Source organism: Macaca fascicularis, chromosome 6, assembly GCF_037993035.2.
Source record: "Macaca fascicularis isolate 582-1 chromosome 6, T2T-MFA8v1.1".
Classification (NCBI taxonomy): domain Eukaryota; kingdom Metazoa; phylum Chordata; class Mammalia; order Primates; family Cercopithecidae; genus Macaca; species Macaca fascicularis.
The window spans coordinates 121,682,899-121,794,117 of NC_088380.1; the positions used below are offsets into that span (position 1 = coordinate 121,682,899).

Below are 111,219 nucleotides of genomic sequence, written 5' to 3' on the forward strand. Positions count from 1 at the left end.
GCAAAATATCTTTGGGGAACTTAGGAAAATTATCTCAAACAGACTTCAAATGAGACTATTGACACAGTAAAATCCATTCTTAATTTCTATGTTAGCACAAAGGAAAACAGTGAAGAGTGTAATAAACTAAGCTGATAATTATGACAGATTTGGGGGCACTGTCACCAAAGTGCCACACATCTCTACTAATGGTGGACAAGGTGCTACTGAGAACAGTTCTACACCTTGTAGATAATGGGTTTTTTCCTAGCTAGAATCCAGTAACTCTACCCATTTTAGAATGAATCATCTAAATCTGAAAATGGCCCATGAAGATGACTTCTGATCACCAGGTTCCTTGTCAATTCATCTGCGTTACCACTTTACAAGTTTCCTTTGAAAATGCTTAAGTCTACTAAAGCTACTGAAAAGATGGAGAATTTCTCGTTTTCTCAGCTAGCTATAGAGTAGTCCCTGTTATCTGTGGTTTCACTTTCCACAACTATAGTTACTCACGGTCAACTTCAGTCTGAAAATATAAGTGGAAAAATCCAGAAATAAAAAATTCATACGTTTTAAACTGCTTGCCATTCTGAGTAGTGAGATGAAATCTTGTGCCATTCCTCTTTGTCCTGTCCAGGACTGAATCATCCCTTTGTCCAGCGTTTCCACTCTGTAGACGCTACACATCCTTAGTCACTTAGGAGCCATCTCTGTAATCAGATCAACCGCTGAGGTATTACAGTGCTTATATTCAAGTAACCCTTATTTTACATAATAATGGTTCCAAAGAGCAAGATTAGTGATGCTGGCTGATATGCCAAAGAAAAGTTGTAAAGTCCTTCCCTTAAGTAAAAAGGTGACAGCTCTCGATTTTATAAGGAAAGAAAAAAACTGTTTGCTGAGGTTGCTAAGATTTACAATAAGAACAAATGTATGACACTGTGAAGAAGGAAAAAGAAAATCGTGCTAGTTTTGCTGTTGCAGTTCAAACTGCAGAAGTTACAGCCACAGTGAGCAATAAGTGCTTAGTTAACATGAAAAAGGCAGTAAGTTTGTGGAGGATGTGAACAGAAATCTTTTCCAACTGATGGCAGTGCTATTCGTAGTTTCAGGCAACCACTGGGAGTCTCTGACAGAAGTCCTGAGGATAAGGGGGAACTACCGAACATCTCTTCAAACTCTATGTGAGTTTGAAACTCAGGCTTTCAGAGGCAGGGCAAGCAAAAAAAGGCATGATGTGAGCCTGATGCTGAAGAGGGCATGTCCTGCTGGAAAGTAGAAAGGCATTCAAATTCAAGTTTTTTTTTTTTTTTTTTTTTTTTTAACAGGGTATTTTTTCCATTTACAGGTGAGGAAACAAAACATATACAGATATATTCCTCCTAGAGTAGCCACTTTGAAATTCCTATACCAAGGACACTCTTTAAAGTATTATTTATAAAAACAAATTCTGAAAAACCTTACTATCCAACAACGAAATCCCATGCAGTAATTTAAATCTTTTCTTCTAAGAGTTAATCTTAGAAACAATTTTTCCAATTATTATTACTGTTATATTTGGCAAACATTCCTCAATATTCAAATGGTTTTAAAAGGAAGGTTTGATAATTGTTTAAAGTTTAGATTTTGGGATACATTTTGGATTCAAATCCCACTTATAAGCTTCGAGACCCTAGACAGGTTATTAACCCCTTTGATCCTCAGTCTCCTCACCTGTAAAATGGGTAAAATGATACACTTAAGATATGAGAATTAAAATAAGATCTACATAAAGCAATTTGCATAGTTCCTGGAATACGGCACTCAACAAATAGTAAACTTTTGACATAATAAATCCTAAACTAGGCACAATGGCACAGGCCTATAATCCCAGCTACAGACTGACGGAGGAGGATCGCTTAAGCCCAGAAGTTTGAGACTGAAGGATGCTATGATAGCACTTGTGAATAGCCATTGCACTCCAGCTTGGGCAAAGAGTTTTTTTAACTCCCTGCCTTTAAACAACAACAACAACAACAACAACAACAACAAACCCCTAACAAATCTTTCAGCTAATTGTGGACTTATTCCACAATTAACTCATTCTAGTATTATCAAAGACAAAGGGTCAGAATCACTTAAATTCTATTCAGACACATTCTGAAAGATCCATACCGAGATTGCTTGGTTTGTTTCACACAGTTGAGGTGACTTATAATCCCTGCACTTAATTTGAGAAGTCCACACTCTCTCCTTTATGCTGTATGACATAGTATCTTAAGAGAGTCAATTAAATGTTTGCCCAAAAATCCAAGCCGATTCAAAGCTTAAGAAATAACTTTGGCCTTACCTATAAATATCACAAGGGCTACCTCAGATGACAGTTTTCATTTCAGTTGATCCACTTTATTTTCCGAGTAGGCCAGGCGTGGTGGCTCACGCCTGTAATCCCAGCACTCTGGGAGGCAGAGGCAGGCGGATCACCTGAGGTCAGGAGTTCAAGACCAGCCTGACCAACATGGAGAAACACTATCTCTACTAAAAATACAAAAATTAGTCGGGCGTGGTGGTGCTTGGCTGTAATTCCAGCTACTTGGGAGGCTGAGGCAGGAGAATCGCTTGAACCCGTGAGGCGGAGGTTGCAGTGAGCAGAGATCTCACCATTGCACTGTAGCCTGGGCAACAAGAGCTATACTCCGTCTCAAAAAAAAAAAAAAAAAAAAAATTCCGAGTAAACTAACGTGTATGCTCGTATACCTCCTATTCTGGCTCCCCCTCCACACATGCGCAGAGCAACATTTCTGGTCTATAAAGCCCAGCTTCACCTGGATAGAGCTTGTTAGAAATGCAGACTCTCGAGCCTGCCTCAGGACAACTGAATCGTATTTGCATTTTAACAAGAATCCCAGATGATCTCTATGCATGTTAATGTTTGAAAAGCGCTGCTCTGTAGTACATGCTGCTTTTTAACAAGAATATCAGCAGTTTCTAGGAGCCACTAGAGAAATCTGTCATGAACTAAGTTTACTTTAAATACTAATACTTGACACAGATTCTGTAAATTCTTTTCTTTTGCATTTTATGAGGTCTCGTTCACTGTTATGTAATTCTAAAAACACACCTGGATCATAGTATCTTGATCTCTCAGAAAACAGGATTTAAATTTTACCTGATGGATTAAATTACACCTCAAAGTAATTATTCATATAGCTCCGTTTTTGTTTTGGTCATGATAAACTTAAAAATAGTTGTTGAATATACTAACGATTTCCCTAGCCCAACTTTCTATTCAAATATAAAATCATTTGCAAACAGCTATCTTATGAGGGTTACATCCCATTTTCAGAAATGCTATTTATTTTTGAAACAGGGTCTTTCTATGTTGCCTAGGCTGGTCTCAAACTCCTGGGCTCAAGCAATCCTCCCACCTTAGCCTCCTGAGCAGCGAGGATTACAGTCGGGTACTATTGCACCCAGATCCAGAAATGCTATTTGAAAACAGAATATTTATGTGAAGCCACCGTGTAGTGACTACTTAGTATCCACGACACAATGCTTTGTACACATTATCTAATTTACCTAAAGTATATAGCAGTAGAACTATTTTTCAGTTAAGATGGAGCTCAGAGGCTAATAACGTGTCTAAGTTCCCACAACTATTAAGAAACAAAGCTCAGATATAAATTCAAAACACTTAGGTATGAACTCATGTCTGACATTCAAACATATCATTTGAATGTTTTCCAGTCGATGGCAGTGCTATTCACAGTTTCAAGCATCCACTGGGGTCTTGGATGCCTAACTCCCAGTGTATTAACCACTACTACTGTTATATTTCTACAATGTGTTCCATGGACTGTTCTGTTAGATTTAAAGCCAAATGGGCACTAAATGCTGTAAGAATTCCTGCAGTCAAAGCTAAAAGAAATATCTAATTTGCCTAGCTGAATATCATCCCAAATTTATTTGCTCATGGAATCTTCTCCCTTTCTCAAAACCTGTATAATACTGAGATCAACCTTTTGGACATGTACTACAATGTACTAATCTTCACAACTTTTTTTTTTTTTTTTTTTTTTTTTTTTTTTTTTTTTTTGAGACAGAGCCTCCCTCTGTTGCCTAGGCTGGAGTGCAGTGGCATGATCTCAGCTCACTGCAATCTCTGCCTCCCAGGTTCAGGCAATTCTCCTGCCTCAGCCTCCTAAGTAGCTGGGATTACAGGCACGCACCACCACACCTGGCTAATTTTTGTATTTTTAGTAGAGATAGGGTTTCACCATGTTGGCCAGGCTGGTCTCGAACTCCTGACCTCAAGTGATCCACCCACCTCGGCCTCTTAAAGTGCTGAGATTACAGGTGTGAGCCACCATGCCCGGCCACCTTCACAATTTTTTAAGAAGTTTTTAGAATTCCCTGTCACCCAACGACTTTAAGGCACTTACGATGTACTCCAAAAAGGAATTTAAATACTTGTATGTAAAAGCTACAGGCAGAATTGGCAACACAAGAAATTTTACTAGGAAAATAATTTCTGGACTATAAATATTTCCATAGTACAGACATGCTTTGCTCAAGAAATGCAAGGACAATCTAGGGTATAGATAATACAAATAACAGTGTTATGCAGCACCTTGAAACTCTCAAATGTTATCAAATACTAAATCCCCTCACCAAATATGTTAACCTAAAATAATCAAAAGGGTGAGAATCTAATTTAAAGGTTTATTCAAGCAAAATGTGAGAGGATGACTCATCTGGAAACACCAACTCCAAAGGAATAGAATCAGAGATCTGAAGTAGAGAAGTTACGGTTCATTTATGTAGGCAGAGACAGAGGAGTTTTTAGCAGGATTATTACATTATTTACACAAGGTTGGTGCATAGTTATAGGAATATTTGGTTACAGGCAGTGTTTCTTTTTGGGAAGGGTACACTTAACATTTTTTAGAGAGGGTGTAACAGTCACGAGATTTCTGTCATCTGGTCTAAACAAAGGACAATAAAGGAGATCTATAACAGTCATTAAAAAGACAGGAAGTTTTTGTCCCTGACATCGTTTAATTCTCTCCGGTCATTGTACAGAACAAGAAAAATAAGAAGACAAGTTAATCTGTAATCTGAGAACAGAAGTTGTAACCATATGTGACTCAGATCACAATCACAAGGTTTAAAGTGTTTGAGGTTGTTTCAGCAGCTTTTCAATTTTATTTATTTTCACAAATAATTTTATAATTGATTTTCCAAGAAAATAGGTCTGCTGCGACATCTACACCCTGTACTGTATCCATCATTTAAAAAATAACAACAAAAAAACCATTGATATTGCTTTTGAAGAGTCAAGGAAGTATTTCCTAGGGTGTTATAAAATGAAGATCTAGAAAAGATACTAATTATGAATCCAATGAATAAATATTAAATGTCATTTCTTCTAGCTAAAATCATCATTCCAAAACTACTTCATTCAGTTTCAAGATGGCAAAATTCTATCCAACTTTTTCTTCCTTTTAAAAATCATCCTAAAACAAATTGAACAAGAAACCAAAAGTAAACTCCAACTAAAATGCAACTAGGAGACATTTATAACAGTAAACTATAATGAAAGGAGAGCATATGCGGGAATGGCAAAAGACTTAGTAAGGAAAAGTCAAGTCCAAAAGCTTGCAGAGGGAGAAACCCAGGAGAAGCAAGTCAATTTACCAACGCAGATCCTCTGTCAGGCTCAGGAACTGCAGGTACTCAAGTACCACCAAAGGCAGAGGTAAGTCACAGGCTAGTAACCAAGGGAGATTCAAGATGTTGGGATCCAGCAGTGATAAAAACTAGGTAAAAATTCTGCTGTTGTAGAGCTTACATTTTATAGGATGCAGACGACAGTGAAATTTAGAAGTCCTATGGAAAATGAAGCAGGAAATGGAGAGTATGTTTGTGGCAGGGAGGTGTAATTTAAATACAGTAGTTAGGGCTGGGCAGCGCAGTGGCTCACGCCTGTAATCCTAGCACTTTGGGAGGCCAAGGCGGGTGGATTACTTGAGGTCAAGAGTTCGAGACCAGCCTGTCCAACATGGTGAAACCCCGTTTCTACTAAAAATACAAAAATTAGCTGGGCGTGGTAGTCAGTGCCTGTAGTCCCAGCTACTTGGGAGGCTGAGCGCGGAGAATCATTTGAGCCTGGGAGGCAGAGGTTGCAGTGAACTGAGGTCGTGCCACTTCATTCCAGCCTGGGTGACAGAAGGAGGCTCCATCTCAAAAAACAAAACAAAACAAAAAAAACACACACACAGTAGTTAGATGGTTCTCATTGAGAAAGTGCCATCTAAAAAAACACAAGGGTGGTAAGGGATTATGTGGATATCTGGAATAGTAGGGGCAATATGAAGTGACTTACATATTTACAGAAGGATCACTCTGGCTTTCAAATTGAAAATGGAAATTAATAGTGCAAGGGTTTGAGGTAGCAATCATTAGTGTTCAACCATATCTAGTTCTCTTCTTCCTGGGTACTCACAAGGTAACATTCTGATGCCTGTGAGTTAGCCTCAGGTGATTAGTCTTAGCCAGTGAAATGTGGATAGAAGAGATGTGCTGAGGCACTAATAGGTATTAACAGCTGTTGGGACTCCTCTGTACTTTTTCTGTTGTAGTAACTTTAAAAACCATGTACTAAGGTGCTGTCACAAAATGTGGGGAGTCTGGATCCCTTCATCCCTGGTGGAGCAGCATTTATTGATCTACAGTAAATTTTGTGAGAGTAAGAAGTACATTTTGGTTATGTTCACAGGTTTCAGGGTCTGTTAACAGAACTTAGCTATACAGCTAATACAGGGAAGAAGAAAGGAGACTTGTTAGGAAGCTATTACAATGATGATATTGGAATGTTGGTGGTAACATCACAGGTGGGAGAAGCTGAACTCTGGATATATTCTGAAAATAGAGCCGAAAGAGACAGTTTGATAAGGAGCAGTTAAATCCCACCCCTCCAGTTTCCCAGCTCCACCCACCCCACATTATCAGGTGATTACCCTCTCTCCCACCTCTCCTCTCCATCTGACTCATTACTACCACCACCACCAATAACTTCCAAACAAGATAGGAGGTGGAGTTTCTGAAGAAAACTGGAAAAGTTTCTCATTCAGGGACACTAAGTACATAGAGGAAATCAGTAGAATAAGAAGAGTTTACTTACTGAATGGAGAAACACTAGCCTAGTTCCCAGTCAAATTTCTGAGGACCACTACACAGACAGAAGATTGAAGCATCTTCCTTTAGAGAAAATAAGTATCCCCAGAGAAAAGACTAGACACTGACTTGTGGGGAGGATCCAACAAAAACCATTTATCCCTTTATTATGCCATGGTGAAGTCCAATAGTCAATAAGCCCTACTTACACATAAAGCTATTAACCAGCACTTAGTGCTTTAATCTTTAATAGAAATGGCAAACAAACGAAAAGCCTAGAAAGGGAACACAAAATGGTACAGTCACTTTGGAAGACAATTTGGCAAAAAACAAATACTATATAATCCACCACCCGTTGAGCTCTTTGGTACTGTACCCAAAGGAGTTGAAAACTTATATCCACACAAAAACATGCATATGGATGTTTCCAGCAGCTTTATTCATAATTGTCAAAACCCAGAAGCAACCAACATGTCCTTCAGTAGGTGAATGGATAAACTGGTGCACTCAGACAATGGAATATTACTCAGTGCTAAAAGAAATGAGCTATCAAGCCATAAAAGACAGAATTTAAATGCATATTACTACATGAAAGAATCTGATATGGTTAGGCTCTGTGTCCCCACTGAAACCTCATGTTGAGTTGTGATCCCCAGTTTTGGGGGAGGGACCTGGTAGGAGGTGATTGGATCATGGGGGTGGATTTCCCCTTTGCTGTTCTCATGGTAGTGAATTATCACAAGATCTGGTTGTTTAAAAGTGGATAGCACTGCCCACTTTGCTCTCTCTCTGCTGCTGCCATGTGAGGGTGCGTGCTTCCCCCTCACCCTTCTGCCGTGAGTGTTAGTTTCCTGAGGTCTCCCAGCCAGGCTTCCTGTACTCCTGCAGAACTGTGAGTCAATTAAACCTCTTATCTTCATAAATTACCCACTCTCAGGTAGTTCCTTATAGCAGTGTGAGAAAAGACTAATACAAAATCCAATCTGAAAAGGCTACATGCTGTATGTGGACAGTAAAAGATCAGTGGTTGCCAGAGGTTGGGGTAGGCAGGATAAATAGGGAGCACACTGATAGCCTTTGGCTGTGTCCTCACCCAAATCTCATCTTGAATTATAATAATTCCCACATATCAAGGGCAGAGCCAGGTGGAGATAATTGAGTCATGGGCGTGCTTTCCCCCATACTGTTCTCATGGTAGTGAATAAATCTCACAAGATCTTATGGTTTTATAAAGGGGAGTTTCCCTGCATAAGCTCTCTTGCCTGCCACCATGTAAGATGTAACTTGGCTCCTCATTCACCTTCCACCATGATTGTGAGGCCTCCCCAACCATGTGGAACTGTGAGTTAATTAAACCTCTTTCCTTTATAAATCACCCAGTCTCAGGTATGTCTTTATTAGCAGCATGAGAACAGACTAATACATTAAATTGGTACCAGGTAGTGGGGTACTGCTGTAAAGATACCTGAAAATGTGGAAGCGACTTTGGAACTGGGTGAAAGGCAGAGGTTGAAACAGCTTGGAGGGCTGAGAAGAAGATGGGAAAGTTTGGAACTTCCTAGAGACTTGTTGAATGGCTTTGACCAAAATGCTGATAGTGATTATGGACAATAAAGTCCAGGCTGAGATGGTCTCAGATGGAGATGAGGAACTTGCTGGGAACTAGAATAAGGAGACTGGCAGCATTTTGCCCCTGTCCTAGAGATTTGTGGAACTTTGAACTTGAGATAGATGAACTTGAGAAATTTCTTTCTGGTGGAAGAAATTTCTAAGTGGCAAAGCATTCAAAAGGAAGCAGAACATAAAAATTTGGAAAATGCGCAGCCTGATGATGTGATGGAAAAGAAAAACCCATTTTCTGGGGAGAAATTCAAACTGACTGCAGAAATTTGCATGGGTAACAAGTAGCCAAATGTTAATCACCAGGACAATAGGGAAAATGTCTCCAAGGCATGTCAGAGACCTTCACAGTAGCCCCTCCCATCACAGGCCTGGAGGCCTAGGAGGGAAAAAAGGTTTCATGGGCCAGGCCCGGGGACCCCTGCTCTATGCAGCCTCGGAACATCGGGCCTTGTGTCCCAACTGCTTCTGCTCCAGCTGTGGCTAAAAGGGGCCAAAGTACACTTGCTTCAGAGGGTGCAATCCCCAAGCCTTGGCAGTTTACATGTGGTGTTGGGCCTGCAGGGTGCATGGAAGACAAGAATCAAGGTTTGGGAACCTCTGCCTAGATTTCAGAGGATGTATGAAAACACCTGGATGTCCAGGCAAAAGTTTTCTACAGTGGCAGTGCCCTCATGGAGAACCTCTGCTAGAGCAGTGTGGAAGGGAAATGTGAGATTAGAGCCCCCAGAGGGGCACTGCCTAGTGGAGCTGTGGGAAGAGGGCTACTGTCCTCCAGACCCCAGAATGGTAGATCCACTGACAGCTTACATTATGTGCCTGGAAGAACCGCAGACAATGCCAGCCATGAAAGCAGCTGGGGTGGGGGGCTGTACCCTGCAAAGCCACAGGGGCGGAGCTGCCCAAGGCTGTAGGAGCCCACTTCTTGTATCAGCATGACCTGTGAGACATGGAGTCAAAGGAGATCATTTTGGAGCTTTAAGATTTGACTCCCCCACTGGATTTTGGACTTGCATAGGGCCTGTAGTCCTTTCGTTTTGGCCAATGTCTCCCATTTGGAATGGGTGTATTTACCCAATGCCTGTACTCCCATTGTATCTAGGCAGTAACATTCTTTTCATTTTATAGGTTCGTTGGCAGAAGGGACTTGCTTTGTCTCAGATGAGACTTTGGACTGTAGACTTTTGAGTTAATGCTAAAATGAGTTAAGACTTTGGGGGACTGTTGAGAAAGCATGATTGGTTTTGAAATGTGAGGACATGAGATTCGGGAGGGGCCGGGGTGGAATGATATGGTTTGGCTGTGTCCCCACCCAAATCTCACCTTGAGTTGTAATAAACCCCACATGTCAAGAGTGGGGCCAGGTCAAGATAATTGAATCATGGGAGCAGTTTCCTCCGCACTGTTCTCATGGTAGTGAATTAGTCTCCTGAGATCTGATAGTTTTATAAATGGGAGTTCCCCTGCACAAGCTCTCTTGCCTGCCACCCATGTAAGACGTGACTTGGCTCCTCATCTGCCTTCTGACATTATTGTGAGGCCTCCCCAGCCATGTGGAACCATGAGTCAATTAAACCTCTTTCCTTTATAAATTATCCAGTCTCTGGTATGTCTTTATTAGCAGTGTGAGAACAGAGGATTTTTAGGACAGTGAAACTACTGTGAGGTACTACTGTGAATGCATATGTGCGTATGCATTTGTCCAAACTCATAAAATGTACAAGAGTGAACCCTAATGTAAACTATGGACTCTGAGAGATAATGATAGGTCACTGTGACAAATATTTTACTCTGGTGAGGGATGTTGATAATGGGGGAGGTATGAATGGGGCTAGGGGATATATGAGAAATCTCTGCACCTTCTGCTCAACTTTGGTGTGATCCTAAACGTTCTCTTAAAAAATAAAATCTCTCTTTTAAAAAACAGACTAAGCACTTGAGAAAATTCTCTAACATCAAAGGCAAAAACAAAACAATGGAAATCCTACAGGAATACTTAAAGGAAATGTAAGGAGAAAAAAAAAATCAAAGAAATATAATAAAGTCTAGGAGTGGTAAGAAAAAATGCAGCATCAATGAAACAAAAACAGCATGCTTCAAAATGGTAAGAACATGAAGCAGTCTAATATCTAACTAGTAGGAGAGTTTCAAAAAGGTAGTGAACTTGAGGGAAAGAAATCACCAAAGAAATAAGAAAAGTTCCTGGAACTGAAGGGAAGGACCAAATGCCCAAAACACAGAATGCAGAACAATAACTCACATTAAGAAATATTATAAAATTTCAAAACACCAGAGATAAAAATAGAAGCTAAAAGTTTCCAGAGAAGAACACAGTTCATGTCTAAAGAATCAGTAATTAAAATGGCATCAGACTTCACTAGCAAGACTGGCTGCTAGTAGATAACAGAACAATGCCTTGAAAAATAAGAAAACGATTTTGAACTGTTAAGTGGAAGCTAGAGCAAAGAAATCTTAGAGCATGCAAAATTTCAAATATCCTACCTTCTCTCAATCTTCTCTCAAAACTGGAGAATATACTTTACTAAGACAAGGACATAAACTAAAACACAGACATGGGATCTAGGAAATAGGATTTAATTTGGAAGAGAAGGAAAGGTTATTCCTAGAATAAAGTCAAAAGAAAGCCCCAAGAGCTATGTAGCAGGCCCAGGAACCAACCAGTCATACTGAAGTAGGATGACAGTTATAAGAGAGATTCCCCGGGAAAAACAAATAGAAGTATGTTTGACCCTGTAGAAATGCCTTACTAGAGGCATTTACAGAGCTTTTGGAAAGCACAGAACCACTTAGAGATTCAAAGAAAACTAAGTAAGAGAAATAGGTATTCATTAACTCCAAGAAAGAAGAAAAAAAAGAAAGAAATGTAATCATAAATACACCTACCTGGCTGAATATCAGACAATACTTAGATGCTAAAATCCTCATTTAACATTACATAATGTTGACAAATAATGCCTAATATTTAGCAAAAAATGAATAGTATTAATATAGCTGTCAACGCAGGAGAACAATGTTGCTGACTGAGGGGCTTGTTGGGGGCAGAGATGGGGGACTGGAAATCTGTTTTTATGTGTCTTATTTGACTTTATAAACTCTTGCATTTATTTTCTTGGAGATTTGCAGATATATGTACATATTATTATTTTTAAGAGATTATAAAATACTTTTGTAGTGGCTAACATTGTTCATCACCCTACAAGGAAGGAAAAACAGAGTCATTTCAATTGTCTTAAGATCATAAGACAGGCATACTATTCTGAAGGATATTATCTTTGCACTTAGAAGATCCTTTTTTTTTTTTTTTTTTTTTTTTTTTTTGAGACGGAGTCTCACTCTGTCGCCCAGGCTGGAGTGCAGTGGCCGGATCTCAGCTCACTGCAAGCTCCGCCTCCCGGGTTCGGGCCATTCTCCTGTCTCAGCCTCCTGAGTAGCTGGGACTACAGGCGCCCGCCACCTCGCCCGGCTAGTTTTTTGTATTTTTTAGTAGAGACGGGGTTTCACCGTGTTAGCCAGGATGGTCTCGATCTCCTGACCAAGTTATCCGCCCGTCTCGGCCTCCCAAAGTGCTGGGATTACAGGCTTGAGCCACCGCGCCCGGCCAACAGAAGATTCTTGTCTTAGGATATCAAGACTTGAAAGATTAAAAGGAAAAACATGCAGATATCCATAAGCAGTCATATAATCTGCCCGATCAGCATAAAGTCAGACTGCATTTGAACCACATGTCAACATAACCACTGAGGAACTTTTTAAGGTCCTCCCAAAGCATGCACTGGTGGCATTTAAAATTCACATGGAACCAAAAAGATCCCAGATAGAAAAAGCAATCCTAGGCAAAAATAACAAAGCCAGAGGCATCACATTACCTGACCTCTTACTATACTATAAACCTTCAGTAACCAAAACAGCATGGTATTGGTACAAAACTAGACACATAGGCCAATGGAAAAGAATAGAGAATCCAGAAATGAAGCCACACGCCTACAGCCATCTGATCTTTGACAGAGTTTACAGAAATGATCAATGGGGAAAGGACTCCCTATTAAATAAATGGTGCTGGGATAACTAGCTATATGCAAAGAATTAAACTGGACCCGTACCTTTTACCATATATAAAAATTAACTCAAGATGGATTAAAGATTTAAATGTAAGACCTCAAACAGTAAGAACTACAGAAGAAAACCTAGGAAACACCACTCTGGATACTGGCCTTGGGAAAAAATTTATGACTGCATTCTCAAAAGCAATTGCAACAAAAACAAAAGTTGAAACATAGGACCTAAAAAAGAGCTTCTGCACAGCAAGAGAAACTATCAACAGAGTCAATAGAAACCCTACAGGGTGGAAGAAAATATCTGCAAACTATGCATTTGATAAAGTTCTAATATCCAGAATCTATAAGAAACGTAATTGAACAAACAAAAAACAAATAACCTCATTGAAAAAACGGGCAAAGGACATGAACAGATACTTCTCAAAAGAAGACATACAAGCAGCCAACAAACATATGAAAAAAGGCTCAACATCACTATTCATCAGAGAAATGCAAATCAAAAACCACAATGAGATACTATTTCACAGCAGTCAGAATGTCTATTATTATTATTATTATTATTATTATTATAGATGGAGTCTCACTCTTTTGCCCAGGCTGGAGTGCAGTGGCATGATCTCGGCTAACTGCAACCTCCGCCTCCCGGGTTCAAGCAATTCTCCTGCCTCAGCCTGTTGAGTAGCTGGGATTACAGGCGCCCGCCACCACGCCAACTAATTTTTGTATTTTTAGTAGAGATGGGGTTTCACCATGTTGGTCAGGCTGGTCTCGAACCCCTGACCTCGTGATCCACCCTCCTCAGCCTCCCAAAGTGCTGGGATTACAGGCGTGAGCCACCACGCCCGGCCCCAGAATGGTTATTAAAAAGTCCAAAAATAACAGATGCTGGTGAGGCTGCAAAGGAAATGCTTAAACACTGTTGGTAGGAATGTAAATTAGTACAGCCACTGAAGAAAATAGTTTGGGGATTTCTCAAAGAAATTAGCTACATTTGACTCAGCGATCTCATTACTGGATATATAGCCAAATGAAAATATGTGATTCTATTAAAAAGACACACGCACACATATGTTGATCACAGCACTGTTCACAACAGCAAAGACATGGAATCAACATAGATGCCAATCAACAGTGGATTGGATAAAGAAAATATGGTACATATACACCATGGAATACTATACAATCATAAAAAAGAACAAAATCATTCCCTTTGCAGCAACAGGGATGCAGCTGGAAGCCATTATCATAAGTGAAATAACCCAAGGACGGAAAACTGCACGTTCTCACAAGTGGGAGTTAAATATTGGGTACTCATGGACATAAAGATAGCAACAACAGACACTGGGGACTAATAAAGAAGAGACAGAGGGGACAGGGGATGAAAAACTGTTGAGTACTATGCTCACTGCCTGGGTGAGGAGACCACATCACAAACCTTAGCATCACACAACATAGCCATGTAAAAATCTGTCACACCTACCCCCAACTTGACAATAAAAGTTGAAATTACAAAAATAAATAAAAAGAAGCCAACTACTGAGTTCAGATAGGTTACAAAAAGGAATCTAGGGAAAAAGAATTTTATTTTGAAGCATTTTAAAGTTATCCATAGGTATTCAAACTATAGTCTATAATTCATGTATGGCATATTTCAATTTATTTGTATTTTGACAATATTGTACAATCTTTCAGGTCAGAGTCTTACCAGAACTTTAAGTTTACTCTTTTTTAATTGTAACAATTATTCTTCTCTATTGCAAAGGGAAGAGCTCAAATAAGAGGTATAAAGAGAAGCAGCAACTCCTATAGTCTCAGATTATCTCAGCATGGAATGGCCAACTAGGAACAGAAATACCAGAAAGTTGAAACAAAAAGCTGCAATAGCTTTCCAAGTCTTCAAAACAGTTTCTTTTGAGTTGTTCTAACATCTTGGAACATTATAAATACCTTTATTTAAACAGTCAGCACAATGTCCATTTTCCCATTTACAGTACCCCTCAGCCACCACCATATCTATTCTTCCCCTTCTCTCCCCCAGGAAGATAAATCCTGCTGTCTGCATCCCTAGAGAGCCCTTTTTGGCTGGCTACCAGTTGGGTTTGGTCAATAAACAGCACCAGTAGAATAGGTGGAGGATGACACCACATCTCTGACAATAGCTGCCTTTCATGGCGACCTCAGCTCCTGCTAGGAAATCTTTCCTTAATCTTCTGAGATCCAAGAAACACGATTTTTTTCCTCTTGTCCTTATTCTCGCATCACTGCTAGAGGCAATAATGGCTCCAGGCTGTTGCTAGTCTTAAGTGCCTCACCAGTGCTTGTGCTTCTTTACAGCTGCCCATATTGTTAGGCAATTCTTTCATGAACTTTTCCTTTGAACCATATCCGGTAAATTCTATTTCCTGCCAGAACTCTGAACAATTCACCAGCCTAAAGCCTTTTTCACACCTCTCTTTGCATGGCAGTTCCTTAGCCATCAGGTGTAAAATTTACGTCCTCCTTAGAGGCGTTACCCTAACCACCAAATTAAATGCCAATTCCCACCTCCAGCAGTCTGTAGCCCCTTCCCTGTTTTTATCATCTCTCCTTGCTAGCAGGTAAGCTCCATGAAAACAGGCACCTAGCAGGCTGTCTTGTTCACTTTATGGCCACTGCACAGCACTATGCTTTATAGACAGCAGGAGTTAAAAACTTTTTGTGAAATGAATGAAATAGTTCCAAATCAAACTTAACAAAATGAAATTTCTTAAAGTTTATTTTTAAAGCAGAAGAGTCTCAAGAAAAACTCTAATTTTAGGATATTCCCATAAACAAGCATATAAAACTCCTTTAAAATGAATGCAAATCTTGTCTGGTAGAACATAATTTCTTTCTTAAGAGTATTTTTGCCTATAATACTGTAGCAATACAATTGATTATATTTCCACATGAGACACACTTCCAGGGCCTTATCAGATTATGGGCTGTGGCAAAAGATTTAACAGGCCCAGATTATGTTCAGTCCCCAAAAGGAGATAGCTCTGACTCCTACTATTTTCAAGAGAGCAACTGTGCACATGACAATTAAATTATTGAGAATCATAGGGATAGCCTTGAAAGAAAAAACTTTAAGACCCATCAAGCATTAGTAACGATTCATTGTGATTCACAACCCACCACAACTACCAGAATCGCAGATCAAAGAGTATGAATGTGAACAAAGGACCGCTCATCTGGTCAAAACCTGATCTATTATGTATCAGAAAAGAAATATTAAACAATTTAATATATGCAACAATTGAAGTTTTAAGCTAAGCTTCTCTAATAATCACTTCCACAGAAATTAAGCTAATAAATGTTCAAAATGATTTCATATAAAACTGTAGCTCTGAGTTATCATGTACAGCTAATCATGTTTTCATAATCAATTTCTTTCAACTTTTCATGTAAACATACTAAAAATTCCTGGAATGCAGATTTGAATAATTACACTTGAATTCTTTTTAATTTTTTATTAAAAATGAAAGAAACACAACAATTTATTTACAATTGTACAATGTTTGAAACGGCTATCCTATTCCTGTTAAAGCTTCATATTTAAAAATGTCTACATGATATGTGCTTGTACAAGGCTTGAGTATCAAACTTAACCACAAATGTGACTTTAGCAGCTTTATTGCACAATGATCCACATAACACTGCATTATTTGCTTAGTTTAGCCTACGTCATAAAGTGCTATTCATAGATGGGAAATTAACAGCCTGCTAAACACTGAAATTCTCCATGATATTTTCTACTTGAGTTGAGGGTAAAAAGCTAATTTAATGCTACCAGCCTGAGTAACAGATTTTCATTAAAAACATAACAACAAGGACAACCAAAAAAAACAGGCCCAAAAGTTTTGGTTACTCTGCTAAAACATGTCAAAAGCATTCCATAAATGATTACTGCTACAATGCATAACAGTAGTTTCTGAACATTTTAACTTCAGAAAAATAAGTAGTTTAAATAAAAACCACCTACTTGTAAGAACGCCTTTCAAAAACACACAATTTAGATACAATGTAATTCCTCAAATTAAAAGATATTTCAAAGGGTACACAGTCATTGTGATCTTAGTTATCATTTCTAAGTAATTAAATTTGTATTTTTACTGGCTTATATTAGAAATGCTTATTACCAATGAGAAACAGAAAATGCCACATAAGTGAACAATGTTATGAAAATTTATAATATATGTAACGCTACTAAAATATATAATGAACTTTTCAAACATGTAAATATAAACCAGGAAAACCTGATATGTAATAATTGGGCCAAAAATGAAAATCACAAAACACAGTAAGGGGGTAAAAGAATAAATATGACTTTAATATCAGTCCATCTTTACCAATATATCTGAAAAATAATTCTTTGATATAAGAACAAATATTTTCACAGTAGAAAAACTGAAGATAAATTTCTTTGAAAAAAGTATATAAAGTGAGAAGTTTAATGTGTTAGGTGAGAACTTTGTGTTTTCTGCAAGAAACCATGCTTACTACCCATGCTGGTAAATGAGTGTTACAGCTAAGCAGACTCTTAAAGTGTCCTTAACAATACAGTTTGTGGTCTTAACAAAACAGTAGTATTCCTTTTTCAGGCAATATACTTTTAATAGTTACACACTTTAAAATACATAATTTTCCACTTAAATATACTACCATTTTTATGGTGTTTTTCTTTTTACCTATCTAGAGCTTTGTTTTCCTATTGAAAACAAATGCAAGACACATTGCTTAGTACTAATTCCTATCCATAAGGCATTTAAAAAATATCTTCTCTTAGGACATAAACATGATATAAAAATGAAAAATCAAACACAAGAGAAGCATAATAAATACTTTTGTATCCCCCCCACCATCAGGAAAGTGTCAGCAACACCAGCTGACAGAAATAAATTAGATATCCTGTACATAAAGTAAAAGCTAACCATTTCAGTATTAACTTGGAAAGAACATCTTCACTTTCATCATTTGTGAAAGGCAGAACAATGACATGGAAGACACAAGACTGTTTAGATTTTCTGTATTTCAAGAAGAATCATACTCAAATACAAGTGTGGTGACAGAACACTCAGTGATATGTAATTAGTTACGAAGGTTAACGCTAAGGCATTGCTTTGTTCACAGTTTTTGTCCTGAGTCACATCAGATGTTTCAACTACATGTCTTCTTGGTATTCCAAATATTTTGCTGTGATGGGTTCTTCAAGCTGAATTCCTCCACTGCCCATTAATGCAAATGCTGGATACAGTGTATGTGAACAGTCCACTTGGCGCTCATAAAGGCATTTCATGTGATCCATATCATAGAAACTTACTTTGCCTTTATCATAGTCAAGGAAAATCCCAATACTTGTTGGCATAGGAAGAACTCTATTTTCAGGTTCATTAGAAGAAGTAGGTGACTTGGGTATAAAAAATTTCTTCATGCCTATAGTAACTAAGGTAAACGGTTGTGAAGAATCAAAACAGGCATCCTCACTTCCACTGTCATGCCCACTGTCTTGCTCATATCTGAAACACAATACACAAAGTATCTGTATCTTCAACCATAGATCTAAGTATCTTCAAAACATTTTCACAGGATAATATACACTGATATAAAGTTAAAATAATTTTTACATCAAAAGCTTTCTATTAAAACAAAATCGAAAACATAAAAATGACACATTGCAATTTAGAATTATACCACAGACTCAGCCCCAAATTCCCTGTCATTAAACACTGCTTTAGTTACATACACAAGTGAAACCCTAGAAAATCATTTAGCCTTCCAAAAAGTGAGGGGGCAGCGGGCAGTCAAGGAACTGGTCAAATGTTAAATTTTTATAGCACAGAATCATATACAATCATGCACCACATAACATTTCAGTCAACAACAGACCTCATATACCACAGTGGTCCCATAAGATTATAATGAAACTAAAATATTTCAGTTGGGCGCAGTGGCTCATGCCTGTAATCCCAGCACTCTGGGAGGCCAAGGCAGGTGCACCACTTGAGGCCAGGAGTTCGAGACCAACCTGGTCAACATGGCAAAACCCTATCTCTACTAAAAATACAAAAATTAGCCAGGCATAGTGGTGTATGCTTGCTACTCGGGAGGCTGAGGCACAAGAATCACTTGAACCCAGGAAGTGGAAGCTGCAGTGGATCGAGATAGCGCCACTGCACTGCAGTCTTGGCGACACAGCAAGACCTTGTCTTAAATAAATAAATACACAAATAAATAAATAAATTCCTATAGCTTAGTGATGTGGTAGCCACTGTAAGGCTGTAGTATAACCCGTTACATGTTTGTGGTGATACTGTTATAAACAAACCTGTGCTTCCAGTTGTTAACCAAAAGTGTAACACATACAATTATGTACATTATGCAATATTTAATAAGTGACCGTTACTGGCTCATGTGTTTATTATACAATGTTTTTATTGTTATTGTAGATTTACTCCTATTTATTAAAAAAAATGTTAACTGTAAAACAGCCTCAGGCAGGCCCTTTAGGAGGTTTTCCAGAAGGCGGCACTCTTATCCTAGGAATGACAGCTCCATGCATGTTACTGCCCCTGAAGACCTTCCAGTGGGACAAGACGTAGAAGTGGAAGACAGCAATATTGATGATCTTGACCCTGGATAGGCTATTATGTTTGTGTCTTCATTTTTAATAAAAATGCTTAAAATGTTAAAAATTTTAAAAATTAAAAAAAAACTTGTAGAACAAGGCTATAAAAATTTTTTTTGGGCCAGGCGTGGTAGCTCACGTCTGTAATCCAGCACTTTGGGAGGCTGAGGAGGGTGATCACCTGAGGTCAGGACCAGCCTGACTGACACAGGGAAACCTCATCTCTACTAAAAATACAAAATTAGCTGGGCGTGTTGGTGCATGCCTGTAATCCCAGCTAGTCGGGAGGCTGAGGCAGGAGAATTGCTTGAACCCGGGAGGTGGAGGTTGTGGTGAGCTGAGATCACACCATTGCACTCCAGTCTGGGCAACAAAAGCAAAACTCCATCTCAAAAAAAAAAAAAAATTGTATATAGATGTATAAAAAATGTATATAGATGTACAATGTGTTAGTGTTTTAAGCTAAGTGTGCCTACAAGAGAGTTAAAAAAATTTTTGTTAATTGCAAGTTTATAAAGCTAAGGTTAATTTCTTAAAGAAGAATATATTTAAATAAATTTAGTGCAGCCTAAGTGTATAGTGTGTTTATAAAGTTTACAGTAGTGTGCAGCAATGTCCTAGGCCTTCAAACTCACTCATGGATGCACCCAGAGAACTTCCAGTCCTGCAAGCTCCATTCGTGGTAAGTGCCCTATACAAGCATAAAATTTTTTATCTTTTATAACTTATTTTTACTGTACCTTTTCTATGTTTAGATATACAAATACTTACCGTTGTATTAAAATTGCCTACAGTATTACAGTACATGCTGTATAGGTTTGTATTCCAGGACCAAAAGACTATTCCATATAGCTTAAGTGTGTAGCAGACTATTCCATCTAAGTTTGCGTAAGAACACTCTATGATGTTCTTGCAACAATGAAATTGCCTTGCATTGTATTTCTCAGAACATATTCCTGTTGCTAAGCTAACATATAACTGTATAAGGAAATACAGGCTGGGCACGGTGGCTCACGCCTGTAATCCCAGCACTTTGGGAGGCCGAGGCAGGTGGATCACCTAAGGTTGGGAGATCAAGACTAGCCTGACCAACGTGGAGAAATCCCGTCTCTACTAAAAATACAAAAAATTAGCTGGGTGTGGTGGTGCATGCCTATAATCCCAGCTATTTGGGAGGCTGAGGCAGGAAAATCGCTTGAACCCAAGAGGCGGAGGTTGCGGTGAGCTAAGATCACGCTACTGCACTCCAGCCTGGGCAACAAGAGCAAAACTCCGTCTCAAAAGAAAAAAAAAAAAAAAAAGAAAAAAACCAAAATACAAAGATAAGATGTATGCCCTAAACCAAGGAATTACCAGGCTAAGTGAAATATACGAGCACTGTAAAATAATGCAACAGAAAAAAGCATGTTTCATTCTCGTCCCAAGAACTCTATTTCCTGGTTGGAATTTCAACATGGATGTATGAGGCAAACAAAGATTATGAAGCTTTTTCGCCTTTATCAAACAATAAAAACGTATAGAATATTTTGAAACATGTTCCCCATTTTTTTCAATATGCCTATGTTGCTTTTTATATATTTTGGATAATACTGCATCAACAATGTTTATTAGGTTTCTCCACTTCTAATCTTTCTCATGTTATGAACTTTTTAAACATTAATACGAATTTTCTATCAAGTGGACATGCCACTATGTTTTACAGTTACAATTTTCAGCATTATATAAATTTTTCACCTTTCTGCAAAAAGCTTTTCCTATCATTCGGATTGTTAAGCTGGGATACTGTTCACATGAGTGGTCAAAAATTATTTTTCAAAGCTAGTTGACCTTACTCCATCTAAAACAACTAAACTGCACAATCTTCATTAGTCAATCTCTTAAGAAACTGGAAGTCTTTGCTGTGGAAATATGTCTACCACGACCCAGTTTTGAAAAGGACTTAAGGGAAAGTTTAAAGAAACTGTGTCCCATAAGAAAAGAACAACTTAATTGTGAAGTATGACAATTAGAGGCATTGTATTATACACCTGGGTAATTTTTATCACATAATTTAGGTAAAATGCAAAAGACTTTCAAAATTTAAAACTGTGAAGCCATATCATAATCAAGAGATATCCAAAACAGGTTTCCTCATGATATTAAAATGTAACTGCTAACTCTCCTTATTCAATGTGTGATTACAAGAACACCCGGCTCCTTTTCTCAATCAAGCCACAGCCAAAATACTAGAATCTAAGAAATAAGAAATGTATACTCCAAATGTAATAAAGCCAAATCTATTTTCAGGCTTACTTTCAAAAAATTATCAAGTTCTAGATCAATACAAAAACCTACCTTGGACTAACTGCATCCCGGGGAGAACGGAGCCATTCTTGTAGTTTATCGCTAGAAGCAACTCCCACTTTTACCAGGTATGAATACGGTTCCACACGGAAGGCCCAGAAGTGTTTTCCTTTTGTAATGCCAGTATCTCCAATGATGTAGTCTAAGCTTGTGTAATAACCCACTTGGATGCGTTCTGCAGCAAGCAGAAGATTAAATCCAGCTCTACTCTCTACACGGTCTCTCTTCAAGTTCAGCAGGAGATGTTCATTATTATAGCCACATTTTTCATCAAAGAGGAAGCTGAAAACTAAATAGAGCTTAAAATTAATATCAGGCTAAAAATTATCATTGCTCTAGTTTGTTAAATCTGATAGGTTTTCTTACAGAAATTACTGAAGAGAGACGGGAAGCGGGAAGGAGGTGTCACACTACACCAGACAACTATGACAAACCAAATCCAACTTCGCCATATATCCTACCCAGTATATTCTCTACCTAAAAATCTTCAGAAATCTCAAAAAGCAGATGAAAATATTTTTAATTCATGTGAAAATTTATAAAAACAGCTCTTTGGAATAGAGATAGCAAATCTATCAGGTATTTCACACTACTGAATTTGTTCTTTTATATTTATTAAAGATAAAAAATAAAGAGTTGTATATTTTCATAAATAACTCTATATTTTCTTATCATAAGTTTTGTTAATTTGGGACACTTTAGCTATTTTAATAAAGCTTTTTCTGTATCAACCAACATGGCAGACATAAGAAACATGGGAGAGTGTAAAAAAAACCAAAAACAAAAACATAGCTTTTGGGTTGAGAGAGACCTGGGTTTGAATCCTGCTCAAGCATTTAACTAGAGTTTGATCCAAACTTTAATTTCTTCATCTACAGAATGAGGATACTACTTCCATAAGTCTATATTGACTCAAATATATTAAGCATAACATTGGCTGCTAGCCAATGGGGAAACAACCAAAATTCCATCAACAGATGAATAAAGAAAATGTGGTATATACATACAATGGAATATTATCCAGCCTTAAAAAGGAAATATTTGGATACATGCTACAACATGGATAAATGTGGATACATACATTTGGATACATGCTACAACATGTATGGATAAATTTGGATATGTGCTACAACATGGATGAATTTGGATACATGCTATAACATGGACGAATAAGCCAGATGTAAAAGGACAAATATTGCATTATTCCAGTTATATGAGATACCTAGAATAGGCACATTCATAGAGACAGAAATTAGAATCGAAGTTACCAGCCTCTGGGGAGAGGGGAAACAGGAGTAACTGTTTAATGGGTATAGGGTTTCAGTTTAGAATAATGAAGTAAGGAGATACAAGTGGTGATAGTTGAACAATACTGTAAATGTACTTAATGCCAATGAGCTGTATACTTAAAAACTGTTAAGATGATACATTTTATCTTTATTACATCTCAATTTTAAAAAATGACCTCCAGGCATCATTGTGCACACCTTTAGTCCTAGCTACATGGGAGGCAGGAGGATTGCTTGAGTTCAGGAGTTTGAGGCCAGTATAGACAACACAGTGAGACCCCATCCCTCTCTCTCTATATATATATTTTTTAAACAGGCTGCTAGCAGCTGGGCGTGGTGGCTCACACCTACAATGCCAGTACTTTGGGAGGTCGAGGTGGGCGGATCACTTGAGGTTAGGAGTTTGAGACCAGCCTGGCCAACATGGTGAAACCTGGCTTTACTAAAAATACAAAAATTAGCCAAGCATGCTGGCCTGCGTCTGTAACCCCAGCTACTACTCAGGAGGCTGAGGCGGAAGAATAGCTTGAACCCAGGAGACAGAGGTTGCAGTGAGCTAGTGAGCTGAGATGGTGCCACTGCACTCCAGCTTGGGTGACAGAGCCACCAGACTCCACTTCCAAAAAAAAAAAAAGGCTGCTAGAAAACTACAACCATTACCAAGATGCGAGCCGACCATTCTTCCTGCTAATGCCTATTTTCCTGGCATGCTTATTTGTGCTGGCTCTCAATCTCAAAAGTCTCCCAGTTTGCAAAATAAATGTAAAGGGTCACCCTAGTCATGTATCTTCTCTCATAAAAAGGAAGACAACCCTCAACACTTCCTCTCCTCCCTCCCCCTCCACTATGTGACTGAAAACAGCGATTATGTCCAGGTTTTTCTACCACTTTCAGGCAGAAAGACTAGAAAAGGAAGCAGAAATAGCATAAACCATAAAATACTTAATACTTGCGAATTCATCCCAAAACTCTCTATTGGATTTTATTAAAATTTAAGAAATATAATTTTAGCCAATCTTATGTAAGTTTGTATTCCAGTTTTTCAAAAGCCACAAAGTGCATGAAAAACAAATTGTGCTTTTCTATTTTGAAGAAAAAAGGAAGAAAGGGGAGAGTGCAGAAAATATGGGTACATAAGACACTAAAAACAGGCAGGGAGCAGTGGACCTAAAATCCAATTAAAGGTATCTGTAAGGCAGCGACTGAAAGGGGAAAATGTGTTCCTGCTAACCAGGCTGAGCACAACTTTGGTTCTAAATATCCCTTGTTCATGGAGACATCATAGTGAACATCAATGAACCTTTAAAGTCATTCTCATTCTATAAAAATCTTTAGGCACTCTATATGTAGTATCAGTGGTTTTTAACTTGGGAAGGGAGGGGGCGAAGACTGGGCATAAGGAGCTTTTAGCGCGGGAGGAAAAGCTATTCATGTGGTTCTAATATACGGCTTCCATCCCTATTAGCTGAGAATTGCCAAGTTAGATAAAAAATCCAGACAAATCAGAATTAGGTTAAATCAAAATTATATTTTAGGATATTACACCAATAAATTTTAAAAACACCTACCTAGATCTTGTGCTTTAGAGATTTCCATAAACTAACCAAAAATACAGAATTATGTATTTAAAACTTTCAAAGTACCATTTATGTTATTTTAATCCCAGCTTAACAGCTCTGCTCACCGAATTTCTTCCATGTTTTTCTCTATCTGATATCAGTTAAAACCTAATCCCGTTCTCAGCCTACAAGGTAAAATTCGAGTACTCAGTTCATTTCTAAATCCCAGTTGGGACAGAAGCTACTTTTCTGGAGTCTTTTAAAAACAAGAGCTGGTTTCAATGCAGGTCTACATGGAGATATTGACTAGTTTATTTCATCAAGGTCTCGTGCAACTCTATGCTTCTTTTATTCCTGATATTCACCATACCTGGAGCTGGAGGAGTATGAAGAATCAATTCTCTGCTACAAGGACTACAGATTGAACCCTTGTAAGCTCTTACTCTGAAAGCATAGGTACTACTGTTTTCCAAGTCTTGAATTATTTTACTTGTTCCACACACTTCTATCTCATTCCATGACATTTCATCTTCTCTATTGATTTTCCGATATTCAAGAACATAGCTATCAGCTTTATCCTTTTCTGGATGGTGCCAATTTATCAAGGCATTGTTATAAACTTTGCTCTGTTCCTCATTGATCTCTGGCACATCGATGCCTGAAAGAATTATGAAATAGAAAACAACATTAAAATAGTGACATTTGAAAACCAGTGTTTTTCCTCAAAAAATAACATATAAACAATATTTACTGATTTTTTTTTTTTTTTCAGACGGAGTCTCACTATCTCCCAGGCAGAAATGCAGTGGCACGATCTCGGCTCACTGCAAGCTCCACCTCCCGGGTTCATGCCATTCTCCTGCCTCAGCCTCCCGAGTAGGTGGGACTACAGGCTCCCGCCACGACGCCCAGCTAATTTTTTGTATTTTTAGTAGAGACGGGGTTTCACCGTGTTAGCCAGGATGGTCTCGATCTCCTGACCTCGTGATCTGCCCACCTCAGCCTCCCAAAGTGCTGGGATTACAGGCGTGAGCCACCGCGCCTGGCTATTTACTGATTTCTATACTGTCCAATAATTTTCTAAATTTATAATACTATAAGAAAGCACAAAACTAAATATATTAAAATTTTTAATATATTTTATATTTAAAAGGTATATCTATACTTATAACTGAAAGGAGAAATAATAAAAAAGAAAACTGACTCAAAGCCACAAGTAAATTTTTTTTAAACACATGCCTTCTACCTACTGAATAATAGCCCATGACTTGAAATTTTTTTTACCTATGTCCTTCCCTAAACAAACTATTATTTTAATATTTTAAAATATAAGTCTGGTAAGAATATCAAATTCTCAACGAATTTTTTTTTTTTTTTTGAGACAGAGTCTTGCTCTGTTGTCCAGGCTGGAGTGCAGTGGCATGATCTCAGCTCACTCCAGCCTCCGCCTCCCAGGTTCAAGTGATTTTCCTGCCTCAGTCTCCCAAGTAGCTCGGATTACAGGTACGTGCCACCACGCCCTACTAATTTTTTGAGTTTTTAGTACAGATGGGGTTTCACCACGTTAGCCAGGATGGTCTCGATCTCCTGACCTCGTGATCTGCCCACCTTGGCCTCCCAAAGTACTGGGATTACAGGCGTAAGCCACCGGTGCTCGGCCTCTCAATGAATATTATATCATTTCTTTTCATATTTTATTCTGTAGAGTTGCAAAGCAAATTAATTTTTCTGAATACAATCATGATACATAGTTTTGTAAGGAAATCAGAAACTAAAAAATACACATTAAAAGATTTTACTATAACCTTTTTGTATAGATCCTGCCAGTATTTTCCCCCTCAATGGTATACTACTATGTATATCAACATTTAACTGTTGAGTTTTGGAAACAGGTTTCTGGTTTTTCACTAAAAATAAAATGACTAAAAGCTAAATCTTTGTTCATATGCATAGTCCTTTCTATAGAGCCAATTCCTAAGCTTAACTGCTGGAATCATATGCTAAGAACAATATGCTATAAAAGCTACACATACACTTTTATGTCAAATCACAGAGAAGGACATGAATAAGAATCAGAAGTCTCTCTCCTCTCCTTATTCCCCAATGTATAAGCATGTCTGTGTATGCTGCATTTATACAACTGAACGTTATGCAGCCATCATGAGTTCTGGAAAGTTATCCTAAATACATTTTAAAATTAAAAAAAAAAGTTACAAAATAACACAAATAGTAAACCCCCTACCCCATATCCTTTTTCTTTTTTTGAAAGATAGCTTTCAAAAAAAAAAAAAAAAAAATGCATGTAGCAAAAAGCGAGGGGAAGATCCATTAGCCAGAAGCTAGGTGACTACTATCCCATTCTCATCCATCTGTTTCCTTGCTATACAATGGTATAACCCAGGATCACCCACCCTCAACCTCACCTTTCCAGCAACCACTTTGGGATCCAAAGGGAGGGAGGACCTAGGACTCACAAAAGTAAGCAAAAATATATTTGTATATATATACTATTCAAGTATACATTTTGGAAACACAGTATAGTGTATGAAATACAAACAGCATTTTAAGTGACGACAAATATCTTTGAAAAAATAAGGTAGTCATAATAAATCAGATTCAGGTACAGATTTGAAAAAGGGGTTGCAGTTAATCCTTCAGAGTTTTAAACTTTTAACAAGACAAATTTCCTTTCATTAACATACAATCTACAAATCTGTACCTATAAAGTAATCACACTATAAGCATATCTTTCTAAGGACTGTAACTGTTCACCATCACTAGAAGAGAAACCTTAGGGAGAGGAATGAGGTGAGCAGAAGAAAAACAGGCAAGGAAGACCTCCCTGCTAGGGAGTAGCAAAATAGAAACATGAGCAAGTGTTATGGGCTGAACTGCATCCTTCCCCAGTCCCCCAGACCCCACCCTCGCCCCTGGAAATTCACAAGTTGAAGTCCTAAACCCCAGTACATACCTCAGAATGTGACTGTATTTTAAAATACGGTCTTTAAAGAGGAAATTAAATTAAAATCAGGTCATTAGAATGGGCCCTACTCCAATATGACCAGTGTCCTTATAAAAAGAGAAGATTAGATTACACAGAAACACAAACAGAGGACCATGTGAAGACACACGGAGAAGACAGCCATTTATCAACCAAGAGGAGAGGTTCAGAAGAAACCAACCCTGTCAACACCCTGATCTCCGACTTCTAGTCTCCAGAAATGTAAGAAAATGAATTTGTTTGAGCCACTCAGTCTATGGTACTTTTGTCACTGCAGCCCAAGCAAACTAATACAGCAATGTAAACAGCCTGCAGATTCCATCTCTAGGCTTCTGTTCGAGAAAGTCACATACACTTGCCCCAAAAATTCTGACAAGGATGTGCAATACAGCATTGCTTTATAAAAGAGGAAAAAAATAGAAAAAAAAATATCTTAGTAGGAAAATGATTTATTTATGAAATACTGTAAACAGTTAAAATATCACTTTAAATCAAAATTTCACATAACAAATATTTACGTTAATTTTCTAAAAAGGAATTTACAAAAAGAATACATACAACATAATGTTATTTATGCAATGTTTAAAAACACACAAACTAATGGAACATAGTTTTTGTGCATAAAATACAGTTATAAAAACATAAATAGGATATCATTTCAGGATGCTACGATAGTCCTGGGCAAGTGATATGCTGCTTTATAATGTCAAATTTAAGAGAACTTGTGTTTTCTTCCACACTATATAAATTCAGACAAAAAGAATGAGGTTTTTGCCTTCATTAAGACTTACCACTAGAGAAAAAGGATAATTCTCCAAGAAGTTCTGTTTGCTTAGAGGTATTAACAACATAGTCTTCAAAAGAAGTCTGAGCTGCAGGTCTAAAGCTCTTCAAAGATTCTGTGGCTTTCTGTATTCTGCAGACAGATATTTTATACAAAAAATGATTCTTCAAGAAGGCAAATCAAACTAAATATCTGCAACATGATTAACAAAATAACACCCACACTTCATTCAAAATTAAAGTTAAGAATGAGGCAAGATGTACCTCACATTAACACAGCATTATGGACCACTCAGAGCTACAGTGAGAATACACAGCAGCATTTAATAAAATTGCTCAAGAGGTTCTGAAGTTAGAAGTAAAAGAGAATACCTGAGGTGGAGCTGCTTTGCTGTTTGCACAAAGCAGGACTGATCCGTCTCCTTTAGCACTTCTTGAGCATATCCCACAAGTCCATTGTTCTCTAGAAGTCCCTGGTACTCCTCCATTTGAGTCTGAAATTTGTCTAATCTTAGTTTCTTGGAGGAGTCAATTGCTTTCAAAACAGATGATTTCCTCTCTTCCAGAATTTCAAAGAGCTTTTCAAAATGTGTAATTGCTTCTTCTTTAGCCCTCTCTCCATTACACTATGAAAAAACAGTATCTCCATTACACTAAGATAAAGCATTGCCTCTTCTGTCAAACCCAAATGGCTTTCCACAAAGTTCTACATAATTATATTTCATCTATGTGATGACAACATTATCAAAATTCAATAAAACCAACCTAGATATTATAAAGAAAAAAAGTTTTATCTGACTCTGAAATTTTCAGAACAATATTTTGGCATCAAATACATTCAGCAAAGAACAAATGACAACTTTTATTCAGATTTACTTTGTAATTTTATAATATTGTACTTCCTTAAGCTTTTCGTCTCCGAAGTCCAGTATAGACAATTTAGTCAATTAAATAAGAGAACAATCTTTCAGTGGTATATAAAGGAATTTGAAGGAGAAATGAACTGATTTAACCAAAAACAGGAAGACACAAGTCCAGAGCTTTGAATTCATTTCAAATTCAGAAATGTTTTAACCCTTTCTACACTACTCCAACTTTTTAAAAAGTTGTTTTTGTTTTTTTGAGATGGAGTCTCTCTCTGTCACCCAAGCTGGAGTGCAGTGGCGCGATCTCGGCTCACTGTAACCTCTGCCTCCCCGGTTCAAGTGATTCTCCCGCCTCAGCCTCCCAAGTAGCTGGGACTACAGGCACGTGCCACCATGCCCGGCTAATTTATTTTCATATTTTTAGTAGAGATGGGGTTTCGCAGTGTTAGCCAGGATGGTTTCGACCTCCTGACCTCGTTTGTGATCAACCCTCCTTGGCCTCCCAAAGTGTTGGGATTACAGGCATGAGCCACCGCACCCGGCCTAAAAAAGTTTTTAGCCACAAAACTCTAAAATATGACATTCTTTACTAAGATATAAAAATAAAAGTATCCTCTTCACATTCATATAATTTAATTATAATTAAATCCTGACTTAGCTGTGTGACCATATGCTAATCATTTCACTTCTCTTTCTGTTTTTCTCTTCTGAAAACAGGGGATAAGAAAAACCATTTAGGTTTTTGTGAAGAGACTTTAAAAGGTTATTTACATAAAGTACATACCACAATGTCACATACTGTAAATAAACATTCATACAAACTGTCAGAAAATTATCCTAGTATTGGTTAAACATTCTGAATTCCTATAAAATCAGAGCTCATGATTTGAGAAGACTGGCAAAGCACTCCTAAGCAGTTATTATAACAGACTCACAGCAGCCAACAAAAAAAAGTCTTCGAGAACACTTTTTTTTTTTTGAGACGGAATCTCGCTGTGTTGCCCAGGCTATAGCATGGTGGCGCGATCTCGGCTCACTGCAAGCTCCGCCTCCTGGGTTCACGCCATTCTCCTGGCTCAGCCTCCTGAGTAGCTGGGACTGCAGGCGCCTGCCACCATGCCCATTTAATTATTTTTTGCATTTTTAGTAGAGATGAGGTTTCACCATGTTAGCTAGGATGGTCTGGATCTCCTGACCTCATGATCTGCCTGCTCAGTCTCCCAAAGTGCTGGGATTACAGGTGTGAGCCACCACACTCGGCTTTTTTTTTTTTTTTTTTTTTTTTTTTGAGACGGAGTCTCGCCCTGTTGCCCAGGCCAGAGTGGAATGGTGTGATCTCGGCTCACTGCAACCTCCGCCTCCCGGGTTCAAGCAATTCTCCTGCCTCAGCCTCCCGAGTAACTGGGATTACAGGCGTGCGCCACCATGCCTAGCTAATTTTTTTGTATCTTTAGTAGAGACAGGGTTTCACTATGTGAAACCTGTGGCCAGGCTGGTCTTGAACTCCTGACCTCGTGATCCACCTGCCTCGGCCTCCCAAAGTGCTGGGATTATAGGCGTTAGCCACTGCACCTGGCCAAGAACATTCTTAAAAGCTGATAATATATGGCAGAAGTGTACTGTGCATTTTCCAATGGCTTCCAGCCAACACCAACATAATGAAAGGAAATTTTTTCCAGATCTCCTGTTTCCTAACACTGAAAACCACATATTTTTAAAAGAGAGGGAGTAGAAGGTAGTGATATTTTGATAGTATTTCACTGACAAATCACGACATTAAACTCAGAAATATTATTATAGAGAGATTTTTTTCCAGCTAAGTATAATTAAAGATAAAAAGACAGTATCACCACCATCACTGAGTAAAGGTCAAGAATGGAGGCAAGTTATCTACCATAAAAAAAATCCTTATTGATAAGCCTGCAGATACAGCTTAGGCAAATGATACAAAACAACTCAATAATGTCCCCACGATCACAAGGAATCGGTGTCTACATGAATACTTGACACCTAAGTTCTGCAATTTTTAACCTATTGATGACAAATCCCAAAACAGACTCTCGGTCTTTATTTCAGAAGTGAAGGGCAGCAGGACCGAGAGGACCAACAAACAAGGCTACTAATAAAATGACCAAAGATGCAACACTTGAAGCAAACTACTGAGGTGATCATCTGCTTTGTGTTGAGACAGTCTGTCATTTAATCCAACAAAAATATGAAAAAGAAAACCCCAAACTGCATGGAAAAACGACTGACGGGCAGTAAAGATCAGGAAAATAATATTAAAAACAAAAGCACTACTGGTAAGGGTGTTAATTTACATGATTTCTCAATAATTTCACCCTATATTGGAAAAAAATTTCTTCAAGTAACAGAGTCATACTAGCTGGGATATTTTTATATTTAATTACCAAAAATCAGGAGTAATGGCTCAACTTTGTTTCAAATGGAGAAGAAAAACAAGTGTACAACAAAGTCAATGAAGAATATCTGGACTTTTAAAATAACCCAACCCAATCCCCTTTTACTATATTTTTAAAATGTTATCTTTTCCAATTTTTTATTAAAACATAATACACAAATGGAAAAATGTACATGTAAGTATAAAGACTAATGAATCTTTACCCACACACTCAATATAACCAGCATCCAACAGAAAATCCAGATTAGATAAAAGAACATTACAAGTATTCCAGAAGCCTCCATATAACCTTTCCAGGCACTGATCCACCCCTCCTCAAATCTAACAACATCATCTAGTTTCACCTTTTTTGGTACTTTTTATAAATGTAATCACATGGTATGTATTCCTTTGTGTCTGGCACCTTCCTTTCAACATTATTGCAAGATTAATCGACACTGCTGTGTGCAGCTGCACATCATTCATTCTTATTGCTGCTTTTATTCTACTGTTAATGGGCATGTGGGTAGATCCCACTTTGTGACAACTACAAACAAGGCAGCCACCAACATTCTAATATATGTCTTTTGGGGAACATATATAGGGTATACACTCAGGAATACCTGAAATTTAAAATAAACCTGGTCTAATCTGCATATAGCACATTTTCCAAAAGTGATCTATTAATTTTAAAAAATATAATAAAAATAAGTAAAATCTATCAGTTCCCTTATATTACTATTACATATTTTTGAGATCTTGTTAGTTGCCACACAGTCATTTTTCCCTCTGTGTTCCAGTATCATTTAATCACTAGCTTTATCACAGAAGTGACCGCACAACATTGTAATTCATTTTTTATATTTGTTTCCAGAGCCCCAGAAAAGCAGGGGTGAAATCTAACACAACTTTGTATTCCCAGCTCATATAATACTCTCAGGATTTTATGAACAAATGAGTGAATGTCTAGATAAAATAACAATAATTTAAAATATGTAAGATAGTTTATCACTTACCTCTGTTTCTTTCATTAACAAGTTTAGTTCAGATATTTGACTCTTCACTTGGCTTTCCTTACCAATAAGGTAATCAATATCCTTTGAAAGCTTTTCCTGTTGAAACACATTCATAACACAAACGGACAAAACGGGAGTTTAACAAAGACCTTGCAGAGTTTTTTTTTTTTTTAATTACACAGGACTCATCCTCTTCTACAGCCTCTGATAAACAGATAATAAAATCAACTATGGCAATTATCATTATTAACCCAGAGTAAACAATTAATGGCCTTAGGCACAGAAGGCCAAAGGATGTATGAAATATTAGAATCAGTTGGAAAAAAAGAACAAGGTAATAATGGTTAGTCAAAACTTCCGAATATAAAAATAATACATTTTTATTGTTTCATTGTCATTCCTAGAGCTCCTGCTCCTAAGGCTTCTAAGTAAATGGAAGAGCAGCAATTCAAATAGTTTTGTCTTCAGATTTTACAATTTACTCTCACAAACACCCACGTGCGCGCGCGCGCAGACACACACACCTCTACACAATAGGAATAGCAACAAAGAGCCTTCCAAAATAATATTCACAGTCCATCCCAGCCTATGAAATAATTACACAATAATGAAAATAGTTTTATAAAAACAGGCAATTTCCAGAGCTCATTGAGTGATCTGTCTGTAAGGCAGACATTTTGAAGTATAGTTTCTTTCCCATAGAAATGCCGTCAGAGGTTTTGGTGAGATCCCTGGTCTTGCCCAGAAAACCTACTCTGAAATACACAAAAAACAAAACACAAAAGCCCCGAAACACCATGGGGTAAAAAGCTGTAACAGAAAAATGTATTCAGAGTCTAAATAAGAACAAGAACATCCAGAAAATGCCTTTCAAGCTGTAGCCCTTACAGGCCGATCTGAGCATTTCAGGCTCAGTTACCACCAATGACTTGAAAGGAAAAGGGTGCTCAAGAAGAGGGCACTATTAAACACTAAACACTATTCCGCAGGCTGAGGGGTACTTCTTACCACCAAGCTGAAAGTAAAATGGCAATTCTGACAATACCATCCCTAACAGGCCCATGTGGAAATCAGAAGTACTAGGTGCAAGTGGTGGTACCCTTTTTAACTACGGTAGCAATGAGACAAATTTGGCCATTTAAATTTAAGTAAGGCTTAGTTCTATGATAGCAGCTTACATTAGAACTACAAGATAGGAAAAGGTAAGTTAATTGACTCAAAGAGGTAAGGACCAGAGAAGGATACAGGGCAGAATTCAGACGCATGATCTAAAAGCACTACACTCTCTGAGTTTTAATGCTCAAAGTATCTGGCCAACTACATGTTTATCTGAGAACAGCTTTTATCTGAGACAGCTCCAGTCTTAATAGTCCCCTCAAATATAGCCAGTTTGTTTTAAAAGACTAGATTAGTTTTGTCTCCAAAAAGTATATGCACCACACAGAAAATAGGCACTGAAGATTAAAATGTAAAAAGACAAGGCTACCACTAACTCCTTTAGATAAAACAGGACCCCAGTTCTTTAGGCACTAATCAGAGGCTAATTTCTCAGGGAATTCAAAACTGCTCAGAAGCTTTCCTCTGGATCGGTTGTTCTCAAACACCAGTGTATATCAGAGTCTCCTGAGGGCAAACTAAGAACCCTGAGGAGATGCAGCTGAGTCCAAGGAGGCCATACATTGTAAGGCATGTACCTAAGAAGAGACTGTTGTAAAGAGAAAGAACTCCAGAGACACAAACAGTCCCCCTTATATATTCAGCAGTCCTCATCAACTCTTGTGTGTGAGGAAACTGCCCAAGCTTAGGCAAAGAATTACCCTACAGGCCCTGAGGAAACAATGCCAGGAGCTTACACAAGGCTGGGAAGAGTGTCTGTTCCCCACCAGTCAGATAAAAAAAAAAAAAAAAAAAACACCTCAAAATTCACAGGGCATTGAAAAAAGTAATCAAAGGCTTTTACTTTGATAGTCAGGTAACATTAGCCCTTAGAACCAAATGCTGTTCTGTCCTGCCTCACAAAGTAAGATCCAAACGTTTCCAAGTAACTTAATCACATACTCAAAGAAAATAGCATTTGTAGGAATACAAAAATATCCAATAACTGGCAGCCAATCAAAAATTAGCAGGCATGCAAGGTAGCAGAGGAATATAAACTCTAATTAAAAAAAAATCAATCAAAATTGACCTAGTAGTGAAACAGATGAGAGAATTAGTAGGCAAGAACAATTATACAATTATACCTGTATTCCATATGTGCAGAGAAGATAGAGTACAACATAAATATAAAATGTAAAACAAAACAGTTTGTATATATGCAATTAGATAGAGGCAAAAAATGCATACACGTATTGTTAGAGAGGAAGGAAACAAAATGGGTAGTAGGTATACAGAAGATTTCTTTTAAAAATATTGTTTAAAGGGAAAAAGAATAAAACAAAAAGTTTTCTACCACTGCCTGCTTTGCTGTTGATTATCAAATTTGAAAGTTTTAAATATCATCAATAAAGCTAACAGAAAGGAAGTAATTCAGTTTTAAATCGTAAAAGTGCCATCAGAATGAACAAAATACTGATTCTATAGGCAAGAAATAAGAATCAAGTGTCTTAAAACAGCCACAACCCTTTAAAGTATGTCAATCCTATGTAGACATCCATTATTATAGACATTGGGCTCATTTGGGTATCATGATGAAGTGTCCTTCAGCCTTCTCTCTTCCCTCAGAATTCAGAGCTAATGCAATGTAGGTGACAATATATGCCAGGCCTTATCAGTACCACAAATAACTATTCATCAGAAATACTAACAACCTAATATTAGTAGATCATTAAGTAACACTTTAACTCAGTTTAGTACAAAAAAGGTCATGTAACACACCATGATTTTAAAAATTAAAAGTTAAAGGCATAAAGTTACGAAGAATCAAAATTCTGTTCCAAAAATAAGTCCTACCTTTAAGGTTTTGTAGGCACTGCTCATGGTGGTTACACGGTGGTTGGCATGATTACCACCCAACTTACACAGATGGCAAACTGGCCTCCGACATAATTCACAGTACATGTTTATTCTCTCTGTTTCATGTTCTGGGCACATTAAAATCTATTGAGTAAAGAATAAAAGTGTGATTAAGGATCCAGGTTTCAAGTAACCTGACAAACTACCAAAATACAAAGATTTCCTTTACAAAATCACTAAATAAAGCCATTTAAATGAATATGAATGTAAAAAGAAAAATGGTCGATACATCGCATGAAAATTCTCTATATTGGAATTACTATTTTTCAATTTGAGGGTTCAAATGATTAATGTGTAGATGTTGTCTACAGCCATACCCCTCTGAACGTGCCCAATCTCTTCCTAATATGTAAATGTTATTTCTCCAAAACTTGTTCAGTTAGAGTTTCATTCCTATCAGATTCAAATGGAATGAACACTTAGAACACTTAGAAAGGCCATCTGACCACACTGATGAGGCAATTCTTAACTATCATAGTCAATATTTTTAATGAAGTACCATAACAATTTATGAGACTCATGGCCTCAGTAACAGAAATCTGTTACTAAAAGAGTCTCAGAAAACTTGATAAGCTTCTAGATGTGTTTCCTTTTACAAATTAATTACAAATGCACTGACCAAATTTGGAACTGTTTTTCTGATTTGTCTACCTTTTTACTCTGTAAACTATTATCGTAGAGGACTAAAAGCTATCTGATAAATAACATATGAAATTTTATGTAAAATAACTGTTTTCGTTTGAAAGGGGAAATTCCTTTTAGTATGTTAATAAAATCAAAAGTTGTTAAAGATTCCAATAGATTACATTTTAAGCAACTGTAACTTGTCTGATAACTTAGAGACATTTATTTATTTATTTATGAGACGGAGTCTCGCTCTGTCGCCCAGGCTGGAGTGCAATGGTGCGATCTCCGCTCACCGCAACCTCCGCTCACTGCAACCTTCACCTCCTAGGTTCAAGCAATTTTCCTGCCTCAGCCTCCCAAGTAGCTGGGATTACAGGCATGTGCCACCATGCCCAGCTAATTTTGTAACTTACATTTAAAAGGAACAAACAAAAAGTACAATATAGAAAGTCCTAATACCAATATATAGGCTCAGGAGAAAAACAATTGGAAAATGTTTCAAGTTTTTCAGCATGTCCAAGCTTCCACATCCCCAAAGCCATTACATTTAAAATAAAATAAAAAGTTTGTCTATCTGCAAGAAATGATCAAAAGAACTCAACGTTATAGGCAAATATTCCATAGCAGTAAGGAACACCATTTTGGACACCGTTTTAGAATTGAGTAGCATTAACTACTTGACAAATGAAATGTTTCTCAGTATAATCTATCTGTATTTCTTTTGGTCTTATCAATGTTTTATGATATTTGTAAACAGAAACTGTAAGGCTATACTTAAAATTTCCTTAAATCTTTAATTCACAAAGACCCAACCTTAATAAAAGTCATTTAATCAAAGGTTATTTCATGGTAGAAATCAATTTAATCATTTAAAAGAAACATTAAAACATCAGGTTGAAGTTACAAATTTTTAAAAATTGATGGCCTTGAGCATTTAAAATAAGGAACATAATAGAGGATTAAAAGCTATCTGATGAATCTACTGCCAGACTGACACAGTTTGAGAAAGGTCATTCAAAATGTGATAGCACAGATGGTTTTTGCCTTAATCTACCAATCCTTCACTATTTAATATAAGAAATAGCTCATAGTTTCAAAAAAACTTTTGAGTTTTTCCCATTTTTTCTTACAAATTAAAGGTTTTACACTTAAGAATGCAAATAGATTTTCATACACAGGTTACTACGTTATAAGGAATAAGAACTTTGAAAAACTCAACCACAGGTTTTAAAAATCGATATAAATCAGATATCAAAAGATCAGTTTATTTCCAGGCACATAGCAGGGCAAACAATACATAAACTTCTTTTGAGCAATATTAAAAAAATTACTCAGAACGTTTAAGAAATGCAAATTCTACTTTAGATAACATATAACCATTATATCACAAGCTACAAGCTACAAAATATTAGGCTGTAGTTACTTTTATTCATTGTACAATTCTAGCTAACTAAAAACAAAAATACGTTTCGCAGTCAAACTTTTTAAGCAATTATGGATTTATCACACTAAAGCACAAAAAGGCTTTTTAACTTTAACCATTTCAATCTTAAAGAGTATATCTGAGATAACCTTTAATCAGAGTTATCATTACAAACATTCATTTATTGTAGTGTATCACACTGGATTATAATAGAATAAACCACAATATTGCCCTCTATTGGTGGGGATGTTTAGCCCCATAGTAACTCCAGCCAACTAGGCCTTAAGTTCTCACACCTGCTTTAAAAGTTATTTCCTTTCTGTCAAGTTCTAGACTCAATATATTTATTTCATAACATTAAGTTACATAAACGTTTCACAACATTAAGTTAAAATAACACTCTAATAAAAACTTCACTTACCTTGGGTCTAAAGTTAGTAGTTGGACCAACATACTCATGCTGAGCTTTTATTGTACCCCAAGGATGATGAATTTTGAAGCATTCATTGCAGTAACTTGCACTACAGTCCATGCAGCTTTTTGTGGATTCCTGAGGTGGTGGTTTACAAAGGTCACACATAATGGCTGTGGCTGCCCTAGCTGCCTGCCGATATCTTTCCACAATAGTTTCCAAAGTGAAGTTTCGAAACAGACCATTGATTCCTCGTTCTCCAAGATCCACATCATGCTCACAGCCAGGGCAAGGAAAAATAGTTGTCCTCGGGGTCAATGAATTGCGCTTCCACCCTGTGTAATTAGTAAGTCTTTGTTTAGTTACAGCTGTAGGAAAATGATTAGAATGAAGGAAAGAGGAGTCATGTCTTACAGACATATCTACAAATATATCACAAAAACAGTATCCGAAGTGGCTCCACATGAAATTTGTATTGTGAAAATGTTTTTAAAATTTTTTCCTTAGTATACAAAAGACAAGCCCAAATTATTAGTTATCAAATCAAAAAGGAAAATATTCTATAGTAAACCCACATCAAACCCATATTAAATCATAAAGATAAAAACATATAATACAATACTACATGGGGTCAAGATCTTTTAAAATTATATAATTAGCATTTATAGTTACTTTTATACACTATATCCAAAGGCACTGAAATGAACAGTCTTTGCTGACTGACAGGAAATGAGTCGATACATAAAAGAGCAGGGGTCCCTAGCACAAGGCCTATGAAGAGGTGCCAGGCAGATCCATGAACTATTAGAAATCTTTCATCTATATACATATGCATATTTTCTGGTAAAACCCCACAGCTTTTATCAGATTTCCAAAAGAGTATGTGACGTGACCCCAGAATTTTTAAAAACACTACAATAGAGGGTTTCCCACTGTAGTATTGTTTTATCTGGAAAAATTCAGTAGGGAAGATCATTAGTTAACCGAGTGCAATCTACAGAAGAGTGAAAAATGCATTCATAGACCTATAATTCAGTGATTTTTAAGAGGGACCAACCATTTAATATCTTCTTATGACCTGAAACAAAGAATCATTAAGATTACTTAATTCAGTAAGCCAAAAGTTGCCCCAAAAATACTGCCAATACTTTTACAACATATATAAAACAATGAATGACCTTAAACATCACACTTTTTAGTATTATTATCCCAATTTTAATAAATCAAGAAACCAATGTATGACAGTCCTTACTCACTGGTTCACAGGACTCCAGGGTTGTCCAGGGTTGTCCATTTACCACAGGTGCATGCATACCATATTACCCCATTTGTAAATCTGTTCTTTTTTTTTTTTTTTTTTTTTAAGACGGAGTCTCACTCTGTCGCCCAGCCTGGAGTGTGATCTCAGCTCACTGCAACTTCCGCCTCCCGGGTTCAAGCAATTCTCTGCCTCAGCTTCCTGAGTAGCTGGGATTACAGGCGCCCACCACCACGCCTGGCTAATTTTTATATTTTTAGTAGAGATGGCATTTCACCATCTGGCCAGGCTGGTCTTGAACCCCTGACCTTGTGACCCACCCACCTCAGCCGCCCAAAGTGCTGGGATTACAGGCGTGAGCCACCGCGCCCGGCCGTAAATCTGTTCTTAAGAGTATGTAGTCTTACTTGCCCACAAAATAAGTCCCTTAACATAAACACAAACTTCTTAACCTACATTCTTTCATACTACCATGTATCCAATATCAAAAATGAATGGCTGAATTTGGTATACCACATAACTGTCATCACTCAAAAGAATGTCTTAAAAGATATCTGACATGGTATCAGTTCAGGTAAAATTTAGCAATCAGCCCACAATATTACTTATTGGAAGTGATGTTATAGCATGCTATATGGCACTGGGCCCCAAAATCTACTCATACAACAAACATGCAGAATATTTTAGTATCTTCATTTAAAGATATTTTAACCTTTACATTTTTAAACATTAATGCATACAAAAAAGCTGCCCAATAAAAATTTGAAAATCCTAAAATATATCCAGATAATAATTCTAAAAACATGCAATACAATCCAAAATCTTTCACACCACAGCAGGCATATAATGAAATAAGCAGCAAAGCTACTTTGAAATCACATGCCAATGAAAATTTCATTTAGGAAATAAAACAAGCCAAACAATTCTGGAAATGGTATGGTGCAGTGGTCAAGTTTAAAAAAATGGAAATTCATATTTAATTGCAGGTTTCCATACATGAACTAGGTGATGAAAATTTAGATAAATAGAAAATGAATATCAAAAATGTTAAAAAATGAGTTATTTTTGGTTTTATGAAGATTATGACCAATTAAAGTAATGGGATAATGAAAAGTAAATAATGACAACAAAATCAAGCTTTAACATGTATGCTGGTGACACCCAGACTTGGGTCCTCAGAAATTTGAAAACAAAAACAAAAACAAAAAAGTTTCATCCCTTTTCTGTATACCTCTGCTAGTGTACTTTCACAGTAAAAAAAAGTGTGAAACACTGAACTTCTTAAATCAGACATTATATTAAGACATGTAATTTTTCACAACTCATTCAAATAGATACCTTGGTTATCTTTCTGAACTCATCTTGAAAGCTCTCAAATATTTCTTACAAATGCTAAAGAACTTTTATTTCATCTGTCTTATACTTCTTTCATTGTGTTCATAAAAACAAACAGTAGATGTTCAGAGCAATAAACAAAATGAGAATCTTAGGATATTCTGGGAAGTAAACCTAATGAAAAAATCAAGGCAATGGAACTAAGAACAAAATGGAAGCGTCAACTTTCTACTTTCCATGGCTGTGCTATCTGATACAGTAGCCATTAGCTACATGTGACTTTTAAAATTTAATTAAAATCAAATAAAATTGAAAAATAGAGGGATCATTGCAAACTAGATTGAAGGACTATAACTAGAGGAAGGACTAGATTGCAGCTCTGACAGAGCAGCATGTGGAGGCTAGCATTGTGAAATTTTGCTCCAGAATGACTACAAAAATAAACTAGGAAAGCTGAGAGGACCCACAGAGCCCCTGAAGGAAGCAGATTGCTCCTACAGGACCTGGGAGACACCCTAAATACTGCAAGGGCCCAGACTGTGGAAGTGGGAAAGGGAGATTGTGTGCCCCCAAACACACCTCCACTGGGGAAACTGAAGGCCTGGATAATGGGAGAAGATTTTGACCTTACCTGGAGCTGAGTCAATTTAGAGAGCTGAGTGAAATACAAGGGTAGAGGAAGCAGCGGGAAAACCCCTGGAAGCTCACTGGGCCCCCACCAAGTCGTTTTTGTCTGGTCTCACAGGCAGGGATCCTTCTGGAGAACAGCCAGAGGCTCTGGGAAAAGGCCACAGGGAGAAGGAAATCTCCAGCTGAAGTTTGATAAAATTTGAACTGATGGAGAAGCCTTCTGGCCAGAACTTGGGGGAGCGTGTAAATCCACTGTGCAGACTCTACAGGCGGGAGAAGGAAAACCATACTTGCTTTTGCAGCTGGGAGGTGGGTAGACTAGGGCAAGTTCTCAGTCCTGCTCATCCACTGCCTGGAAACAAACTTAGTAATGTTGTCAGGGGCACAGTGGAAGTGAGACTGGCCCTTCAGATTGTGTGGGAGCTGGGTGATGCCTGTGACTGCGGCTTTCCCCCACTTCGCTGACAACAGATGTGGCCATAATCCTCCTAGGAACATAACTCCATTGACCTGGAAAGCTCAACCCCAATCCCCGCAGCAGCTGCAGCAAGAGCTGCTCAAGGAGAGTCTGAACTCAGACATGCCTAGCCCTGCCCCCACCCAATGGTCTTTCCCTACCTACCCTGGTAACTGAAGACAAAGGGCACACAATCTTGGGAGTTCTAGGGCCCTGCCCACCGCTTGTTCCTCCTCCTACTACCACAGTTGATGCCCTTTGGAAAGTTCCACCTCCTGGCAGGAGGCCAACCAGCACAAAAATAGTGCATTAAACCACCAAAGCTAAGAAGCTTCAAAGAGTCCATTTCACTGCCTGCCACCTCCGTCAGAACAGGTGCTGGTGGTACCCATGGCTGAAAGACCCAAAGATGGTTCACATCACAGGACTCTGGGCACACAACACCCAATACCGGTCCAAAGCCTGGTATGCTTACCAGGTGGATAGATTCAGAAGAGAGAACAATCACTACAACTCGGCTCCCAGGAAGGCACATCCATAGGAAATGCGGAAGAGTACTACATCAAAAACAACCTGTGTGGGACAAAAGGAACTGAACAGCAGCCCTGAGCCCTAACCTCTCCTCTGACAGAGCCTACCCAAATGAGAAGGAACCAGGAAACCAACTCTGGTAATATGACAAAACAAGGTTAACACCAGCAAAAATCACACTAGCTCACCAGCAAGGGACCCAAACCAAGAAGAAATCCCTCATTTACCTGAAAAAGAATCCAGGAGGTTAGTTATTAAACTAATTGAGGAGACACCAGAGAAAGGCAAAGCCCAATGTAAGGAAATCTAAAAAATGATACAAGAAGTGAAGGAAGAAATGTTCAAGGAAATAGATAGCATACATAAAAAACAATGAAAACTACAGGAAAAAATGGACACACTAATAGAAATGCAAAATGCTCTGGAAAGTCTTAGTAACAGAATTGAACAAGTATAAGAAAGAAATTCAGAGCTCGAAGACAAAGTCTTCGAACTAACCCAATCCAACAAGACGAAGAAAGAATAAGAAAATATGAACAAAGCCTCCAAGAAGCCTGGGATTACGTTAAATGACCCACCCGAAGAATAATCAGCGTTCCTGAGGAAGAAGAGAAATCTAAAATTTGGAAAACGTATTTGGGAGAATAATCGAGGAAAACTTCCCCAGCCTTGCTAGAGACCTAGACATCCAAATACAAAAAGCACAAAGAACACCTGGGAAATTCATGGCAAAAAGATCATTGCCTAGGAACATTGTCATCAGGTTATCAGTTAAGACAAAGGAAAGAATCTTAAGAGCTGTGAGACAAAAGCACCAGGTAACCATAGGGAAAATCTATCAGATTAACAGCAGATTTCTCAGCAGAAACCCTACAAGCTAGAAGGGATTGGGGCCCTATCTTCAGCCTCCTAAAAAAAAAAATTATTTGCCAAGAATTTTATATGCAGCAAAACGAAGCTTCATTTATGAAGTAAAGATAAGAGTTTTTTTCAGACAAACAAATGCTGAGAGAATTTGCCACTACCAAGCCTCCTCTAAAAGAACTGCTAAAAGGAATTCTAAATCTTGAAACAAATCCTGGAAACACATCAAAACAGAACCTCTTTAAAGCATAAATCACACAGGACCTATAAAACAAAAATAAGATTTAAAAAAACAAAGAAAACAAGGTATACAGGCAAAAAATAGCACAATGAATGGAATGGTACCTCATATCTTAATACCAACTGAATGTAAATGGCCTAAATGCTCCACTTAAAAAAAGATAAAGAATTGCAGAATAAGTAAGAATTCACCAACCATCTGCTGCCTTCAAGAGACTCACCTAACACATAAGGACTCACAAAAACTTAAGCTAAAGGGGTGGAAAAAGACATTTCATGTGAATGGACACCAAAAGCCAGCAGGAGTAGCTATTCTTAAACCAGACAAAACAAACTTTAAAGCTACCCAGTTTAAAAAGACAAAGAAGGACATTATATAATGATAAAAGGCCTTATCCAACAGGAAAATATCACAATCCTAAACATATATACACCTAACACAGGGGCTTCCACATTTATAAAACAATTACTAACTGATCTAAGAAATGAGATAGACAGCAACACAGTAATAGTGGGAGGTGTCAATATACCACTGACAGCCCTAGACAGGTCAAGACAGAAAGACAACAAAGAAACAATGATTTTTTTTTTTTCTTTGAGATGGAGTCATGCTCTGTTACCAAGGCTGGAGTGCAGTGGCACAATCTCAGCTCACTGCAATCTCCACCTCTCAGGTTCAAGAGATTCTCCTGCCTCAGCCTCCCGAGTAGCTGGGATTACAGATGTGTGCCACCAGGCCCGGCTAATTTTTGTACTTTTAGTAGAGACAGGGTTTCACCATGTTGTCTAGGCTGGTCTCGAACTCCTGACCTCAGGTGATTCTCCCGCCCTGGCCTCCCAAAGTGCCAGGATTACATGCGTGAACCACCATACCTGGCCAGAAACAATGGATTTAAACTATTCCTTGGAACAAATGGACCTAACAGTTACATGCACAACATTCCATCCAACAACCACAGAATATACATTCTATTCAACAGCGCATGGAACTTTCTCCAAGATAGACTGTATGACAGGCTACAAAATGAGCCTCAATAAATTTGAAAATACTGAAATTATATCAAGCACTCTCTCAGACCACAGTGGAATAAAACTGGAAATCAACTCCACAAGGAACCTTCAAAACCATGCAAATACATGGAAATTAAATAACCTGCTCCTGAATGAGCACTGGGTCAAAAAAAAAAAAAAAAAATGAAAACAAGATGAAATTTAAATATTCTTCAAACTGCATGACAATAGTGACACAACCTATCAAAACCTCTGGGACATGGCAAAGGCAGTGCTAAAAGGAAAGCTCACAGCCCTAAACGCCTATATCAAAAGTCTGAAAGAGCACCAAGAGACAATCTAAGGACACACCTCTAGGAACCGGAAAAACAAGAACAAACCAAACCCAAACCTAGCAGAAGAAAGGAAATAACCAAGATCAGAGCAGAACTAAATGAAATTGAAACAAACGAAAAAAAAAAAAAAAAAACCACAAAAGATAAATCAAACAAAAAGCTGGTTCTTCGAAGATAAATAAAATTGATATACCATTAGAAAAATTAACCAAGAAAAGAAGAAAATCCAAATAAGCTCAATAAGGAATGAATCAGGAGATATTACAATTGACACCACAGAAATACAAAAGATCATTCAAGGCTGCTATGACCACCTTTACATGCATAAACTAGAAAACCTAAAAGAGACAGATAAATTATTGGAAAGATACAACTTTCTTAGCTTAAATCAGGAAGAATTAGAGACCCTGAACAGACCAATAACAAGCACCAAGATTGAAATGGTAATTTTAAAATTACCAACAAAAAAGGTCCAGGATCAGATGGATTCACAGCAGAATTCGACCAGGTATTCAAAGAACAATTGGTACTAATCCTATTGACACTGTTCCAGGAGATAGAGAAAGAGGGAACCCTCTCTAACTCATTCTAGGAAACCAATATCACCCTAATACCAAAACCAGGAAAGGACATAACAAAAGAAAACTACAGACCAGGCTGGGCGTGGTGGCTCACGATTGTAATCCCAGCACTTTGGAAGGCTGAGGCGGGCAGATCACCTGAGGTCAGGAGTTTGACACCAGCCTGACCAACATGGAAGAAACCTCATCTCTACTAAAAATACAAAAAAATTAGCCAGGTGTGGTGGCGCATACCTGTAAGCCCAGCTACTCTGGAGGCTGAGGCAGGAGAATCACTTGAACCCAGGAGGCAGAGGCTGCAGTGAGCCAAGATCACGCCATTGCACTTCAGCCTGGGCATCAAGAGCAAAACACTGCTTATAAAAATAATTAGCTGGGTATGGTGGCAGGGACCTGTAATCTCAGCTACTCAGGAGACTGAGACAGGAGAATTGCTTGAACCGGGGAGGCAGAGGCTGTGGTGAGCCAAGATCGCACCACTGCACTCCAGCCTGGGCAACAAAGAGCGAAATTCCGTCTCAAAAAATAAAAATAAACTACAGACCAATATCCCTGATGAACATAGACGTTAAATCCTTAACAAAATACTAGCTAACTAAATCCAACAACATATCAAAAAGATAATCCACCATGATCAAGTGGGTGTCATACCAGGATGCAGGGATGGTTTAACATATGCAAGTCAATAAATGTGATACACCACATAAACAGAATTGAAAACAAAAATCACATGATCATCTCAATAGATGCAAAAAAGGCATTTGACAAAATCTAGCATCCCTTTATGATTAAGACTCTCAGCAAAATCAGCATACAAGGAACATACCTCAATATAATAAAACCCATCTATGACAAACCCACAGCCAACATAATACCGAATGGGGAAGAGTTGAAAGCATTCCCTCTGATAACTGGAACAAGACAAGGATGCCCACTATCACCACTCTTCTTCAACATAGTACTGGAAGTCCTAGCCAGAGCAATCAGACAAGAAAAAGAAATGAAGGGCAACCAAATTGGTAAAGAGGAAGTCAAACTGTCACTGTTTGCTGATGATAAGCATTCTTATACACCAGTAACAGACAAACAGAGAGCCAAATCAGGAATGAACTTCCAGTCACAATTGCTTCAAAGAGAATAAAATACCTAGGAATCCAACTTACAAGGGATGTAAAGGACCTCTTCAAGGAGAACTACAAACCACTGCTCAGTGAAATAAAAGAGGACACAAACAAATGGAAGAACATACCATGCTCATGGATAGGAAGAATCAATATCGTGAAAATGGCCATACTGCCCAAGGTAATTTATAGATTCAATGCCATCCCCATCAAGCTACCAATGACTTTCTTCACAGAATTGGAAAAAACTGCTTTAAAGTTCATATGGAACCAAAAAAGAGCCCGCATCTCCAAGACAATCCTAAGTCAAAAGAACAAAGCTGGAGGCATCACACTACCTGACTTCAAACTATACTACAAGGCTACAGTAACCAAAACAGCATGGTACTGGTACCAAAACAGAGATATAGACCAATGGAACAGAACAGAGTCCTCAGAAATAATACCACACATCTACAGCCATCTGATCTTTGACAAACCTGAGAGAAACAAGAAATGGGGAAAGGATTCCCTATTTAATAAATGGTGCTGGGAAAATTGGCTAGCCATAAGTAGAAAGCTGAAACTGGATCCTTTCCTTACTCCTTATACGAAAATTAATTCAAGATGGATTAGAGACTTAAATGTTAGACCTAATACCATAAAAATCCTAGAGGAAAACCTAGGTAGTACCATTCAGGACATAGGCATGGGCAAAGATTTCATGTCTAAAACACCAAAAGCAATGGCAGCAAAAGCCAAAATTGACAAATGGGATCTCATTAAACTAAAGAGCTTCTGCACAGCAAAAGAAACTACCATCAGAGTGAACAGGCAACCTACAGAATGGGAGAAAATTTTTGCAATCTACTCATCTGACAAAGAGCTAATATCCAGAACCTACAAAGAACTCAAACAAATTTACAAGAAAAAAACAAACAACCCCATCAAAAAGTGGGCAAAGGATATGAACGGACATTTCTCAAAAGAAGACATTCATACAGCCAACAGACACATGAAAAAATGCTCATCATCACTGGCCATCAGAGAAATGCAAATCAAAACCACAATGAGATACCATCTCACACCAGTTAGAATGGCAATCATTAAAAAGTCAGGAAACAACAGGTGCTGGAGAGGATGTGGAGAAATAGGAACACTTTTACACTGTTGGTGGGATTGTAAACTAGTTCAACCATTATGGAAAACAGTATGGCGATTCCTCAAGGATCTAGAACTAGATGTACCATATGACCCAGCCATCCCATTACTGGGTATATACCCAAAGGATTATAAATTATGCTGCTATAAAGACACATGCACACGTATGTTTATTGCAGCACTATTCACAATAGCAAAGACTTGGAATCAACCCAAATGTCCATCAGTGACAGATTGGATTAAGAAAATGTGGCACATATACACCATGGAATACTATGCAGCCATAAAAAAGGATGAGTTTGAGTCCTTTGTAGGGACTTGGATGCAGCTGGAATCCATCATTCTTAGCAAACTATCACAAGAACAGAAAACCAAACACCGCATGTTCTCATTCATAGGTGGGAACTGAACAATGAGATCACTCGGACTCAGGAAGGGGAACATCACACACCGGGGCCTATCATGGGGAGGGGGGAGGGGGGAGGGATTGCATTGGGAGTTATACCTGATGTAAATGACGAGTTGATGGGTGCAGCACACCAACATGGCACAAGTATACATATGTAACAAACCTGCACGTTATGCACATGTACCCTACAACTTAAAGTATAATAATAATAAATAAATTAAAAAAATAAATAAATAAAAATAAAAATAAAAATAAAAAAAGGAATAGTCAGCAGAGTAAACAGACAACCCATAGAGTGGAAAAAAAAATTTCAAAATCTATACATCTGACAAAGGGCTAATATCCAGAATCACAATGAACTCAAACGAATCAATAAGAAAAAAACAATCCCATCAAAAAGTGGGCTAAGGACATGAATAGACAATTCTTAAAAGAAGATACACAAATGGTCAACAAACGTATTTCAAAATGCTCAATATCACTGTATGATCAAGAAGATGCAAATCAAAACCACAATGTGATACCACCTTGCTCCTGCAAGAATGGCCATAATTAAAAAAAACCAGATGTTGGCATAGATGCAGTGAACAGGGTACACTTCTACACTGCTAGTGGGAATGCAAACTAGTAAAAGCACTACAGAAAAGAGTGTGGAGATTCCTTAAAGAACTAAAAGCAGAGGCCAGGCGTGGTGGCTCACACCTGTAATCCCAACACTTTGGCAGGCCAAGGTGGGTGGATCACCTGAGGTCAGGAGTTCGAGACCAGCCTGGCTGCCATGGCAAAATCCCATCTCTACTAAAAATCGAAAAATTAGCCAGGTGTGGTGATGCTTGCCTATAATCCCAGTTACTTAGGTGGCTGAGGCAGGACACTCGCTTGAACTTAGTGGGCGGAGGTTGCAGTGAGTCAAGATCACGCCATTGCACTTCAGTCTGAGGGACAACAGTGAAACTCTATCTCAAAAAAAAAAAAAGTACTGAAAGTGGAACTACCATTTGATCGAGCAATCCCACTAGTGGGTATCTACCCAGAGGAAAAGAAGTCATTATACAAAAAATATACTTGCACACTATGTTTATGGCAGCACAATTAGCAGTTGCAAAAACGTGGAAAAAACCCAAATTCCTATCAATTGAGTGGATAAAGAAACTGTGGTGTTATATATACACGATGGAATACTACTCAGCTATAAAAAGAAATGAATTAATGGCATTCACAGTGACCTTGATGAGACTGGAGACTATTATTCTTAGTGAAGTAACTCAGGAATGGAAAACCAAACATCATATGGTCTCACTCATAAGTGGGAGCTAAGCTATGAGGATGCAAAGGCATAAGAATAACACAATGGACTCTGGGGACTCAGGCAGAAAGGGTAGGAAGGGGGTGAGGGACAAAAGACTACCAATAGGGTGCAGTGGACACTGCTCGGGTGATGGGTGCACCAAAATCTCACAAATCACCACTGAAGAACTTACTCCTGTAGCCAAACACCACGTGTACTCCAATAACATATGGAAATTAAAAAAATTTTTAAATAAAATAAAGAAAAATAATGATGGCTTGGAAAGGTAAGGAAGTAATGTAGAGCAAGAAATGCAACTTTATATGTCAAATTGAATCTGATATTTGCAAATTATGTGAATACTAGCAACTTGCAGAATCTATTCTTTTTCCCACAAATCTTTCCTTTAAAGATAGATTAAAAAGTCAGCATAATTTTAAAATAAAGACTCCAAAAATTTTCAAATTGGTTTAGAGCAAATCCCCTAAAAAAGTCAGCTTTCAGTCATTCATTTAACTGTTTAAATATCAAAGAGAAAATAAAGTATTTCAAAACAAAGAGAAGAGAGTCAGTTCATAACCAACAGGCTGCAAACTTCTGCCAGTTGCATCCTCTCCCATATTCTGGCTGCGACTTCCCTATCGCTATCCCCGACAGTTCATGAACTACCTCTCCCAGTGGTGGACACTACTGTTGGGCTTTTGGTGTTTGGCAGTGGCTGGATATCTTATGCTGCCACCTTAATGCTTCTTTTGGCACATTCTATTTGATGCCTATGAGTTACATTTACCTTTTAGGTATTACATCGGCATTCTTCACCCTGTAAAAATTATTTTTCTCAGCTACCCTCTGAATCAAAAATGGGTAGTAGCTTTTTTAAAGCAAACTGCTCCTATCTCTCCTTATAATTACTAAATTTCAACACTTAAAATTTATATTCTCAAAAGCCTGTAAAAGAAAGAATTATACATGACTTCTAATCGTGGTTACAAGATCTTTAAGTCAAGAAATGCAGAAGAAAGAGAAAAAGACAGAAAGGGGATAAATTTCAGGTGTTAATTATTCTCCCATGAAATAGAGGGTGGTATCACCAGCATCCCATAAAAAAGCAGTCAATGTTATTTTTAAAGGTCAACTGGAGTAAAAATAAATTTTAATAAGATAGGTTGCCCCATCTTTTACACAGAATCAAATATTTCAAAAGTCTAAAAAAGGAGTGTACATTTACCCACAAGTGGGTAAGACCTCAATGCTAAAACTCTGATGCCAAGTACTTTGAAACACCAACAAAGACGCTATATGTATAAAATGAGCAAAGATATCATTAAATAGAAAAATAATCAATATCTTTAATCACATTTTTCAATACATAAGAATGCATTAGCTTATTTAACCTTTTACATATAGCAATATCAAGCTTTGGTCCACTAAGCAAATGTAAAGGATTTTTAAGATACCATATACAAAAAAACATACAAAAGCGGTATAAATCATTTTCTTCAAAAATATTTTGTCATGTATATTGACAAAATGCAAGCACCAATAATCAGTGTTCTCTTTAAACACATCAGAACTTGCTTGGAAATTTAGTCCTGTTGACCTTTAAGTCATTTCAGCCCAATTTGTTCACTCTCTACACAATTTTGAAGACTTGACCACTGATGTTTAAGAACCTTACACAAGATTATTTAATTTAAATCTAACACCATACTGCCTGCGGCCACAAAAGCAATAAAACATTTTCTACCTCTCCACCCCACAGATCTCCGTTGTGATGCTGTGAACAATGAACAGAAAGCTGGATTTAGAATTTAATTTCAAAGAGAAGATTCACAACTTGTTAACAAAAGAGAAAGCGGTAATTGTGTCCTGAAAATAATACAATTATTGAATTAACAGTAAAAATGTGTTTTTCCTGGTACACATGGTATTTATGAAGCCAGTAGTATAAAACATCCATCAAGCAATCTTATTAGAATCATTGTGATATAGCACTTAAGAGACAATACTTTGTCCTATATAGATTTGTATTTTTAAACAATCATACTTACAGTAAATGCTGCAAATACAAAATGAAATCAAACATCCTTTGACTTTTTACTGACCTAAAAACTGTTAAACAAACAAACAAAAAAACCCAAAGAAAACCCTAAAACTGAATATATCAGTTTAGACAATGGGAAAATACAAAATGGGGGGGAAGCTTACATATATATGATCAAAAGTATACAGTAATATGGCGTTTATTTGTACATAATTTAATATGCTACTGTGTTATGCACAAAATCTCACTCTCCTTTAAAGGTACCCTTTAAAAAAAAACTGTCAAAAGTCTAATGCAACATTATCCAAAAGAAATATACGAGCCAAAACTATAATATACTATGTTTAAATTTTCCAGTATATATTAAATTTTCCAATATATTAAAAAACAATTGAAAATAATTTTAATAACATTATTTAACCCACTATATCCAAAATACTATGATTTTAAAATGTAAACAATATAACAATGATTAAAGATCATTTCACAGTCTTTTTTATTCTGTGTATTTTAACTCACAGCATATCTCAATTCAGACTAGCCACATTTCAACCACTCAATAGCCACATGTAGCTAGTGGCTACCATACTGGAAAATCCAGGTTTAATTAATCCCTTTATTAGACCAGTGACAAAACTAGACTGGGTGCAGTGACTAACACCTGTAATCCCAGCACTTTGGAAGGCCAAGGCACAAAGAGCGCTTGAAGCCAGGAGTCTGAAACCAGCCTAGGCAACAAAGTGGGACCCTCATCTCTACAAAAAAATTTTAAAATTAGCAGGGAGAGAGTGAGTGGCATGCACCTCTAGTCTCAGGTACTTAGGAGGCTGAGGCAGGAGGATCACTTGAGCCTCAGAGTTAGAGGTTACAGTGAGCTATGATCAAGCCATTGCACTCCAGCCCAGGTAACAAACAGAGTGAGACCCTGTCTCAAATAAATGTCTAAAGGATAAAAATTTAAAAAGAAAGCTGTCAGAAAAAAAGGAATATTACTCATGAATCTATCAGAAAAAGGAATATAGGCAAATGCCCAATACATAGAGGGCAAGTAACATCACATTTGTACTGCAATGACTTCTACTAGTTTAAAACTGGTAAAAGACAATCCTAAAATTTGCATTAAAACCTCCAGGAATGATTTCCATACTTACAGCATTCTCACCCTTTGGCTGCCCTCTCTTTATTAACTTGCTCTGTATGTGTTGTTGATAAAGGACTATGTTCTAGTAATAAATCTGTTATAAAGTTTTGTGCAATGCTAAGGGGTACGTGTCTTTAAAAAAAAAAAAGAAGGTGAGTCTATCTTGTTCATTGTTCTTAACCATTTAGCCATATCTGGTAACCAACAGGTACTCAAATATTTGTTGAATGAATGAATTCCACTGGTATTCAATAAGGCATAGAACTTCAGTGCTGGAGATATGGCATGCGACAGAACAACTGGCCCAACCTACCACCCACAGCAGAAATACCCTCCACAATATTGCAGACAATGGCCACCCACCCATTGTTTTAAACAAAGTCTTCAAATACTGATGGCCCAAATGCTGTCTGGGTCACAGCCAAAAGATACATTTTGGCTGTCCTGCCCTACTGAGCTGGTGTGGTATTTTTAAATAATCTGAATTGAAAATATTTAAAAACCAGATTTCACATGGAAACCACTATAAAGTTTTTGTGAAAAACCAATAAATCTGACAATCTGGCATCTTCAACCCTGATAGTGCCAAGTGGTTACTGCCCCCTTTAACAAGGCATCTGCTTTAGACTCCACAGTCCCAAACCACACCCTACTTCTCCAACAGGGAGTCCTAAAATCAGTTGGCTGCTGTCCCTTTGGGCTGATGGTTTTCTTATAGTAGTTGAGATAAAGGGTAAATCCAATATTTATGGTCTCCATATTTACAGCAAAAAAACTAAAATGAAGGAGAGTCCTATATTTATTATGCCTGGGGCTCTCTTCATTGATGCACCTGTTTGGCCCTGCAGCATCTAAATTTGACACCGGATGTAAACACTTTTAGTGGCAGGAGTCTGATATACTCAGCCCATTTCACTTCTGGGGACAGCCTTAGTAGTGGGGTGGTGTGTGTGTGTGTGTGTCTTCTTTCATGCTAAGTTAAATGTGCTTTCCTATTCCATCTACTCATTGACCTGGGACCTCTGCCAGAGATACCCAGCATACTCGTTCTATCCATAAGAAAGCTATCATATTCTGCAGTCATCCCTTCTCATCTCCTGTAATTGCTCTTTACCCCTCTCAGGACATAATCTAACTTCACAGGGTTCTTCCTAAAGAAGAGGGAGAAACATCTCAGTCATTCTATTTCGCATCTAGACAGTGAAATGTATGGTGTAATGGAGCTCATATTCCAAAAGACAAAAGTCATTATTACTGAATATAAGCCATTGTGGCATGCTCTGTACAAACCCTGTGGCAAAGGTTTCTCATTCAACATCCATTTAACAAATATTTATTAAGCATCTAGAGTACCACACTAGGTAAATTCCTGAAAACAGAAAATCATTCGTCTAGTTATTCCTATGAATCACACAAAAAACTAGCCAAATCTTAATATTAAAAGCCTACAGAATTTTGTGAAATATGTATATAAGCGCAAACTAATTATAAGTAGAACTATCTAGTACATAACTAAAATGTTGTTTGTGCTAAATATTAATATACAAAAAGTTTTCTTTGGTCAATCAAGCAGGGGTTCTCAATCAGCCAATGAAGATGTACCAACAGAATATCAAGTTGTTTTTTTTTTTTTTTTTTTTTTGAGACGGAGTCTCACGCTGTTGCCCAGGCTGGAGTGCAGTGGCGCGATCTCGGCTCACTGCAAGCTCCGCCTCCCGGGTTCCCGCCATTCTCCTGCCTCAGCCTCCTGAGTAGCTGGGACTACAGGCGCCCGCCACCGCGCCCGGCTAATTTTTTGTATTTTTAGTAGAGACGGGGTTTCACTGTGGTCTCGATCTCCTGACCTTGTGATCCGCCCGCCTCGGCCTCCCAAAGTGCTGGGATTACAGGCTTGAGCCACCGCGCCCGGCCAGAATATCAAGTTGTTACGCTGGTAGGACTGATTTCAAGCGATGCTGTCTTTCCCTCCTCAGTATGCCAGATTGGTAGCAAGGGAGGAAACATAAAGGTGATGACCTCACAAGGATCATGACCCTTTATAACTTCATAGTCTCTGAATTTTCTGTTTGCCTGATGTGACGCTGCTTGTTTTTTTGTATATACATACAACTTCCATATGTGCAAAATATCATCCATGTAACTAGTGATTGCCATCTTTTTAAAAAAATATATGTTTTAATAGCAGCATATCTACTCTTCTCCACTCTCTCTGATGGAGCACACATAAGTATCACCCAATATCTCTCCTATGTCTCATCACAGAGAGACCAAGAGAAGATAACATTCTCTAAAATGTAACTTAGACTCTTTTCTGCAAAGTTGTTTTTTTTTTTTTTACAAGATTAAAAAGTTACTCCTGTACTTTAAGAGGGAGAAACTGACACAGTGGACAAAAAGATTAAACTTGAAACTTCAAAGCCCAAAATAGGAAGCGCTGCTCTGAAAGTCTGATACTTAGGACCACTACTGACTCTCCTCCATAAGGACATGCCCAACATGAGCCTGTACTATTTCCACTCATTTGGGTCCTCGCAGCTGACTTCTGTACTAGTATTTGGCCCTGAATTTCAGTGTCTCCAGTGATTTCAAGTTAATTTTGATCTACGTTAATCCTGCAACATCCGTCCAGAGAAAAAGTAACATTATCCCAACAAGAAACAATTCAAACATTGGCCATGTAATAAAGATATATGTGCTGTACATCAATTTCATTTTCTATACATTACTACAGAATTCTACTACTATTTATGACATTCAAAATCCTTCTTTTAAAAACAGACAAAAATGGATGGAGAGGCTGGAATAAGTTGCTCATGCCCATAATCCCAGCACTTTAGGGGGCCAAGGTGGGCAGACTGCTTGAGCCTAGAAGTTTGAGACGAGCCTGGGCAACATGGTGAAACAAAAATATATAAAAATTAACTGGGCATGGTGGCACCCGCTTGTAGTCCCAGCTACTCAGGAGGCTGAGGTGGGAGGAGCACTTGAGCCCAGGAGAGGGAGGCTGCAGTGAGCCGAGATTGCGCCACTGCACTTCAGCCTGAGAGACAAGGAAGACACTGTCTCAAAAAACAAAAACAAAACAAAACAAAACAAAACAAAAACGGATGAGGGATAAAGAAAATAAAACCCTCAAATGGGACCAGAAGGGACAAAATGACAAAAAATAATTCCCTTAAAAGTTATCTAGGACTAGCCATTAGGTAGTCCCACTCCTTAACTCTGCAGTTTTTATTTACCTATTACCATATATGAATTATCAATGTTTTCCTAGTTAGTATTTCAGTAGTCCATTATTTTATGTATCAAGGACATCACACAGTCAGAAAAATTCCTAAAGACAAGCATAGGATTTTTTTTTTTTCTTGAGACAGACTTTCATTCTTGTTGCCCAGGCTAGAGTGCAATGGCGCGATCTCGGCTTACCGCAACCTCCACCTCCCAGGTTCAAGCGATTCTCCTGACTCAGCCTCCCAAGTAGCTGGGATTACAGGCATGCACCACCATGCCCAGCTATTTTTGTATTTTTAGTAGAGATGGGGTTTCTCCATGTTGGTCAAGCTGGTCTCGAACTCCTGACCTCAGGTGATCCACCCACCTTGGCCTCCCAAAGTGCTGGGATTATACGTGTGAGCCACCATGCTCAGCCTTACAAACACAGTTAATAAGGAGTTTAACACAAAGTTCATATTCAATATCCAATATCTACTTTAAGTATGAATCAAAAGCCAAGAGTTCATTCTGACATTTCAACAGTGGGGGAGGACCATTTATAACTATAGTTTTAATTTATTCATCTGGAAAAATTAACCCTCAAGATGACAAAAATAATTTTCCTTCCAGTTACCACTGAATATATATCTATAAGCTTACCCCCAGCACCACCCCAGCCCAGAGTTCTAACACATACCTGGTCTATTAATTCGGTCAATTTTATCCATACTAGGGGAGGGGAGCCGAAGTCGAGGACTGCTTTGATTGGAGTTGTCTGATCCCACATCGTTGAATGAATCATCAAGAGTCAGCAGGAGTTCTTTTACACATTTATGACAGATACTATGTTGGCAAGGGAGAATCAATGGGTGGGTAAACAGCTCCTTGCATGCTGGGCAAATGAGCTCCCTTTCGATATTCTTAATGGTAACCTTAAATTGAGAGTAAAACAATCCAAGTTAAAGGCTCTTAGTGGGTAAATATATTAACATTCTTATACCTCTTGAATAAATACATATGTTTACCTTTCCAAAAACAATTAAGAAAATGATTTTTTTTAATTTTAAATTTCTTTTCCCCAATAAAATTTGATACCATCAACTGCCCTCAACACCCATAACCCAGAACTGAAGGAACATGAGATAGTAAAGGGCGAAAATGAAAAAATGAGAAAAATTATGTAAAATATTAGAGGATCATGATATTCTATCAAAAATTACAAAGCCATCATTCGAATCTCCATCACCAGTGCACTGATTTAGGACTTCAGTGAAATCCCAGAAGTAGATCATGTCAATAAAAATTTTGAATACAGCACTAACAGTAAGACTATACTCCTATTTAGTGAATTAACGCTGTAACTGGCAAATAACAGGAGCTATTAAACACTAGCTGAGTCAGTATGTTCATGGAACCCCAGTTGGTATCTATTTACAAGCCGAATTATCAGCAATTTTCTATATTAAATGCGACCATTTTTCATATGCTGCAACTGTAATGCTGCCAAAATGCCTAAGGTTCCAATGCTGTATATCAAAGCAATTATCTTAAAAGCACTTCATGAATATGTATTAGTCCATTTTCACACTGCTATAAATACCTTTGTATTTCTTTATATAAAAATGTTTCTTTATATAAAGATATTTCTATATAAATTACCAATTTATAAAGAAATTTATAAAGAAAAGATATTTAATTTCTTTACATATAAAGAATTTTATATATTTATTTATATAGAAATTTATTTCTATATAATTTATAATTTATAAAGAAAAGAGATTTAATTGACTCACAGTTCCACTTGGCTATGGAGGCCTCAAGAAACTTACAATCATGGCAGTAGGGGAAGCAGGTCTGTGTTACGTGGAGGCAGGTGAGAGAGAGCAAGAGCAGGGAAACTGCCTTATAAAACCATCAGACCTTGTGAGAATTCACTATCACAAGAACAGCATGGGGAAAATCTACCCGTGATCCAATCGCCTCCCACCAAGTCTCTCCCGCAACACCTTGGGATTACAATTTAAGATGAGATTTGAGCCTAACCATATCATTCTGGCCCTGGCCCCTCCCAAATCTCATGTCCTTACATTTCAAAACCAATCATGCCTTCTAAACAGTTCCCCAAAGTCAACTCATTTCAGCATTAACTCAAAAGTCCAAGTCCAAAGTCTCATCTGAGACGAGGCAAGTCCCTTCTGCCTAGGAGCCTGGAGAATCAAAAGCAAGTTAGTTACTTCCAGGATACAATGGGGGTACAGGCATTGGATAAATGCTCCCATTCCAAATGGGAGAAATTAGCCAAAACAAAGGGGCTACAGGACCCATGAAAGTCTGAAACCCAAAACTGCAGTTATTAAGTCATAAAGCTCCCAAGTGAGATCTCCTTTGACTTCATGTCTCTCATTCAGGGTATACTGATCCAAAGGGTGGGTTGCCATGGCCTTGGGGCAGCTCCACCCCTGTGGCTTTGCAGGGTACAGCCCCCCATGCCACCTGCTTTCATGGCTGGCGTTGAGTGTCTGCAGGTTTCCCAGACACGTGAATGAAGCTGTTGGTGGATCTACCATTCTGGGGTCTGGAGGACCATGGCCCTCTTCTCAGAGCTCCATTAGGGAGTGCCCCAGTGGGGAGTCTGTGTGGCAGCTTATACCTCACATTTCCCGTTTGCACTGCCCCAGCAGAGGTTCTCCATGAGAGCTTCGCCCCTGCAGCAGACCTCTGCCTGGACATCCAGGTGTTTCCGTACATTCTCTGAAATCTAGGCAGAGGTTTCCAAACCTCAACTCTTGACTTCGGTGCACCGGTAGGCCCAACACCATGTGTAAGCCACCAAGGCTTTGGGCTTGCACCCTCTGAGGCAATGGTCTGAACTGTACCTTGGCCCCTTTTAGCCACAACTGGTACTGGAACAGCTGGGACACAGGGCACCAAGTCCCAGTGATGGCAGCTGCAGCCCATCTGGAACAGCTGCTGCAAAGATGCTGGCTGCAGCTGGGAAGGCACAGCCGGACCTGCTTACTCTGCAGAGCCAGCAGGATCCAGGAACAGGCAGGAGCCCTTCCCCATTCCGAGTTGGTGGGGAGGGAGTCCCATGCTCCTGGGTACCACTGCAGCCACCCAGCTGTGGACTAGGGCATTCCTATGCTCTTGGTGGCCCAGGATACCCCTCTTCCCCTGCATGCTCAGAAATGCCTGCTCCTGCTGCTTGGCCTCTCCCCATTCCCAGTGCCCACTCTGATTTTGGAGAAAAGCTGTGGCCAAGCCAGGGCACTGTCATGACCTGGCCAGGTGTGTGGGTACTTGAGGAGATGCTGACACACTAGCCCACTGCCACCTCAGCCCCCTCTGGACTTTGGGCGCTGATGAACATGGGAGAGAGGCCAAGTGCAGGGCTGAGGGTGACTCAATATGGTACTGCACGCATCCCTCAGCTAAAATAGTCTGGGCACCACGAATGGCAGTGGGAGGCAGACAGGTTCCTGGGAGGAAAGGGACAGATCCCTGCTGAAACCCCACTTTCAAGCAAGGGATAGCCTGAAGCCTAGGGTCCAGGCTGCCAGTTCCACTGACTGGAGTGAGAACTTACAGTGAATTTTCCAGGCCCACCCATGGCTACCCATTGGCCAATCAGCACACACTTCCTCCCCTCTGAAGCCCATATAAACCACAAACTCAGCCAGACTCTGGCAGATGATAGGACGACTTGCCTGAAGGTAAGAGCTACCCGCTTGGGTGTCCTGTCCGCTGAGGGCTGCACACTCAACAAAATGACCTGCCTGCAGAGAGGAGATACCCACTCTGGGTCTCCTCTCTGTTGAGAATTGCAGATGTTGGGAGGAACTGCCTGCAGAAAGCAGCTACCCACTACGGGTCTCCTGAGAGCTATTATTTTGCTCAATAAAGCACCTCTTCACCTTGTTTACCCTCCAGTTGCTCATGTAGCTCATTCTTCCTGGACACAGTACAGGAACTCTGGACCTGCCAAATGGCAGGACTAAACAAGCTGTAACACAAACAGGGCTAAAATATACCCCACTGCTCGCCATGTTGTGGGTGACGAGGAGGAGACAAGAGAGGAGAGAAGAGCTGCAGCCCTTTAGGGAGCCTGGACTTACGAGCTCTCCAAGCCAGGGCTGTGACACCCTCTTTGTGGCTCTGCAGTTCCTGGCATCTCCAAGTTTCTGGGTGTCACTGTGTTCCACAGTGCTTGTAGTGGAAGCCACTTGTGGTACACCTTTGTTCCAGCCACAGCACCCATGCTGGCACCTGGACCTGACTGCCCCGCCATGGCCAGCATGCCTGGCTGTGCACACTGTACCCTGGGCTCGCTCACTCATGCACCCCTTGCTGCTCTGCACCTGGGCTTGCCCTTGGCAGGCATGGGGTCTGGGCCAGTAGTGAAAGCCAAGCACAGTCTGTCAGGCCAAGTGGGCAGAACAAGTCCAGTGGGCCTGAGCAAAACTTGGGCAAAGGCAACACTTGCCACAGACGTTTCTGGCTGGCAAAACGACACCCTAAGGATCCTGTGATACCGAGGCTGCACACAGCAGCAGGGCCCTGGGCCCACTCCACTAAACCATTTTTCTCTCCTAGGCCTCCAGGCCTGTGATGGGAGGGACTGCTGCCAAGATCTCTGACATGCCCTGGAGACACTGTACCCATAGCCTTGGTGATTAACATTTGAGTCTTTTTTACTTAAGCAAATTTCTGCAGTTAGCTTGAACCCCTCCCCAGAAAATAAGTTTTTCTTTTCTACTCCATGGTAAGGCTGCAAATCTTCCAAACTTTTACGCTCCCCTTCCCTTTTAAACGTAAGTTGCAATTTCAGATTGTCTCTCTCAAGTTCAAAGCTTCACACATCTCTAGGACAGGGGCAAAACACTGCCAGTCTCTTTGCTAAAGCACAGCAAGAATCACTTTTACTCCAGTTTCCAACAAGTTCCTCACCTCCATCTGAGACCACCTTGGTCTGGACTTCTTTGTCTATATCACTAGCACTTTTAGTCAAAACCATTCAACAAGTCTCTAGGAAATTCCAAACTTTCCCACATCCTCCTGTCTTCTTCTGAGTCCTCCAAACTGTTCCAGCTTCTGCCTGTTACCCAGTTCCAAAGTCGCTTCCACATTTTTGGGTATCTTTACAGCAGTGCCCACTACCTTGGTACCAATTCTCTGTGTTAACCCATTTTCACAGTGTTACAAAGAAATACCCAAGAATGGCTAATTTATAAAGAAAAGAGATTTAATTGACTCACAATTCTGCATGGCTGGAGAGGCCTCAGGAAACTTACGATCATGGCAGAAAGGGAAGCAAGCACGTTTTACATGGCAGCAGGGGAGAGAGAGTAAGAACAGACAACACTGCCTTATAAAACCATCAGATCTTGGGAGAATTCACTATCACAAAAACAGCATGGGGGAAACCAGTCCTATGATCCAATCACCTCCCACCAGGTTTCTCCCTCAACACCTGGGGATTACAATTCAAGATGAGATTTGGGTGTAGACACAAAGCCTAACCATAACAGAATATTAAAAGAGTGTAGAGGACCCTTTAAAAAGCTGTATAAGCACCACTACTAATGCTCTCAATACTACAGGCTTTCATTATTTTAAGTGAGAAGCATTTTAGATTCATCACAACTAAAAAAGTTTAATGACCTCCTACAGTTTCGCCATTTCTCTATGTAGTTTTTTCCATGTATCCCAGACTTCAAATATACGAATCCTACAGTCAGCATCCCTGCAATTTTAAAGACAGCCCAACTTCAAAGCACTTATAACCTTGCACAATCGTTTCAACTACTAGAAACACAAAGAAAATTAAAATTGACTTAATGTAATGAAATTTAAAAATGTATGCTAACTTATTCTCCCTAATAATCTCTGACAATTTAATCGCATTACAGCCAACTGGTTTTATCATTGTTAGTGGGTGTTTCAACGCAGTCTCTTGCTGCATCACTCAAATATGTGATGAAGAGCCATATCACCTCCCAATTGTTCATAGATTTGGAAATAAGATAACCAAATCTCACAATTCACATCAAAGAATACAGAATATTCACATCCTATCTCATTTCACAAAGGGTTTGGCACCTAATTCAAAAAGAAAATCCAGGATGTCCAAAATAGGTTCTTACATTCTCTTTTATGTATCAATATGGTCAGTTACTGTTTACTTCTCACTGGGGGAGGATCTAAAAGCATTTCCATTTTTCTCGTACATGAAGCAGTGTCTTGAATCTGACGTTTTAATCACAATGGACATAAAGTGCCAAAGGAAAATTTAGTTCATCAGTCATTGAGGGAGAAACAAACTGATTAAGTGTAACGTGGCGGCTCCCTCAATTAAGCGGTTCCCCGGGAAACTTCGGAAGAATTGCACATTCGACACCTTTAAACAAAAACACTTGTAGGCTGACAGCTGCCCGGGCCCCGGCCCGCCCCGCGCGGGCTGGCGAAGCCGGGGAGGAGCCTCTGCCCCAGGCGGCAGCAGCCGGCCGGGCCCGCGGGGGTCACGACGCCTAGACAAAGGGCGGTCCCGCAAGCGCAAGGCACGCGCCCCAGCTTTCTGCCCGCACCAGACTCCCTAACGCTAATTAATTCTGCAGCCTGAGCTCTATTAGAGAGACCCTCCATGATTCCCCGAGGTGCTCAGGTGGGCAACTACCGGATTTGGGCTCTTCTCTGGCCCTGGGGACCCCACGTCCGGCTCTCGGGGATAGAAAGGGGACGCCCCGGGTTGCAGAACCTAGCCCCGGGCGGGGGAAGGCGAAGAGGAAGCAGGATCCCCACACGACTGCCCCTGCTCTCCCGGGAGGAGGTTCCCTGCGGGCTCCCTGCGGAGGAAAGAGAAAGAGCCGCAGCCGGCACACCGCCCTCGAGGTGGGGGGCGGCGGCCCCCTCCGCACTCACCGGCGAGTCTGAGCCATCGCCCTCCATGGCTGCCTTCTGCCAGGTGTCATCAGCAGCACGCTCCACTTAGGCACACCGGCCACCCCGAGCAGGGTCTGGTGGGCGGGTCCCTGCGGCGGCCGTGGAGCCTCGGTCCGAAGCTGGAAGACGAGCTGGTCAGGCGGACCTGGCCAGCGGACCGACGCGGGGAGAAGTAAGCCGGGGCCAGCGAAAACACAGGCGCGGGAGAAGCAAGCTTCGCTCCCAGCGACGGCCCCGGGAATCCCGCCCAGCGTCCGGCTGCGGCAGCGGCTCCTGCGGACTGCGGCTGGGAGGGGCGCCGCGCAGAGACCCGGGCGGGGCACGGTGGGGCGTGGCCAGGGCGTGACCGGGCCGTTGCCCAGGCAACAGCGCCAGCCGCACAAAAGAGGCGGGGCCGCCTGGGGCTGGTAGGCTGGGTGTCTGAGCGTTGGGCTCAGCGGGACTCGGCTCGGCGCGGGTGTGGCACGCGGTTAGGGATCGGCGCCTTCCGCCCCCACCTCTTCCCTACGCAGCAGCCCCTCACTCCCACCCGGGCTGCCGCCCGTCGCCCGATGCCAGGCTGGGGGGCCTCTGAGGAGCGGAAGTGAGGGCAGCCGGGAGCGGTGGGCGGTTGCCGAGGGCGGCGCCTGGGCGGGCAGGCCCCGCTGCGGCAGAGCAGCCGGCTGCAGCCTGGGCCCCTGGCCCCGCGCTGCCCCTCCGCCCTTCAGTTTGCTCCCACTGCGCTTTCTTCCTTCGCGGTTCGAAGCCCCGCTTCCAGACTCAACACAGGACGGTGCGGGCGAGGGCGAGCCTAAGCCACCTTCCCTGAATGGCCGCGGCGAGGACGGCAGAGCTGCGCGAGGCGACCAGAGTGAGACCCCGCCCGCCCCCTCCGCCGTCCCCAGCCAGGCGCAGCCTGGGGTTCCCTGTCGCCGCCCGGCTCATCCCCGTTCTCTCCTGGCTTCACTCGTTGGGTGAACTTCATAGTCCCTAACTTGGCACTGAACACTCGTATCCCGCTTTTTGCTTCTATACCCCAAGTCGCGATGTCACGGCAAGTTCTTGCCCAGTGGCGCGGGGACCGCCTGCAGGGTGGGTATTCCTCTCCCGAATGCTGGCCAGGGACTGAATTTAAAAGGCCGCGGAAAGGGAGCGACCCCCCGCCACCCGGGCCTAGGCTTTCCCTCCTGAGGACCAGGACAGAGGGTCCTGAGTGGCTCCGGCACCCCCGCTTAAGGCGCGCACCACCTCAGGGACTGGCTGTGCACATTTCACCTGCCACGGCCCAAGTGTGTTTCTTGTGTTGTTTTCAGGACACACGGAGAACAAATTAACTTAGGATTATTAGATCACGCCACTGCCTTCCTGGCTAGCTAAATAATTCATTCCTATGTATTAGGCTTTAAGAACAGATGCCCTAAACTTCTGGGTAAGTAGGGACTACAGAGTTGTAGCGAGACATCTCGTTTAGGTTTTAAAATGCTTCCCACTTTTATTTCCTGTTTGGGAGAAGTCTCTCGCTGTGGCAAGTTCCGCCGTCTTCCCACAGCCCTGTCTGCAGCGGTAGCCTTGTCTCCAATCCGGCATCTGAATAAGGAGTGTAGAATTAAGAACATTGAGAGACTGTAGCAATTTTCTCTAATGGAACACCCTCCATTTACAGATGAGGTGAACAGAAGATGAAAGCTTTGCCAGGTAATAATGCCTGGGCTGTTCTGATCCGGATTAATGCCTGTTCCGTGGCCGCAGGTGCTAGACTTGAGAAGGCTTCCTTCCCACAGGTTCTGAAAAGTGCTAATCAGGAGGAGAATAACAAATGCCTGCGTGAATTAGGTGCCTATATATATTTTTAAAGGCTCAATCGTTAGAAAGCATTATAAGTCATTCTCACACTGGCCTTTGAGCGAAATAATTCCCCTCGGGCTGTAATTTCACATCAGCACACCTGCTTTGATCCAAAACTTACTAGTTGACACAGTAAAAGTGATTAGTAGGCTCCATTAACAGGAATTAAAGATAAAACCTGTATAGACATATTTTGGTGAAAATACATTGCTATGGCCTTCCATTTTTGCAAATCAGACTTCACTGAGCTATCATTTTCTACTTGATCCACAAAATTCAAACATGATGTTAATACACTTGGCAAAACTGTGTCTCAAAAAAAATAAAAATAAAAAATACTTAGGCAGTGGGCACAACCTTACCATTATCACCCCAGTATAGGTTTTAGTTGTGTGAGCAACTATCTATTTATCCTTCTGAAACAGATCATTTGGTGGTATTTTTGTTTTGGTCCCATGAGATGTTTAAGACCTTATATTAGTGTAGATTTGAGGACTTTCTAAGTCTAATTCTTTCAAAGTATAAGCGTCTTCTTGTTTTAAAGTAAATTTTGTGTTTGTTAATTTTTTGAATATTTTTGTGCCTCAAAGATGTTCAAAGTTAAAATAATTCACCAAGTAACGGTATCATTGCGTATTTCTCTATCAAAATTAAATATAAGATTTACAAAGCCTCTCTTATTTTGCTCAAACCTTTTTGTGGTAGCATATGTTGGTACAGCTTATCTGAAGGGACATTTTACAAATCCTATCAAAAATTTTAAGTATTTGTAACTTTTGACTAAGCAATTCCACATCTAAGAATGTTTCTACTGTAATACTTGCATATGTGCACAAAAGCATGTGCAAAGAGCTTATTGAGACCTTATTTATAACTAAACATCATCCATAATGTACATTCATACCACAGAATACTGTGCAGCAGTTAAAATCAATGTACTGATGACAAAGGATTTCTAATGTATGATGGGCGTGGTGGTCCACACCTGTAATCCCAGCACTTTGGGAGGCTGAGGCGGGTGGATCACCTGAGGTTGGGAGTTCGAGACCAGCCTGGCCAACATGGAGAAACCCCTTCTCTACTAAAAATACAAAAATTAGCCTGGCGTGGTGGCACACACCTGTAATCCCAGCTACTCAGGAGGCTGAGGCAGAAGAATCACTTCAAACCGGGAGGCAGAGGTTGCAGTGAGCCAAGATTGTGCCACTGCACTCCAGCCTTGGCGACAGAGCGCGACTCTGTCTCAAAAAAAAAAAAAAAAAAGTACAAAACCATATGGATTCTATATGCTGCCACTCTGGCCAAAAGACGAGGCAAACTAAAATTATAGGCAAACAAAAAGAAGCATCTGGAATAGAGCACAAAAAATGATAACCATTGTGGAGAAGTAAGGGATAGAGTCAGGTATACAAGACTTACTCTTCACTCACATGTATTATCTTTGCATCTTATATGTATATGTTATACTTCTAAAACTTTTTAATGTTAATCCGTTCTATCCATACACTTTTAAAAACAAAAGGTGGGGGGAAGAAGACAAATACGAAAACTGCCATTTTAAACCACTGCTTTCCCAGTTCCCTGATCATTTCTGTCTCCCTGGGCTGCCGTGCTCTGTGTCAAGTCATCAACTTCTCTGTTGCAACATCCAAACATCCCAGCCTCCCAGGATACCAAGACCCTTCCCAGTTCCTCAAGTTAAAATCCTGGTGGGTTTTGTTTGCTTGCTTTTTATCTTCCTTTCTTCTTCCCTATCTCTGGTCAGCCTTAAATCATAGGTTGTTGTCAGATTCTGTTCTTTCTCATCCTCACAACCGATTCCCATGCTCACTCTAAGCCCCCTCTCCACATGCCTAGCAGCCTATCAATTCAGTATTTACAGATGACGTTCCATATGTGTAACCCTGTCCTCATGCCTCTATTTGCACAAGGAGCAGAATAAGCTACAGTCCTGGACCACAGGCAGCTTGGTATTGGAACATAATGGGGCGAGGGGGTGTGTGAACCCGTGTATTTGAGAGTGTGTGTGTGTGTATGTGTGTGTGTGCATGCGCATGAGTTGGGGAGCAGGAGTTAGAGAAAGGGTGATAAACTTGTGGTGACAAAGTAAGTCTGGTAAAGTATGGAAGGCCTCTATGCTTTTGTAGATGTTGAGCAGCTTTGGAAGGCTTTTTAGCAGGAATGGCATGAAATATCTGAACTTTAAAAAAATCATTATTCCCCTATTTTCCATTGTATATGCTATCCCTTGGTGCCTACTCCTCCCCAGTTTGGAGTATCCTAGCACCTCCTTTTTCAATAGTTTATTTTAAAATCTGGGTTAAAAATGCAAAACAAGAAAACCTATTCCATTCTTATCCCCCTAAGTTCACAGACCTTCAATACTCTTGCCTTCATTGTGATATCTTATTTTCCACTTCTGGTATCACTTAATTGCTCTTCTATCACAGGGGCATGAGCTGTCTCACATCCATCTACTTCATGAAGTCCAAAAGGTCAACAGTCTCCCCTCTCCAAACACACACAATTCAGTCTTTGATAAAACAGAGCCTCAATCAATGTTCATTGCTTGATATTTAAAATATAAACCCCTTACCCTATAAACCATATACTACTCCATAAGCTGACTTGGTCTCTTTCCATATTGATTCCTAATACCCAACAAGAGATTAAATTTCTGGCTGGGTCAGGACCTAATGACCATGGTGCATATTAATTGGTTTGATCTGAGATCAGACAGGCAGGGTATCACCATTCTATTAGTATATACTAAACAAGAAATAGAAACAAGGTAATATGGCCATATATTCCCTAAACCCTGTCCCCTTTTGGGAAACCCTAATCATTAAGCAGCCACAGATATAGAATCAAGAGAGACCCTGGACGTATAGAAAATAAGAAGTATGGAAATAAAGTAAATTACAGGGTTTTAGAGTAGATTGGCACACAGACCACCTGTACTACTGGGTATCAGGAGGTTACCAGTGAAGGGATAATGAATGGCATTGTCTATCAATTATTGACTCAAGCTTCTGACAGGCCAAGCTTACCAGTCATAAAGTGTTTCTATGGGAACAAAGTCAGGGGAGAGGAGTCCAGAGAGCCAGCGAGTTCAGATTTCCACTACCTGGCCAAATCCTCCTCATCTTTCAAGTTGCACTTCTGGAGCCTCCTTTATTAGTCTTGATTTCATTGATTATCTCCCTTTATTCTGAACTCTTTCAGCACTCAGTTTAACACAACTACCTACTCTTTGTACACTGATGTCTGATGTTTTGTCTTCTCGACCATTTAAACTTTTATTTAAGACAAAATCTAGTAAGCGTTTATCTACTAAACAGTAGCACCAGAGCAACAATTTGCAATTAGGAAGATGAGAGGAACCCAGTGCTGCTCTCACAGACTCTTTTCCATTAATGATGAGTGTATTGGCTGAATAACTAGTGGGCAAAGACGTTTTTTGGCCAACTTGAGGTAAACAAAATTGGTAGTATTTTGAGGCAATCTAGCAGGCCCCTCTCTGTTGACCACATCTCATTATTCTTCCCCTCAGGGTTACTAGATTTAGTAAATAAGAACATAATACACCCAGTTAAATTGGAATTTCAGATACATAATTTTTTAGTATATGTTCCAAATATCACATTGCACATATTCTAAAAAAAAAAAAAGTATCTTAAATTCAAATTCAACTCTACACATCCTGTATTTTTTCTGTCAACCCTACCTCTACTTCTTAATGATCACAGTGTGGATATAAGGTGTCTCAAGGCCCAACCCTGTTGTCATAAAAGCTAGAAGTAATAGCTTTCATTTATTGAGGGCCTATGATGTGTCAATAACGGTATTAGGAAACTTGCATACAATATTCATTTAACTCTTGTAGTAACCCTGTGAAATAGGTATAATTCTTTTCAGAGAAGACATGTAACAAGTAAAATTCCTCTCCACCTCCACCCATAGATTAAGTAATATGCTTAAGATTACATGGCTATATAGTAAAAAGCCAAGATTCAAACCTGGGTCTCAGTCCAGCATCCTTATTGCACTGCCCACAGGTAAGTATACAACACAGAATTTACGATTTCACTAAAAATCGGATTTAAACATCCTTTTACAAAGTAGTTTAGGAGACACCTTTTTTCCAAATTATCTTTAGCGCAATATAGTAAAAAAAAAAAAAGAGGAAAATTATATTTATGAAATTAGCTCTTTTCAAATAATATTGTAAAAATCTAAATCTTCTGCCTGCCTTCCCTACTCTCCACAGCACATACATTTTGCCCAATTTCAATATATATATTTTAAAAACCTTTAAAAAATACTTTGTGACGCATTGGCTCACCCCTGTAATCCCAGCACTTTGGGAAGCTAAGATCACTTGAGGTCAGAGCTCGAGACCAGCCTGGCCAACATGGCGAAACCCTGTCTCTACTAATAATACAAAAAATTAGCTGGGCATGGTGGCGTGTGCCTGTAGTCCCAGCTACTAGGGAGGCTGAGGCAGGAGAATTGCTTCAACCTAGAAGTGAAGGTTGCAGTGAGCCCGAGATTGCACCACTGCATGCCAGCCTGGGCAACAGAGTGAAACTGTCTCTCAAAAATAAATAAATAAAAATACTTACACAGTGGGCACAACCTTACCACTATCACCCTGGTTTAGATTTTAGTTGTGTGAGCAACTATCTATTCATCCTTCTGAAACAGATCATTTGGTGGTATTTTTGTTTTGGTCCCAGGAGATATTTACGACCTTTTATTAGTCTAGATTTGAGGACTTTCCAAGCCTAATTCCTTCAGAGTGTGTCTTCTTTTTTTAAAGTTTGTATTTGTAAAAATTCTTGAATTTTTTGTGCCTCAAAGATGTTCAAAGTTAAAATAATAATTCACCAAGTAATGGTATCATTGCCTATTTCCCTATCGAAATTAAATATAAGATTTACAAAGCCTCTCTTATTTTGCTGAAACTATTTTACTCCTTAGATATGCTTGAACAGTAATAATTAAATTATGGGAACCGAATGTACCATCTGTTTATTTACACATAAATGTAAATATGCTAAATACACAAAATACAAACAGATATACTAAAATTTGAATTCTATATTCCTTGTCATCAAATCTTCATTATATGATTCCAGAAGAGTGTATGATGGTGATAAAAAAATTAGTGAGACCAATCTTTCAAGAGACCAAAACAGTTTAAAAATACTGCTTTGAGTAACCTTAGATATTGACCACAGATTTGGAAACCTCTTTTAATCCAAAGAGATTAGCTGCAAAATAAACAGAAAGACAGCTTTCAGAAATGGTAAAAGTTTCACTGTTAGTGAAATATAAGGAAATACATTTACATTTTTAAGCCTCTTGAGAATGATCGTAAGTATTAACTACACTTATGCAGTATTGTTTGATGAGCAGAAAGGTCACAATGGCACATATCACTATGTACTTTAAATATTAACGTAGCCATCACAATAGAGTAAATAAGCTGATCCAGTTTGTCCTGTAGGTTTTAGGTTACCCTAAGAAAAAAGGCTCACTTCCCACATTTCAGAGAACATATGGTATGCTAATTTAATTTGAAATAGACACACAAACTGCTGCCACTGGGGAAGGAATGAGATTGGATGTGGGCATGAACTTCCACTTTTTACTCTGTAAAACTTTCTGTGAAGTTTGGGTATTTGACAACAAGCATATATTCAGGTATTAAGTTTGTAAAAATGTAAAGCTATGTATTTTTAATTATGTACAGTTTGAGAAGTCCAGTACAGGATGAAACAAATCTGGGGGAAAAGTGAGAGAAATTAAGAGGATGGTCAACTCAGTGGTCTCAACTTTGAGGGATGGTGGGGCGGGGGGGGGGGGGGGGGCAGGCCAACTACAGGCCTCTGCTCTCCTTTAACTCCCATAACTAGACCAGTTTCCCATTATTCGTTACATTACAAACCCCAACTGCAAAGTGAAACCTAACTCCGCAGAGGAAAATAAAGCAAGTCAGTCTTAACAGTCTGCTATTCCATGGTTAATATTCAGTGTTCAAATCCTGTATAACCACACACAAAACAGGGGTCTTAAATGGGCTAGGACTGGGGCTGCAGGGTGGGGCAGGATTTGAGCCTGAGGAGCATGGGTAGGAAATAAGCTGGCTACTCCTGAACAACTCTCCCCCTCCAACCCCCACAAAACAGACAGAGGAACTGTCCTAAGTTCTTCTTGGGAGAGACTGCTTTCAAACCTCAGAGATTTCAAAGGGACACCCGCTGGGCCTTTCCACCTTTAGAAGTCAACCTGGAATGCTCATGTGTTTGCTGCAGGCCCATTGCTGAAGCCTAGTGAAGACAGAGGCAGAGAGAGAGAGCAGAGAAATCCAGTGAATGAAGCCAGAAAGTTAGTGTTTTTCATTATAGTGAACATACTGTGATGAACCCATTGCTATTCTGAGAGGGTTTTGTTTTTGTTTACCTGACTTGATTATAAGCAGTTTTAATGGTTCTGCCCTACTTCCCCATTTCGTGTTCATGGGACATCCATCAGTCGGCTTCATGGTCACCTGGGCTGTTCTTAACATGCAAATCCCTGGGTCCCACCCCGAAATTATTCTCTCAGAATTTCAGGATTTGTCTGTCATTGAAGGAAAGCATAGCCAACTAATACAATTCTGGCTTACTTTGAAGAATGTCTGAGCACCATAGGACAAAATTCACCTATCATCTTATTCTCCACCCTATCAAGAGTAGTCCATTTATTTTGTTCAACCAAAGGCATTTTTCCTCCCTGCCCCCCAGCCCCTCATCATTCCCAAATCGATGTCCCTGTTAGGCATTCTCCTAGACCTGGGCAGTCGGGGCCCTGCTGCACCTCTCGCTCTTTAGAGGCCCTGGTTCTGGCCCTCCTCTGGCTGCCTGCCTCTTTGCTCAGAGCCAGCTCTTTCTCGGGGATTTCTCTCCCCACGGTGAGAGGGAGGGGTGGGCCGCAATATGCACCCTAGGCCCGAAGGGTGGTCAAGGGGCTGCTGCTGGGGCGACAAAGAGCTCGGATACACTGGTCAGTGTGTGCTGAATGCCCCTTGAGGTACAGGACGGAGCCTGGGCTTGGAAGAAAAGTGGAACGAGGGTTCTCCATTGGTACTTCTGACCCGGGGTTGTAAATGGTAGGGGAGGCCCAAGACACAGCTCCACTTTCGAAATGTTAATGAATATTCTGTTTCTGATGAACGTATTCAGTGCCTGTAGAACAAGAGAATTCAGAGAGGCGTAGGGTTCATTTGGGACTTTTTAGGCTGAGAGTGCATTAAACCAGCTCACCAGCCCTGGGGCCGTAGGACTGTCCGGCATGAAGCTAAAACTACTCCATATGCTATATAGGCGGCGTTGGAGTTAGTGGGGTGTGGGACTGCAGGGTTTCAGGTGCTCACATCAGAGCTACAGAATCATCCTCCTTTCTGTTAACCGTGCGCAGGGAGTCGATTGCTCCTTTGTGCCATCACCTCTTCTCGAAGCTCCAGGCGCAGAGAGCAAACGCTGACGCCCTTTCCCGCCTTCTCTCCGCCTGCGAGTCCCGGAGGGCAGTGCTCTGTGCAGCCTCCGTATTTCCCGACACGTTCCGCCTGCAAACCACTTAGGAGCTTCTGCCGGCAATTTCTGGGACGCAGCGCGGAGCCCACCCTCCCGCACTGGCTCAGGCCCGGCACCACCCCGCCGGCTGAGGGCGTGGTCGCGGGCGCCACCGACGGCGCCAGCCTGGGTTCCTAAAGGCTCCAGGACAGGTGAGGGGCTGAAATCCCGCTCCTCCAGCATCTTCCCCTCCCTACCAAAAGAAGGCTGCTTTAAATATTCCCGGCCTGGAGCAGCAGAAGCTAACGACCTGGAAGGAGGCCTGAAAAGGCCAGGGCAGGGCGAACGAAGGTGCTGTCCCTATTTACCGGCCACACGCTCTGACTGCGGGCTGACCCCGATCCCACACTCTGAGCCTATTCACTCGCTGGGCGGACCCTCCCTCCACGCTCCGCGCCCAGACAGGCGAGGTCACCCACTCGAAGTCACCACGCTTGGGGAGCCCTGGTTGCGTGGGGGAGCGCCCCCTTGGCCAACGCCCCGCCCTCCTTTCCATCTTCTGACGCTGGGCTCTCGCCCTTCGGCGTCCGGGAGCCCCTACTGCTGCCCAGCTGGCCCCCAAAGCGCCCGAAAGTCCCCTCTTGGCTTATTTCAGAGATGCCACGCAATAAAGAAAAGGCGGCTACTTTGCATTCCGCAGCTGCTGGGACACCCGGGCTGCGAGCGCAGCCCCTGGATTCCAGCCTCCCGCCCTTCCCAGGCGCTGGAATGAACACGGACGCCCACAGTGGCAGGCCAGGTAGTGCCGGAGTCCGCGGCCCAGGCCGCGGCGCCCCGCGTCCCATCACTTACCTTGCCTTTAGCTAGCAATTCCATGATGTAGCCAAATTCACTCATCTCCCCAGACTCCGACATGTTTACGCCCCTTCACAAACTCTGGAGGACCGACGCGGGTATATCGAAATTGTCTTTTCTCTTTTTCTGTTTTTAGTCTGAGTTTTGCCGAGCTCCCCGCCCATAAGCTGTTAACCGGGAAAAGTGAGAAAGCGCCGGGGAAAGTAAGAAGCGGGCTTGGGTGGAATGAAAGCCATCGAGGGCTCCTGGGCAGTCTCGCCCGGCTTGCTAGGATCTGGGTGCACCGATCGGGGCTGCGCGATCTAACGGAACAAACGAGGGCGGCGGCAGCGGTGGCGGCCGTGAAACCCTCACCAGGCGGAGCCGGGCGCGCGGAGGCCCCGCCTCCTCGGGGGTCGCGGCCGCGGTCGGACCGCAGCGGAGACAAATAAACGCGCACACAAAGCGGGTGCCCAGCGCGGCCCCAGGTCGACACTCCCCGGCCTTCATCGCATGCCTGGAGGTTGGCCGTCCCGGGCTCTCGGCGCGAAGATCTGGAAAAAAGCCCCATCGCACTGTCTGGAGGTGCGAGGGCAGGCAGAAATAAATGCAGAGGAGGCGCAACAAAGGGGCTGACTGCCAGCGCCGGAAAATAAATAAATACATAAGTGAAGGCCAGGAAATGGCAACGGCGCATCTCAAGTCAGCCTTCCTGAAATCCAATAGGTAATAAAGACCAAGCCCCGCGCTTCTGAGATGAGAACAAATACAGGGACTGTATTTTAAACACTTAAGTGTGTAAGGCCAATTGTGTCTCCATATCCTTTTGATACTCAGCTTTCCCTTAACAATAACAAAAAAGAAAAGAAAAGAAAAAAGAATAAAAAGAAGAAAGAAGAAGAAGAGGAAAGAAAAGGAAAAAAAATTGTCAGCCAGGTTCCTGGACACTCTCACCCTTAGTTACCACAAGCCCACTTTTTAAATTATTTGTTTCGTTGGTTGAGTTAAAGCGTTCAGTGCATGCTTCTTATATTTCTGTACTTCTTTTTATAACAGCAGCTTCCCTAGGAGGCTGCAGCCGAAATGGCCTCAGACCGTACCATATCTTTGCTTCTCTTCAAAAGAAAACTTGGCTGAACAAAGTCAGTCCCAGTCTATCACTCTGCTCTAGGCAGTCTTTGCGATTAAAGGCTTGATTTTTTTTTCTTTAAAAAGAAAAGAAAAACGCTGCCAGCAATAATTAGATTAGACACGAATAAGATCTACTACAAGGTTTGTGAAACCACTTTCCTTAAGCAAGTTGGCAGAGTCTGCGTTGCACTCAGCAACAGTGGGCAGGTGTGTCGAAATGACCTATTTTACAGGTAAGTGTATAAGAGTTTTGCAGGCTTAAAGAGACATGGGGATATTTCTTCTTTGCCTCTTCCTTTTCTCATTTTCTAACGTCTCCACTCTGGTCCAGAAATCCAGAAGTATACACATTTCTTTTTTCAACACACCTCTTCGTAAAGCTCCAACAGTGTTGCTCTGTAACTGTTGTTCTACCAGAACTTTGCTTCTTCAGTGTGTTACTTTCCTTTACGAGCTGGTGCTGAAAACCTCTTAGAACAAGCAGCAAAAGTTAACATGCTGATGTTCACAGTTAGGGCTCTGTAGGAGGCAAGACACAATCATAATCCTTCTTGGATATACAGCTGGAAGCTTCTTGTCCCTCTTAAGTTCTGTGGAACTTCGTGTATACTCTTTGCATCCACAGGAAAACTAGTAGAATTCAATTAAGGTGTGTAGCATCCATAAATGGGTCCTTGCCTACTGTTAGCAACACTTGATGGATTACCAGAAAGAGATATTGCTCTAAATGTGAACATTTTTTCACACCCAGAATGGATTCTGGCACCTGATTAAAAACCACAGTGTTCGAGCTGAACAACAAATCTTATGTCTGCATTACAAGCAGGAGGGAGACAAAAGAGCACACAAGGCATTTGTTACCCCTTAGAAAGCTTCCCCCAACCCCATCCAGTGACCTCCACTAACACCTTTGTGAGAAATGGGTAATATGCACCCCTAGCTCCAAGGAAGGCTGGGGAGGTGATTATTTTGTTCTGGGAACATTGCCACTCTAAACAAAATCAAGGATTTGTTCGTAAGGAAGAAGAGGGGACAGATACCAGGTAGAAAGTTGTTAGTTTCTACTAACCTTGAGTGAGTCCATTCAACTTCCAGAGTTTCAGTTTTCTCTTCAATAAAATGACTGCTTTTGACTAAATGGTCTCTAACCCCTTCCTGTTCTTAACCCTAAGATCTCTGATCTGAGGATCCCTTTGCCATCTGGCAGCATTAGCTGCCATTATCCTCCCTGAAAAAACTGCTGTTAAAAAAGGGCTGTCCACCTGATCACTTGCTACTAGAAAATATTCCAGGCAAAATATCCTTATCAGTTGCCTAGATTCCTACTCAAGACCAAGAAAGTGGTGGGGGCAAGAGTTTTAGAAAATGTAAGTTGGGTCCTGAGCATTTATTTACTCCAATACCTGGTGGTATTTACCACTCTTTATTGTCATTGTGTGAAGAGCACTCTGGAGCATTAAAGATCTTTCAAAGAAGATAGGCATACAAAAATGAAGACAACATTTAAATTTCTTCTGAAATTCTATGCATGCACTTCAAAGACAGAGGGTCAGACTATCAATAGGTACAAAAGTACCTATGTCAAAAGTTGCTTTATTATTTCCCTTTCTTCTAAAAAAAAAAAAAGATTAAAATCATGCAAATTTAAAACTTCATTCCCTAAAAGAACCAAAATTAAGAAAAATGTTAATTCATATTTCTCTAAAAATAAGTATAAAATTAACATGACAGGTGCTGCTTCACAGGGGACTTCCCTACCTAAGAGGAAGCTATTTAATAGAGGGATTATGTGATGTGTGAATTTTTCACACTGAGAAGACCAGCAATATTAAAGGGTCCCTTGCTGTGGAAAATATGCTAATTGCCAACTTTCATCAAATGGAGAAAATTCTTCAACTGCTCTATTGCCATGCCAATTATTGAAATAAGTATAACTTATAGAGATTCACAACATTCTATTTTCTCCTTCTGATGGTAACCAGCATAATACATAATAGCTTTAACAAATAACATCAACAAAATACACAATCCAAGTTTTCTTTTTAATGGTGACACATAAATTGTATTTTTGAAGGTTTTGAATTTAAAAATCTATGATGATGAATGTTCAGCTTTTTAAGAGGTAGAGACTGAAGAAACCTAAAATATCTTACTTTTAATAAAATCTCACATTTTCTTAGTTTTTTATTTCAAAAACGTAAACCTAAAATTTGACTGATACTGTACTCAAAAACGTCATTTAAAAAAAAATCTTATTTTTTGAATAAGCTTTATTGAGGTACAATTTATATACCATAAAATTCACTAATTGTCAGTGTACTGCTTAGTTATTTTTATTAAATTATGGATTTGTAAAACCATCTCATAATCTGGTTTTACAATATTAGAATATTCATTTATTGAGATTTTCTTTAATTTTTTCCAGCAATGTTCTATCACTTTTAGTGTTCAGATATTGTACTTATTGTATTACATATTGCAAGGTACTCCTTTTAATATTATTGTGAATAAAATTGACTTCTTAATGTCATTTTTTGGATTGTTAATTACTGTTATATAGAAACACAACTGATTTTTGCATAAGGTTGTGTTTTACAATGGGGCAAAATTCACTTATCAATTCCAGATTTTATTTTCAGATTCCTTATAATATCATCTGTAATTAAAGACAATTTTATTTCTTCCTTTCCAATCTGTATGCCTTTATTTTTCTTGCCTTATTGCTCTGGTTAGAACCTCCAGTAGAACCTCCATTGAATGCATGCAGCAAGTGTGGGCATCCTTGCCTTATTCCCAGTCTTGGGGAAAAAGCATTCATTCTTTCACCATTAAGTACTGATTGGTTTGCTATATTCCATGACTTTTGATATGTTTTTAAATTAAGTTAGAAATATTTTTAAAATTTCCTATTGTGATTTTTTTCTTTGACCCATGGGTTATTTACAAATGTGTTGTTTAATTTCCAAATTATTTCAAATTTCCAAATCGTTTAGATTTTCTATTTTTGTTATTAGAATTGATTTTTGAATTAGAATTGATTTCTAATCCAATTCTGTTTTGAGCAAAGATCATCCTTTGAATGATTTTAATGTTTTTAAATATATTCAGCTTTTCAATGGTCTAATGTGGAAGTCAGCAACTTTTTCTTAAAGGGTAAGATATTAATGAACATTGTAGACTTGAAGCCATATAATTTCTGTTACTACTTGTCTTAGTCTGTGTTGCTACAAAAGATCACCTGGGGCTAGATAATTTATAAGGAAAAGAGGTTTATTTGGTTCATGGTTCTGCAGACTTTACAGGAAGCATCGTGCCAGCATATGCTTCCAGTAAGGCTTCAAGAAGATTTCACTTATGGCAGAAGGTGAAGGGAAGCTGGCATGTCACATGGCAAGAGGGAGCAAGAAAGAAAGGAGAGGGATGTCATGCTCATTTTAACAGTCCGTTCTCATGAGAACTAATAGAGGAAGAACTTAACTCATTACCACGAGGACAGCACCAAGATATTCATGAAGGATCCATCTCCATTACCAAAATAGCTCCAACTAGACCTCATCTCCAACACTGGGGATCAAATTTTAACAGGAGGGGACATATATCCAAACTATATCACTACTCAACTCTGCTGTTTCAGGATGAAAGGAACTATTGACAATAGGTACAGAAATGAATGTGGACATGTTTCAATAAACATTTATATATGAAAATAGGCAGCTGAATAAGCACATGAAAAGATGCTCGACGTTATTAGTCATTAGGAAAATGCAAATCAAAACCACAATAAGATACTACCTCATACTCACTAGAATGGCTAGAATCAAAAACAGAGAGAATAACAAGTATTAATGACAATAGGGAGAAATTGGAACCCTCTTAGAATTCTTAGAATTTTGAATTACCATATGACTCAGCAATTCCACTCCTAGTTATATACACAAACAACTTGATAACAGGGACTCAAACAGATACTTGTAATTCATTGCTGCATTTTTCACAATAATCAAAAGGTAGAAACAACTAAAGTGTCTGTCAATAGATGGATAAACAAAATATATATACATATAATGGAATATTTTTCAGCCATAACATGTAATGAAGTTTTAACATATGCTACAATATGAACATTGAAAACATTATGCTAAGTGAAATAAGCCAGAAATAAAAGGATAAATATTGTATAGTTCCACTTATATGAAATATCTAGAATAGATAAACTCATAGAGACAGAAAGTAGAGGGGCTGGAGAGAGTCTGGAATGGATTGTTTAATGGATAGAGTTTACATTAGGAGTGACGAAAAAGTTTTGGGTATAGATAGTGGTAACGTTTGCACAACATTTTGAATATAATTAATGCCACTCAATTGAACACTTAAAAATGGTTTAAAAAAAAAACTAGGCAGCTGATCCTTGGGCTCTAATTTACTAACCCATGGCCTAGAATATTACCTATTTTGGATGATATTCCATGTGTGCTTAAAAAGAGTGTATATTCTGCTGTTGTTGGGTGAAGTATTCTACAAACGTCAGTTAAAGTTGATTATTGCTCTCTCTCTCTCTTTTTTTTTTTTTTTTTTTTTTTTTGTGACAAGGTCTTGCTCTATTGCCCAGGTTGAGTGCAGTGGTGCAGTAATAGCTCACTGCAACCTCCACTTCCTGGGCTCAAGCCGTCCTCCCACCTCAGCTTCCTGAGTAGCTGGGACTACAGGTGCATGCCTCCACACCCAGCTAGTTTTCCTTTTTTTTTGTAGACATAAGGGTCTCACTGTGTTGCTTAGGCCAGTCTTGAACTCCTGGGCTCAAACAGGAGCCTTGGTTCCTCCAGCCTTGGCCTCCCAAAGTGCTGGGATCACAGGCATGAGCCTCCATGCCCAGCCTTAACAGTGTGTTTTCTCCAGAAATTTATTACACACAGGCCGGGCGCGGTGGCTCAAGCCTGTAATCCCAGCACTTTGGGAGGCCGAGACGGGCGGATCACGAGGTCAGGAGATCGAGACCATTCTGGCTAACACGGTGAAACCCCGTCACTACTAAAAAAATACAAAAAACTAGCTGGGCGAGGTGGCGGGTGCCTGTAGTCCCAGCTACTCGGGAGGCTGAGGCAGGAGAATGGCGTGAATCCGGGAGGCGGAGCTTGCAGTGAGCTGAGATTAGGCTACTGCACTCCAGCCTGGGCGACAGAGCGAGACTCCGTCTCAAAAAAAAAAAAAAAAAAAAAAAAAAAAGAAATTTATTACACACAATCTTTGGCCCAAAGAGAGCAACAAAATACTTTGGGATTGTTTGTGTCACAACAATGGATCACTCTTTGTCTTAGAGTTGCTCAAATGGTAGAATTAGAACAGTGTGCACATATCCTAAGTCCATCCTCATTCGCAGGGGATGATATTTCTCTAGCAAGCAAGACTTTGCCCAGGAAGAAGCCTAGGATGGCCAGCCCAGGCTATCACAGGAGCCAGTGGCCTCCTAAGTCAGGCTGTTGAGTACATGGCTTCATGGTCCTCTGTGCCTGAATCTCAACTACATCTATGGAATCCCAATATGCCAGTAGTATTCATTCATTAAATAGTCCATTAAATATAAGTGACCACCTACTGTGTGCCTGGCAGTGTCAGGCAATGGAGATTCAACAGTAAACAAACAAGACTTTTAAAATATAAATGTCCTTTTAATACCATGCTGTGTTTTGAAAGCTTTTATTTCGTATTGGGCTTTTTGATGCTAAGGCAATATGATCTTGGTAGGTAGGGCAGAACCTTTATTTCCCTGCAGGGTACACAGCGAAATGATACACCATTTCTCTCCTAGGAAATGAGATATGTGGAGATCATCAGCTTGTTTGTCATTAGATATGGTAGAACTATATTGGATAACCAGTGTTCTCTTAACTAAGGTCCTGACTAGCTATTCACCCACTCCCTCTCCCCACTTCTCTCTCCATCAACCCCCACACTTTCACATTAGGTGAAAAATTGTTAGGGTGATGACAGCTTCTATAGGTACAAGGAAGGTAGGGATGAAAGAGAAATCTACCTCTGATCAATACAGCTGTATCATCATAAATAATTTAATCACTTTCTCTGTCTTTAGTTTCTTTGATCTGCTTCTCTCATCATGCCTGGTTGTGTTACTGCCATAAAAGTTTGCTCTTTGAGAGGATGAAGAACCTTCTAGTCATACCTCAGTAATCATCCTGGGGCAAAGATCCACTTTGTATTACTCCTCCTGCCTAATGCCTCATAGCTAAGCATCAACGTTTTTTACCATCCTGAAGGTTCCTGGTTGCTGCTTTGAAATGTTCGAAACCAGAAATAAATGAAGTTTCTTATTAGGCTGACCCTAAGAGCTATCATCCTGTTGTTCTTTATTTATTTTAGAAGATTGCTTATTTTGTGGGTATAGAGGGAGGCAAGCTAGAGAGAGGAAGAGGGATACTTTATAGCATCTCAGATTCAGTTCGAGTATTACTTTTAGGGGCACTGAGTGAGGAGATAGGGTATATTAGGAGGTAGTAATTAGTATAGGGTTGGCTACTGTCTGATGATCAAACATGGAGTTCATTGGCTCTAGCAAAATGATAAATCAGGTCCATTTTTCTATTTTGCCACTAACACATATTTTAAAAATCGTCTTGCTGTGCCAGGGTTCCTCAATAAAAGGCACAGCTCTTATCTCCATTAAATTGAAATTTAAAATGTTAATAACACCAATATATGCTACTGACTTATTGATTAAACTGAGTATTTGGTAGAGCTTGAGCACTGTTGTTCTAGCTCTACCAAAAAGAGGAAAATATCTGGGAAGAGATTCACAAAGTAGAAAAAAGGTGCTAAGAAAGGAGTCTATACACATCACACATATACACACATCTATACACACACACACACACACACACACACACACACAAATAACATTGACTTTGAGGAGTAGGAAGGACAAGTTCTTGGCAGAGAGGCCGGCATCTTTTCATCTGTCCCTAAATTACACACTGATCAGCCAATGCAAGGAGGGGAGCTGTGATTTGTTTGTTTGTTTATTTATTCATTTATTTATTTATTTGAGATGGAGTCTCACTGTGTCACCCAGGCTGGAGTGCAGTGGCATGATCTTGGCTCACTGCAACCTCTGCCTCCCGGGTTCAAGCAGTTCTCCTGCCTCAGCCTCCTGAGTAGCTGGGATTACAGATGGCTGCCACCACTCCCGGCTAATTTTTGTATTTTTAGTAGAGACAGGGTTTCACCATGTTGGTCAGGTTGGTCTCAAACTCCTGACCTTGTGATCCCCCCACCTCAGCTTCCCAAAGTGCTGGGATTACAGGTGTGAGGCACTGCGCCTGGTCATTTGTTTTTAAATCACCTTTTTCTGAGTAAAATCAAGGCCACAAAGGGGAAAGTATGTTGAGAATTGTATTTGTTAACTGATTTTCTGCCTAAAAAAAAAATAACTACCATATTCTTCTCCTAGAGAGCTATCTTTTTCCAAGTCTTGGTGTTCTTGATGCTTCCCTTCTCATGGACTCTGCTTTTCTTCATTAACTTCTTTTCTGAATCCATATTTGAAATGGAGGCTTCTGTGTCTTTTGTGATTTGAAGTGAATATACTCTTAAGGACTCAAACCACTTTTGTGGCTCCTTTCCCCAATGCCCACAACATTTAAGCACATCTCTGACTGGTGCTCTGCAGCTCCTAGGTGTTCTGAAGTTCCTCCCACAGCTCTGCTGGCTGTGCACTCTGGCAAACAAAGATGAAGAGCTCAATAGTTTGAAAGGCTTGTCTAGGGTCAGAAGGTAATCAGAATTAATAACAGACCAAATATAACCCACAACAGCCCAGCCACAGCCTGAGGCTCTTTTTCTGAATTTATACCTCTTCATTTACTGTGACATGCATGGTTTTGAATGCTATCAGGGAAAATATTTTTATTATATTTTCCGTTGCAGAAGAATCTTCTACTATGATTTTCTTCTCAACACATTTCTGGAATGCAGTAGCAATATTTATAAATATTCCCTTAGAGAAACAATATGGATACATTAATATAAGTGATAAGCATATTTTCTGCAAATATATCTATTTTAGCATTTCACCAACTTGCTAGGGGAGAACTTTGTGTTTCACAAGGCATTTGTTTACTCTTGAAAAGGAAAACTGTTGACGTTTTCCTTCCAATATGCTTATCTTTAAAGATTTATAATATAAAATACTCAGTGTGATACGTACTTATTTGAACTATTTGAATTTCATGTGATTCCAAATGGAATTTTACCTTTCTTTTTCAGTATTCTCTTAAGACAAATTTGGTTTACTCTTATGAAAAGAAACACTTTTTATTTAACTGTAAAACTACTCATTGAGTAAGAGTAACAAGCTGTAAATAATTTGTTACATATTATCCCATTTTTTGGTTAACAATGAAACAAAAATGACTATCAAATATAAAGTATTAATATCTAACACATATTGAGTCCAAAAAGTATTTACTCAACGAATAAATGAACAAATGAATAAATATACTTACTTTACAATGGGAGAAACTGAGGTCAAAAGTGTTAGCCACAATCTGGTATACTATAATCCAACTAAAAACTATCTAACCATCTAATTCAAATGTTGTTTTCCCTTGTTTTATTTAGAAGACAAATGAAAGCTTTAGTACTGAATATTTTGAAAGAGAAACCTGAGAATAATGCCTTGTGGGGAGAAAAGCTTCAAATTAAAATTTCAGAATAAAAATAAGGAGAAAAATAATTTTACTCAAACACCCCTTTGCCTTTGCTTTACTCTTAAATTTAAGAGTCTCAAATAACCATTTAAATACTATGAAGTTAAAGAATTTTCTTAATTATAAATCTATTGTGCTTAAGGGAAACCTGGAAGCTTTACTAAGGTTCTAATTTTTAAAATTATGTGCACCACCTTATTTATATTTTCTAAATGACTATTCCTAGTGGGAAATAAATACAGTGACACAGTTATGTCTTCACCTGCCAACCAACACCACAGTTATAGTCCAAGAAACTGTATTTTATGGTACATGGGTTCAATATTTACGTTTCCTCCTTCTTTGTAACAGAACTTTGAGAAATGTGCCCAACTTAAAAAAAAAAAGAAAAGCCGTTTTGCAGCTTTCTTTGCAGAAAGGGTTGACCAATGAGGTATCAATGGAAGTTTTTATGTCCAGCTTCTTGGAGAGCCATATTGCCCTCTCTTTCCTTTCCTTCTAACTGATATACCGTTCTGATACCTGACATCCAACCACCATCTTGGACTACTGAGGAGAACCTGAGGATAGAAGTCATTCACTAAAATGGCTGGAGAGGAAAGAGGGAGGAGCCTGAATCTAAGGATGGTGGAGCTTCCATTCCAACTGTTGACCACCTACCTTCTATCTTCATTTACTCCAGAGACAATTAAACTATAACTTGATTAATTGATTAAACCATGTTATTTGAGTTTTCATACAACCAAGCCTAGTCACAACTAATATAGCCATGTTATAGCTATGAGACTTTTAGCAACTCATTTCTCTATACCTCAGTTTACTCATCTGTAAAAATGGACCCGATAACAGTATTGACTCAGAGACCTGTTACAAGGATTAAATGAGTTAATATATGTAAAGAGCTTAGAATTGTAGCCAACACAGACTAAAGGCTCAATGAATCCTCTATTGTTATTATTCACTTGTACCACCTATAATATAACACCCGCAGAATAAATGAGAAAAGGAGTATGAAGAGGAGAAATCACGTTTCCCATCATCTTCTTCAGAGATGAAAGACCTGGGTAAAGAGCATAACGAAACGCATAACAAATCATACTTCTCAATTAAAAGCACTTTGCAGATTACAAGTCATTCTGTAAGGATACTTGAGTTGTTCTAATCCTTACCAGAGCTCTGAGATGAGGGTGCAAGTCGAAACTTGCTTGAGTTAACAGGTCATTTGCTGGCTGGTTCAAGAGCTGGAGTCCCAAGTTCACTGTTCCAATAAAGGCCAAGTTGGCTTTGTTCTAGTTCATGACCCTAGACAGTACAATATACTTAGTTTTGGTTAATTGTCCTCTGAATAGGATTCTAAATTTAAATCGTGTGGGATAAGACATGAGGAGGTCTGAGCCATGCTCCTGAGAAACTCCAGGCATCTGCCCTCTCCTGCTGTGATTGGCTACACCTGCCAGCAGGTGTGTGGGGGTTGTAACTAAGTCTTTTTGATTTTTAAAGGGAAATTTCCTGAATTTTTTCGAGAAATCTATTTTTCCCCCAGCTAATTTATTTAAAAGCCTCTGAGCCTTTGGGTCTTAACTTTAGGATGACTCTCCAGTGAGCTCTGCTCACATCTTAATTTAATAATAACAGCTAATATTTTTTAAGCACTCATTATAGGCAAGGCACCATTTTAAGTGCTTACTGATATCATCCTACTTAATCCTCACAAAACTTTGCAAGGTACTGTTGTATTTGCCTTTTAGAGATAATCACCCTGAGGCACAAATGGTGGAGTGACCTACTCAAAGTCATTAGGAGGGAAGGTGGCAGAGCCAGGTGACTCCATGGTCCTAGCCACCACCCACTACTCTTGTCTCATATTTAAAAACTGTCCACTATCTGCCTTTACTTTTCAAGGCTCAACCACTCAGAAGGGCCTGGGTGTGTTTCTTTGCTCAGGTGCCTTTGATTGTGGTCATATTTCAATCTTGTTATTCCACATGCCAGTCTTTCATTACTCACAAAAGATAATAAAATCCCTTAGGTGATGTCTTCCACTGCATCAGCTACCCAGGTTGTTCTGTCTTCCATGCCAGAGGCTTGTTGCTTTTGGTTGGTCCTTCCTTCATCTCAGCTCACTATCAAACGCCCAGGAGAGCCTCTGGCTCATGACTCCAAGGTCAGTTCTCCAGGACTTTTACTTCCGTAATCTTCCTCCCTTAAACCCATAATGTAGTCTAATATAAGAAAAGCTTCAAACAAATCCCAATTGAGGGGCATCCTACAAAATACCTGACCAGCACTCCTTAAAACTGTCACAGTCATCAAGAACAAGGAAAACCCGTGAAAGTGTCACCACCAAGAAGAGACATGAGAATTATTTGTAACATAGTATCCTGGATGGGATCCTGGAACAGAAAAAGGACACCAGGTAAAACCTAAGGAAATCTGAATATAGTTAATCATAATGCATCAGTATTGGCTCATTAATTGTGGCAAATGAACCATGCTAATGTAAGATGTCAATGAAAGGGAAACTGGTGCAGAACAGTTGGGAACTCGCTGTACTATATTTGCAATTTTTCTGGAAATCTAAAACTTTTCTAAATGAAAAAGTTTATTTTTTTAAAAAAGTATATGCCATGTAGTAAAGTCCTGTCCTATTTGTGAGATTCTACTGGGCTGGCTAATATACCATCTTCTTCGTAAAAACCTTGAACCAAACACATCCTTCTCTCCTCTGAAGAGCTTAGGGTACTTTATAGAAAGGGATATATGTTTTTATTGTTTCTACTGATCCAGGTGGCAGCTTTTATGATTCCTGGGTTGTACAGTAATGATATCTGCCATAGGGAATGGCTTACTAAAGGTCACCAGAATGGCACCATAGCTGGGTGTGGAGCCTTGTATGACACCTGTCCCAGTGCCATTCCAGGCTGGGCAGGAAACTGGCTCAGATGAATTCAATTCCATTCAATTCAACAAATATTAACTAGCACCTACTATGTATTGTAAGCACTGGGAAACTATTACGTTGGCGCAAAGGTAATTGCAGTGCACAACCGCAATTACTTTTGCACCAACCTAATAAAACCGAAAAAGATTCTGTTTCCTGCTCAAGGACAGTGTGGTGTAATTGGGGAGAGACAAATATATCATTAGACAATTTCAGTACAAGAAGTTACATATCATGGCAGATGTGTAAAAGGTGTTGAGGGCGCTTGGGAGGAAAGATACCTCACCAGGCAGGAGGTGGGTATTGAGCCCTAGGAAAAAAGTCTCAGCCTGAAGTGCAGGTGAATCCTGGTTAGGGGGAAATGTGTTTTAGTTCTGTAGGGGCTCTGCTATGTCTGATTTCTTAAGACTTGATGGCTCTTCTGAAGAGTTTACTCAATAGCAGTAGTGGGACTACATTAAACCCAGTTTTCCTGGCAGGGCATAAATCTTACTTTCAGGGCCTCAAGTTTTGTGAGAACATGAAAGCGCTTCGATATATATGAATAGCAAAATCATGGTTCAAAAAACTTGGCTTACTCTTGTGTCTCTGAGGTGTGAACAGGGAAGGGAGATTTGCGCAGGATTTTGTGGACTGTAAAATATGCTGGCACTCCTAGGAGGGTGGTAACGGGCCTGAATTTCATGTTTATACCTTTAGGAGTGATTAATCAGGACAATGGAGATTAATGCTATTTTCTTATACCCTTTGATAGTAAGGCATAGGCGTTTTTCCCTTAGGCTGTGAACCAGATCTGGGGGACACTTCCTGGGTCCCTTCCCTCCCTGTGAGAAATTTAATGAGCCACATTCTCATTAGACCACTAGGTCTAAGTTTGAGGCACTGTGCAAAGTGAATTTGGCAAACATGAGAGATTTTTTCTTTCTTTTCAGTAGTAAGTCACTGCATTAGAGAAGCAATTTCCTGATATGGAGGTTCCAAATAAATTGTCTGTGCTGTCTAAATGTTTTTCCAGATATTTTGAAATTATTTGCTCTCTTTCCGTGCCATTCTGTGAGGGATGAAGAGCAGCCAGCTGTTGGGTCCTCTTCTCCTGCTTGCTGTCAGCACCACTTCCCCTTCCTTCATCCTAGGAGGTCCATCTGTCAAAGGCAAATGCCCACAACATATTCTGAGACAGTTAACATCCTTCCCTTCATATCTACTTTCCTAAGCTAAGAAGAGTAAAGAAACTATTTGCTTGGCTTTATTCAGCACCTTGCGTCTCACAGGCTGCAATTCTTTGGTAAATTACACCACTAATTGTTTAGCCATCAGGGAAAACTGGTCTTTTATAACATTTTCCTTTTCTGAGTCTCCCTAACACAATGAAAAGGCCCTAGTGTCCAGACCAGGATTTAAAAAGTGGAGTCTGGGGGGGTAAGTTTACAATGCTTGGGGAAGAAAAAGGATACTCCACGACTGAGAAAGCTAAGCCAGGAGGGGTACTTGAGCCCAGGAGTTTGAGGTTACAGTGAGCTATGATCATGCCATTGCACTCCAACTTGGGGCAACAGAGCAAGACCCTGTACCTGTGTCCAAAAAAATAAAAAGGATACAATGCAAGAACATGATTTTTTTTTTCTTCAGACGGAGTTTCGCTCTCGTTGCCCAGGCTGGAGTGCAATGGCACGATCTCGGCTCACCGTAACCTCTGCATCCTGGGATCAGGTGATTCTCCTGCCTCAGCCTCCTGAGTAGCTGGGATTACAGGCATGTGCCACCATGCCCAGTTAATTTTTTTGTATTTTTAGTAGAGACGGGGTTTCTCCATGTTGGTCAGCCTAGTCTTGAACTCCTGACCTCAGGTGATCTGCCTGCTGCAGCCTCCCAAAGTGTTGGGTTACAGGCATGAGCCACCATGCCTGGCCAAGAACATGATCTTTAAAGTGGACATAGACTAGCTAGGAATTAGGAAGAACTTCTTAGTATCTAAAAAAAAAAAAAAAAAAAAAAGACAGTAACTGACCAATATCTACAACTGCCCAGTATCTACATTTTTGGTGGGTAAAAAGCACTGAACAACGATTTATTAGACAGTGTTCATATCAGAAGATGTTTTCTTCCATAACTTATTTTGACATGGTTTAGTGTCTCATTGCTATCACTTTATTATATAAATGACCATTAAATTACATTAAATCTTGAAAAGATGGACCTTGATTTTATATCTGGACTGAGTGATAAGAAATGGATTTATATGCTCTTCTGCATTTTGTGAAACTGGCCACAAATCAGAGGAGTACAAACAGAATTATTTTGAAATGACTTATAAATATTTTATACATTATTGTTTTTAAGAGGAAGTAATTTTCCAGCAGAAATGGCCAACAAGATTATCTGATTTCTCCAAGAAGCATGAATTGCGTATCTACCATGTACTGTGTTTACCTCCTAGAAATTAAAAAATGAGTAAATCAAAGATACTGACACCAAGAGCTCACAGACTGCTTGGGAAAATAGAGAACAAACAGAATTACGGTACAATGTGGTAAGTATTGTAATAAAGGCACACAGTCAGAACTAGGAAGCAAGAGGAAGGCAGGCTTTATAATGGGCTGCCCGCTCCTTCTGCCTAGATCTCCTGGGGCAGGTGAAGCTTGACTTTTAAATTGAGAGTTGAATGATAAGTAAGAGTTCAAAAGGGCAGGTAAAGAGAATTAATTCTAGGCTAAGAACCACCTGTGCAAAGGCAGTAGGGTAGAGAGTACAGTGCCTTCAGGTGTTAGATACTTTACTATCATTGGGTTGGAGAGAGGCAGTTACCAAAGATGAGGCTGGAAGAGTAGGCAGGGCATAGATCTCCAAGGGTCTTTTAAAGCATGCCACGGAGGCAGACATTACCCTGTAGACCAACACTTCTTAAATTTTAATGTACATACGACTCATTTGGGGACTTGTTAAAATATAGATGCTAGCTTGGCACAGTGGCTTGCACCTGTAGTCCCAGCTACTCAGGAGGCTGAGGCAGGAGAAGCGCTTGAGCCCAGGAGTTCAAGGCTTTATTACACTATGATCATGCCTATAAACAGCCACTGCACTCCAGCCTGGGCAGCACAGATAGGTCTCACGTGGGGCCTGAGTGTCAGCTTTTCTAAAATGCCCCAGATGATGTGCTGCTACAATAAAGTTGGTCTACAGACCGTGTGATAAGTAGCAAATATTTACAAATTACAAATTCCATTACCTGGAATGAATTCTATGTACTAAGACATACCTTCAGCCCTTGAGAGGAACTGGGACATGATTCAACTAGAGCTAGGTGAATTCTGCCTATAAGTTGCCTCCTGGGTTTACTGTGGGTGCCCTACAAATGCAGTAATTTTTTTCTACATGTTCTATGATGTGAAGACAGTGGGGAAGCAATGTAACACAAATAATCCAGTCAGTACTATAAGAACCACAATTTGGCTTTTTTGGCTGTGGGGAGAGGAGTAGAAACAGTCCCAGTTACCCAGAGCAGCTGATATTCATTGTCAGCATGGCCCAGAGCCTTTTTCCCCCAGCAGTAATCATTTGGAGGTTGAAATCTTGGCTCCAGTTCACCTCTGCAGTGGGACTTAATTCATGCCAGACTGTGGTGGTTTCTGTAGCAGTCCAACTCTGCCAAGGCTCAAAGTCCAAAGATTCTCTCATGCTGTGGCAACAAAAGAGGAGCAGAATTAAAACATAAAACTCTTGTTCTATGACCTTTCAGCTATTATTGTTTAATTATTTTTATGACATTATAAGTCATTTTGCCAAGTCACTCCTTAGCCCTTTTTCAAAATATGACAATGATTATTAACTTGGTCTCTTTTCCTAATAACCTATAATAGATATTTGGAATAGAAAAATGTCAGACTGTATCAAATGAAAGACATTTGAATTTCTGTGGAGTCAGTTGGTCTTTAGGCTAACATTGTATATAAGTATGTGTGTAGGAACATAGTCACACATATGAGATTGTACCTGCAGGTCAATTTCTAGAAAAGAAACTGCTCACAGGTGTTGCCTCTGGAGAGAAGTGGGGGAATGGAAGAAGGGTCAGTTCTGCGAGATCTTCTAGGCAATACTACTTTTATTCTGTTTTAAATTGTTTTTCTAATATGATGGCTTAACTTAAAAAATACAAAAAAAAAAAAAGAACTGTCTCAATGACTGAAAAGTATGATAATACTTGCAGGTTTGGGTAATATAATCCCTTTCCTCTGGGTCATCTAGTATTGAGACTCTTTTTGTACTGTGTTTAAGGGGAAAAGATTAATGGCTTTAGGTCTCCTGAAGTTTAAGCCCAGGTTGCTAAATTACCTACAGTTGGTTAGTAAGGAAATCAATTTTTGAAATAAAAAAATTCCCCGTAAGAATTTTTTTCAATTGTTTCCTCAGTTGATGATTTTTGCCCTCTCTTCAGACAATAGTGAAACATAAAATGAGATGGAGCATTACAAAATGAAAAGAATTGGAGGGAAAAACATTTGTTTTTAATGCAGTCAAGTATCTTCATTGATTCCCCTCTCTGCACCTTCTCTCTCCCCCAATATGATAGAATCATACTTCATTGATTCTATGATATCTATAATATCATAGAATACTGAAGGGAAGCACATTCCAGATACATGCTGTATAGACTAGCAACATGTAATGGATAACTTACATTATGCTATTATAAATTTATAAGCCTAGAAGAAGCATTATTATCTTCCATAAATACTATGAGTATTAAACATTCAACAGTCATTACCCAGTTTGCAATCTCCTATGACTTACATAAAATTTCATCTCAAATAATTGCAGTGAAAATAGATGGCAGATGAGACGGTAGGACTAGATTGCAGTTCCGACTCAGAGCAGCATGCAGAGGCTCTCACAGTGAATTTTAGCTCCAGAATGACTGTAAGAACAAACCAGAAATCCAGAGAGGACCCATAGAACCTCTGAAGAAAATAGACTGCTCCTGCAGGACCCAGGAGACATCCAAATAATGTGCTGGCATCCATGTCTGAGAGATCTATTGACAGTTCACATTGCAGGACTCTGTGAAGACAACCCCAAGTACCAGCCTGGAGCTGGGTAGACTTGCTGCATGGCTAGACCTGGAAGAGAGATAACAATCACTGCAGCTCAGCTCACAGGAAGCCACATCCACAGGAAAAGGGGAAGAGTACTACATTAAGGGAATACCTCATGGGACAAAAGAATCTGAACAGCCTTCAGTTCTAGACTTTCCCTCTGACAAAGCCTACCCAAATTAGGAGGAACCAGAAAAACAACTCTGGTAATATGGCAAAACATCTCTGCTAATATGACTCTTTAATATCCCCCCAAAATCACACTAGCTCATCAGCAATGGATCCAAACCAAAAATGTACCTGATTTACCTGAAAAAGAATTCAGGAGGTTAGTTATCAAGCTAATCAGGGAGTCATCAGAGAAAGGCAAAGCCCAGGGGCGGAGCAAGATGGCCGAATAGGAACAGCTCCAGTCTCCAGCTCCCAGCGCGAGCGACACAGAAGACAGGTGATTTCTGCATTATCAACTGAGGTATTGGGTTCATCTCACTGGGGAGTGCCGGACAATCGGGGCTGGTCAGCTGTTGCAGCCCGACCAGCCAGAGCTGAAGCAGGGCGAGTCATCGCCTCAGCTGGGAAGCAGAAGGGGGAAGGGAATCCCTTTTCCTAGCCAGGGGAACTGAGACACACAACACCTGGAAAATCGGGTAACTCCCACCCCAATACTGCGCTTTAAGCAAAGGGGCACACCAGGAGATTATATCCCACACCTGGCTGGGAGGGTCCCACGCCCACGGAGCCTTCCTCATTGCTAGCACAGCAGTCTGCGATCTAATCGCAAAGCAGCAGCAAGGCTGGGGGAGGGGCGCCCGCCATTGCTGAGGCTTAAGTAGGTAAACAAAGCCCTGGGAAGATCGAACTGGGTGGAGCTCACAGCAGTTCAAGGAGGCCTGCCAGTCTCTGTAGACTCCACCTCTGGGGACAGGGCACAGCTAAACAACAACAACAACAACAACAACAACAAAAAGCAGCAGAAACCTCTGCACAATGCAAGCGACTCTGTCTGACAGCTTTGAAGAGAGCAGTGGATCTCCCAACATGGAGGTTGAGATCTGAGAACGGACCGACTGCCTGCTCAAGTGGGTCCCTGACCCCTGAGTAGCCTAACTGGGAGACATCCTCCACTAGGGGCCCACCGACACCCCACACCTCACAGGGTGGAGTACACCCCTGAGAGGAAGCTTCCAAAGCAAGAATCAGACAGGTACACTCGCTGCTCAGCAGTATTCTATCTTCTGCAGCCTCTGCTGCTGACACCCAGGCAAACAGGGTCTGGAGTGGACCTCAGGCAATCTCCAACAGACCTACAGCTGAGGGTCCTGACTGTTAGAAGGAAAACTAACAAACAGGAAGGACACCCACACCAAAACCCCATCAGTACGTCACCATCATCAAAGACCAGAGGCAGATAAAACCACAAAGATGGAGAAAAAGCAGGGCAGAAAAGCTGGAAATTCAAAAAATAAGAGCGCATCTCCCCCTCCAAAGGAACGCAGCTCATCGCCAGCAACGGATCAAAGCTGGATGGAGAATGACTTTGACGAGATGAGAGAAGAAGGCTTCAGTCCATCAGACTTCTCAGAGCTAAAGGAGGAATTATGTACCCAGTGCAAAGAAACTAAAAATCTTGAAAAAAGAGTGGAAGAATTGATAACCAGAATAATTAATGCAGAGAAGGCCATAAACGAATGGACAGAGATGAAAACCATGACACGAGAAATACGTGACAAATGCACAAGCTTCAGTAACCGACTCAATCAACTGGAAGAAAGAGTATCAGCGATTGAGGATCAAATGAATGAAATGAAGCAATAAGAGAAATCTAAAGAAAAAAGAAGAAAAAGAAATGGACAAAGCCTGCAAGAAGTATGGGGTTATGTAAAAAGACCAAATCTACGTCTGATTGGGGTGCCTGAAAGTGAGGGAGAAAATGGAACCAAGTTGGAAAACACTCTTCAGGATATCATCCAGGAGAACTTCCCCAACCTAGTAGGGCAGGCCAACATTCAAATCCAGGAAATACAGAGAACGCCACAAAGATACTCCTCGAGAACAGCAACTCCAAGACACATAATTGCCAGATTCACCAAAGTTGAAATGAAGGAAGAAATCTTAAGGGCAGCCAGAGAGAAAGGTCAGGTTACCCACAAAGGGAAGCCCATCAGACTAACAGCAGGTCTCTCGGCAGAAACTCTACAAGCCAGAAGAGAGTGGGGGCCAATATTCAACATTCTTAAAGAAAAGAATTTTAAACCCAGAATTTCATATCCAGCCAAACTAAGTTTCATAAGTGAAGGAGAAATAAAATCCTTTACAGATAAGCAAATGCTTAGAGATTTTGTCACCACCAGGCCTGCCTTACAAGAGACCCTGAAGGAAGCACTAAACATGGAAAGGAACAACAGGTACCAGCCATTGCAAAAACATGCCAAAATGTAAAGACCATCAAGGCTAGGAAGAAATTGTATCAACTAACGAGCAAAATAACCAGTTAATATCATAATGGCAGGATCAAGGTCACACATAACAATATTATCCTTAAATGTAAATGGACTAAATGCTCCACTTAAAAGGCACAGACTGGCAAACTGGATACAGTCAAGACCCATCAGTCTCCTGTATTCAGGAGACCCATCTCACATGCAGAGACATACATAGGCTCAAAATCAAGGGATGGAGGAAGATCTACCAAGCAAATGGAGAACAAAAAAAAGCAGGGGATGCAATACTAGTCTCTGATAAAACAGACTTTAAACCATCAAAGATCAAAAGAGACAAAGAAGGCCATTACATAATGGTAAAGGGATCAATTCAACAGGAAGAGCTAACTATCCTAAATATATATGCACCCAATACAGGAGCACCCAGATTCATAAAGCAAGTCCTTAGAGACTTACAAAGAGACTTAGACTCCCATACAATAATAATGGGAGACTTCAACACCCCACTGTCAACATTAGACAGATCAACGAGACAGAAAGTAAACAAGGATATCCAGGAATTGAACTCAGCTCTGCAGCAAGCAGACCTAATAGATATCTACAGAACTCTCCACCCCAAATCAACAGAATATACATTCTTCTCAGCACCACATCACACTTATTCCAAAATTGACCACATAATTGGAAGTAAAGCACTCCTCAGCAAATGTACAAGAACAGAAATTATAACAAACTGTCTCTCAGACCACAGTGCAATCAAACTAGAACTCAGGACTAAGAAACTCAATTAATACCGCTCAACTACATGGAAACTGAATAACCTGCTCCTGAATGACTACTGGGTACATAACAAAATGAAGACAGAAATAAAGATGTTCTTTGAAACCAAGGAGAACAAAGATACAACATACCAGAATCTCTGGGACACATTTAAAGCAGTGTGTAGAGGGAAATTTATAGCACTAAATGCCCACAAGAGAAAGCTGGAAAGATCTAAAATTGACACCCTAACATCACAATTAAAAGAACTAGAGAAGCAAGAGCAAACACATTCAAAAGCTAGCAGAAGGCAAGTAATAACTAAGATCAGAGCAGAACTGAAGGAGATAGAGACATAAAAAACCCTCCAAAAAATCAATGAATCCATGAATTGGTTTTTTGAAAAGATCAACAAAATTGATAGACCACTAGCAAGACTAATAAAGAAGAAAAGAGAGAAGAATCAAATAGACGTAATAAAAAATGATAAAGGGAATATCACCACCGACCCCACAGAAATACAAACTACCATCAGAGAATACTATAAACACCTCTATGCAAATAAACTAGAAAATCTAAAAGAAATGGATAATTTCCTGGACACTTACACTCTCCCAAGACTAAACCAGGAAGAAGCTGAATCCCTGAATAGACCAATAGCAGGCTCTGAAATTGAGGCAATAATTAATAGCTTACCAACCAAAAAAAGTCCAGGACCAGATGGATTCACAGCTGAATTCTACCAGAGGTACAAGGAGGAGGTGGTACCATCCTTCTGAAACTATTCCAATCAATAGAAAAAGAGGGAATCCTCCCTAACTCATTTGATGAGGCCAACATCATCCTGATACCAAAGCCTGGCAGAAACACAACAAAAAAAGAGAATTTTAGACCAATATCCCTGATGAACATTGATACAAAAATCCTCAATAAAATACTGGCAAACCGGATCCAGCAGCACATCAAAAAGCTTATCCACCATCATCAAGTGGGCTTCATCCCTGATGCAAGGCTGGTTCAATATACGCAAATCAATAAACGTAATCCAGCATATAAACAGAACCAAAGACAAAAACCACATGATTATCTCAATAGATGGAGAAAAGGCCTCTGACAAAATTCAACAGCCCTTCATGCTAAAAACTCTCAATAAATTCGGTATTGATAGAACGTATCTCAAAATCATAAGAGCTATTTATGACAAACCCACAGCCCATATCATACTGAATGGGCAAAAACTAGAAAAATTCCCTTTGAAAACTGGCACAAGACAGGGATGCCCTCTCTCACCACTCCTATTCAACATAGTGTTGGAAGTTCTGGCTAGGGCAATCAGGCAAGAGAAAGAAATCAAGGGTATTCAGTTAGGAAAAGAAGAAGTCAAATTGTCCCTGTTTGCAGATGACATGATTGTATATTTAGGAAACCCCATGAACTCAGCCCAAAATCTCCTTAAGCTGATAAGCAACTTCAGCAAAGTCTCAGGATACAAAATTAATGTGCAAAACTCACAAGCATTCTTATACACCAGTAACAGACAAACAGAGAGCCAAATCATGAATGAACTCCCATTCACAATTGCTTCAAAGAGAATCAAATACCTAGCAATCCAACTTACAAGGGATGTAAAGGACCTCTTCAAGGAGAACTACAAACCACTGCTCAGTGAAATAAAAGAGGACATAAACAAATGGAAGAACATACCATGCTCATGGATACGAAGAATCAATATCGTGAAAATGGCCACACTGCCCAAGGTAATTTATAGATTCAATGCCATCCCCATCAAGCTACCAATGACTTTCTTCACAGAACTGGAAAAAACTGCTTTAAAGCTCATATGGAACCAAAAAAGAGCCCGCATCTCCAAGACAATCCTAAGTCAAAAGAACAAAGCTGGAGGCATCACGCTACCTGACTTCAAACTATACTACAAGGTTATAGTAACCAAAACAGCATGGTACTGGTACTAAAACAGAGATATAGACCAATGGAACAGAACAGAGTCCTCAGAAATAATACCACACATCTACAGCCATCTGATCTTTGATAAACCTGAGAAAAACAAGAAATGGGGAAAGGATTCCCTATTTAATAAATGGTGCTGGGAAAATTGGCTAGCCATAAGTAGAAAATCCTTTTCTACTGAAAGCTGAAACTAGATCCTTTCCTTACTCCTTATACGAAAATTAATTCAAGATGGATTAGAGAATTAAATGTTAGACCTAATACCATAAAAACCCTAGAAGAAAACCTAGGTAATACCATTCAGGACATAGGCATGGGCAAGGACTTCATGTCTAAAACACCAAAAGCAACAGCAACAAAAGCCAAAATTGACAAACGGGATGTAATTAAACTAAAGAGCTTCTGCACAGCAAAAGAAACTACCATCAGAGTGAACAGGCAACCTACAGAATGGGAGAAAATTTTTGCAATCTACTCATCTGACAAAGGGCTAATATCCAGAACCTACAATGAACTCAAACAAATTTACAAGAAAAAACAAACAACCCCATCAAAAAGTGGGCAAAGGATATGAACAGACATTTCTCAAAAGAGGACATTCATACAGCCAACAGACACATGAAAAAAATGCTCATCATCACTGGTCATCAGAGAAATGCAAATCAAAACCACAATGAGATACCATCTCACACCAGTCAGAATGGCGATCATTAAAAAGTCAGGAAACAACAGGTGCTGGAGAGGATGTGGAGAAATAGGAACACTTTTACACTGTTGGTGGGATTGTAAACTAGTTCCACCATTATGGAAAACAGTATGGCGATTCCGCAAGGATCTAGAACTAGAAGTACCATATGACCCAGCCATCCCATTACTGGGTATATACCCAAAGGATTATAAATCATGCTGCTATAAAGACACATGCACACGTATGTTTATTGTGGCACTATTCACAATAGCAAAGACTTGGAATCAACCCAAATGTCCATCAGTGACAGACTGGATTAAGAAAATGTGGCACATATACACCATGGAATACTATGCAGCCATAAAAAAGGATGAGTTTGTGTCCTTTGTAGGGACATGGATGCAGCTGGAAACCATCATTCTCAGCAAACTATCGCAAGAACAGAAAACCAAAAACTGCATGTTCTCACTCATAGGTGGGAACTGAACAATGAGATCACTTGGACTCTGGAAGGGGAACATCACACACCGGGGCCTATCACGGGGAGGGGGGAGCGGGGAGGGATTGCATTGGGAGTTATACCTGATGTAAATGACGAGTTGATGGGTGCTGACGAGTTGATGGGTGCAGCACACCAACATGGCACAAGTATACATATGTAACAAACCTGCACATTATGCACATGTACCCTAGAAGTTAAAGTATAATAATAATAAAAAAAAAGAAAGGCAAAGCCCAATGCAAGGAAATCCAAAAAATGATATAAGAAGTGAAGCAAGAAATGTTCAAGGAGATACTTAGCATGAAGAAAAATATAACAAAAACTGTAGGAAATGTTGGACACACAAAAAAATGCAAAATGCTCTAAAACGTCTCAGCAATAAATTGAACAAGTAGAAGAAAGAAATTCAGAGCTCAAAGAAAAAAGCTTAGAATTAACCCAATCAACAAAGACGAAGAAGAAAGAATAAGAAAATATGAACAAGGCCTCTAAGAAGTCTGGGATTATGTTAAATGACCAAACCTAAGAATAATTGGTGTTCCTGAAGAAGAGAAATCTATAAGTTGGGAAAACATATTTGGGGGAATAATTGAGGAAAACTTCCCCAGCCTTGCTAGAGTCCTCGATGTCCAAATACAAGAACCACAAAGAAGACCTGGGAAATTCATTGCAAAAGATCATTGCCTACGCACGTTCTCATCAAGTTATCTGAAGTTAAGATGAAGGAAAGAATCTTAAGAGCTGTGAGACAAAAGCATCAGCTAACCTGTAAAGGAAAACCTATCAGATTAACAGCAGATTTCTCAGCAGAAACCCTACAAGCTAAAAGGGATTGGGGCTCTATCTTCAGCCTCCTCAAGCAAAACAATTATCAGCCAAGAATTTTGTATCCAGCAAAATGAACTAAACATCATATGTGAAGGAAAGATAGTCTTTTTCAGACAAACAAATGCTAAGAGAATTCGCCACTACCAAGCCACCACTAAAAGAACTGCTAAAAGGAGCTCTAAATCTTGAAACGAATCCTGCAAACACATCAAAAGAGAATCTCTTTAAAGCATAAATCACACAGGACCTATAAAACAAAAATAAACTTAAAAAGCAAAAACAAATAACAGCAACAACAAAAAAAACAAAGATACACAGGCAACGAAGAGCAGGATGAATTCAATGTTACCTCACATCCAAAGTTGTTTGAAAAGACTTAAAAGCAGTGTTTCCTGAAATTCATTTTTCTACGTATATACTATAATCCTCTCATTTAGAAATTACTTTTTAAGGTTTCATCTATAAGGAAGGTAGAGATAAAATATAAATGTTTGGCCAGGCATGGTAGCTCATGCCTGTAATCCAAGCACTTTGGGAAGCTGAGGTGGGTGAATTGCTTGAGCCCAGGAGTTTGAGACCAGCCTGGGCAACATGGCAAAACTCTGTCTCCACAAAAAATACAAAAACTTAGCCAGTGTTGTGGCATGTGCCTGTGGTCCCAGCTTAAGAAGCTGAGGCAAGAGGATTGCTTGACCCTGGGAGGTCAAAGTTGCAGTGAGATGAGACTGCACCACTGCACTCCAGCCTGGGCAACAGAGCAAGACCCTGTCTCAAAAAACAAACAAACAAACAAACGTTTTCAATATAACTAACATTGAACCAACCCCACTTCATAATTGTTTTCAATAAAAACATCTTCTCTTAATATAGTGATTCCTAAACTTGGCTTCTTATCACTATTAACTGTGGAGCTTAAAAATAATTTTTTCTCCACCATAGCCTTCTGAATAAAAAGCTTCAGAGGTGAGACCTTGGAATCTGTATGTTTTATAAATTTACTAGGTGATTCTAATGAAACTAACCTTTCATTGTGCTGATATTTAGAAATAATCAGTTCAAAAATTTAGCTGTTACATTAACTTAAATGCCTTCAGGGGCCAGCCAGTTAACAGAAGTGTGACAGGCATCCCTGTGCAAAACCCAAGAAAGCTATCATTAGTGTCAGTATATTTTATGTGTGGCCCAAGACAGTTCTTCCAATGTTGCCCTGGCAAGCCAAAGATTGGACACCCCTGATTTAGATGTTAGATCTATCAGACTGACTAGGTTCAGTCTCAACTTTTTTGATAAGGATATTTATAGATGTACCTCACATTGCATTATAGCAGGAGGCATGCAATGTCTTGAGTCACTTTTAGAGATGTTAGGATTGATCAGTGGATTCAGGTGGTAGCAGCTTGAGCCTTCCACTTTTAAGTTCTCCATCAACCTTTCTCCTGATGGTTTCAGTATCCATTGATTGTTGTAGCCTAAAATCCACCTACCTTGGCCTCCCAAAGTGCTGGGATTATAAGCTCGAGCCACCACGCCCAGCCTCTTTCCACTTTTTAGAGCTTTTTTTCTGAATATTGAAATGCATATGGCATCAGACATCTGGATATTTTTCTGTCCCCAATTTCTGCCGTTTCCATGTGACTTTGAATTTGATCTTTCTTATTTCAATTCATTTGTTAGATGGGGGGACTACTAGATCTCAGCTTCTATGGTCGCCCCCAGCTGTGAAACCCCATTGTTTCCAGGCAACAACCTCATTGCAGAGACTCAGGTCACTAAATTACATTATGGCCATGATAGTTTTGTTTGTAATGACCAGTCAGCAGATGTAGGTTACCCTTCTGGCCTAAGCTATTTACATTTTGGTTATTCTCTTTCTTGTCTCCACACGGTCTAAGAATACCACATCTGAGATCCTGAGTGAATTTGGTCTCTCTATTTAAACTAAGAACTTTGATATTGATCTTTCATTTTTTCCTAGGTATACACATTTTCATAATGTTTAAGTATAAATTTCAAGGAGTATGGCAGAGATAAAAGGGCAAAAAGGCAATTCTTGCCTGGAGCTATCCTTTAATTATAGGCTCTAATCTGTGACTCTCTCAATGGGTTTCTCTACTCCTTAATTAAATAAGGTGCCATTAAATCAGTAACTCAAAGTGCTATTAACTCCTTACAATACTTTTAAATATAAATACCTACTTTCTTGTCTCTTGAGAAAATTCTTTGAATAGCTACTTAGTTTTAAAAGAAGTTAGGAGATACAGTGGGAATTCACTTGAACTGAAAATGCACTCTGCCATTTGGATCACATCAAAGGGGTTACCGTAGTTTTCCTCTCATACTTTCTTCTCAGCTACCACCATACCTGAAGGACTCAAGACAGTCATACAGAATTAAGCTTTAGAGTGGCTAGAGAAGGCACATTTAATTAGGAGCCAGGTTTCCATAACTGTCCAGTATGGGCCTAGCAATGCTAGGCACTTTGTATATACCATCTTACAAACCTCCCAACACCAGATGACAGATGTCAGGTTTCTAGGTTTAGAATGGTTAACTAACTTTGCCAAGATCACATAGCTACTTAGTGATGGAACCTGAATTAGAATTCAGGACAGGTTCAAAGCTCTTTCTCCTTGTGATGGTTAACTTTATACATCAACATGACTGGGCCATGGGGTGCCTAGATCAGCTCTCCTGGGTCTGTAGCTTACTAGGTGAAGATCATTGGACTTCTCAGCCGTTATAATGGTGTAAGTCAATTTCTTATATAAATCTGTTTCTGTCTTAATATGTCTATTTTTCTTGTTTCTCTGGAAAGCCCTGACCACAACACCCCCTTACAGGTCACAGCTATATTACTGTTCTCATTCCACATTTGATTGTGTGTCAATCACTTTGATTTCTGTCCATCTTTTTGCTCCATTTATAAGAATTGAGAGTCATCATAAATGGAAACGAATTGTAATGAAAATAAAAAGTTTTGAAATCTCAGGTAAATTTATTAATTTATGTAAACTTAGAACACTGCCAGAGACATACCAATAAACAAGAGTTTGCTTTTAAAATTATTATTATTGAGGTGGTTCCAAGATGGCCAAACAGGAACCAGCCTTCAGCTCCCAGTGTGAGCAACACAGAAGACGGGTGATTTCTGCATTTCCAACTGAGATACTGGGTTCATCTCACTGGGGCTTGTTGGACAGTGGGTGCAGGACAGTGGGTGGAGCCCATGGAGCATAAGCCGAAGCAGTGAGAGGCATCGCCTCACCCGGGAAGCACAAGGGATCAGGAAATACCCTTTCCTAGCCAAGGGAACCCGTGACAGAGGGCACCAGGAAAATCGGGTCACTCCCACCCTAATACTGTGCTTTTCCAACAGTCTTAGCAAATAGGACACCAGGAGATTATATCCCACACCTGGCTCGGAGGGTCCCATGCTCACGAAGGCTCGCTCATTGCTAGCACAGCAGTCTGATATGGAACTGCAAGACAGCAGCGAGGCTGGGGGAGGGGCGTTCACCATTGCTGAGGTTTAGTAGGTAAAGAAAGCGGCTGGGAAGCTCGAACTGGGTGGAGCCCACCGCAGCTCAAGGAGGTCTGCCTACCTCTGTAGACTCCACCTCTGGGAGCAGGACATAGCTGAACAAAAGGCAGCAGAAACTTATGCAGACTTAAACGTCCCTGTCGTCCCTGTCTCACAGCTTTGAAGAGAGTAATGGTTCTCCTAGCACAGAGTTTGAGATCTGAGAATGGACAGACTGCCTCCTTAAGTTGGTCCCTGACCCCTGAGTAGGCAAACTGGGAAGCACCTCCCAGTAGGGGCCGACTGACACCTCATACGGCCGGGTGCCCCTCTGAGACGAAGCTTCCAGAGGAACGATCAGAGAGCAACATTTGCGTTCTGCAGTATTTGCTGTTCTGCAGCCTCCACTGGTGATACCCAGGCAAATAGGGTCCAGAATGGACCTCCAGAAAACTCCAACAGACCTACAGCTGAGGGTCCTGTTAGAAGTAAAACAAACAAACAGAAAGGACATTCACACCAAAACCCCATCTGTATGTCACCATCATCAAAGACCAAAGGTAGATAAAACCACAAAGATGGGGAGAAAACAGAGCAGAAAAGCTGATAATTCTAAAAATCAGAGTGCTTCTTCTCCTCCAAAGGAACAGCCCCTTGCCAGCAACGGAACAAAGCTGGACTGAGAATGACTTTGACGAGTTGAGAAAAGAAGGCTTCACACGATCGGTAATAACAAACTTCTCTGAGCTAAAGGAGGATGTTCGAATCCATTGCAAAGAAGTTAAAAACCTTGAAAAAAGATTAGATGAATGGCTAACTAGAATAAACAGCATAGAGGAGACCTTAAATGACCTGATGGAGCTGAAAACCATGGCAGGAGAACTACGTGACGCATGCACGAGCTTCAGTAGCCAATTCGATCAAGTGGAAGAAAGGGTATCAGTAAATGAAAACCAAATGAATAAAATGAAGTGAGAAGAGAAGTTTAGAGAAAAAACAGCAAAAAGAAACGAACGAAGCCTCCAAGAAATATGGGACCATGTGAAAAGACCAAATCTACATCTGATTGGTATACCTGAAAGTGACACGGAGAATGGAACCAAGTTGGAAAACACTCTGCAGGGTATTATCCAGGAGAACTTCCCCAACCTAGCAAGGCAGGTCAACATTCAAATTCAGGAAATACAGAGAACACCACAAAGATATTCCTCGAGAAGAGCAACTCCAAGACACATAATTGTCAGATTCACCAACGTTGAAATGAAGGAAAAAATGTTAAGGGCAGTCAGAGAGAAAGGTCGGGTTACCCACAAAGGGAAGCCATCAGACTAACAGCAGATCTCTCGGCAGGAACTCTCCAAGCCAGAAAAGAGTGGGGGCCAAAATTCAACATTCTTAAAGAAAAGAATTTTCAACCCAGAATTTCATATCCAGCCAGACTAAGCTTCATAAGTGAGGAGAAATAAAATCCTTTACAGACAAGCAAATGCTTAGAGATTCTGTCACCACCAGGCCTGCCTTACAAGAGCTCCTGAAGGAAGCACTAAACATGGAAAGAAACAACAGGTACCAGCCACTGCAAAAACATGCCAAAATGTAAAGACCATCAATGCTAGGAAGAAACTGCATCAGTTAACAGGCAAAATAACAAGCTAGCATCATAATGACAGGATCAAATTCACACATAAAAAAATATTAACTTTAAATGCAAATGGGCTAAATGCTCCAATTAAAAGACACAGACTGGCAAATTGGATAAAGAGTCAAAATCCATCATTGTGCTGTATTCAGGAGACCCATCTCATGTGCACAGACACACATAGGCTCAAAATAAAGGGATGGAGGAAGGTCTACCAAGCAAATGGAAAACAAACAAAAAAAAAAGCAGTGTTTGCAATCCTAGCCTCTGATAAAACAGACTCTAAACCAACAAAGATCAAAAGAGTCAAAGAAGGCCATTACATAATGGTAAAGGGATCAATTCAAGAAGAGCTAACTATCCTAAATATATATGTACCCAATACAGGAGCACCCAGATTCACAAAGCAAGTCCTCAAAGACCTATAAACAGACTTAAGACTCCCACACAATAATAATGGGAGAACTTAACACCCCACTGTCAACATTAGACAGATCAATGAGACAGAAAGTTAACAAGGATATCCAGGAATTGAACTCAGCTCTGCACCAACCGGATCTAATAGACATCTACAGAACTCTCCACTCCAAATCAACAGAATACACATTCTTCTCAGCACCACATCACACTTATTCCAAAATTCACCACCTTGTTGGAAGTAAAGCACTCCTCAGCAAATAAAAAAGAACAGAAATTATAACAAACTGTCTCTCAGACCACAGTGTAATCAAATTAGAACTCAGGATTAAGAAACTCACTCAAAACCACTCAACTACATGGAAACTGAACAACTTGCTCCTGAACGACTACTGGGTACATAACGAAATGAAGGCAGAAATAAAGATGTTCTTTGAAACCAATGAGAACAAAGACGCAACCTACCAGAATCTCTGGGACACATTTAAAGCAGTGTCTAGAGGGAAATTTATAGTGCTAAATGCCCACAAGAGAAAGCAGGAAAGATCTAAAATTGACACCCTAACATCACAGTTAAAAGAACTAAAGAAGCAAGAGCAAACACATTCAAAGGCTAGCAAAAGGCAAGAAATAACTAAGATCAGAGCAGAACTGAAGGAAATAGAGACAGAAAAAACCCTTCAAAAAATCAATGAATCCAGGAGGTGGTTTTTTGAAAAGATCAACAAAATTGACAGACTGCTAGCAAGACTAATAAAGAAGAAAAGAGAGAAGAATCAAATAGACACAATAAAAAATGATAAAGGGGATATCACCACCAATCCCACAGAAATACAAACTACCATCTGAGAATACTATAAACACCTCTATGCAAATAAACTAGAAAATCTAAAAGAAATGGATAAATTCCTGGACACATACACCCTCCCAAGACTAAACCAGGAAGAAGTTGAATCCCTTAATAGACGAATAAGAGGTTCGGAAATTGAGGCAATAATAGCCTACCAACCAAAAAAAGTCCAGGACCAGAGGGATTCACAGCCGAATTCTACCAGAGGTACAAGGAGGAGTTGGTACCATTCCTTCTGAAACTATTCCAATCAATACAAAAATAGGGAATCCTCCCTAATTCATTTTACGAGGCCAACATCATCCTGATACCAAAGCCTGGTAGAGATACAACGAAAAAAAGAGAATTTTAGACCAATATACCTGATGACATCAGTGCAAAAATCCTCAATAAAGTACTGGCAAACCGAATCCAGCAGCACATCAAAAAGCTTATCCACCATCATCAAGTGGGCTTCATCCCTGGGATGCAAGGCTGGTTCAATATACGCAAATCAATAAACGTAATCCAGCATATAAACAGAACCAAAGACAAAAAACCACATGATTATCTCAACAGATGCACAAAAGGCCTTCAACAAAATTCAACAGCCCTTCATGCTAAAAACTCAATAAACTAGGTATTGATGAGACGTATCTCAAAATAGTAAGAGCTATTTATGACAAACCAACAGCCAATATCATACTGAATGGGCAAAAACTAGAAGCACTCCCTTTGAAAACTGGCACAAGACAGGGATGCCCTCTCTCACCACTCCTTTTCAACACAGTGTTGGAAGTTCTGGCCAAGGCAATCAGGCAAGAGAAAGAAATAAAGGGTATTCAATTAGGAAAAGAGGAAATCAAATTGTCTCTGTTTGCAGATTACATGATTGTATATTTAGAAAATCCCATCATCTTAGCCCAAAATCTCCTCTAAGATGATAAGCAACTTCAGTAAAGTCTCAGGATACAAAATCAATGTGCAAAACTCACAAGTATTCCTATACACCAATAACAGACAGAGAGCCAAATCATGAGTGAACTCACATTCACAATTGCTGCAAAGACAATAAAACACCTAGGAATACAACTTACAAGGGATGTGAAGGACCTCTTCAAGAAGAACTACAAACCACTGCTCAATGAAATAAAAGAGGACACAAACAAATGGAAAAATATTCCATGCTTATGGATAGGAAGAATCAATATTGTGAAAATGGCCATACTGCCCAAGGTAATTTATACATTCAATGCCATCCCCATCATGCAATGACTTTCTTCACAGAATTGGAAAAAACTACTTTAAACTTCATATGGAACCAAAAAAGAGCCAGCATTGCCAAGACAATCCTAAGGCAAAAGTACAAAGCTGGAGGCATCACACTACCTGACTTCAAACTATACTACAAGGCTACAGTAACTAAACAGCATGGTACTGGTACCAAGACAGAGATAATAGATCAGTGGAACAGAATAGAGCCCTCAGAAATAATACCACATATATACAACCATCTGATCTTTGACAGACCTGACAAAAGCAAGAAATGGGGAAAGGATTCCCTGTTTAATAAATGGTGCTGGGAAAACTGGCTAGCCCTATGTAGAAAGCTGAAACTGGATCCCTTCCTTACACTGTATACAAAAATTAATTCAAGATGGATTAAAGACTTAAATGTTAGACCTAAGACCATAAAAACTCTAGAAGAAAAGCTAGGCAATACCATTCAGGCCATAGGCATGGGCAAGAACTTCATGACTAAAACACCAAAAGCAATGGCAAGAAAAGCCAAAATTGACAAATGGGATGTAATTAAACTAAAGAGCTTCTGCACAGCAAAAGAAACTACCATCAGAGTGAACAGGCAACCTACAGAATGGGAGAAAACTTTTAAAATCTACCCATCTGACAAAGGGCTAACATCCAGAATCTACAAAGAACTTAAACAAATTTACAACAACAACAACAAAAAACAACTCTATCAAAAAGTGGGCAAAGGATATGAACAGACACTTCTCAAAAGAAGACATTTATGCAGCCAACAGACACATGAAAAAATGCTCATCGTCACTGGCCACCAGAGAAATGCAAATCAAAACCACAATGACATATCATCTCACACCAGTTAGAATGGCGATCATTAGAAAGTCAGGAAACAAAAGGTCCTGGAAAAGATGTGGAGAAACAGGAACGCTTTTACACTGTTGGTGGGAGTATAAATTAGTTTAACCATTGTGGAAGACAGTGTGGCGATTCCTCAAGGATCTAGAACTAGGAATACCATTTGACCCAGTCATCCCATTACTGGGCATACACCCAAAGGATTATAAATCATACTGCTATAAAGACACATGTACATGTATGTTTATTGCAGCACTATTCACAACAGCAAAGACTTGGAACCAACCCAAATGTCCATCAATGATAGACTGGATTAAGAAAATGTGACACATATACACCATGGAATACTTTGCAGCCATAAAAAAGGATGAGTTCATGTCCTTTGTAGGGACATGGATGAAGCTAGAAACCATAATTCTCAGCAAACTATCCCAAGGACAGAAAACTAAACACTGCATGTTCTCACTCACAGGTGGGAACTGAACAATGAGAACACTTGGACACAGGGTGGGGAACATCACACACTGGGACCTGTTGTGGGGTGGGAGGAGGGGGAAGGGATAGCATTAAGAGACATACCTAATGTAAATGACGAGGTAATGGGTGCAGCACACCAACATGGCACATGTATACATAGGTAACTAACCTGCACGTTGTGCACATGTACCCTAGAACTTAAAAAAAAAAAAGCCACACTAGTAGCAGACACCTTAGTAGGTGCCAGTCCAGGGAACAGACCAGGGCAGCAGTGTGCAACAGAGACCCTCCCATGCCCCAGAAAGACTCACATATGCCCAGACAGCAAGCAGCAGGAAAAAAAAGTCACTGTTGAAACTGGAAGAGACTCAGATTGTTAGCTAACACATTCAAATGGCCCTTTTCCTTAGCCTCCCCCCAATCCCTTAATACTCAAACATATGGGCAAATAAACATGAAATCCATTTGAGGAAACAAATGTTATATTTTCTTTGCATATCTGAGCATTTATTATGTTTTCGATCCTGCTACCACAGACTAAGATCATATTACTTTTTGGGGGGTAGGAGTAAAGATCACATTGTTGAATTATATTGAGCTTACTGTTAAGAATCCTATCTTTTTAAAATATAAATTTGCAAATAATTATGGGGCTCTCGACTACTGTTTCTACCCACGCTGCTTTTTCTGTATCAGTGATTGGTTCTCAACTTTGAGTGTGCATCAAAACCACTTGGAGGGCTTGTTTAAAACACAAATGTCTAACCCTACCCCCAAAATTTCTAATTCAGGAGGTCTAAGGTACGGCCAGAGAATCTGCACTTCCTAACAAGTTCCCAGGTGATGCTAATGATTCCATCTGTAGACCACACTTGGAAAACTAGTGCTCTAAGTCCTGCTTTAGTGGACAGACATTATTCTGATTTCATTCTCACAGGCATACAGTTGGCATTAATTCATACAGCATATATAAAGAATTAACCTCCCCCCAAACTTATTAGAACTTGATTTTCCACACATTATCAATAACGGAATACCACTTTCACCCACAGAGAATGAAAAAACTTTAAGCTTGATAAAACCTACTGTCGCAAAGGATATGAGGAAACAGCTACTCTCATACCTTGTTGTTGAGTTTATAAATGGCTACTGTTTCTGGATGGCAATTCTTGGCAGTAACTACCAATATTTTTAAAGCATAAATCCTTTAGTACAGGAATTTCTTTCTAGGAACCCCATAAAAATAACTAAGTGACTAAATGACGTTCACAGCAACATTTATGAGTTGTAAATAAGCTAAGTTTCTCTTAATATGAGAAATATTAAAAAGTATTGAGTCATAAAAGTGAAAAGCATCTTCTGATTATTTCTACAGTTTAACCACTGAATAATTGTCTACAGTATGTTCTGTAGTAGAAGAAAGATATTCTGTAATAGAATCTCATTTGTAGGTGTTCTAGTGTGGTACTCAATTGCTGAAACTTACATGACAAGATGAAAATCCATTAATCGGTTAGCATACTACTTAGCTGCACTTTATCAAATTGACTTTAGTGATTGTGTTCCTTCACTCCTTAGAGATTTCATAAAGCTCTACCAAACTCCTTGACTTGCTCATGTAGGATTAAATGAGACGGAAATTGGCTTTGAGCCTAAATTCATAATCTTTTACCTTTTCACAATTTCCCCAGTGAATTATATGTTTTTCATGTTCCCACTCATAATTTAAGAAAACTTTTTGACATATTTATACCCACAAGAAGATGCAAACATACCTGAGTGAGGTTCCACATTCCAATCACCAACTGCTTCAATGAGGACACCTTATATGCTGGTAGTGCATTACCAGTTGGTTCAAGGAATCCCACATAGACTTTTAATGGTCACCCTTAATTTAGTTAGAGCCTCAAGATATTTAATGAAAAGTTAGAACAAACATGGAAAAACGTGGAAAGAAGATGGTGGAGAATGATCACCTCAGTAAAAAAAATGTGGTATAAAAAGAATGTTATTTCTGGAGACAGAAAACATGCACTCTAGTTACAGTACTGCTACTAAATACTAAAGATCTTGTGTGAGTTAATTCATATTTGGAGCTCAGATTTATAATTTGTAAATGAGTTTGAGGAACTAAGCCACAAAGCTCTTTTCCAATGCCACAATTATTACAATTAGACAGTGTTTTACTATCAGGAGCCCATTTTCTGATCATATTTAAAATCTTAGTGCCAAGATAAAAGTGTGCATTAGTACAACCTTCTTAAAAAGCAGTTTGGCAAAAAAAAAAAAAAAAAAAAAAAAAAAATCAAATTTAAATTGTGCACACTTTTTGCCCCAGTAGTTCTTATCTATAAATTTAAAGAAACATGCAAATGGGCAATTATACAATTTTTAAGGATCTCACAGCAGTATTTTTGTAGTTGTGAAAAATAAGGCACTGATTATATTTAATCAGTGCCTCATTTGCCATTAAAAATGGTAAAAAGTGCAATTACTTTTGCACTGACCTAATAGGTTTATGCAATGCAATACTACGCAACTATTAAAGTATGGCTACTGAAAGGCATTCATGATATACTGTTGAATGAAAAAAGATACCACAGAATATTTAGTACCTCAGATCTTTGTGTATAGTATACACACATATATCTATTTATATAAGTATATATATTGGGATGAGTAATACTTAAATGTACAGATATTTAAAGAATATATATTCTCTATTTTTATATCTCTGTATACCGAGAGATTAAAGGTCTGAAAGATGTATGCAACAGTGGTGTTTACCTCCAGGAAGTATAGGCTGTGGGTATAGTATATGCTGGGATAGGGAGAGAACTATCACCTTTTCTTTAAATTATAAAACTAAATGTCGATTTTAAAAATAAAAGGTTCAAAGTGAAATAAGCTATTTTTTAAAAATGTAAATATCTGAATAATTAAGCACCAGTAATCTCAATAGCACTTACATAAAAGTTCATTTTCTCACCAACTTGAGAGGCTGCCTTTACTGTATTCTAAATGCCATTGAGTCTATTTCTGGAATTCCTCTTCTGTTACATTGAACTTTCTATTTTTAAAGGGCCAATACAAAACTTTTCATTCATTCAACATTAGGAATGCCTTCCAATATCCATACTTTACCAGTTACGTAGTATTGAGTTACATAAATGTATCATAATCAGTGTCTTTTCACAATTACAAAAATGTGGCTGTGAGATCCTTGAAAATGTATCATTGCCTATTTGCATGTTTCTTTATGCTAAATCTCTAGATACAGAGTATCTGGGCCAAAAAGCGTGCACACTTTTAAAAATTCTGATAGCTTCTGCCACGGCAGATTTAGAGTATGTTTTAGTGTCGGATATGGCTGGTCCTCTCTAATTCTTTTCAGTTTCCACGGTTTTTCTAGTATGTTCTCTCAAAGGACAATATAATTTTTATTGGAATGGCATTGAATTTATAAATAAACCTAAGTGGGGAAAGACATGTTTTGATGTTGTCTTTCTATCTAAGAATATCATGTATCTTTTCATTTGCTGGAATCTACATATTTGCCACTCAAGAGTTTTTTTTTTTTAGTTTTCCTCATACAGATTTTAATGTGTCTTAAATTTACACATTAAGTTTTCTTTTTACTTTTGCTATCACAAAGGTGGTCTTCTCTTCAAGTATCTTCTAACTAGTTTAGGTTTGCATACATATATATATATGTATAGTCTTGTTACTCTTTTTAGTAAACATTTTTATTGAGCTATAATTATACATACAGAAAAGTGCACAAATCATATACAGCTTGATAAATATTCATAAGGTGAATGCACCTATGTAACCAGCACCTAGATCATGAAACAGAACATTACCAGCACCACAGAGTCCCCTTGTACCCTCTTTCACTCCTACTGAGTTAAAGCCAGTTGAAAACTAATGTATACTATATGGTTCCACTCATATAAAATTCAAAAACAGACAAAACTAATTGATGGTGATTTTGATAGTGCTTACCTTTGGGAAGAGAGGTAGTGACTGAAAGGGGGTGCTGATTTCTGACACCATACATAAATGCTGTTTTGAATGAAATGATTCAAAATGGAATCAAAGTATGCACTTGTGAAGCCTACTGATATTTGTATGTAAATTGTATTTAATAGCTACTTTACTAAATTCTTTTATTGTTTAGTTT

The 111,219-nt window shown here is 39.6% G+C and overlaps 1 protein-coding gene and 1 long non-coding RNA gene across 10 annotated transcripts; both read right to left on the bottom strand.

The window, feature by feature from the left end:
* Positions 1-16,309: 16,309 nt before the first annotated feature.
* TRIM36 (tripartite motif containing 36) lies at positions 16,310-73,302 on the bottom strand. Of its 9 annotated transcripts, none has more exons than XM_065546648.2 (12): positions 72,984-73,179; positions 56,507-56,741; positions 51,159-51,188; positions 39,269-39,289; positions 38,221-38,546; positions 35,687-35,833; positions 32,738-32,833; positions 28,827-29,080; positions 28,463-28,587; positions 25,041-25,328; positions 21,814-22,111; positions 16,310-18,370 (listed from the first exon to the last, which is right to left on the bottom strand). In XM_065546648.2, the coding sequence occupies exons 1-12, from the start codon at positions 73,044-73,046 to the stop codon at positions 18,016-18,018; spliced, it is 2,238 nt and encodes a 745-aa protein (XP_065402720.1). In that variant the 5' UTR covers positions 73,047-73,179; the 3' UTR covers positions 16,310-18,015. The 9 variants fall into 9 exon arrangements, with proteins under 9 accessions (XP_065402720.1, XP_065402723.1, XP_065402722.1 ...); XM_065546651.1 differs by lacking the exon at positions 72,984-73,179 and adding an exon at positions 62,728-63,032; XM_065546650.2 differs by lacking the exon at positions 51,159-51,188.
* Positions 73,303-82,390: 9,088 nt separating this feature from the next.
* LOC123574017 (uncharacterized) lies at positions 82,391-94,348 on the bottom strand. The gene is made up of 5 exons (XR_012414020.1): positions 90,546-94,348; positions 89,251-89,433; positions 84,824-86,899; positions 83,986-84,118; positions 82,391-83,876 (listed from the first exon to the last, which is right to left on the bottom strand). It is a non-coding gene; the product is annotated as an uncharacterized lncRNA (long non-coding RNA).
* Positions 94,349-111,219: the final 16,871 nt, after the last annotated feature.

Excerpts from the sequence above, each read along its gene's own strand:
- TRIM36 (XM_065546648.2), bottom strand. The coding sequence starts at position 73,046 with ATGTCGGAGTCTGGGGAGATGAGTGAATTTGGCTACATCATGGAATTG. Across the intron at positions 28,588-28,826 it reads GCAAAGCAGCTCCACCTCAG|AATACAGAAAGCCACAGAAT; the intron begins GTATTCTCTTTT and ends ATCTGTCTGCAG. Across the intron at positions 25,329-28,462 it reads ATTATCCTTTTTCTCTAGTG|GCATCGATGTGCCAGAGATC; the intron begins GTAAGTCTTAAT and ends TAATTCTTTCAG.